Raw genomic sequence first — 144179 nt, 5'->3', positions numbered from 1 at the left:
GATGTGTACTACGCCTCACTTCGGATTTATATAATTTTGAAGATTACGGTAAACCAACTAACATAGCTGCTTTCAATAAACAATGATAAACAAAAGTAGGTACAATTTTTTTAATCAGTGATTTCTTTTGAATTTCATTGATTTCGACTTGCATTTTATTGCATATAATTCAGAGAACTCATATTTAATATAGATTTGAAGAAAGGTATTTGAAAAATCATCAGAAAAACCAAGGTGACACATAACCTAAAATAAAATGAAGGCTGTTCATTTCAAATTGACGCTTAAATCCCCACCCCTTATCGATACCCGCTGCAATCGCACACCTACCCTACGTTTCCCGTTTTCGGGGACACATTTTTAGTACGTCGATCGTTCTCCTTCTCTCTACTCTCCATAGATTCTTCTAATGAACAAAACACTCACAGAAGGTTCCCTAAAACTTTGACTTTCCAAACAACAATTTGACAGTCACCCGATTCCCAAATTGAAATCCATAAAACTTTTGCATTTCTGAATATATTGAAGGCAATTGAGAATCTTTGAAAGGACGTATAAAAGTAATAATTTTCCCTAAATGGGCCCTCCATGCAAGGTATGCTTCCTGCATACAACAATAAACGTGGATGAACAGTTCTCAATCGACTTGCAGTAAAATGTTCATTGCACATGGTGTAGTCAGTAGTCTTTGCAGGCCTTTACGCCCTGAAAATTTTATTCACTTCGTAGCACTGAAAATAAAAATCAATGAATGACCGAGTCACATGTTACCAGTTTTGATACTTACATTCCCATTTTCCTTTGATTCACAGTTCTTCACAATACAATAATTTTGGAACGATATTTTGAAGTTTTCGCCAAGAAGTTAGACAAAATTTCAATAATCAGCAACTGGGAACGAGCTTGATGAACAAAAGGCGATACGAGAATCAAAACATTCAAAACCTCTTTGATCAAAATGGCCATCTGACATCTCACAAAATTTCATATGTCACTCGAATTAATATTTTAACCAGTCTTAGGGCCTTAAAAACACAATTGAAACTCAGATGGCGCTCACATCACTTTAGTCGTACAGTGACTCTATCAAACACAGTGGCGACAATTGTGGTCTCTTTTTTCATCGTTTTAGAAAGAATATGGTGGATTTGGTCACATGACGTGACGTGAGCCAATTCGCATTCCGAATAAGAGATCATAGCATTGAAATATGTGCTTCTAAGCCGCCATATTCTTGCTAAATTTCCAATTGTCGCCACTGTGTTTGATAGAGTCACTGTATTTATAGTCCATTCAAGAATGATTGACATCTTGGGTGGCCAAGGAAAATTGAATTTAATTTAGTAGTAGCTCATTAGTTGAGATTTTGTTTTGTGGAATTCATGTTGGTATTGTGAATGAACAGTGATCTGTAGTCCTATTATCTATGCACTGACCGACGATAATTTGAATTTTGTACTGCTATTTATGTTCTTGATTTAATCGTACAAATTGGAAACATGCATAAGTGTTTCAATTTTGAATGCTGATTAATATGCTCTGAATTCAAATATTTCCCGTTTTCAAATATTTTTCTAGGTTATATTTGCATATTAATGTTCTGTGAGTGAAACTACAGAAATTATTGGAGATATTTTGTGATCAGATAGCTGCGTCTGGATTTTCAAGACCAACTGGGATGTCAATCGTTCTTGAATGGACTATAGTCGCTTCGTTTCCTATCTTTCTACTCTATAATCTTTGGTTGTCATTGTTTTTACTTTTAAGGTTTCGAGGACTAATGATATGTCGGTTTACTTTGATGATGATGCATTTTTGGACGAACGCGTGGCTGGCATGCTATAGTCCCAAATTGTTAATTAACTCGCTCTCTGTTTACTTATTTGAAACATTCTACCGAATGATACTAATAAAATACTTGTAGTTCTAGTTGCTTTTCTCTTATTACTCAAGTACACAGCCAACTTAAAATTCGGAGCAATCGATGCGGATAGTGAAAAAATTATCATAATAATTGCATTTTCGGTACCTACGAAATACCCGAATGAGACCAGAAACATTAATTATATTGTCTCTAATCGTCTAACCTGATTTAAAAAAAAACTGACGCAACATGTTGTTGAATATTTCATGCCTGTAAAAATGAATCAATTGTATGCTTTTGAAATAATTGGTTCACCTAGTTTTTATAGGAGTATGTTTAAGTATGTTTTTCTGGGGATTTTAGTCGGGAGCACCTAAAAATGCTATTATTGATAGTGAAACACGTGTCAAGGTTTAAAAACTCATTTTGTGGAAATCGTATAATATGTTTCAATTATTACGGATTTTCATCAAGTATCGACCATATCAATTCAATCAAAACAGTCTCAATGAGACCAAGGCGCAACAGCTAAAACATCAAAGGGACATTTCTTCGAACCGAAAAATGAGTTAAGCACAAAAAGATGAATTAATTTCCTCTTCAGTTTTCCCCTTCTTCTATCATAAAATAATTTTTTTTCGATCCCACATAATGTACACACACCGGCAAAAAAGGAACGGAGATGAATTGTATTATTTTTCCTCGTAACTTTTTTTTGCGGCATATTTGAAAAGAATCATTCAACAGGGAAATTCAACGAATGGTTTAGTTGATTTCAATTTGTTTTGCAATGCTTCATGTGCTTTTGGAGCCTGTCTAAAAACTTAATACTAAAAATTGAAAATTCAATTGTATACTTATTGTCGTCTTAAACATTTAATGGTAACACAAAATAACAAGGAGCATTTTTTTCAATAACATGTGTTTCCTCCACGAGCCCTTATAAGTGCAACCATTTGTCTTTCCATATTTCTGATTACGTTGTCGATCATTTCTTGAGGCAAATTCTCCCATATTTCCATCAAAGCAGTTCTTGCTTCTTCCAAGTTTCGAACAGCAGGAATTATTGACCTGAGTCATCTGCCTAGCATATACCTGTTGAGCTATTGAAGGTAATGTCTGAATCAATTGCGCAACCACTGGCGAATCTTCTGAACTTGTCCATAACGTCCGGAAAATTTCCATCTCTATTAAAATTAGCCCATATTACTCCTATATTAAAAAAGGATGATCCCTTGAACCTTATAAATTACCGTCCGATTTCTATTTTAAGTGTGTTCTCGAAGATTCTGGAGAAAATTGTTTATTCTCGAATGAACAATTACTTAACAAGGTTTAATATTATTACTCCCTGTCCACATGGATTTCGTCAGGGTAGATCCACCCAGACGGCAACTTGCGACTTTGTTGAATTTGTTCACAATGGTTTGGATGATAATTTGTATGTGGCAGGTCTTTTCTTCGATCTGAGTCGTGCCTTTGATTGCTTGTCGCTTGACTTTTTGCATAGTAAACTCTTCAACATAGGTTTCAGAGTCGTGTTCTTGACCTGGCTTATGAGTTTTTTGTCTGATCGACTCATATGCGTCAGGGTTGGAGATGCTTACTTTAGGAAGCATCTAATTAATATGGGTGTTCCTCAGTGCTCCGTGCTGGGTCCACTTTTATTCCTGCTTTTCATAAATGATCTCCCAAAATATCTGGGATCTTTAATGATTACAATTTTTGCAGATAACACATCAGTTGCTGTCACGGCGCGGAGTGCTGGGGATCTCCGGATAAAGCTGGGTCAGTTGGTGAATGCTTTTGTTGGTTGGTGTCGCTCCAACAATTTGATTGTTAACTTGAATAAAACTGAGCTTTTGTCATTCAGATATCATACTGCAAATGATCTTCACTTGGAACTTGCTCTGGGTGATCAGACTCTGAAATCTTCTCTCTCTGTTATATTTTTGGGGATGCAGCTGGACCAGAACTTGAGGTGGGACCACCATGTTGACGCCTTGTCAAAGAGTCTCAACAAATCTTGCTATGCTATCTCTCGGATCGCTAGATCTCTTCCGAGAGCTGTCCTACTGAGTGTTTACTTCAGTCTAGTACATAGTCGAATGAATTATAATATTGTTCTTTGGGGTAATTCTGTTGAATCCTCTCGTGTTTTCATTCTCCAAAAGAGAATTATTAGAACCATATATCGATTACATTCTCGTGATTCATATAAACCTATCTTCAGGCAGAATAAAATTTTGACCTTGCCCAGTATGTACATCTACAGCTGTTTAGTATATATACACGCAAATCTGATTAAATTACCAAAGAACTCTGATTTTCATGAGCATGAGACGAGACATCATAATGCCTTAGTGTTATCGAGACATAGAACAACAAGGTATGAAAGATCGCCAGCTTACATAGGTGCCAAATTATTAAATCATCTTCCTAGCAGATTTTACTGTACTGATATTTTTAAATTTAAGAGATCTGTTAAGACTTTACTAATCGATAAATGTTACTATAGTGTGAAGGAATTCTTAGTTGTTGATTTATTATTGATTGGTAGATTTATTGTTTAATCTGACATGTCCTATACATTTTATGTCTGAAAGGATGAATAAACATTATTATTATTATTATCCCAGACATGTTCAATTGGATTAATGTCTGAAGAACATACAGGCCAATTCATTGTCGGTATTTGAACCTGATTTAAATATTCACTTACACAACGAGCTGCGTACGGGCGAGCATTGTTTTGCATCAAGGGAAAATCTGCCCTGATAAATGGGGCAAAAGGTATCACATGATCTTGCAGAATATCCCTTATGTACCTATTTGCCTTTAAAGCGCCGCCATCAATAACCACCAACTCTGTGCGTGCCCCTAAACATACGCCACCCTACAACATAATTGAGCCTCCACCGAAAGAGACAGTAGGAGTAAAATTAATTTGTTCATTTTGTTCTCCTGGACGACAATACAATCTTTTCCTCCCATCTATTGAATTAACACAGAAACGGCTCTCATCCGTGAACAAAACATTATCCCAGAGATCATTCCAATTTTGGTGTTCTCGAGCAAAAGTTAGTCGCGCTACTCGATGACGTCTCTGGAATTCTGGTGCCTTTTTTGACCTATATGCCTTTAAACCAACTTCTGTGAATCTTCTCCTCACTGTAGGCTCACTTATAGTGGTTCCACGAACTTCTTCCAATTCGTTTCTTGTTTGAACTGTGGTTCGACGCCTATTGCGGAGTGTTTGCAATATGATAAATCGGTCATCTATGGCTGTGATTGAGCGTTTTCTGCCTTTATCTCGTCTCCCCACATACTCTCCAGTTTGCCTCCCTCGCATAACACTACGATGGATAGTCGATTTTGATTCCCCAAACATGTTGGCAATATAATTGTAAGATCGATCATTGGTATTGCCCTAGCGATTTCAGTGGGTGCTAAATCATTCATTATTTACAGTTTCACAATCAAAGTGATGATAGTAAACAAAAACCAACTAAACTTAAACAATTATTTACGAAAAAACTAGGAAATTGTACTTGGATAAAATATGCGTTTAAAATGTAGGTAATGTATCAATCGACAGATATTTTCCTTTGATTTGGCTTTGACGTTGACTCAATTGATAAAAATGTGCAAAATGAATGACAATTGTGTAAGAATGGCATAGCTTCTAGACCTAGTAAAGCACATTTACGGAAGTATATCTCCGTTCCTTTATTCATTCATTCATTCATTGCTGTATCCCGTTACCGGGAATAAATCTACAATTTTTTTTTTTTTTTTTTTGTAGATTTCAACATTTTTTGTTTGTTTTCTTGTTAATTTTTTGGAATATTGTATATTCTTATTGGAAAATTGGCTTTGCTGTTTGTAATTAATAATAAAAATGATAATAATTCGTAAAATGGCATGTCCGTTAAGATAAATAAATAAATAAATAAATAAAAAGAAGAAGGAACAAAAAAAAAATATCGAACAGACTTGTAACTTCTTAGTGCTAGTTGCGACTGTGTGCCCTCCTGTGACTAAAGAGACCCAACCGTGACCTGCAGATCCTTCCACACTCAGGGCATGGATAGTCTCCAACCAGATCTGGCCGCCGCTGTATCCTTCTCGATTCTCCATTATAACTGTGGACCAAAGACCTCCACTGTGACCTGTCTAACGCTAGTTGTTCCCAGTTATGATTAGCATTAACTGATTTTAGGGATTGATGTAGTGTATCCTTAAACCGCTTATACTGGCCTCCTGGTTTCCGGGCTTCCTCAGTGAGTTCGCCGTATAGAGCTATTTTGGGGAGTCTTGTGTCTTGCATCCTCAGAATGTGGCCGCTCCATCTGAGTCGGGCCCTCGTTACTTGAGTCTCAATTGTTGTACAGCTCGCGCGCTGCAAGACTTCTGTATTCGAAACTTTGTGGAACCATCTGATGTGCATTATCTGTCTTAGATGACGTTGCTGCGTCTGTTCAAGCTGTTTAATATGTCGCCTGTAGGGAGTCCAGCTTTCGCTTCCGTAAAGAAGCGTTGGGAGGACCACTGCTCTGTAAACAGCTGTCTTGGTCTTCAGATTGAGGTCGTGATTTTGGAACACTCTGTCCTTCAGCTTCCAGAATGCCCGTGATGCCGAATTGATACGGTTGTGTATTTCCGTGTCAAGGTTAGCCCTAGTATTTATGAAGCTTCCCAAGTATTTGAACTGCTCGACCTGTTCTAGAGTTTCATTGTCCAGGCTGATATCTGTTTGAAGGCTTTCTGGCGGACTTACCAGGATTTTGGTCTTGTCAATAATGAGTCTTAGGCCTAAAGCTTCGTATATATGTTTATAGGTGTCCATCATTATCTGTAGATCCTCTGAGCTGCTAGCGATGAGTGAACAGTCGTCTGCATATTGAAGTTCCGTGATAAACTTGGTACGGGTTTTTGCTCTGAGGCGCTTCAGGTTAAACAGGCCTCCATCAAATCTGAATCTTATCCCAACACCTCTTACGGGCATGCTCATGTCAGCAATTATCGATACAGCTATGGCGAAAATATTGAACAGTAAAGGCGCTAATACGCAGCCTTGTTTTATTCCAGAGTTGGTTGAGAAATGGTCGGTTGTAGAGCCATTATGCTGTATTCTAGCGGTGTTGTTGGTATGAAGGCTTTTACACACTGCTAGGAATTTTTCGGGTACTCCTAGACGTGCCATGATTTTCCATAGCGCTCTCCGATTCACCGAGTCGAATGCCTTGCTTAAATCGATGAAGGCTGTATAAATCCTTGATTGTTGTTCACGGGCCTTTTCTTGTAGCTGTCGCAGTGTAAAAATTAGGTCCACCGTACCTCGATTTGGTCGAAAGCCGCACTGGGATTCAGGTAAAAGCTTCTCTAAGAGTGGAACCAGACGATTAGCCATAATCTTCGAGAGAACTTTACCGGCCAGATTAAGCAACGATATGCCCCTGTAATTGTTGCAATTCGACGTATCGCCTTTGTTCTTATAGAGGTTGATAACTAAAGCGTCTCTGAAGTCTTGTGGCACATCTCCCTGTTCCCAGATCTTGCGGAATAGTATTAGGAGACTATTGACAATGTCCTCATCCAAGGCTTTGAATATCTCCGCCGGAATGCCGTCTAGACCAGGTGACTTATCATTTTTCATATTTTTAATCGCGCTTATGATTTCCGACATTGAGATTTCATCATCAAGCGATGTCATCGGACTATACGCGGGGAGCAGGTCTAAAATGGATAAATCCGAGTCGTTATTTTGATTCAAGACCTGTGAGTAATGCTCCTTCCATCTTTCGAGAATTTTTCTATCATCAGTTAGAATAGCTCCATGAGCATCTCTTATAGGAAAGCTAGCTTTTCTGCTTGGACCGTAAACAGTTTTAATAGCTTCGAAAAAACGCCTGTAGTCATGGTTATCGGCGTAAGCTTGTATTTCCCTAGCTTTTTCTTTCCACCAGCTGTCCTTGATTTTTTCTTATTTCTTGACGGACCTCGCGTTTTATGTTTATGAAACCTATTTGGGCTGCAACATCGCCAGGCTTGTTAATTGCGGTTTTCATCGCTTTGTGTTTTGCGTCCAAAAGGGGTGCGATATGAGTTTCGCTGTCGGCAAACCAGTCTGGGGATTTTCGGGAGCGTTCTGTGCCCAGTATTTCTTTCGCTGTATTTGTAAGGGATGACTTGAAACGGAGCCAATGAGTCTCAATGTCGTCGTTATAATCCGGTGGTGTTAGGCTATCTTTGACGGCAGCTGTGAATCTGTCCTTTGTAGAAGGGTTTTGTAGTTTGGATATTTGAAGGCGCTCTCTTAGATACTTCGGCTTGCGTTGGTATTTTGGGCGCATTGAGATTTTCATTCTCGAGATTACCAGCCTATGATCAGTCCAGCACTCCAGATCTGCTCTGGGTTTAGTGACCAACACCTCTTTCAGATCTTTCCTTCTCACGATCACATAGTCGAGGGTATGCCAATGCCCTGAGCGGGGGTGGCGCCAGGTACCCCTTGAATTGGGTCTCGTAATAAAATAGGTGTTCGTTATACACAGATTGTGTTCTGCACAAAGAGCCAGCAGACGTTCTCCATTCGAATTAATGCTGTCTGTGCCGTGTTTCCCTATTATTCCCGGCCATAGTTCTGAGTCTTGACCTCTGCCCACTCTAGCGTTGAAGTCTCCAAGGAGAATAATTCGTTCCCGTTTTGGGATTTTACTTAATGTAGCAACGAGTGTTTCGTAAAAAGTGTCCTTCAAGTTGTCAGAGGAGTTCAAAGTGGGTGCGTATACTGCAATGATGTTCACAAACGTGTTATTCGCTGCAGGAAAACGTAGGGTCATTAAACGTTCTGAGATACCAACTGGATTTTCGGTAAGTTTGGCGGCCAGGTCGTTTCTAATGGCAAAGCCTACGCCATGTTGTCTGATTTCGCCTTCCGGCAAGCCTTTCCAGAGCTGCACTGGTAACGCTGTCAGTGCAACTTTGGTTGCGGCTACGACTAGATTACCTAGGTACTCACAGCTATCCTGAGACGACAAGGTCTGAGACGTAACTTGAGCAACGCAGAGAGCCATTTCCTGCTCAAGCCAATGTTTAGGCTACGTAATTGTGGGAAACAGAGTTATACCGCTCATGTTCGGTCGCCGTTCCTTTAAATGTGCTGGTGTGTGTATGTTATTTCATCCAGTTTGATTGACTCCGATGCTCCTTTCTCCACCTTTTCAAGCATTTTTCCATTTTGACGTATAAGAATGGTCTCTTCCTACATATTGAATTAGTCCTATCTGCTTGGGCAATATACTCCGTATTTGATTTCATTATTTCGATATATTCATTATTGGCCAGTCAATATTCACAATTTGAACTATAAAGGGTGATTCTTGAGTATTTATCGTTCTATGCTAGTGAACACTATATGAGAAGACCAAAAGTACTTTAGATATAGTGATGCCCACGAGAGTCTCGTTTTCTAGAGTCCCGTCTCGTCTCGTTTTCGAGACGAGACCTGATATTTCATGTACGAGACGGGACGAGACTTTTCTCGGTCTCGTCTCGTCTCGAGTCTCGTCTCGTCTCGAGTCTCGTACGAGAGTCTCGCAGTGGTCTCGTAGTCTCGTGAAGGATTCGGACGATAGAAGAATCAGAAGAGTATTGCTTTCGAATTTAGAAACTTTGGAATTATTTCGAGTGCAGAAGCTTCATTAAAAGACGATTCGAAATCGGGAAGGATTGATTGAAATTTTAAACCATTAATCGACTGTAGTAGCATTTATTTGAACATTTCACATCTATTATTAGGAATATAATATTATGTTTAAATTGCAAATTATGGAAACATATAATAATAATAATAATAATAATAATAATGACTTTATTCCAAACAAAATAGTAAATTATAATAAACTCAGTATTATCAATAGAAAATCCCAGGGCGGAGTTCAGATGGTCGCAAAGCAAGCTTAGCCACCCCTGCTCTTCCACTCAACAAAAAAAAAGAAAAAAAAAAGTATTTAGAAGCAGATATTCCAACTCTAAAAATATTATATACTTGTAGAAGTGCCATATATGAAGAAATCACTGATTATTCTGACTGCACTGATCTCTATAAACTGTATCTCTGATCTTAGCTCTGAAGGATGACACGGATAAATTAACAAGCGAACTACCTATATATTTGTTAAAATACTTATAAATTGAGAAACTAAAAGATCTCTCAAATAGAGACAACCTATGAGGAGGGGGGATATAAGTCCTCTACTGCGCGTGTTTAGATTATGGACGTCAGACCTGAAGGTTATCTTTCGATACAGATACGATGGCTTACGAGACAATAAAATGCGATGGTAGCAAACTAAAGCTCCCACCAAAAATCTGTTACGCATATTCAACCACCTGACATCCACCAATTTGTGGCTAATGCGCTCAAATTTGCGAATTCCGAAAATGAATCTCAAGCAAGAATTTTGAATCTTTTGTATTGAGTTCAAGGTTGCCTGATCCAAACAGGAGAAAAATACCTGTGAGCAATAATTAAAATTTGATAACACCAGGGAGTCACAAACAGTCTTCTTTACCTCAATAGGCAAGGCACTACGGTGAGGATAGATCAACCTCAAGGCGTAGAGAGAACGCCTAATGCAGCTCGCAATATGCAACCTATAACGGAAAGAATTGTCCATTATCAGACCAAGGTTACGAACGCTCTTCACAATAGGAATCTCATCACCCCCAATGAAAAAATGAACATCCCGACTCAACCTATCACACGCAGACTGATTCCCGAAAAGTATGGCACAAGATTTGCTAGGGTTAACCAAAAGATTGTGTTGCTCTGATATCTCTTGGATGGTCGCAAGATCATGATTTATTCTTCGAACCCCTTCATCAACATCGCCAGCATCAAAACTGAGGTAAAGTTGAGCATCATCAGCATAAAAATGGGCGTTACAGAATTTAAGGAACTTCCAAAACATGAAAGTATAAATGATAAAAAGCAGGGGACCCAGTAAGGACCCCTGAGGTACACCCACAGATATAGGCAAAGGACCAGATAGTGAACCATCGATTTTTACACGCTGGGATCTATTAAAAAGATAGCTTTTAAGAAGTAAAACTGAGCTATCAGAGAATCCCACGAAAGAAATTACAGCAATGAGCAAATCGTGCGAGATCATATCAAATGCTTTAGTGTAATCTAATAAGACCAGCGCTGTAACTAGACCCCTATCCGAATTCAATAAAATATCGTCACTTATCTTGAGAAGAGCAGTGGTACAACTATAACCGCTACGAAAACCCGATTGGAACTCAGGAAGCACTTCAAACTTATTTAGATGTTCAATCATCTGGTGATACAGGACCTTCTCGAATATTTTAGAGACAGCAGGCAATATCCTGATTGGCCGCAAGTCACTGAGCTGCTCCACATTACGTTTCTTTGGAATCGGCAAGACTATAGAATTTTTCCACGCCGAGGGATAATATCCACTTAGGATGCAGCAGTTCATTATATTGACTAGATACTTCAGGATGGCGGGAGCACATAATTTCAGCAGAGAGATGCTCAGGTCATCAGAACCAACAGCATTCGACTTAATTTCGTGCAAATATTTATTGATCAATGCCTCATCAACCAATGAAAACGTTGATTTCTCCTCAAATTCGCAAAAAGTGTTAGAAGAGTAATAACTGAGAAACTCGTCAGATGACCTATGTTGATTTAGAGGAATGGAACGAGCAAAAAAGCTATTGAGCTCATCAGGATCGGCAAAATCGTGAGGAATCGTAGGTCGTTGCTTACTACCTATATTCATATATTTCAGTTGCTTCCACAAGTCTTTCTTACTGTGAGTTCGAAATAACGAAGAAAAATATTCTTTTTTAGAATTACGGATTTTAAGAGTAGTCAAGTTGCGTAGTTCTTTATATCTTACCCAGTCCAATTCATGCTTCGACTTTCTGAACTTTGCCTTAGCCCTATCTCTCAATTTCATGTGCTCCTCGATCTCCACGGATAACCAGGGTGCCGGCGGTTTTGTTATGCGACGTGAAACAAGAGGAGCGTGCCTATCGAACAAACTTGCCAAAACATTATTCAGGACCTCAACCTTAACATCAATATCATTAGTTTTAAATATATCACTCAAGGCAGACAGCTCCAAATCTCTCTGAAAAAGATCCGATGAAAATTTTTTGAAATTCCTACATAGTACAAATTTGGGACCACACTTATGTTCAGCCATCGCAACGGAAAATCTGACCATATCTACTTCCACCATTTGAAAAATTTCAGGTACGTTCGTGACTACATGATCAAGACATGCATTTTTTCGAGTTGGTTCACGTACCAACTGAGTCAAACCAAAGTTGTTCAGAGTGTTCATATAAGAAATACAGTCAGAACTGTCACCCTCCAGGATATTAACATTCATATCACCCACTAGAATAACTTTATCGACGATAGCTACAGACTTCAACATAAAATCCTCAATATCATCCAAGTGAAATTGTAAATTAACCTTATTATCAATTTTCGGTGGCTTATAAATAACACAGTACAAAAATTTTTGATATCGATTGAAATTTATTTTGGGAGGATTTTGCATCTCTTCACAAACCTTTTAGGGCTTTCACTCCCAATCTCTGACAATTAATGTCAGACAAAAAGCGACAATTCCAGAAGATTTTCAAAAGTAGATTTTTTCGTCTGATGAAGGAGTCTGATATAGACTCCGAAACGTTACGAAGAATTATAGTTTCAACGTTATTTATTTTGAGTTCATTGTCAGGCAACAATTTTTTCTAGTTAATTTGCTCCTGACAAATTAGTGCAAGAATTCACGCAGGAGCAAATCGTTGATTTTCATTTTTAATTGATTTTGTTTCAGAGATTGGGAGTGAAAGCCCTAAAAGGTTTGTGAAGAGATACAAAAATTTTTCCTTGTTAACAGTTACCAAAATAGAAGTATTCTCAAGCTTCAAATCCAAATTCACAACCTCATAATTGATTCCATCCTTCACATATATACCCGTACCTCCTCCTCTAGTTAATCTATCGTTTCTCACAAACCGATAGCCATCAATAGAAATAGATTCATCCGAATCATCCTTCAACCAAGTTTCAGTCAGAGCCAACAAGTCAAAGCTATATAACCCAAAGGCATCACGCAATTCAAGAAAATTTGAAACTAATGATCTGACATTCAAATTACCACATATTATATCGATCATCTAACACTAATAATAATAATACATTTAGAAAAAGCACAAAGAAAAAAAAGAGAAAAAAAAATAAATGGAATATTTACTAACAACAGAAGCGAAGCTTAAGCAAGAGTTGAGATCCGCACTGATTCTCCTGTCTGCACCTCCTCATATCCCTGCAAATCACCCCCATTCCGAATTCTATGTATCTTATCATCCCAGCGAGCAAAAATTCTCCCTTCCGATGTCCAGACATTTCTGAACCCAAATTTCGTCTTACATATATTAAGCAGGTTATAATTTTCCCTCGTTAAATCTTCAGTAATAAATACGCCTGTTCCTTTTAGTTTAGATTTATTTCTATAGACAATATCACGACCAGCAGAAGTAGTGAAAGTTACTAAAAGGGGCCACAGCCCAGGCTTACCCTCCGTTGATTTCAGTCTATAACACCGCTCTACTTCAAAAGAAGTTTTTGATAATTTCAACTTCTCAATCAATTTTTTCTGGACTAGTAACTTGGTATTTTCTTCAGTTTCAGGTGGTATTCCAATGATTCTGAGCGACTTTAATTTCTGGTTTTGTTCCAAATTGTTCAAACGATTTTTGAGGTTGAGATTTTCACTCTTGAGTTTAACGACCTCTGTTTCTAGTTCAGTTGATTTTGTATACAAACATTGTATCTTCTTATCTAGTCTTTCAAATACCTTTCCAGCAACACATTCGGCGAATTTTGACAAGAAGTTATCATCCGTTATCAATTCATTGATAATATCACGGACGTCAGATTGTTGTTGGGATGTTAAAACCATTTTGAAATTGAACATATATTGACACATATTGGTCAACATTCTCACACCCTTGATCTTTTCTGTCTCATCATTCCCGATAATTAAAAAGCAAGTTCGATACAAATCATATTTATCCCTAACATTCTTCTACTTGTATAGTTTCTAGAGAGGAAATGAAATAATCCGTATTGTTACGAATCGTTCGGGTTTTAGGCTCGTTCGGGTTCGACACTCGTTCAGGCCGAAAATTTTCCCCTTTCAGTTTTGATTCGAAATCGTGAAATATTTTTCTACATCATTTGTAAAATTTAAAGCGCTTTTATATTTGGCTAATGAGACATCGGATATCCTATTACTTTCAGGTTATACAAAATAGGTCGAAAAAACAACACCGCCCAGCTGTGTATTCATATCATCACATTTCTTATTTTTTTCTTATTTTTTTCTTTTTACAAGACCAAGAAAGCACGAGAAAAAAATTGTTTCCATCGAAAATTTTATCAGAATAATGGAGAGCTGAAAGTCTTTGATATATTCAAGAAATATTCAGTTCATTTGTGCGTTCACTGAAAAACTGAATAGATCGTAAATTGATACAGCTAGGGCATGTTTTGCAGCAGAACCTTCATATGACGAAGAGCTGTCTTTTCTTACACGTTTGGCGGGTGGGGAAATTTTGTTTTGAGGGGTTTTGACCACCCTAATCTTCTGCTCTTGAACCGGTAAGGTCACTTCCCGGACATTTTTGGAAACGTCATGTTTGAGTGCTTTGGAGTAAGGACTTTCCTCATTTCTCTCCTGCAACTCGAGCCTCTCCCTGAGATTTTTAATCTCAGCCACTAAGCTAGATACGCATCTATCTAGCTCATTCACTTTTAAATTTGCTTTCTCCTCTCTCAAAATATCGTGTTGGGACACGACATTAGCGATTTCTAACGCGTCTTCTTCCATTACGGAATGGACAGACATTTTAAAATCTAATCTATGATTACTATACTACTCAAAGCAATTTGAAATAAAATTTTTCAAGACAAAAAAGACAAATATATCTTATGCATAAAAACAAAACGACTCATCAAAAATTTTCTACGCTATGAGAATAATCAGGAAACAGATACAAAAAATAAGCTCACCTGATGCTTTCTGCAGAACCAACGATCTAGACCTGGACTCTGGCAGATAAACACCAACTTTGAAAATTTTAACGAATTAAAATTCCGATAACACATACACGTATAAAACCTTCACAAACTTCACAGACGGAATCAAAAATTCCGTAGCTTTGCTAGTGGGCACTTTCACTTCTACTTTCACTTTTACAGCACTATGAAATACGTCTGCTCTGGTCAAGCTCTCGACAGGAAGCACTTGAAAAAATCGTTCGAGAGGGTTAATGAGGAAACAGAAATTTTGAAGATAATTCCACCCGAACAATTTGGATTTCGACGAGAACATTCGACTGAACTCCAATTGCTACGGCTCATAGAATACGTCACCGAAGGAATGCACATCAAACAGGCCACAGGATTAGTTCTGATGGATATCGAGAGAGCTTTTGAGTATGGCACGAAGGCCTAATCTACAAAATGAAAAAAACAGGATATTCGACCAAGCTGTGCAAGATTATAATTAACTATCTGAGGAATAGAAACTTTTATGTGAAGATAGATGGAGCAACCTCTCAAACCAGACAATTGGAAGTGAGAGTGCCTCAAGGATCGGTATGTGGACCTCTGGTTTACGTAGTATACGTTCATGATATCCCGAAGAATGCTAGAAATATGCTCACCTTGTACGCAGATGACACAGGAATAGCGTTCAGACATCGATGCCCAGAGATCATACACTAGAGACTGCAGAAAGCCATAGATGAATTACTCAAATGGTGCATCAAATGGAAAATCCAAATCAATGGAAGAAAGACTCAAGCAATATTACTGCAAAAGAGAAGATTGAGAATGGAAGAAAACCTTGAAGTTGATGGAGAAGAGGCTGAATGGAAAAATGAAGCAACATACCTAGGAGTGAAGCTTGATAGAGGACTAACATGGAAAAACCACATCAAATGTGCAGAAGATGAAACAAAAGCCGCAATGAGTAGACTTTATCCATTCATAGGTAGAAGAAGTCAGTCATATGAATAAGAACATCAAGTTGACGATGATTAAAACTATCGCGCGACCACAACTCACATATGGATCGGCGGCATGGGGCTTCGCAGCCAAGTCCTACATGAAGAGAATATAGGCCACTGAGAATAAACTTCTTAGAATGGCGATGAATGTACCCTGGTTTGTTAGAAACAAACAAATCTACAAGGACTTGGAATGGGAACCAGTTACAGAATTTATGAAGAGAAAGGCGGAAAGGATATTCGACAACGCCAAACAACATCCAAATGAGGAACTACGAAGATTAGTCGACTACGATCCAACAGAAGAAGCTAGAAGGTCAAGAGCCTACCACCGAAGACCGAGAGATCAGTTGAGGATTTAAATGTAACCAAAGAAGAGCTTATCCTATAAAAGATATAGGCAGCATACAATTATCAACACGACTGTGATCAACTGGTTAATAGGCAAAATGCCTGGAACCTATGAAGAAGCAGTTTAGGGTTTTTAGTGGGTCTCGAGCTCAGGAGAGTGACAATCCCCACACTTGTTCCCCCTCAGGAGAGTGTGTGTTCGTCTGTCTCGCACATTTTCCCCCTGCTACACAAAAAAAATTATTATTTTGGAGAATCGTTTTTAGTTAGCATTCAGCTAATATACAGGGGGATTCTTAACTTTTGAAAATAAAAACTGTTCCTTCCACTCAATGATGTAGGTATTCGAATAGTTTCTTCAAATTTCCCCAATTCATGCAAACAGTTCATAACCTGACCGAATTATGAATTAACTAGATGAAAATATAAGTGATACGGTTTATGTAAATTACAAAAAGTTTCAAACTAGAATCAATCGAATACAACTGAATCCATGAAAATTCAGTGTGTGAAAGATATAAGAGGTACCTACTTCAAATTTCGATTTGAATATTCTGAAATTTTTCTTTGATTTTAGATACAAGATCAACTTCAGAATAAGTCGAATGAAGCCAAAAATCTGGAAATCTTCGCCAGGAAACACTCCTTCACCAAATATTCCGCTTTCAAAAAAAATTTCATCAACGACGAGACCACGAGACTTTTACGAGACTTTCGAACGAGACTCGAGACGAGACGGGACTAGGAGCTTACGAGACGAGACTCGACACGAGACTTCATGTCTTATCGACGAGACGAGTAAAGTCTCGCCTCGTTGGTCTCGGGGGCATCACTATTTAGATATTAGTTGGTGCACTTCAAATTTGATATTTCTGTCCTAATTGTTCTCATGTACTGTACCAAATATTATTGTGATAAATTTGATTCCAGAACTCTGGATGTAGAAATTTCTGATTCATATATTATGTTAAAAATCAATTTTTTGTCTGCGGTTCAAATCATTCTGATCAGAAGAAAACTATACATCTAACTTCCCATTTCGTCTGTTCTCGCCTAAATAGAAACTTCTAATCCTATATTACGCCAATGTGACGTCAGTGGAGGCAAATCCTGCTGCTCGTTGCTCAATCTTTTTGATTAAAACCATATACAGATTACGAAAATTTAACGCCGAACATAAAGAATGCAATAATAAGTTTATTCACCAATATATAACATGTACAATTTTAGTGCCATTTGATATTACACACATATAAAACGAAAAGTATGTTAGCCCTTTTTTCCCCTCAATGAGGCCCTTCGGTTGTGCATGGGTTGGTTGTCTGTTTATTTCCCGAGTTCCCTATAATGCTACACAGTATGTATCATTCTTATGGCTGAGTGAAAAGTGTTAACAATAATAAAATTAACATATCAAACACAAATGAGTGGATTCTCATGTAAAGACACTCTATGGTCAACTCCAAAATCATCCCCTCATACAACTGGGGGGTTTATGATCGCATATACTGTACCTCGGTCCAAAGATCTTATGTATGATTTAATTTTACTTCGCATCAGTCTCACAGAGTTTACTTCAAAGGTATACTTCTTATATACTTCCGGTATCGTATTGAATATTCGTCTGGCCTGATACATCAAGGAACGTTGGCCCAACGCCTTTTTCATTCTATCTACTTGAATAAACAGTTCAGCTTTATTCCTAGTTTCATATTGATGGTCGACCTTCTTCATTAAATATTTATTCTTATACAAATACATTAATGTATTGTACATATAGAGCTGCCGGATGTCCAGTAGGCCCGATTCCTTGAACAGAGCTTTGGATGGATAGGTGTTCTCCTTTTTGAACATTATTTTCAAAATTTTCTTCTGGAGAACTTCAAGCTTCTTCAGATGGATTGGCAGTGCTGCACCCCAGCTGAGTACACCGTATTGTAGACGAGCTTCGACGAAGGCATAATAAAGTACTCTCAAATAATTGATGTCCAGGAATGTTCTCATGTATTTGAACTTATACAAAAGCGGTCTTATCGTTCTTACCATATTATCAACATGAACATTCCATCTCAAAAGGGAATCTAACGTGACTCCCAGATATTTATGTGCTGATTTAGAGCGTATCTCAACCACTTTACCATCAATTGAGAGTGTTAGTTTAATATAACCTGGTAGGCTGTTTCTATAGCATGTAAACGGCAAGAAGAAAGTTTTTTCTATATTCACCGTCAAGCTTTGATGGCTGAACCAGTTAAAAACGTTTATAAGATCACTTTCTGCCCTGTTCTTCAGCTCGTCCCAGCTGTCCGCTGTATATACAATCGCTGTGTCGTCCGCGAAGCTAACTATGCAGCCAGTAGTGTACGAGTTCAGTAAATTATTTACGTATACTAAAAACAGCAATGGGCCTAGTATTGTACCCTGAGGTATGCCAAACTTGATCTTTCTTTCTTCACTGGCCTCACCATCAACCACTACCTCCTGTATCCGATCTTTAAGATAATTTTTAAGTAGTGCCAATTCATTTCCACGTATATCCACCTCCTCCAAACGCTCCAACAACTCCGAGTGGCACACCGTGTCGAAGGCTTTAGCCAGGTCAAGAAAGACACAGAGAGTTGGAGTGGCGTTGTCGACCGATTTGAAAACCACCATGAAAAACACCAGTGTGTAGAAATGTGATCGCCCAGCTCGTGAATGATTTTATATTCAAACGTGTAATAATAATGTCTTTTTTTGATTGAGAGGATCATAGAAAAGTTCTTTTTCTACGCCAAGGAAGAGAAGTGTTACTTAATTGGTTACCATAAGATTTCTAAAACATTGGTGTGTGCACTTGTCACTTTTTGCAAGCATCAACATTTCAGCAAATCGGGGATATGGGATCAGTTTCGTGGCATCACCACCATGTCATCTGCTTCGTTCTATCCTTGTTCTACCAAAAAAAGTCCAATGATACTCTCTCGTTTAATTTTGTTTTGCGTTGATATCAAATATCGATCAACGAGTGCAAAATATGAACATTTTAATTTTCGTTGTAAAAACAAATCTGCCAATATTTCAACACTATCGAATAAGGGTTCGAAGGAGTATTTACTGTTCTTCTTCAAGATAATTTCCGTTTGACAAATTGTATTCATGAGGAGACTAATTCAATATGATTTTAATAAAACGCAGTTATAATGGGTCGAATATCCAATATATTCAGTTACATACAGAAAATATAGAATCATACAGAAAACTGAACTTACTGTACGAAATGTTTAATAAATGAATGTTCTACACCCCTTTCTCGGAACTAATACATTTTCACACACTAATAATCGCTTATAAATACAACATATTCGTAAGTCGTAGGAAAGTATTCAAATTATTTTCAAATATCAATTGACAATGCTCTGTCAAATTCTAAACAGCGCTACCTACAGTGGGAAAAACGAAACTGATCCCATATCCCCACGAAATTAAAAACAAAATCGAATCAGTGAATACACCAGAGTTTTAGACATATTAGTTACCATGGACAAAAACTTCTCTAATTCAAACGTCATTTCTATTCGTTAAAGTTACACTGAATGTACAATTGGTCAATGTTGCATTTTGAAAATTAAAACTATGTAATAATGAACTGGTAGGAGTAATCTGAGTTGCTAATTCCAGGGAATTCGTTGACGCTCAATACCCTACTAGCAATCTCATTCTTATTTAGCAGCGAATCCTGGATGTAGCCTTCTGTTACACTATACTTGACTTCCTACCTCCGTGTCGTTTCAAAGACTCAATGTTGGCTCATCCATCTATGAGTAGCGTAGCAGAAGTTCGCCTCAATAAATAACCTGTGTATCTATTCGTTAGGATGATTCAATTCCAAAAAAGTGGCAACCTTTTTTGGAACACTTCCTTTACTGTCTTTTCCCACCACAGCTCTGTAACATTTTCCAGATTGATATTTCAGGAAAAAGTTATTTAATCAACAAGGTTATTAATAAGAGCGATTAATGATAGAGATATTAATGCAATCATGCATTAATAGGTAATTAACCCATCTAATATATAAAATTCTCGTGTCATAGTTTTCGTTACCATACTCCTCCGAAACGGCTTGACCGATTTTGATGAAATTTTTTGTGATTATCCGGTATCTATGAGAATCGGCCAACATCTATTTTTCATCCCCCTAAATGTTAGGGGTAGTCCACCCCTAAATTTTTTTTCGTATTTTTTGGACAAAATTTTTAATTTCTATTTTTTTATGATACAACATACAAAAATACATACAATCCTCAATTTTCACCCTTCTACGATCAACCCTTATTTTTTAATAGCCATTTTAGTAATTTAATTATTAGGAAATTATTTATATGGCAAAACAACGTTTGCCGGGTCAGCTATCTATGAGAATCGGCCAACATCTATTTTTCATCCCCCTAAATGTTAGGGGTAGTCCACCCCTAAATTTTTTTTTTATTTTTTAGACAAAATTTTTTATTTCTATTTTTTTTATGATACAACATGGAAATTATTTATATGGCAAAACAACGTTTGCCGGGTCAGCTAGTAACCCATAAAAGGGGTTTATTAACAGATAATTTCGTGTACGTTAAACAGTGCTATTATTAAGAGGTCGGCGGAAAAATCTATTTTCAACGGAATCGTTTGGTCTCAACGCAGTGTATCTCCGATTAATATTCAGATTATTCTCCCCAATAATTATCAACTATGAATGTTCGAACTTTCCTGTTTTACTATTATCAGGAATATTGAGTATTATAATATGTACTTCCCTTGTCCTGGATATCTGTAGTTTTCAGATACTCCGAATAATAAAACAATCTGAAACAACCACGTGATCAAAATATGATATTTATTTCTAATCCTAAATATGAATTATCCAGTGCTTCGAAGAGAAAATTGGATTTTTTAAAAATGCGCGCAACAGATATCTGCCAATATGTCATATGTTTGTTCGCTAGTTGCGACTTTATCATTGCATATCGGGGCCACAAATTAGAGGATATCCATTTTTTTTCTCTAGTCTCTAGCCATTAAGTACGTTGAAATATGCTAGAAGCACATTCTCTTGGACTCTTGGTAAACTGTCACATTTTTCGAATTACACCAATTCACGAAGTGATCACAAGCTGCAGAATATTTTTCAAAAGACTTCTATGGTCCAAAGGAAGAGACTAATTCAAGGGCCAAAACCTCAATTTCTGAAGACATTGTCACTTTCAACCACTTCTCAACGATGTTTAGTTCATAGAAATTCTGTTTTTAAACGTGATTTGAAAAATTTAATCATTGATTACTCAAACGGTGCAAACGGCCATAAGGATCGTGAATGGATAGAATTATGTGCGTAAATGAGAATCAATCCAAAAGTGTGTTAGAATGTGGTTTTTATACTCCATTCACTTTTATTTTAGCACTCGGAAATCTGACACATTTCATTCTGTATAGTACGAAAATGTAAGGTTAGGATGCTTGTAAAAACATTTTTGGGTTTTAAATCAGCGCTATGTTGTCCGTTATACATAAAAGATTCAGTGATTACGTGTTTGACAACAATGTCGAATCATTTCGGAAAATATGAAGTCGAAAAATATGTGACGAACATACTTGAAGTTTATACAAACTGAATGAAGGCATACCAAATCCAGTTGTTTGCATGGAAAATATAAGAGATCATAATATGCACTAGCAGCACTAGCTTGAGGAGAGTTAATGTTGGTTATCTTCTTTGGCTAAAGTTTGAATACGTTACATCAGTTGTAGATTTCAAAAATATCAACCCGAAGATGAAATGCATATGATGCAGTGGTTGGGAATGGGTATCTCTCGAAGGAAAAGATAATTACAAGAATGTTAATTTCTTCAACAAAAATTATCTTGCATCAATGGAAGTAAAAGGAATTGAAGGAAGTTTCAAGTCAAGAGGAACTTTACCTTTGAACAAAACTTTCACATTAATTAACAATTAACAGGATAATTGGCTCGTACTTGTGGCTGTTTATCTTAATACTTTGCCTAAGTTCGAAAAATACACTCCGTGCCTCTCTCTGCTACTATTGTTCTTTTTATCGAGTTTAGTGGGAAAGATTCGATTAAAAGAACGATAGGAGTAGAGAGAGGCGATGGAGTGTATTTTTCGAAATTAGGCTTTGATATAATAATAATAATAATGTATTTATTGGTACCTTAAAACATTTACAATGTATAGGACAAGTCAAATGAAAAATAGAAAAATCAATTTTCGGAAACTTATTCTACGATGACATTCATCGAAAACCCTGTAGTAATTTTTCGCATTAATTCACTCAAACATAAAATTCTCAAATGCCACCACTTTTTTGGGTCTCCCAATAGAAGGAAATTTTTAGTCATCCTCATCATTCACAATCTAAAACAAAAAAGTCGTTAAGATTCAGATGTAACATTTTATGAATTCACTTACATTGAATATATTCGCTACCGTCTGACGTATTGTGGATTTTAGAAATTAGGAGTCTTCTCTTTTTTTCAATCACTTTCGGTATTTTCGAAATAAAAATTGATATTAATTGCGGTAACGGCGTTATGACATTAACGACATTTCATGAGTGCCAACCTTACTCCGTTCTAGTTACAAAATCTTGAGAAAATTATTTCATGGCCAACCGAGTGCTAAAATAAAAGTGATTGGAGTATAGATCACTATTATAGTTTGACGTTGAGGTGACGTTGTCAATAAAATTATAACTTGAAAAGACGTGGAAGTTGTTTTATCTGCATTTTCACTACATAACATTTTCTGTACACTGCGAAATCAGTAAGAAAATGACAAAGTGGATATTCAGATTGTTTGAAATTTGAAACGTTCGAAAATAAATATCATATATGGAGCGGTCCAGTTGAATATTGGAGAATTTATTTCCTGTAATAAAATTCTTCTCGCACTAGGAGATTGCATTTCTACAGTCGTCTGCTTTCTCATGGCTTTACCTATGTTCGGCGTTATATTTTCGTAATACAAATAGGTACCGACATAAACCATCTCTTAACGAGTTTGACAGGAATCTTTGCCTTTCGCCATTGACCATCGAGAGCAAGCTCTCGCTTCGATAAGACAAAGTGTTAGGCTGATAATTTTTCACATTCACCTTAGTGATAATAACTGATATGGATTCTGTCTCTTTCAATCAAGGATTAACCATTTTGTTATCTTTTTATTGGTAACTAGAGCACGTGCTTGAAAAATTAATAATTAATAATATTCAGGAAGATTCTCGGTTCACTGTATTCAACAGCATAACGCAGGAAATGTCTTTGATGGCTTTCCTGCACTAAATCAGACTGGAGTCTTGAAAATTTAATTTCACAACCCCATTCGAAAATTCCAATAGTTCTGATATGAAAGTTGTCTATATGTAATGTTTCATTTTGGAAATAATCTAGAGTAGAAAATAAATCGCATTAATCGCGTTGCATCTTTCTTTTGACGAACACGGCGTCGATTTCTTTTATTTTTCTGGATATGTGGCGTCGGGACTTTTGGTACAAAGTCGAGGCTGTTGGCGTCATACCAGTTCTTAGTAGTTCTTGCGTAATGACATGACGCAAAATCTGACCAGAACATTATTTCGTCATCTGTATATGTTTTTGAAAACTGCAGTTTAGAGAGACATCTATGGAGATAAAGCTCAGCATTTAAGGCTTCGCTTCAAATACATAATGCGAACGTTGGGCTGCGTGAAGCCAGCCTCAGAAATTGCACTCCATAACAAAATTTAACTTTTTTATTTTTATTCTCACACCATAAGTGACATTCTCGTAATATTCTTTGTAAAAACCATAATTGTCCATCATCTGAGTTGGACAGAGTGAAATATCTTACATCATCCATCCCAATCATTTTGTTGACGAAATGCTCTCGCCTCAACGCATTTCGTAATTCTCCCTATTTGAGTGTCCACCTGAAATAAAATCTCGAGAGAAAGTTTCGAAATTGATCTCAGGGCGTTGTTCATCTGAGCACTTGATACACGTTCAGCCCGGAGACTAATATTGACTTGTGTCGGAGAGTGCTCGAGACTGTTCTCGAGACTATTTTGTCGCAAATGACTACCCAGTAAAGGGTAGAAAGAGCCACGTGTCGAAAGAGACAAAATTCAGAATGAAAATAGTAAAAGCAGTTCCGAGACTTTTACAGAACTATTGCCTGGGGATAGTAAACAAATCCAAATCGAAAAACACCAGACAACAGCAAACAATTAGCAGAGTATATTTTTCGGACCTGGACCCTGGGATTATTAGTTATTTTGCTTTGGTCTGCTCTTTCTCGGTGATCGTTAAAAAAAAAATTATTCATATCCGCCTTTGGATTTATTGGTACAATACAAATAACAATTATGGTTACATCCTATCAACGTATTCTTACAGGGAACAGTTAATTGAACAAAATTATCTACGTCTTGCAAAATTGCTCTTACTCAAATACGATCCACAAGGACAATTTACTTTTGACATTGTCCATTTGAATGAGTATTCAAATTCACTCTAGCAAAATAAGGTATAAGTAGTTCACTTTTATGTTGTGAGCTTTTCAAGGAACCCTGAAACACGATGATGAGGTAAAACTAAAATCAGATAAAGTAGGTAATTCAAGCGATATCCATAATGGCGTAGATATTAATTTTCATATTGCCTAATTCATTCTATGCCAGTTAATAGTCCTCTCCTAATGGAACGTTACAATATTTTGGATTGATTTAAAAATGTTCAAATTGGTTATAGCGGGTTAACTTCAAACTCCGCCTGTGGTGGCGACGGGTGGATTGAGTTCCTCGTTGTCACTAATGTCACTATTGCCGGTCCCAAGCCCGGATAAAGGAGGAAGGAGGAGGGTTGTAGCGGTAGGCCAGCTGCGTGCCCTACGTAAAAAATCAACTTGCTAAAAAGCCCAGTAAACAGCATCGGAACCAGGATCCAGGATGGATATAACGGAAAACGACCACAGCGCGGAAATACGACATTGTATTTTGCAACACGGAATATACGAGGATTGAGAGGAAAAACAGAGGATATACTGAGAGGACTAGAACAACGGAAAATTCCAATGGCAGTTCGGACAGAAACAAAAAAGAAAGAATCGGGTAGGTATAGAAGATTTAGGAAATTAAGTACGTACATTTTCAGCGGAGTATCGAAATCAGTCAGAGCGGCCAAGGGAGTGTCAATTCTTATAGATGCAAGGTATAAAAAGAGAATAACAGATTGCGAGGCTATAAATGAGAGAATATTAACAACAAACCTGGACAATTTATGGACACAGAACTACCATAGTAGGAGTATACGCCCTATTTAATAATATAACTCATGAAGAGTTCTCGAATTGAGCACCATTTATCTCTAAACAAATTCGACATCTTTTTCTAACAGAATTCACCATATTGAACAGAACAACAAAAGGGAAATGTCTCCAATGGAGTTCCTGACTCTCTGTTCTAAATCAGTCCTATTTACCACTGGAGCCTTGAAAATTTTATTCTCAATATATCCCTATACAAAAAATTCCAAAGGCACATTTTCGAAATCGATGAAATATCAATATTTGGTTATATCTTCAAAACAAATGAAGATATCGTGAAACGGTTTTTACTAATGGACTTCTCACTAAAATCGAGCCCAGGACTCCTTTCAACGTTTTTACCTGTCTAGTCTATAAGTACCAGACACAGTCTGTGTTTGGCTTTCATGCTGAGCACATGTGCTTCTAAATTACGTTCTCATTGATACGAATCGTAACTGATAGTGAATAAATCGACAGCTGTTTGAGATAAGCAAAGAAAATCGACGATAATTCCCCGGTGAAGGCTGCAGACTTTGAGGATTTCTGCCTTTATGAAATGTCTCAGATCGGCGGCTCCACTTCCTACGGGACTTCGGAGGGAGAAGAAGAAGATCTGAAAGAGGTCGCTTCCAAGAGGAAACGAGGGAGAGAAAATGTTAAGACTGCGACTGCGAGGAAGAAAAATGAAAACAAATCTCCAGATATCATTTTCAAACAACCACAATTAATTAAAGGAAAGAAATCAAATGAACCTGAACGCATGGAAATAGATAAGACGAATAATGCACCATCAACATCTGCTACAGGAACAACTCAAAAAACAATAGACACCCAACAACAAATGAATAATAATCCAACAAAAAACATAAACAAATACTTTTCACCAAAAATAAATGTAATTAAATCCACAGAATACACCAATTTATTTTACATCATTCCTGAAAGTAATGAAATAGATAGAATTCAAATGGCGATTATTTGGAACTCCAAATTCCCGAATACAGAAGATATTATTCTGAAAACTAAATTAAGATTTCTTTTGAAGTCAAATATACTGATAAAATACAACTGGAAAAAACCCTAAACGAACTAAAAGCAGAAAAAAGAATGACAAGCTACAAAGAAACTAAAAACCAAAAACAAAGGAGCGAGAGAAAAGAACCTCAACAAACCTATTCAGTAGTTATTGCATCAGTTGAAAAGAATATCAAGGACGACGAAATAAGTCAACGATTAACTTCATTAGGAATAAAACATCGGTACTGTAAAAGAATTGTATCAAGAATACACTCTTGTCCAACAGGTTGTATACGAATAATTACAGGAGAAATAAATGCGTTCGAGACACTACTTAACAATGGTCTATTTTATATGAATCGTCACTACATGGTGTTCCCCAGTCATGCACCAGAACCAACACCGATACCTTGTAACAAATGCTTACTATTTGATCATACAACTAAAAATTGCAAAAGTCCACCAAAATGCTCAAAATGTCAGGGAACTCACAAAATGTCCCATTGTAGGTCAACCAATACACCAAAATGTACTGCTTGCAATGCTGAAGACCATTAAGCATGGTCCATAAAATGTCCCAACCATCCGAAGAAACCAATCGAAGGCATCCCAAACGTCAATGTTAAAACTATAAATAAAAAAACTAGAGAAATAGAGGATCTTACAAAGAAGATGAACAGAATACACTCCCCTATAACAATACACGATGACATAGTACATACATATTGTCGTAAACTCAACAAACCAAAAAACACCAATAGAAATTAACTCTTACTCAAGATCAAGAAGAGGTTCATAAGTCAATATAATGTAGATACAACAGTGGTGTTAACAGGGAATAGATTTTATGTGCTAATGTTTGATATGGATGATCCAGAAGACTGAAGAGCCCTCCCCAACTGAACCTATCAACAGCAAAAATAATAGTCAAGTTCATGTCGACAATTAAATTTTTGTACAACAACATAAACAGTTACATCCCAAAAAAACACTTGATCAATCATTTCATATAACATAACAATATATCATGTACAATGTTTGTTGAGGCGAAAATAAAAAGTTCAGACAACACGCAATACCGAAATTGGACACAACTACAAAAGTTTGGACACCAAATACAGAACACGAGAGGTGGCAGCCTTGTACAGTGTCATCCAGGCATAAAATGTGGAAAAACCAAGCAGTCAACAACCCCTTGAATGAAGTAACCCATTTCTCTGTCCCATTCAAAAATGAAAAATTACATATTTTCCTTGTATACATTCACCCTGCATCAAAGATAGAAGAAAGTATTTTCATAAGAGCGTCTCTCTGCAAATATGCTATCATAATAGGAGACTTCAACGTAAACAAAGCCAAGAACCAACAGATCAACAACTTTTTGAGAAGCAAACAGTTTACCAAAGCGGAAACTCCACCAACATTTTTGAGCAACGAGAACGAAGATAGTACTCCTGATTTAATATTCTATACAAACACTATAAAACAGAATATTAAGCAAATTGAATTAACCCCCGATTTGGGCTCAAATCACCTGGCAATGGTTGTGGAAGTAGACCTGACTGTGAAACCAACTGAAGAACAGAAGAAGATTATACCTAATTACAGCAAATGCAATACAGAAAAAGTAAACAAGGAAATGGAAGCTTTCATCGAAGTGAACAAAAATGATCTTATAAATGAAGAATATATAGAAAAATTCAATAATTCTTTATCTGAAAGTATAAAAAAACACACACCCATGATCTCGAGACATCCATTCATTCACGAACTTCCTCCATATATCATTAGAATGATCAAATATAAAAGAAAAATGTACAGGAAATATCGAAAAAGTGGAGACCCTATTTTCAAGAAAAATCTGAATGAATACAACAGAAGCATTCAAAAAATGATACAACAATATAAGGAACATAACTGTATAACTGTTTGTAATAAGATCAATGATTCCAAAGGTAAAATATTTTTCCAAGAAGTTAACAAACTGTCCAGATACAAACAGTCACGCCAAATTCCTACACTAGAAGATAATGTGAAAGAATATCAGACCGATAAGGAAAAATGTGAATTATTTGCCAATTACCAAAATATTTTCAAACTGAATGAAGATGCCAACTTTGATAAGAATCATTTCGATAGGGTGAATGCATGGTACGATAATCATTTTGACAAGACCGGAAACACAAATAATGAGATAATTGAAATTAATGAGGAAGATTACTATGAAATTCTTCATAAATCTAAAAACACCACACCTGGAGCAGACAACATCCCATGGTCCATTGTCAAAGTCCTGAATGAGAGCATCCACAAGAAACTGATAGAAATATACGAGTATTGTATAAATAACAGCATATTCCCAAAAATTTGGAAAATAGGTACCCTAATAAACATACATAAACCAAATACAGATAGTAGAAGAGTCGAAAATTACCGACCTATCACCCTGCTTCCAGTTCTAGGGAAATTTTATGAAAAATTAATAAAGAAATTGCTTGATCTACATATAAACAAATACATACCAAATTCTCAGTTCGGATTCACGGAAAAAAACTCAACAAACCACCCACTGTCAATTTTTATATCTAATGTTCAGAATGCGACGTTGGGAAAAGATAAGTCTGCTGCGTTATGCTTGAATATCAAAAAAGCTTTTGACAGTATGTGGCACAGAGGACTTTTATATAAGCTGAATGAAACTAATTGCCCATACTACCTAATTAAGCAGCAATTTCTAGAAAACAGAAAACTAACAGTTAAAGTAAATAATGCTGTTTCTAATCACTTCAGTCCAGAGCAGGGCACGGCTCAAGGATCTCCACTATCAACATCAATATATAAATTTTACTATAATAATATAATAATAATAATGTTTATTTAACATAAATAAACATGATGAGTTACAGAGGTTTTCAATTCTAGAATTTACAACCTGTGCGTAACTATAAATTAACATTTTCACTTTCCTTTAACCTGTGGGTGTACACAACTAAACTTATTATGATATGAAACAATACAAGTAAAAAATATTCCGAACAACAAATCAGCTCACAAATCGTGTAGTGGGTGAGATGACAATTTGTAAGTGTATCAACTCGGTAAGTTTATCAACTCAGGTCATTTCATAAATCGGGATAAATTATACCATTCCAGTGCAATTCTTTAAGTTTGATTTATCAGTGTTTCCGCATATTTGCGACCTCTTTCTATAATCCAGAATTTAATTTTCTTTTTAAACTGCTTGTAATTCTTAATTTTTGTCAGATCTTCAGGAATCTTCTTATATATGCGCGGTGCGAGATAATAAAAGTATCTTTGTCCTATTCTTTTCTTTGCTCTTGATGTCTGGTAAGTATTATTTTTAATTTGTTGTATATGGATGGTTCTTTTTTTCCAATATTATTTTCCCTTTGAAAATATTAATTATTATTTTGAGTGTGCAGAGCTGCCTCGTGTCTAAAATTTTGGAAGTCTGATATAGTGGTTCACTCGGATATGTAATTTTTTTGCCATGAATTATTCTCAATATCCACTTTTGCATGGTATTCAGTTTTTTAAGATGAACATCATAAACTCCACCCCATCCCAAGATGCCATAATTAATTTGAGACTGAACCAGGGCATTGAACAATATCATCAAATGTTTAGGGCTTTTCAAATATTTCTTCATAATTCTGACTTTATTCAGGAGACCTCTAAGTTTTTTAACTACATGACTAATGTGATGGTCCCATTTCAAGTTGACATCAATTACTATCCCGAGATATTTAATGAATTTTGTCTCTGGAATCTTCATTTCTGGATTTATTTCAAGATGCCCTATTGGACCCAAGGAATATGACGAAAAGGGCATGTATTTTGTTTTGTCAAGGTTTAAGGTGAGTTTGTTCGCTTGAAACCAGTTCTGTATATGTCTGAAATCCTTCTCTGCTTTATGTTTCAGATCGTCCCATGTATTAGCTCTGTAGTGTATGGCGGTGGACCAATGACCGTGATCTGAGGAACGCCGTAAGTAACTGTCCTTGAAGAACTCCTTTCTCCACCTATATCTACAATCTGTTGGCGATTCGTTAAGTAGCTCTTTACTAGATCAAGGCTTTTGCCGCGGAAACCATAGTTCCACAGTTTATTTAGAAGCCTTTTATGGCAGACAGTGTCAAAAGCTTTGGCAAGATCCACGAATATGCACAAGCTTGGAATTTGTTCATCCAAGCATTCGTATATTTTTCCAGTTAAATCTCCTATAGCATCCTCCGTAGATCTACCTTGTCTAAATCCATATTGGCTCTTCTCTAATATGCCTTTGTGCTCCAGAAATTTTATAATTTTTTTTTTAATTTTTTCTATTATTTTAGACACATTTGGAATCAATGAAATAGGCCTATAGTAAGATATTTCGGTCTTATCTCCACCTTTATAAAGAGGTTTTATTAGGCCTATCTTTAATATGTTCGGAAAAATACCATTTTCGAAACAGCAATTGATAACATTGAAAAGGGGTTCGGAGATTTCCTCCTTTATCTGTTTCAGTGTCTCTGCACGTATGCCGTCTATTCCTGGTGACTTCCCATTTTTTAAACTTTCAATGATATTTTCGATTTCCTTCGGATCTGTAGGAGCCATAAAGAAAGTTTCACTTTGAAACTTATCCGTTTCTTCATAATTTTCAATATTTGGAATTTTCCTGGCATATCGTTCTCCTACAGTGCTATAGTGCTCATTAAATGCTTCAGCAATATCTTTTCGATTTTCCAAAGTACCCTCCGTTGTTTTTATTACATCAATCTTTGTTGCAGGCTTGATATCATTACATACTCTACTTACATAATCCCATAAAACCTTCTGTTCAGATTCATTTCTTGAAATATATTTCTGAAAGTATAATAGTTTTGCTTTGCAGCATCACTCTGCTTATGTATTCGATTCCTTAACTCACAATATTTTTTTTTCAGGTCTAGATTTTCCGGATTTTTTTCAAGTTCCTTGTACATATTATTTTTTCATTTATTGATTTTAATAAGGATGGTGTTATCCAGGACTTACGTTTGATATTTTTGTTTTCGATTTTACATGAATGGTATTTTTTTTATACAGTTTGTGAGAACGTTAATAAATGTTTCAGCAACTGAATCTGCGTTTGTTTCCGTATACATTCCTTGCCAGGTTTCATTCATTAAGTCTTGTTTAAGTTTCCCATAATTTAAATAAATCTTTTCTTTGTTCGTAGTGCCTGATTTTTTGGGTTCCTCAGCTTTGCTGCAAGATAGCATAGTCGAGTTGTGGTCAGTTATTAAATAGTCCAGATTATAGCCATTCATACAGTCTGGAGTGCTCTTCGTATTCCAGCCCTAAGCATAAAAATGATCGAGACAAGAGCCGCTAGCTGGTCTAGTGCATTTGTTTATGAACGATTCAAATCCAAAAGTGTTCATAATATTTTTGTATTCCTCAGCGAAATCTTCATTGGATAGGATGTTAATATTAATATCACCCACTATCACGTGCCTTAGACATGATATTGTTTGCAGATAGTTGTATAAACTTTCATTGAACAGTTTTGTACACTGATGAGGAGATCTATATATGGCTGTTACCTTTATATCTTCATTGCATACTCCTTCTATTAAAATATCTATAGCTTTTGTTTCCCCGATTTCAACAATTTTATAACTGAATTTAAGGTTCTCTTTAACGTAGACGACCACTCCATCGTTCTTATTGTAACTGTCTTCATTATAAATACAATTAAATCCTTTTAACTGAAATAGATTACAATTTTCAATCTGAAACGTTTCAGTGAGTACAAAGATTCCATAATCCAAAGACAAATATTCCAAAAATATGATCAATTCAGGCAAATTTAAATTTATGCTACGTATATTTACATGCAGTATGTTGAGACGTACTTGCTTCACCCAAAGTTTCTGTATCCTCCCAATTCACCTCCTTTGAACTTCATCCCCTTCACTTTCGAATACTGCACTCGCTTGTTCGCTTCTTATTGGTGTTGGTGGTGCACTATCTGCTTTGTTTTCTGGTTGGTTATGCTCTAAGTCTTCCACTGTGTAAGATTTATTTCCGACTATAAGGCGGTTCCCTCGAATGAATGAATTTCGAGAACCGTTTGCCTTAGCTTTCAATAAATTAGTTTTTAAAACTTTGTATTCCTCACGCTGCTTCTCCGTCAAGTCGTGCGATATACTCAAGTATGATCCTTTTAATGTTTTCGCATTCGATAAGATTTCTTTCTTTTTTAAATAAGATATTAATTCTAGTTTAATGGGGGCCTTTTCTTCCTTTCCTAATTTATAGCAGTCGTTGATGTCGTTGGCTTTTATTTCTATCTGCATAAGGCGTTTTATTTCTTCACAGAGGAATTCGGCTGTAATTTGCTCAGCTGTTTTATTTATACCAAATAAAATTAAATTATTCTTCTTATTTATTCGATGTGTATTTTCTATTTCACTTTTCAAAAATTGATTTTCTTTTTCTAGTTCTTCAACTCTTTTTTTTAGGGCCTGCAGTTCCAAGAGTATTCTTGATTCGCTTGCAGCAATCGAATTCTTTATTTCTTTCTTTGAATTAACCACCTCATCGTAAAGTTGTTTTATTGTGACATGAGAATTTTCTTCGGCCATATTCTAGAATTATCCGAGCATGTATGTCCTCCTTTATGGATTGTCTGGATATTTGTATTTGCATGCACTTTTTTTTGTTGGCACCCACCGTATGGTTCATTCAACGAATTGTTGTGAATTAAATTATCTTATGTCCTTTTCTCGTTTGATTTGTGAAAATTTCCACTTTTGGAAACAAATTATAGCATACTCAATGTTTATAAAACCACTATTTTATTCTGAAATTTAACAATTTTATATCCACTGCAGAAACATGAAATATTCGGAGAGCGCAGAGCGTGATGTTAACGTATTGCCACAGCACCAAGTTGAGGAACTGTTATGATATGTCCATCAACCCATCTAGGAAACAATATGTACTACAATTTGCTGACGACACAACACTGATAGTACATGAAAAATCATTGCAAAGTTGCATACAAAGCCTGCAAGAACAAGTAAATACAGTCACACTATGGTTCCACAAATGGAGGTTGAAACCAAATCCAACTAAGTCTCAGTTTATCATCTTTGATCACATAATCAACCCAAATTCACCATCTATTAATATCAAAGGAGTTAACATAAGACCTTCGCCGACTACAAAATATTTGGGTGTTCAAATAGACAATAGATACAATTTTAATGCCCACACAAAGATGATGAAGAAAAAGACTATCTCCAGAGCCACATATTTTGTTAAATTGACATATGTATAAGAAACAAGGAATCAACATCTACAAAGCAGCAAAAATATATAAGACCATTTGTAGGCCATTGATTGAGTATGCACACCCAATATACGCAAACTGCAAATCCAGAGCAATAAAAAATCTGCAAGTAGCAGAGACAACAGCCCTAAGAAAGATAACACGAATGCGACACCCAAACAATGTTCTCCATAATCCACCGAATCAACTCTTATACGAAAAGACAGGAATTGAACCAATAAATGAAAGAATCAAGAGACTCAATATGAAGTTTCATTCTTAACTGATAGAACAGCATGATATAATTATACAATACCACGACGATGGAACGAACAGGACTAAAAGAAAACATCCCACACAGACTCTTCTGAAAATGTTGAATACCAACTAAATAATTATTGTACGATATTGTATTGTATTTTATATAAAAAAAATCATAAATAAAACTGTAAATTTAAAAGGCTAAAGGACCCTAGGTCGATGGCCATTTGTTTAAAGACAATAAAGAACTGTTATATAAGTACCAGAAACAGCCAAAATCAATCAATTTGGGATACCCTGTACATGACCATACCAGATTAGTTGTTTGATCTTTATATCCTCGATTATAGTGGTGTTTGCATTCATTATCTCCCTTCTTGTGATGTTTGGTATATGTTGAAGTCTAGAAATCCGAGCTGCTCGTCGCCAAAAATCCATTTCTAGGGATGATATAGACTTTCCACTTTCCATTGTCTTTGATGTCAGTTGCCATGTCTCACAATCATACAGAACTACACGCTTGAAGATAGTGTTGTATATTTGTCGTTTCTTTTCCTTCGATATTTTATTCCACCATAATATCGAGTTTAAGGTACCAATTATTTGTTTTCCCTTTATTAATCTTTTTCTATCTCTGTATTTAATTTGAAAATTTCAGTGCAAGAAACTGTAGCAATCATCAAAGAAAGTATGGCGTTTTGAAAAATCATTTATTCTATTCAAAAATATTGAATGAACCACTATCTATAAGACTTCTCTTTCGACTTGTTGCTTTTGAACACTTTTCTTCAGTAGTGGCTCCTATTATGGATTCCAATTGAAGAACTAAATAAGAGAACATATTCTGAAAAAACATTCCTTTTTTACATACATGTATAATTATGAATCCAGATTCCTCAATGCCTCTGTCGTTTTCAGAACGATCTCTATTTTCAATGTTTGTGGATAGTTCTCGTTCCTTCCAACCTAAACTAAAAACATTAAACAACCTAAATTTAAAAAAATTTGTAATAGTTCCTGTAATCTGTTTATGTAGATATCGTTATAAGTTTGTTCTAGCCACATAGTCGTCCATGTATTGATGTTTTTTTTATTTCTTTTATAATTGTAGCCTGAGAAAGGCGAAATATAACGCCGAAACGTCGCTCTAAGAGTCCAAAGTGTTTTCATCCAGTTCCTTAAACCGGGAAGTTATCAATTACTGAATTCTGGAAGGAACGAGAACTATCCACAAACATTAAAAACTGAGGTTAGTGCTAACATGGGTTTCTTCAGTACTGTGATGATTTTGTTTGGTGTGAACATAGTCTCACTATTCAAACGGTGGGCCAGAGATGTCAATCGTCTAGCAGGTTTGACCAACCGAAGGATATTCTTATTAAGATGTAGAAGGAGTTCCATTTTTCCCAACCATATTGTCAATCAACTTAGATGTTTGTATTCTGTTTTTAATTGTGATCATCCCTATCAGTACAGAGTTCAGGTTATTGTTAACAAACTGAGAAAGGATATACTTAATTTAGAGATAAAAATAGTTAATTGGCAAATAGATAAAACTAAAAGAGATATTCATTATATTAAGAGCAAGTTATTAGAGAAAGTTCCGGAAAACTATGTATTACAGTTTGAAGGTTTTCAGAGACAGTTCTATGAGCGGAGATTGACTCAGATTAAACACAACAATGGTAATAAATTCAATAGAATGTGTAACACTCAGAGGGGATTCAACATAACAACACAACCATCTTGGTTGGTCAATTGTTCTGATGTAACTATTCCTGATGATATACAGCGGTTCTTATCGCTAGGTCCAAAGTTTTCCCTTCCATATAGTTCAAGAGACCTTCCAGTGGTTGAAATTCTTACCGATACAGAATATATTATAAAGTTTCAATCCCACCTCAACAACGATCAAAAAAACGGCCTAAGAGCAAGAACATGTAACATTATCCACAATTTTCTTAACAAACTCCAACACACAACAAACATAAATTATTTTACCAAATATTTTCTAAAGTTAAGTTCTTACACCAAACATTTCCTTAACACTTATAGAGATAGGATGTTGGTTACTAATTCAGATAAAGGAAACAAGGTGGTAATAATTAATAAAGACGAGTACAATACTAAAATGGAAGAGTTGTTGTCAGATTCATCCACTTACACTAAATTACGACATGATCCTACCAGTTCAATACAGACGAAATGCAATAACATCGTCAAAAAGATGAAATCCAACTCCTTTATCACAGAGGTACAATCTAAAGCCCTTCACACTCACAATTCAGTTGCTCCAAAATTTTATGGTCTCGTCAAGATACATGAAGACTGCAGACCTCTGAGATCCATAGTTTCATGCATTAATTCACCCACACTAAAAATCTCTAGGTTTGTGGCAGATATTTTAGCAAAACTACGACCATCATTTAAGTTCATAATACAAAACTCTTCAGATTTAGTTTCGAAATTGAAAGACGTCACAATACCTAGTGGGTACATACTGGTAAGCTTTGATGTAGTTTCCCTATTCACGAGTATTCCAAGGGAAAAACTCCTTGAGATCATAGAGAACAGTTGGAGTGAATTAAGCACATTTACAGTGTTATCAAGGAATCAGCTAACTGATATTGTTGATTTCATATTCGACAACAGTTATTTCCAATACGGTGGACAATTCTTTGCACAAAATAAAGGATCTGCTATGGGTAACCCTGCCTCGCCGATTCTTGCTGAGATAATCATGAACGCACTTCTTTTGTATGTCTGTTCTCAGGTAGATTTCCTTATCCCGTTTCTATACATTTACGTAGATGACATTATCATGGCCATACCTGGTGATAAGATTCAAGTAATAAGTAATGTTAGAATTGTTCAATTCATTTCATCAAGATTTAAGATTTACATACGAAGTAGAGAACAACGGTACCATACCCTTTTTGGATTTAATACTTATTAAAGAAAACAACAAAGTTATTTTTGACATTTATCAAAAACCAACAGCTTCTGGAAGAATACTTCACTACAAGTCGTTTCATGAATTTAAGCATAAAATATCAATAATAAAAAACATCAGGCAAAAAATCTTGAATCTCAGCCATCCCAGTTTCCACATGAAGAATTTTAATTTTTTCTCAAAAATGTTACGTGAGAACGGTTACCCCAAATCTTTAATCAATAATATTTTTTACGCCTCATCCGTCAATAATCCAGTTAACGCTCCAGAAAACAATGAAGCTACACCATCTAAAAAAACATTTAAACTTATTTTTATCCCGATGTTGACGAAGCAACTTATCCATGCACTGTCTAGCAGCGGTGTCCGTATTGTTTGCTATTACAGGAAAACAATTAAGAACTTTTTTTCTAAGTTAAAAGACCTCACCCCTAAAATGTTACAATCTAATTTAATTTATAAAGTTAACTGCAAAAGTTGTCAGTCTTCATTTGTGGGTCAAACTGAACAATATCTCAAAAATAGAATGAAGCAACATGAAAACGATTGCAAGAGTGGCAATTTTAGTACGGGTTTGTCATTTCATCATAGAGATACAGGTCATATTTTCGATTTTGAGGAACCTGAGATTCTATCTAGAGAAAATAATTTGGACAAGAGAATTTTCAAAGAGATGATCTTCATCAAGAAAACAACAGACAACGTCAATGTTCAATCTGATACTTCCACCCTTAATAATATATATATATATATAAACCTCGTTAGATAGTCGATGAATACCCCTGTGTAGTGTTTCCTATTTGTGTTTTGGTAGTAAGAATTTCATATGTTCAATGTGATAACTCGCCCGCCGGTCTCTCTGTTTAGTTGATTGTTGGATTTACTATGAATAGATTACCAAGAAAATCTCAAGTATTTACCGAGCCCTCTAAGCATTTATTGCTATTATGTTTTATTTTTTATGACTTTTCCATCGACTGGTTCTTCCTTGAAGAATAAAGGATTTCTTAGGTAAGAGATTATGGGCGATGATGTTTTTGATTTCAATACAATCTAGTCAGTCTCCAAACATTGAATTTTTTGTAAAGTTGATTAAACAACCTAAATTTTAAAAAATTTTTAATAGTTCCTGTAATCTGTTTATGTAGATATCGATATAAGTTTGTTCTAGCCACATAGTCGTCCATGTATTGATGTTTTTTTGATTTCTTTTATAATTGTAGCCTGAGGAAGGCGAAATATAACGCCGAAACGTCGCTCTAAGAGTCCAAAGTGTTTTCATCCAGTTCCTTAAACCGAGAAGTTATCAATTACTGATCTCTATTTTCTCACCGCTTGAAGACATATTCGCAACTAACCTAGTCTTCCAGCGATTCCAATAAAATATGAGCGATACCTCGGATAAAAATTCCGACCCTTCCCTCGGTGACGTCTGTCCGATGCCGTTGTATGTGCGCTTACCTTCAACCTGTCTAAATGCTGCTCCATTTCCTTCTCCAGAAAACCCATCTCCCTGCCAACTACATATCGAATATTCAGTGACCCTATTTTCCACGTCAAGTCCGAGAAAGATGCGTATCGATTTCGCCCAATTGCCGCCTGACATGATGTGTGTGTGTTGATATTTTTTGTTTGTTTTTATTGTAGACTGTACTGCCTGAATTTTTGTATTTGTATTTTTTGCTAAAATGGCAAAAGCCTCAGATCTTACTGAATATATAATAATAATAATAATATATTAAATATATCGCTAAGGATACCTCAGTGGAGGACGATAGCTGTCGTTATGGCTATGAGACACATGAAACCATCCAGCACATCACCGGGAGATGCCAGTTCGTAGGTGCGGAGTTCAAGAATCAACATGATGCTGTTGCCAAGGTTTTACACCAAGAATTGGCTATAAAATACCATTTTCTAAGATCACAAAAGGTTCCTTATTACAATTACCATCCAGATTCAGTATTAAGTTTAAGGATATATGTACTGCATCAATCCCTAAAATCAATTAGGTAATGCCAATAATAACTGGGAACAACTAGCGTTAGACAGGTCACAGTGGAGATCTATGGTGCACAGATATAATGGAGACTCGAGAAGAATACAGCGGCGGCCTGATCTGGTTGGTGACTATCCATGCCCGGAGTGTGGAAGCATGGCAGTCTAAAGACAGGGGTTTAGAAGGCCGTGGTGGAAGGATCTGTAGATCGCAGCTGGGTCTGTTCAGTCACAGGAGGTCACACAGTCGCAAGTAGTCCCAGGAAATCAGGGTTCGATAGCACCGATTTTTTTTCAATCTTTTTGTAGGTTTATTCTCGGTAACGGGATACAGCAATGAATGAATAATGACATACAATTTTTTTACTCTAAAATTTTATTTCTGCAAAATCGGAAAGACGCCTGTTATTGAAGTGGAATCGAAAACAAGCCAAGATTCTGGGCGGCCTTATGAGCCTGGTCCACCGATCAATTCATATATGTAGCTACTCGAAGTACGGAATAAGAATCCAAATGAAAACCGATCAAAGACGCCGCCATTCTAATCATAAATAACTATTCCTGTCAGCTAGAGAATTTCGCCACGACAGCCATACTTTTATTATGTTGAAGCTCATCAAGCTGGTCTGTCTCTCTTATAAACGAATTATGTATTATTATACCCTATATCTAGATATCAATATAACATGTTTTCTAGAAAAACCTGCTTAAATTAGGTAACAGAAGTGATGTAGGCTTTTTTGAATCCCAGCTTGGAAGATGTCCCATGTTTTTCAGTTACGGACCTGGAATTTTTTGAAAATTTAAATGTGAATCTATCGACCTGTGTAAGTGAACCATATATTCCAAATATCAACCGACTATACTGGTTGGTTCAAAAGATATGAGAAATTGAAATTTCAGGTGAATACATGAAGCACCCTGTATCTCGGTGATGGAATTGATTAGACCTATCATATATGGGTTTTTTGGACTCGCCTAGGGTAGCTCTAGCTCAGGTTACTGTATGTTCATTCACCAATCAAACACCCTGTATATTCAAACTGAGCCCGATTCTTGAATTCGACACTTATGCCAATGACTCTGGATGTCCATTTTCAGGAAAGAACAGTGATTTTAATGCTTCCAGGCCCACTCACATTTCTGATCGGGAAACTTAGGGGATGTCTCTTTTACTTTTGGACTAATGTACTCCAGCAGTACCAAGTCTTTGGATGGTACTTCCTCCGTTTTCAAATTGTCCCATTGATCAAAGTCATCTGGCTTATCTCAATGTTAAATGAAGTGTTATTCACGACAGCGTTAATGAATTTATGGCGGGGGCTTATATAGATACATTGCTAGGAGTATGTTAATTTTACTATTGAAATATGGTCTTTTGAGTAACTGCACTCAATACAATACTTTTATATATGTATTATCGCAATAAATATTGACCAAAAAATATTATTTATGCATGCAAAGCGGCAAGTTCATCTACCGCAATATAATTGAGGAAATCTGATCTATTGAGTTCTTCAATTTGATGTAACATACCAGGCTTGTAATTCGAATCGAAGTATGAAAATTAAGGGATTGGAAATACCCCACGAATTCTTGAAACAAATACGATAGGAATATTCTCCACAAGAGTTTCTCGTTTTGTCTTAGTATGTTGAGAAATTCAAATAACAAACAATTGAGTTGATTCAACAGAACGTAAACAGAAAATGCAAGGTGTAGTCTCATATTAAACTCAAGTCCGCACGGAATTTTAATAGCCGCTAATCACTATTGTGTTCGGATTAATCGCCGATTTATTGATTTATCGCATCTCGGTCGAATGTCCTTTACTTGTCTTCGATGAAATTTATTTTCTTTGTACCTATTGAAGTAATTTCAACATTGAGATGCTGGAGTTGTGGTTTCCTGATGAATTAATCGTTTTTTCGCCGTGTATTTGTTGAAAGAGCTGAAGAATTATTCGAAATTAGCCATACAGGTGAGTGAAAATCACCAAGGTGGAAAATTCGCTTGCTTACAAATAAATGCCCGTTTCAGATTTTTTTTCGAACAAATTATTACTTGCAAGTACATACTCAAGTGTGTTCATTTCAACTCTACCTAATATATTATTCCGCAAAAATGGAACATAATCATGACTTTTTGAAGAAATATAGGTACAAAAAATCATTTCACGAACGCGTCCTGAGTTGCAATCTTTTGAAACCAACACCGAAGATATGCATGAAATTGAATATTCAGCAGTTTTTCTTGCCACAACTAATATCAATTTTTATTACGAAAATTCGAAAATGTCGAAAGTGATTGAGAAAGAGACAGGGTTTCAGGAAGTGCTATTTAGAATTCAGGTCCGATTGTCGATAAATATCATCGGAGAATGAGTTCCCTAAAATGGATTTTTCTATTTTTCATTTGACTTGTCCTATACAATGTAAATGTCTTAAGGTACTAATAAATACCTAATTATTATTATTACATCAATGTATTAAGATGAATAGCCACAAATACGCGCAAGTTGCCCTGTTAGGTACTTGTTTATTAATGTGAAATTTTTGTTCAACGGTGAAGTTTTGCATCTTAACTTGAAACTGCCTTCCTTTTACTTATATATTGATGCAAGATGATTTTTGTTGAAGAATTTAACGAAGAAAGTGATCACGCCTAAACAGGGAGGCAATGAATGAAATAATGAGGATAAATTCAGATGCATACCACCCGACGATATGAATATCGACAAGTGTTACGATCTGAATTGAGCTAGCCAATTTGTCATCGTCAAGGCCCCCAAATGGAGTACGCTCCACCGAAGAAAAGCAGATGCTGACCATGGTTTCGGCCTCATTTGGCCTCATCAGAGCAACATAGCATTTTTCCACGGTGGAGAACGTTTGGAATTGATGGAACTTTATTCAATGTTGTTATGTTCTAGTGGGTATTATTTATTTACCCACAGCGCCATCCAACATGAAACGGTATCCGATTCAATCCCCCCCAGATAGAAACCAAGACGAAGACAATAGCATATGTCCCATATTTTCCCTAATTCAGTACGCCGGTTCGCCTTGCGAACGTCGGACGTGTGATGGGAAGTCTGAGACGCGCTCGGTTATCGACAGAGTACGATGCCGGCGATACAATAATGAAGAAAGTGATCACGCCTAAACAGGGAGGCAATGAATGAAATAATGAGGATAAATTCAGATGCATACCACCCGACGATATGAATATCGACAAGTGTTACGATCTGAATTGAGAGAGAATTTAACATTTTGTAATTATCTGTTGATTCCTTCGGGAGATACCCATTCCCAACAACTGCATCATATGCATTTCATCTTCGGGTTAATATTTTTGAAATCTATTATACAAATGATGTAAGCCAAAGAAGATAACGAACATTAACTCTCCTCAAGCTAGTGCATATTATGATATTATACTGATCTCTTGTATTTTCCATGCAAATAACTGGATATGGTATGCCTTCAAACATTTTGTATAAACTTCAATTATGTTCGTCACATATTTTCCGAAGAGATTCGGCATTGTGATAAAATACGTAATTACAGAAACTTTTTCGTAGAACGGGCAACATAGCGTTGATTTAAAACCCAAAAATGTTTTGACAAGCGTCATAACCCCACATTTTCGTACTATTCAGAGTGAAATGTGTCAAATTTCCATGGCCAACCGACTGCTAAAATAAAATTGAATGAAGTATAGACATATAGTCTCTATGTCTATGTCTTATAATAATAATAATATAATAAAAATAATAGTTTATTCTGCTAAATTACAGTCATACACAGTGATCACAGAGGCGTTAGCCTGTACGCGATAGATATGTAAATGAACAATCTTAATTAGCCAATAATTAACCTAAATAAAAAACAATTTCCCTTCTTCTCCCTCTCTATACACGAACAAAGAATCCAAAACAGTTCGGTCCCGACCAGGGACATGAAACGGTATGATATCCACCTCATCAACGAAAAACACAGAGCGAGGAACGCACAGTAGAAACACTTCCGCAGACTTTCACTTTTGGTTGATCAAAGAATCAAAGTATGCCTGTCCCTTCTCCAGAATCCAAATCTTTAAATTCATTTTTAATTTTCTTTTATTCCCTATGTTTCTCAGGTGGTGAGGAATCACCGTGTATAGTCGAGGTGCCAGGTATGCAAAGCACCTCTGGCCTATACTTTTTTCTGCTCTAGGTGTGAAAAATCGGTTTAGATTAGTTCTCGTCATATAGGTGCAACTATGTAGATGTCCGGACTTGAATTTTCCCAAATGCTATGGCTAATGAGATCTTGTGTATAAACAATTGTTGAGGGCTCATTATTTTGGATATTGCATACAACTCATTTGATGGAAACAAGATAATCCGAAGCAACCATTTATGTATAATATCAATCCTTCTTATGTGAAGTAATTTCATGCACGATTGAAAATGTCAACTTAGGTTGACATTTCTATTGAGAACTGGTACAAATATTAAGCAAATCTAACAAAACAAACAATTATAAACTTTTCACGAATTGAATATCATATTAAATAGTGAGAAGGTACAGGCCGAAAGGCCAAATGCAATTCATCAGCAATAGTAAGCAAGAAATATTCATCAATAAATCTTTTACAGGAGTCTTGTGAAACAATGTTTTCAAACTGCCCCAAAAAGTAAAATCCAAAGGATGTGATCGGGCAGGCCCCAACTGAAGTCCACCTCACCCTATCCATAGGTTTGAATATTTATGATTGAAATGTTGACGTGATTCAATATTGAAATGTGCGGGGGCCACATTTTGCCGGAACCATATTGTCCAATTTAAAAATTATTTGTTGTAAAATTTAATATTTATTTCCCATACCTAATCAGGTTGAAGTTACAAATGAGTCGTTTAGAGCAAAAGTGGCCCAATCCACAATTTCTCTGAAATTGAGTTTGAATCAAATTTTGATTCAAACAACACTGTCTGACAGTGAGTAGAAAAAACTGTCTCGCACGAGTTCGGAACACTTCATGGTAAAGTTTGAATTGGTGGCCACGAAGGTGATGTTTATTTAGCGTGAAGATGTTGTCTAAATGGCCATCAATAAAACCAGGCAGAATCCGGTAGGTCACTATATGATCCTACGACCACTAAACAAGTCAAGGTCAAAAATTTTAAGTCTATCTTCTTAAGAAGAGCGAATTATCCCGAAAGGAATCCTCGTCTCAGAACGCTGCACACCCTCCAAACGCTGCTGGTCAGAGATCAGATCAGGAAACCAAACCATGCAGGGCCAGCGTTGTAGTATGTATCAGTATGAACAACCTGTATATTTTCATACTTGAGACGGCAAGGCCTGTATAACCTCACATCATATCAAAAACGTGCCTCAGATAGATAGAACTGATTTTGAGACAATACGTAGGTCATCTGTATCTGTATGTTTGTAACCATCGTCATTCATGTTTATCAAATCATGATGTTATTATAATTACAACACGTAAAACATGTATTAATAATATATAGCATTTTGTCTAAGAGAATTCATTCAGAGTATTCAGAGCAGAGTGTTCATTCATTATTGAAGTAAGTATATCATACAATTTTCGATTCGATATGAATCCTCAATCTGAGTTATACTCTGTGATCCTAAGAAATAAACACCCTTTTATGAGTCTGCCGAATATTATTCGTCATCCCTCCACGGCATACAGATTGGCCGAATCTATCCTAGCTGGGTACACGGCCTTCTAAAGGGGTTTAGAAGGCCGTGCTGGGTACATCCCAGCGTGTTTCAGTATTGGTCGAACGTAGGTTATGTAAAGCTGCCTGCATGTACCGACTAAGAGATGAACGGTTTATAGGAAACTGCCCGGAACCAATATTCAAGAAGCAGTTAAGTATTTTTAGTGGGTCTCGAACTCAGGAGAGTGAGAATCCTCATACTTGTTCCCCCTCAGGAGAGGGTGGTTCGTCTGATTTGCAGATTTTCCCCCTGCTACACCAAAAAAAAAAAAACGACTGAGCATCTAGGAAAGAATTTTCTTATTAAACACCTTACTGCACCTAGAGGATATACTGCTTACATGGGCTGACCAGGACAGATCCTCAGTGATCAACAGCCCGAGATCGATATGACATTTGTCATCATTCAGATATCGATTCCGTGGATTGAGTCTCCCAAAGTGAATAACCCTACTCTTGTGCACGTTCAAAGGAGGAAGCCACCTCTGGTACAATTGGCTTACTTGTATCAAGTCATTTTGAAGAACCTGAGGAAAGCGTGCATCACTCAAGGTAAAGTCTTCTTGCGCTCTTTTTGCCGATAACGTGAAAATTTATAGCAATCCTTTATTAGGATCAGTAATGCAGGGTGATCTGGATGCTGTATGGAGGTGGTCCAACACTTGGCAGCTCCCACTCAATTTGGATAAATGCATAGTCCTTTATATGGGAAAACATAATCCGAAACACCCCTACTACTTATCCCACCATGCTATTAAATCAGTTGCATCACAGTCAGATATGGGGGTCATTGTAACTGAGGATCTGTCCTGGTCTGAGCATATAGCTGCTGCCTACAACAAAGCCAAGAGAATGTCGTTCCTCCTACAGAAGACTTTTGGTCGTTGTGATCCTCGCACTTGCAGCGTACTCTACACCACATATATTCGGCCCATCCTCGAATATGCTGGTGATGTGAATCATCTGGAATACATCCAACGAAGATTTACTAGGATTCCCTATGGTAGGAGAAGGCCCACTTACGAGGAAAGACTTTCTTTAATGCACCTCACGCCATTTGCTAACCGTCCTCTGAGGTGTGACCTGATCACAACTTATAGAGCCCTTCACGGCTTGTTCAACGTTGATGTGTCCCATCTCTTTTGCCTTAATGCTGACACTCGTCTGCGTGGCCACAACTTCAAGCTGACGAAGGAGAGGTTCCGGTCCACCAGCAGAGAGTTCTTCCTCCCTAACAGAGTTTCTAATTCCTGGAATCGCCTTCCGACAGCAGCAGTGAACGCCCGCTCTGTGAATGGCTTCAAGAGTGCTATGGACAGATGGTTCGCCAGTGTTCCTTCGTGAGACTACTGTGAAATTGTATGTGTGTGTTGTGAACATTTCATTCATCTCTTGTTTTTTTTTTCACAATGTCAACTCGTATTAATTTTATTTTCTATATGAGTTTATAGATTACGATCTCAACTGTACAATCTTAATAATAATAATAATAATAATCATTAAAGAGCTTGATGTCATCAGCATATTTGGAGCAGAAGGACGAGAAAAACCGGGGCAGGTCTGAAATATATGCCAAAAACAGAATGGGACCCAAAACAGAACCTTTTGGTACGCCACTGACGAGAGGTCTGAAGTTAGATAATGAGTCACCAACCCTAACCGAAAAATTTCTCCCAACAACAAACCAAAGCAGCCAGTCCAGAACGCTACTACTTACACCTAGATGTTCGAGCTTCAAAAGTAAACGCCGGAAAAGAACGCGATCGAAAGCTCGAAAGAGGTCTAGATAGATGACATTCACAGGTATTTCACTGTCGATGGACTTTGTCCAATGCTGGAGACATTCCAGAAGACCTTGAATAACTGATCGTCCCGGAAGAAAACCATGTTGATCGAGAATCATATCATTAGCGATCAAAAACTGTAGCAATGTATCAGACACAACATTCTCAGCAATCTTGCAAATTAAATAAAAGGAAATAGACTAATAAGACGACAATTGTTGTGCCTTTCTTGAAAACTGGTGTAATCCTAGATTTCTTCCAAGCAGATGGTAGATGACATGTATGGAAAGAAACAACTTTCTAGCATCCCTTATTTTCAGACTCAAAGCATTAGAGTAGCGACGATGGATGTTGTTACTCTGTTCTAACGATAACGATAACGGCTCACTCAACTTTTAAGCCTGATTCAGACGAAGCGCACCCACTCGTGAGTTAAACCTCGCTATCGACTTGCGCACCAAAACTCATTCTCGCTCCAGCCTTTACACGATGCGCAGGCCGTGTTCGAGTCCAGTATCTTGGTCAAACGACCGCGTCTTTTTTAAGCTCCAATGAAAGGCGACCAACCTTCCTTATGATGAGGAGCATGTTTACTTACAGCCGTCTATAGAGTGCTTGTGAAGGCTGCGGTTACAGTATGCGAGGAACTGGAAGCGAGGCTGATGCACATCGTCTAAACCCGTCTTCAAACTTTGCCCCGAGTCTCCTAGAGTGTGAGGGGCATCATGTTGTTAGAGAGGAGCATTTGTGAAGCCGGTTTTGGACCACAGATCAGAAATACTTAATAGTTCAGACGAAACAACCCTCGAGAAGACTCAGGGTGAGTCGTCGAGCATCAAAGAAAACGCGGTGTGTCATTTGACCAAGCTACTGAATTCGAGTACGGACTGCGCCCTTTGTAAACACTGGAGCGAGGATCAGTTTTGATGCGTGAGTCGGTGGCGTAGTTTAAGTCGTGAGTGGGCGCGCTTCGTCTGAACCCGGCTCAAGGCGCGTACACACTGGCAAGCGGAACCTGCAACGACTATAAAATGCTACGACGTTCCTCGTTCGTCGCATATTTCGAAGCGATCTGTGGGTTGTAGGTATTTGCCACGCTCTATGGAAAGAACAACCATTCTCCTCAACGAAGAACGGGGGAAGTACTCACTAGTGCAACATGAAACATAATTGCAGCTGTTGCTGCTTGCCAGTGAGTACGAGCATTTAGACTATAAGAGGGGTGGTGTGCGAATAGGTGCGCTCAAAACCAATTCCGAAACATTCACATGGAGATACGCTAAGGGATATAAAGAAACTTATAAAAAAGAACAGAAGACTCAGAAAAATCTACAGAACCACAAAAAGAGAAGAAGACAAGAAGAAACTGAATACGCATAGTCAGATATTGAAAAATGCTTTAACAGAACTGCGTAATAACAGATGGCACCAGAGATTAAGGGAACTGAATACAATAGATCACTCGGCTTGGAAAATGCAAAAACGCTTACGACGAGAACGGACAGTTATTCCTCCACTGCATGGAGCAAACGGAATGGTATATACGAGACTTGAATAAGCCAAAGCACTTGCCGACTCAATTGAGAGAGAAGCCAGAATGAACTACAGAAATGATGATGACAATGAAGATCTAGAAGAAGAAGTGGAGGCAAACGAAGAACTGATGATGGAACCACCGGAAACCGAAATCATTCCAAAACCGGCTTCACCAACAGAGATCAAAGAGATCATAATGAATTTGAAAAACAGGAAAGCGCCTGGCGAAGATAGGATAACGAATTATATGTTGAAGAAATTGCCTAGAAAAGGAATAGCAGCCTTGACGAATATAACAAACGGAGTGATGAGGACCGAATACTACCCAAAGAGATGGAAAACTGCAGAAATGATAGTTTTCAACAAGCCTGGAAAGGAACGGAAATTTCCTCAAAATTATAGACCAATCAGCCTATTATCAGCACTAGGAAAAGTCGTCGAGAGGGTTATCGCCAAAAGGCTGAATGAGGAAACAGAAATGTTGAAGATAATTCCACCCGAACAATTTGGATTTCGACGAGAACACTCGACTGAACTCCAATTACTACGGCTCATAGAATACGTCACCGAAGGAATGCAGACGAAACAGGCCACAGGATTAGTTCTGATGGATATCGAGAGAGCTTTTGATAGAGTATGGCACGAAGGCCTAATCTACAAGATGAAAAAAGCAGGATATTCGACCAAGCTATGCAAGATTATAAGGAACTATCTGAGGAATAGAAACTTTTATGTGAAAATAGATGGAGCAACCTCTCAAATCAGACAATTGGAAGCGGGAGTGCCTCAAGGATCGGTACTTGGACCTCTGCTTTATGTAATATACGTCTATGATATCCCGAAGAATGCTAGAAATATGCTCACATTGTACGCAGATGACACAGGAATAGCGTTCAGACATCGACGCCCAGAAATCATACACCGGAGACTGCAGGAAGCCATAGATGAATTACTCAAATGGTGCATCAAATGGAAAATCCAAATCAATGGAAGAAAGACTCAAGCAATATTACTGCAGAAGAGAAGATTGAGGATGGAAGAAAACCTTGAAGTTGATGGAGAAGAGGTTGAATGGAAAAATGAAGCAACATACCTAGGAGTGACGCTTGACAGAGGACTTACATGGAAAAACCACATCAAATGTGCAGTTGATAAAACAAAAGCCGCAATGAGTAAACTTTATCCACTCATAGGCAGAAGAAGTCATATGAATAAGAACATCAAGTTGACGATGATTAAAACAATTGCGCGACCACAACTCACATATGGATCGGCGGCATGGGGCTTCGCAGCCAAGACCCACATCAAGAAAATACAGGCCACTGAGAATAAACTCCTTAGAATGGCGATGGACGTACCCTGGTTTGTTAGGAACAAACAAATCTACAAGGACTTGGAATGGGAACCAGTTACAGAATTTATGAAGAGAAAGGCGGAAAGGATATTCGACAAAGCCAAACAACATCCAAATGAGGAACTACGAAGATTAGTCGACTACGATCCAACGGAAGAAGCTAGAAGGTCAAGAACCTACTACCGAAGACCCAGAGATCAGGTAAGGATTTAAATGTAACCAAAGAAGAGCTTAACCTATAAAAGCTATAGGCAGCATACAAATATCAACACGACTATGATCGTGTGAGAGTCCAGAAACCATAAGAGTCAACTGGTTAATAGGCAAAATGCCCGGAACCTATGAAGAAGCAGTTAAGGGTTTTTAGTGGGTCTCGAGCTCGGAGAGTGAGAATCCCCACACTGTTCCCCCTCAGGAGAGGGTGTGTTCGTCTGTTTGCAGATTTTCCCCCTGCTACACCAAAAAAAAAAAAAAAAGGCCACTTCACTTACGATTTATTTTCTGTCTGTTCACTTACGTTGTTCCCGTGTTCTCAGCCTGCTGTCAGATACCGCCAACAGTTAGAAGAGTTCTTTTAGTTTCATTTTTTTTTGCCTTACGAATAGAATTTCAGTTTTCTTTTTTTTTCTCTTTCCGGTTCGTTAAAATTGACGAGTGCAAGTGGCCAAGCCAAAGGTAAGACGACACGCCGTTATTTTCTTTTTATATTGGAACTTCAGCCTCCCTTCATCCCTTCCTACCCCGGTTTCAGTTCCACCCCTACTGCTAAAGCACCCCGCTGGCGTGGATACTCAGGGGGTGCGGAGGCACTTTGGAGTGGCAGAAAACCTTCCTTTATCCCTTCCTACCCCGGGTTAAGTTCCACCCCTATTGCTAAAGCACCCCGCTGGCGTGGATACTCAGGGGGTGCGGAGGCACTTTGGAGTGGCTAACCCTCTTTCCTTCCCCGTTGTTTCGACGCTCACTTCAGTTGCTATCGAAGAACCCCGCTGGCGTGGATACTCAGGGGGCGAAGAGCGCAACTAGGGGTGAGCTGTTGTGAATCTGTGCCGTCTTTCATCCCCTAACCTGGCTGAGGTCCGATATCTGTCCGTCAAGTGTACGTCTTAGGTTCTGGCTGGCGAACAAGTCCGTTAACCCCCGTATAACGCTTGAGATCGGATCCCGTGCTATTCCGTCCGTCTTTCGAATCACTGTAAAATTTAGTAGTAGTGCTATTTGTGTTCCCCTTTTCGACGAATAAAAGTTGTATACGTTGATTCTGCCTATCATTGTGCGTCGCTAACACCCTAGACACCAGGGAACCCTGTCTCCGGCTAGTAGCTGCCAGGGTAGGTTTGCTATTCTCCCTTAAAGAATAGTTGGCGCTCGAGTCCGCCGAGGAAAACCCCGCTACAACTGCAGAAATGATAGTTTTCAACAAGCCTAGAAAGGAACGGAAATTTCCTCAAACTTATAGACCAATCAGTCTACTATCAGCACCAGGAAAAATCGTCGAGAGGGTTATCGCTGAAAGGCTGAATGAGGAAACAGAAATGTTGAAGATAATTCCACCCGAACAATTTGGATTTCGATGAGAACATTCGACTGAACTCCAATTGCTACGGCTCATAGAATACGTTACCGAAGGAATGCAGACCAAATAGGCCACAGGATTAGTTCTAATGGATATCGAGAGAGCTTTTGATAGAGTATGGCACGAAGGCCTAATCTACAAGATGAAAAAAGCAGGATATTCGACCAAGTTTTGCAAGATTATAAGGAACTATCTAAGGAATAGAAACTTTTATGTTAGGATAGATGGAGCAACCTCTCAAACCAGACAATTGGAAGCGGAAGTGCCTCAAGGATCGGTACTTAGACCTCTGCTTTACGTAATATACGTTCATGATATCCCGAAGAATGCTAGAAAAATGCTCACCTTGTACGCAGATGACACAGGAATAGCGTTCAGACATCGACGCCCAGAGATCATACACCGGAGACTGCAGGAAGCCATAGATAAATTACTCAAATGGTGCATCAAATGGAAAATCCAAATCAATGGAAGGAAGGCTCAAGCAATATTACTGCAAAAGAGAAGATTGAGAATGGAAGAAAACCTTGAAGTTGATGGAGAAGAGGTTGAATGGGAAAATGAAGCAACATACCTAGGAGTGAAGCTTGACAAAGGACAAACATGGAGTGTGCCGCAATAAGTAGACTTTATCCACTCCACACCAGAGACTGCAGGAAACTATAGATCTCAAATGATGCATCAAATGGAAAATCCAAATCAATGGAAGATAGACTCAAGCAATATTACTGCAAAAGGGAAGATTGAGGATGGAAGAAAACCTTGAAGTTGATGGAGAAGAGGTTGAATGGAAAAATGAAGCAACATACCTAGGAGTGAAGCTTGACAGAGGACTTACATGGAAAAACCACATCAAACGTGCAGTTGATAAAACAAAAGCCGCAATGAGTAGACTTTATCCACTCATAGGCAGAAGAAGTCATATGAATAAGAACATCAAGTTGACGATGATTAAAACTATCGCGCGACCACAACTCACTTATGGATCGGCGGCATGGGGCTTCGCAGCCAAGACCCACATCAAGAGAATACAGGCCACTGAGAATAAACTCCTTCGAATGGCGATGGACATACCCTGGTTTGTTAGGAACAAACAAATCTACAAGGACTTGGAATGGGAACCAGTTACAGAATTTATGAAGAAAAAGGCGGAAAGGATATTCGACAAAGCCAAACAACATCCAAATAAGGAACTATGAAGATTAGTCGACTACGATCCAACAGAAGAAGCTAGAAGGTCAAGAACCTACCACCGAAGACCGAGAGATCAGTTGAGGATTTAAATGTAACCAAAGAAGAGCTTAACCTATAAAAGCTATAGGCAGCATACAACTATCAACACGACTATGATCGTGTGAGAGTCCAGAAACCATAAGAGTCAACTGGTTAATAAGCAAAATGCCCGGAACCTATGAAGAAGCAGTTAAGTGTTTTTAGTGGGTCTCGAGCTCAAGAGAGTGAGAATCCCCACACTGTTCCCCTCAGGAGGGGGTGTCTGTCTAGCAGATTTTCCCCCTGCTACATCAAAAAAAAAAAAAGGTGCGCTCAAGGTGGGTCCGGATTGCTACTTACTGTTTGTGTAGATGGACGTTCTCTATCTCATGCCTTAAGACGAACACTTTTTGTCAGGAAGTATTAAAAAGAAGAACCTGGTCGACGAAAAAAGAGAACCCCAGAGTTAATTAACAATGTTGAAAATGTGATGACGATGTTCCATGAACTTTTGTTCGGGTTTTATCTCAACTCGCTCTAGTATCCGTTAGCACATGTTGGAAAGAAGACATCAACTGTTTCCATGTAGAAACGTGGTATCAGAGAAGAATTTGATTACCTTCGTTGGATGGCCTTCTTCCAGTGGCTTTTCAACCAATTCTTTGATCACCTGAATCATATACAAACCATATACCTACAGTATGTTGTAACGTGGTTACTCGGAGAAGACTTATCTCGAGCGCCAGCTATTCTTTTCACTAGGAAGAATAGCAAACCTACCAGAGTAGCTGCTAGCCGGAGACAGAGTTCGCTGTTATCTAGGGTGGTAGCGATAACGAAGAAGTCAAAATCGAATTATGTAAAAGTTTATTCACACCTTCGGAAACTAATTATATGTACAAGGGAGATATGTGTAGGTATGAAATATGAGTGATTCTATAAGCGAACATACATTCGGGAAATTCTATCCGGTCACGAGCACTTTATGAAATTTATACCGGGTGCAGTGAAAAATTTAAGGTTCAATAAAAATGTGCCAACCAGAACTGACGGAATGAATACTAAGGACTTGCTATACGGTATCGGGATGTAGTTGTATTTCTCCGGAAATGAAACACAACCAGGGCGGATCTGTTCGAGACTTTTATTCGCTACCCCAAGGGCTATAACGCACCATGACTGATAGCGAAGAAAAGGTCTATTTTTAGCGCAACTACGGGATTTCACTGACTACGAGCGGTATCTCTTATTCTCTGCCCCAAGGGCTATAACGCGCCATGACTGACAGAAAAGAAGAGATTTCGGATTCAACACTTATGACGCGGAACGCGGACAGGGGGGTTGACGGGACTTTCCCTTCAGTACCCCAAGGGCTTGCGCACCATGACTGATAGCGAAGGGAAAGATCAGACTCGCGAAACACGGTAAAGAACGATAAAATACAACAGAAAGCGATACAGTACAGCAGTGTCAAAGTTAAAGAAGTAACGGTGTAGGTCTAACACGGGGACCTACCTCCTTTGTTTCAAGCACTCGCGGAAACTCAAAGGAAAAAAAAGAAAACTAAAAAAATTAATTCTAAATAGCACTGATGCAACACAAAAAAAAATACTTCTTAAACGGCGAAACTCAGAAAATACGGAAAACTAGCTGAAGTAAGAGAACTGAATCTAAAGCAGAAGTCACCACGTTAAAACTGAAATCTAAGAGCGAAAAATCGAAAGTCGAAATACTGAAGTAACCGAGCAAAGTTGAAAGGTAAGTGCCCGTCGCGGGGGAAAATTTGCTTTTATAGGCCAATCCCCTCTCACGGTAAAAATCTGAAAATTCCAGAATGCGACAAGAATGAAAAACGTCGTCAGCTCCGGTTTATCGCATATCAACATCAGAAAAACGTCGAAATCTTCAACGGCATGTAAGAAAAACAACGTTTAACACAGATAAACGGTTTTTTACATTTACTTTGCCTATCGGAATGAACGTACGGAATATCCGAGAATTAAAATATTTTCAAAGACGGAAATTTAAAACGAAAGAAATGCACTAAAATGAACTCCAATTTTCTTCAGAAAACTGGGGTTCATTACAATGTCCCGGCACTACGTCACGAAGTTAGGAATGCTTCAAGTTTTTTCCTACGACGCCCACGTTTCCTGTGAAGATATGTACCGCCAAATGGTGATCCCATAATTAAGTTTTTTTATACCTTCCGAACGACTCGACTCAACCGATTTTGTCAATTTTTCGAATTTGAATTAATGCACGACTGTCCGTAGCACTTAATTGTCAGGAGGATCCATCCTAGAAGGATGGATCGAACTCAAAGTCGAGGTGTCCGATGAGGTTGTTTTCTTTAGTGGCTCAATAAAACTTCTCATAAAACAACCCGCACATATTCAGTGAAGGGTGAGGATGATGCCACCACACTTGAACCAGTGACGGCTCGTGCCCATAAGGTGTGGGTTGGCCAGACCCAAAGGATATACAGGGGAATATCCTGGAATAAAATTAATATCTATTTTTTCAACCAATAACAGGAAATGAAAAGGCGGAATCCCACCATAATCTTTGTTTTTCTAAAATAAAATATTGATATATTTTTTGTCAATTAAGTTTGTAAAGATAAGTTGGATGGGGTTGCGGCTAAGGGGTGGAAGAAAAATTTTCAATTTTATTTCCCAAAAATAAGTCCAATCAGAACTCAATTGACATGTTTTTCAGCATCTTGATGTTAAGTTATTGGTTGAGAAACTATGAATTGATAGAAGAAGATGGTAATTGAAAAGCAATTGGTGGGTTTCAGCGTCTTCATTTTGAGTGGTTGATTAATATTGAAGAAACATTAATTTTATTCCAGACTTATGCCCCATCCTATAGATATAGTCTGATTTTCTTTATACAACCGCAATGTATAAAAGTTTCGTTTTCAATGCGATATATAGGCTTGTTTTTGAAGAAAGAATGTACTACACTTCTTTGTTTTTGCCAAGCTTTTGAATAATAGTTTTATTCTTCTCCGGGGTCTTTCTGTAAATACCGATAACAAATTTATTACAACACAAAAAACAACGTCAATACGAATCACAATTTTAAGTTCACTGAAACACATCTACAATTTAGATTTTGAGTGATAATGTACTAATTTTTCCATACTTTATTTGACCATTCTTCCTTCTACTGTCACAAGATCTTGTGACAGGATGCAAAGTTTGTTTCGATTTGCTACTACTCCAATTATTCAACAATCCAAGAAATTTAGAATCCACTCAGATTATCAGAATTTACGAAATGAATCGAAGAAAACTGATAAATACGTGCACCCCTTTCTCTCATTCTACGACACTGACCTAATTCAATTCATAATATGGAAACAGCGATGCGGATGCGATTCTTATATCCCCACTCTGAGGGTCGGCCGGCCGATCTTACGCGTAAGCTTCGAAATCACCACGCCCTTATAAATTCACTAGGAATTACGAACTTTCGAATTTTTATGGTCAAAAAATCACTAAACTAATCTTGTGCAGTACGAATACCCTTTTAAAAAAATTAACTATTCATTTAATAATAAAAAAATCTAACTACAATTAGGGATATATTTTCATTGACTAAACTTGTAACGATACGATCGTTACAATTTTTTCTTTTTGAAATTCAAATTTATTCATTACATATTTGTTGTACCGCCACTGCATTTGTACGTGTATCGAAGAATTCAGATTTGCAGATTGGCGCATGTTTTCAATCTGATTTGATATTAATCGGTTATTCGAAGATTTTATTCTTTCTTTTCTGCTTTGTCTGGTGAATGAGATAAGTCATCAGAGTTGAGTTCTTGATATAGATATTTTTTGGTATTAAATTTTGAGATTTAGTTAGTATTTCATAGTTTCTATTAGTTTAGTGAAACTCAATTAAAAATTGAGGTAAGATGCCTTTATATTTTAAAATATATATATTTTTGTTTTTGTTTTTACAATCTCCTCTGCCCAACAAAGCTTTTTTTTTCAAACGAAATTCGATTCATCCTTGCCGTTCAGGTTCATTTTCATTCGCTTCAAAATTTATTTTTTTATAGATTTCATTATTCAGATCATTTTCATATTCAAAATCTCACGCCATATAAAATAAATCTTCACTAAAGTGTTCCCTTCAATTCAATTCACTCATTAAAAATTTTTCATTCCATATTCATAATTCAATGTAACGGTTAAAATCAGTTCCAATTTTATTTGTTAGATTATTATTATTTTATTTTTTTTCTTTTGAAAAATGGCTGTCGATTCACATATGTAATTTTTTATACTTGAGTACACAACTTTTTATGCGAAACATGGACGGCAAGGACAATAATATGTTCTACTGAACGGTCTCTGAAAGAAATTAATTTTACAGTTTTTGGGTGAAGCCCAGATTTTCGATTTGAATATATATTTCCAAGTTGAACTTCGTTGACCAACATCGAACTTCGAAGAATCAATCACACCTGAAAACTGTGGTGATCAGAACCTGGAAATCCTTATATGGTGCTGTGTACAGTATCGTACCAAATCAGATGGTTCTTCCTGCATAGGAGCACTTCACCTGGATTTTAATTGCTAATGGAAGTATTCTGTTATATATTTTGTTATTTCATTCGATATCCAATTTATATAATTTCGTATGCTCTATTTCATTTTGCATTTGAGACATTGCGCTTCGAAGCTATTCATAATAATTTTCATTGTTGAAATCCAATTGTAAGCAGCTATTTTTCAATATTTCACTCTTAACTTTTTATTCTAATTTGAGCAATTTAGTCGATCTTATTAATAAATCTCTGAAAGTGGATAAATTTGTTTTTGTGTGGGAACCAAGGCCTTCAAAATTGCTTTCTATTTTGAAAATAGGTTCCGGGCTAGCTACAACCTATTAACCGACCACCTCTCCGACTGAAGCTAGTAACTAACAGATCTCTGAAGAGAGGAAAAACACTTAATTGGTTACACACTACTCTTAAACGGTACGAATACGCTCTTTTCTAAGATAGACATAATATTTAATGAGGAAATCTAGAAATATGAAAACTAAACGCCCAAATCATAGCAAGGTAGGCCCAACTCGTGCTGGCCGACCGTATATGTATCTAGCAGCGACGTAATACGATGTATTGTTCAGTTCAACTTGGTGATAACCAAAGATTATAGATATATAATCTTAGATATATAATCTTTGGTGATAACTGTGTGCGACGTAGGTGCTGTATAGTCAAAGAGTATCAACTCTTTGGTATAGTACCATAACTTGAAATGTTTCGCTAGGCTAGTGCGGCTAGCCGACCTAGCGTGTTGAGCGTAAGGAAGGAGAAATTCGAAATAAACTAATTAAGGGGGACTGAGGCGTCATGTTGATCGAAATAATTTGTAGTACGTTATACTAGGGAATTAATTGAGATTTGAATATAGAAATTGATCATTTGGAATGGGTTTTGAAGAATAAAATAATTATAATTATTTTTTATTTCTCGATTATTTTTGCATACCCTGACGAGGCGTCATTGACTTGAACCCACGACGTAATGACTTGAAAATTTTCATCAATAAATGCGTTTAGCAATTGAAATTTACCTGATTCAGAATCTCTCTCGACGTCTCGACATTCATGAGATTTGAATACAGAAAGGGTGATATTGCTATTACGATGTTTGAAAGAGTATCAATGTCGGATCACTGACATTACTTAACAGTTGCAGAAAAAACTATCAATTTTGCATGGTCTAATTTCTGGGATGATTCCTGAACTTTGACAATCTATTTATTATTTCCACAATTAATTCCATTGACTTTAAAATAATTGATAATAGTACTAAGGCTTTGAATGTAATAATGCTCTCTAAAACATCGATGAAAGTAACATTGAGAACTCTAATTGTATCGATAATGATGAAAGTGCAATTTTTCGGTTTATCGGTTCATTCAGTTATAATACCTCGTGAATGGTCATATTTTGATGCTAAACGAATTGCAAATTCATGTTCGTATATCGCAGTTAATTTAAAAGCTACATATAGCATTTTGCTCCAGTAATCTTCCTAATTATGTACCTAAAGAAATAAAATTGGATCATTTACAAGTTACGTTTGACATCTTACAAATAGTTTATGTAGTTCGTCAACAATTAAATCAAAAAACTATGCGAAATTGCGTCAACGATTTTCGAATTATCAAATATAAGTGTTTTCGATTTTTTTTCATATAAGAATAAGGAGAGATAATTTTCATATCGTCCATCGTGTTAACACAGAACAATTACTCCAAATTTCAAAAGATATTAAAAAAAGAACAACACAAAAAAAGTTAAAAATGGCTGTATTTTTATAGATGGTCCTGCATAAATCTGGATTAAAATTAATATTTTTTCGATCAACATCTCGAAATGTAAATGCTGAACTTGTCAATTGATTTTTGATAACCCAATTTTTTGGCAATAAAATTGAGTGTTTTTCTTCAACCCTTTTGCCGAAACCCCATCAAATTTCTGTTTTTCGAATGAAAATATATAACATGTCTGGGCTCGTTGGAGAGCTCCGATAAAACGGAACCTCACCATATTCTTTATTTTCTATTTTCTGGTTATTAGAAGAAATACAACAGTCTGTTGAAAAAATAATTGATTGAAAGAAACAATTATCATGGTGACTGGTGACATTCCATTTTCTGAGAGCTTTCCAATGAGCCCACACATTGCATATGTTCCATTTGGTTGTTGCGTCTGAAGGGTTGAAGGAAAGCACTCAATTCTATTGCCACAAAATTTAGGTCATTAAAAATTAACTGATGGTTTTCTTCGAATGCGAATTTCGAAAAATAAATTTCATGTCGTTTGTCTATTGTGGGTTCATGTTTGTCCATCCTCTTTCTTCCATGTTGTGCATTTTCCAGGAATTTACGTACCGTTTTTGGCGTCCACAGCAGTACCCCTTTCTCTTTTCTGCATGACTCCATAAATAGTTTCGTCCAATTGAAGTTTCTTGAGATACTCTCGTAGTTTTTTCGGTATCAGACCTGTTGTTGAAATGACAATAGGGATGATCTTGAGTTAATATCTCTTGGTTTGTTCCTCAAGGTCTCTGTATTTCGAAATATTAAAATTATATTGATTATATTCAAATAAATAGTGCTCTATTCTTCTCCTTATTTAATAATAATATGTTCGAGTCTATTTTCAATAGAAAATCTGGATGGTAATTGAAATAAGGAACCTTTTTTGACCTTAGTATTTTATAGCCAATTCTTGGTGTGAAAACTTGGCAAGAGCATAATGTTTATTCCTGTACTCCGTGCCTGCGTGTGCTGAGCCAGTGTCGTTGAAAAATTCCGCGTTTTATTGATATAGGTCCAGTTGTAATGGATCTACTGGTGCTTCCATTTCAAGACTGGTGCGCCTAGTTGACATGGCGTTTTCCAGGAACTTAATAGTACTAGGATCTACCTTGCGAATCATCAAGAACCATTCGTGGGGTATAAAACCGAATGTTTTTTCGTAATCTTCATACACAGCGTAAAGATTCTTCCATTTAGAGAATGCTTGATTGCAGACAGCTGAATCTGTAATTAGTTGTTCTTTGCGTCCTTGGCTATCTTTGGCACTTCCTTTCTGTTGTGTGGCAATTATGTTATTCGTTATTGTTGAACCGCAGTTATATAAATGCGGTTCAACAAGCACGATGTAATTAATTTATTCAGCGTTGGAAGGTATATTCTTTATCGATATTCGATTGGATCTTCTGAATTCCTGTTCTATTTAGCTAGCAGGTATATTGTGGTTCTTCTTCTTCATTAAGAAGGCGTATCGCCTGTTCATTTCCGGTTTATGTCGCTGTTTCTGGTGAGGTAGACTTCCGACTGTCTCTCCATCGTTTTGGTGGACGTCCGTCTTCTTTCTTGGGGTTTGTTGTCCCTGTGTCTGGAAATTTCCAGACTTTTCTAGAACGTTTAAAATCTTGATGTGTACTGTCGTGCTTGTCGATAGGTGTGATGCTTTTCGTTGAAATCGAACAAGCTCTGCATTGTTATTCTGACTTCCCACAATTCCCACTCCAGTCCCTGTGAGCATCACAGAGCCATCGGTGAACCAAGTGGTATCTTCAGGCACAAAAAGCCTGTTTGGTGTGGACCATAGGTATTTGTCACAATTACACTGTAGGGTTCGGCGAAGTAGAAGCTGGTACCGCGCGGTCCCCTTTATGGAGAAGGGATGCGTTGGCATCCTTCACCATCTTGAGAGCCCTCGCTTGCCCCCTGAACAGTCCTCTATTGCGCCATTTTCTCTGTTCCCAAACTCTACGACCTGTCTTCATAGCCATCTCTGTAACTACAAGGTGTAAAGGTGGTAAACCCAGTAGACACTCCATGGCTGGATCTCAGAGCGCCTGTGATTGTTAGGCATGCGTTCCTCTGACAAATAGTCATAATGGTGCGGTTGCAGTTCTTCCCCATGGAAGTCCACCACACTGGAGATGCGTAGGTAAGGATAGGCTTCACCACTACAGTGTACAACCAGTGCATAATGTGTGACTATGACTACTTCCTGTCCATATAGCTGCATGTGCAAAGTTATCAGTCATACATGGTGTTTAATGAGTAGTTGGCCATAGCCTTATGGTGAATGCAGGTCATCCAGGCCTTTCAGAAAAGTTGCCTGCTTTATATCCTAAGGCTATTAGTTTCGGGGATACGGGGTGATTCATGAACATTGGCCTATATTTTCGATAACCATAACTCTGGACTGCAAGGTTCGATTTCGATCAAATTAATTTGGGTGTGTTCACTTCAGAATACTCTTTCAAAAGGGTAAAGAAATATAGGTAACTATTTTCAGGACAGTGTTCAGAATATCATGATTTTTCTTTCAAGACACAAAATTTATATTTTTTACATCCCTTACGAAAATTTCGTTATCACCATGAAAAACTACATAATTTATTCTAAGAAATTCAATTTTCGCTCTTCATGGCACACTTGTCACAAGGGAAGAGGAACCGGACGAATTCATATTTTATTATATGTCATTTCTTCAAAATGCGGTCCTGTTTTTATTCTTTCGGTGATAATACACTGCGCAAAAAAAATAACGCACATTATGGAAATCTCAAATTGATTCTACAACTGAAGGTGTTCTCAATGATAATTATTTTTATCAGAATTATGCATGCATATGTTATCCACTTTCAACGGTTTTCTTCAATACAGATGTTTTTTCCCAGCAGGAATAAAGAAAGATGATGTTATCAGATTTTGAATGTATTGGCCCCATTCTAAAATGTTCTCGATCAATTCTAGTGATCAATAGTTTTTCTTTCGTTTGATTTTCTACACTCGATCGCTATGCAACGCGAAACACGCAATTTGACCCAAGAGGAATGTGCCCAAGCGGTAGTTTTGCGAGAGGAAAGGTGGACATACACAAGAATTGCAGAAAAGTTTGGAGTTTCCCATACAAGTGTGTCCAGAATGTTGCAGCGATTCAGGGAGACAGGTATGAATGTCCGAAGACCAGGACAGGGTAGACCACGGGTAACAACTTCCATTCAAGAACGTTACTTGAGAGTTTCTTCGTTGAGACAACGGTTTGCAACCGCCCGCCTCCTTCAAATTCAGCTTGAGCAAACTCATGAGATGCAAATTAGCACTCAGACAATAAGAAATCGGATATCGATTGAAATTTATTCTGGGAGGATTCTGATATAGACTCCGAAACGTTACCACTTAAAATTATAATTTCAACGTTATTTATTTTCAGTTCATTGTGAGGCAACGATTTTTTCTAGTTAATTTGCTCCTGACAAATTAGTGCAAGAATTTGCGCAGGAGCAAATCGTTGATTCAATTTTTAATTGAGTTTGTTTCAGAGATTGGGAGTGAAAACCCTAAAAAGCTTATTAAGAAATAAGAAATCGCCTCAGAGAATATGATTTAAGGCCTCGTGTCGCGGCAAGAGGCCCAGCTCTTACCCCAGCCCATCGAAGGGCGCGTTTGGATTTTGCGAGAGAGCATAACCATTGGGAAGAGGCCGATTGGGAAAGAGTTCTCTTCACAGATGAGTCTAGATTCTGCCTCTACCATTGTGATCGACGTTCCCTTGTATACAGACGTCCACATGAAAGATATGTTCAGTACAATTTCCTGAATACTACTGGTTCCGGGGGAGGATCGATTATGGTATGAGGTGGAATATCTTTGACTGCTCGCACAGACCTAGTGGTCGTTGATAATGGAGCTATGAATGCTAATAAGTATATTAGGAGTATGTAGTATGTAGTATGGAATGGCCAGCAAGAAGTCCAGATCTCAATCCGATTGAACAGGTTTGGGACAACCTCAATAGAAGGCTGAGAAGTTCAGAAAATCATACAGCTACTCTTAATGACTTAGGAATTCAACTCGGAGAAATCTGGGAAGGATTAGATCAGAACATTTTAAGATCACTCATTTTGAGTATGAACCGTCGTTGCCGAGCTGTAATTAATGCAAGGGGTGGAAATACCAAGTATTAAATCACTTATCAGCATTTCAGTATTTTGAAAATTGTTCAATGTAGAGTTAACTTTCATTGAAATTGAGATTTTCAGAATGTGCGTTAATTTTTTGGCGCAGTGTATTTATTGTGCTTTGCGTAGATTCTGAAATATTTTGAATTCTGTTCAATTATTTTTCATTTCAAACCTTCAGCACATACTGGATGTTCGTAAAAAGTGATTTATTAAAGTATGCAAAGACGAGCTGCTGATTCTTTTGAAATTACATATTGAATTTGGATACAAATGATGTTAACCCTCTTGAAAAATGTAATCCGTAAGAATATATTTGCTTTCATTCACAAATAAATATCAACATTTATTCTCCCGAAAAACATTTACCTTTGTATTTCCTTCCATAAAACAACAATGAAAATGTACTATCATAAGAGATGTTCGAAATAGAGTTCTTCCATATGGACACATTTCCTAGCGTTTAAAATAAAATTATTTATTGACCTTCATATCATATCGGGATTTTGTTCAACTTCTGCGCAGGCTTCTTCTGTGAGTTGTCTGCCACTTTTTCTCGCACACTCAGTGGAAACTGAGGGTTTAAAATAAAAAAGAGTTGAACAGAATTGAAAAAAAACATTATCTTGACCGAAGACAATGGATAATATGACCAGAGGGATAAAAACAGGACCGCATTTCAAAAAAATGACATAAAACATGAATTCGTCAGGTTCCCATTCCCTCGTGACAAGTGTAAAAATTGAATTCCTTAGAATGAATTATGTAGTTTTCCATGGCAATAAAGAAAGGGAAAAATAAAGATTTTGCAGCTTGGAAGAAGAAACATGATATTCTGAGTACTGCCCTGAAAATATTGATAGTTCATGAGCCGTTTGGAAGAGTTTTCTGATGTGAACAAACCCATAAAATTTGATCCAAATCGGACCTTGAGTTCAAGAGTTATGGCTATCGCAAATTCGGGCCAATGTTCACGAATCATTCCGTATCTCTGAAACTAATAGCCTTAGGATACAAAACAAGCAACTTTTCTGAAAGCCCTGGATGACTTACTAATACCTACTTACATTTTCCAGATTTTGTGTATCTCGAGTTTTAGGAATATCTCCAATTTTCTTTATTTATTTAATCGATAAGTCAGCCCAATATTGGAAAATGTCTTCTGTCACAAATTAAGGCCCGGTTGTTCAGTTCAGGATTGAAGTTAATCCTAGATTAATATTGACATTTCCGTTCAATTCTGTCACGTTTATCTAGGATCAACTTAAATCTCGGATTAATCCCGAACTGAACAACCGGGCCTTAAGGAAAGCTTTGCATCTTTTAATAGTTTTATTGGATTAGATTTTAAATCCAAGACAAGCATTTCCCTTCCTGACAATTTTTTTTTGCTTTATTTGATAGAAAGTGTTTGATTGGTTATCAAAACTTGGGAGGGTGCTTTAAGGTCTGTTGAATGCATCAGATTTCTCAGGCTGCACGTTGACGAATTTTTGAGATGGAATTTCCATATCGAACAGCTATCCAAAAAATTGAACCGATCTTTCTTTGCCATTCATCGTCTCAAGGGTTCACTACCATGGGGAGCATTGATAAACATCTACTACGGTATGGTAAATTGTCACCTCAGCTATAATCTAGCCTTGTGGGGCGCGTCTTCTGGTACTGATCGAATTTTCATTGCTCAGAAGAAAATCATTCGGTTGATTTTTGGTCTGGGCCCTCAGGAGTCCTGTAGATCAACATTCAAGAGTTTTGGAATTCTCATATTTCCATGTGTTTATATTTTGAATTGTCTCCTAGAAGTAAAATATAACAACCGCAACTTAATGAAGTGTTCTGGCTTTCATCAATACCAGACACGACATGATAGTAAACTGCTCCACATGAGTTAGGGATATTGACTTAAATTGCAAAAAAATATAGTTAAAATAAGATTTTTATGATGAAAATCCATATTAATATGATTTCAAGTTGCAAATTAATTTTAGCCTGTAGTTCTGCAGCGTATACAGGGTGGTTAGGAAAAAACGAGTAAAATAACGAAATTTTATTCCCAGAAAATTCAAGCAATTCAAGACTATCAATACAATGTATAGCCTCCACGGGCATCAATAACAGCTTGACATCTTCTTTGCTTACTACACACGAGTTTGTTGAACATTTCTTGAGTTCCATAAACGGGGCAGAAGCTCTCTCAGATCATTTAAGTATCTTGGGGTAGGTTGATGATTATTTAATTTTCTTTGGAGCATATTCCATGCATGTTCTATGCAATTCAAATCTGGTGAGTGCGGAGGTATTGGTACATGTGGAATACCAAGCTTCTCGCGCGCATTCTCAACTATAGCTGCACGGTGCGGTCTAGCGTTAGCGTCTAGAAATTGAAAAGTTTCACCAATAGCAGCGTGAAAATTTGGTACAACATTGTCAATGACATGCAACCTATAGTGTAAGGCGGTCATATTCCCAGGACAAATGTGTAGATCTGTGCGCCCGTCGAAACATATCCCGGCACATACCATAACACTACCCCCTCGGAATGGATGGACTTCTTGGACATAGCGACGATTACGGGGTATGCTTGGGATTGTCCATACCCTTATTTTTCGAGAATCTAAAGATCGTCCATATCTGGATTCATGAGTGAAAAGGACACTACTCCATTGATCGTTCCAATTGATATGTTACCTTGCCCATTCCAATCTTTGACGCTTGTGGTCACGTGTTAATGGAACTCCTCTTAATGAACGTCTAGAACCAAGATTCACCTCTCTCAAACGTCGTCTGATGGTTTCGATGGTATCTTGGACCCCATCTGCATTTACACGTGGATGTAGGGTTTCTTCTCGCCGAAACGATTATGAAACGATCCTGAGCAGGTGTTGTTTTTCGTCGCCCACCAAGCCTTGGTCTTTCCAACACGGAACCTGTCTCCCTGAACTTATTCCAAAGTTGAGATATCACACTTTGGCTGACTTGGAGCCTTTCCGCTACAACAATCTGAGTTAGGCCATCCTGTATCATTCCGATAGCTCTATTAGCCTCAGCGTTTGTTAATTTAAGTCTTGGCATTTTCAGAAAAGTCGTTTCAAATCGAAGCCGTTGATAAACTGACTTCATTTCAAAATAAGAACATTCATGAAGCATATACAAAGAACCAAACTTCAGAAAAAAGGTAACCAGATTGACGAAATGTCAATCATGATTTTTATTGGATCGATTCAAGTTGTTATTGAGTTTTAAATGATTTTACAGCGATTTTCTCGAAGATTACAGACTTTTAAAACGATTGAATACGATATCCCTAACTCGTGTGGAGCAATTTATTTTATGCATACCACATCATAGCACTAGCAGATATGAATCATCACCTACTTCTACGGGTGTTCAGTTATACAATCATCTTCCGAAATAGCTGAAATCTTTGGATACCAAAAGTTTCAAGAAAAAGATCAGATCTTTATTAATTGATAAATGCTTTTACACTACCCAGCAGTTTCTGTGTGACTTATTAAGTTGATTTATAGATCATCTTTCTTTGTAGTATTGTTGATTGCATTTAATTGTTTATATTCATATTTTTCTTATGTTGACTTGTCCAATACATTATTCTAGGTCCAAAGGATGAATAAAGAATCGAATTGAATTGATATAATCTTGACTTGAATATGATTTGCCATCGCAAAATATACAAAGATATGCATCTTTAACATGTCTTATTGTTTAGACTGACCCATTTCTTGTTTATACTTTTTTTCATAGGTGGCTTAATTCTTGTACAGTTTTTCGTTTCTTTTTCATTCACAAAACTTTTTCTAGCTAGATTTATATATACGTTCCTCGCTTTCCACTTCAGATCGAAGAAAATCTAACAAAATATTCAAATAATTGATGGATTTATCTTTATCAGTTGTTTTGATATTAGTACGATATCTCCCCCAAGCTCCCAAAGTTTCTTCAGGAAGAGCAGATTCTGCTAATAGTATAACATAGCAGCATATTTATCACTCGTTAGACCTAACGATCCCAATTGGGTTTCTCATTTGTCAAATAAAGAAGCTAATGACATAGGTAGCTCTGTTTCATTATTAGATGCCTGTTCTAATACCAGATTCAGTAATTCTCTAACATAGACTTCAATAAGGATTTAAGCTCTAGCGAACCTGGATTTGAGTTGTTCAAGCCTTTTTATAATTCGATACAGACTGTGGCAAAAACTTTCAACTAATGTTTTCGGTACACTACCTGGTTCCATACTCTGCAGAAGATATTGAAATATGTCCTCCATATCGAGTTCATTATATTCGTGAATCTTCGGAAATTGTCCCCAGAATTCAATCCAATTTCGAACACCCTCATCAAAATCCTTCAGTTCGATTTTTGCAATTTAAAATTTCTAAATAGTTGGGGAGCCTACGATGCTATATCGGGATTTACTCGAGCGTCGTGGAGACCTAGTAGATTTTGAAGATTGGATGGTAAAAAGAAAAAAAGGTTCTATGATGTATGCACTTTCAGCGGTGGGGAAAGCGTCTGCAGGGTCTCAAAGATGTGAAATAAAATCGTCAGGTGTACCTACACCATACACGAGCGTGTCAGATTAAGATACTGTATATGCCCTAAGTGTCTCTGATAATGAATTCATGCTTATCTGACAGTTTGCGCGGTGAGACTGACCGTACGGAAGAGTTGAAAATGGTAAAAAAAAATTACAGCGTGTCAGATTTTTGGAGGATATGTTAATTAGACCCAAAGAAAGCTACTTTTCAAGGGACTGACAATTTGGACGTGACGCAAGGTCACAGCAGTCCTTTGAAAATGTAAAAAAAATTGTTACTTGTACATACTCGAGCGTGTCAGATTTTCATGCAGATGGTTAATCTCGGTGTTGTAAACGTGTTGACCCATTAATCTTACACTAATAAGGGGGGTTTTCTTAATCTGACACTTTGAAGATGATAAACATTCTTTTTTTTTCGAATATTTCCCTGCCTGTACCTCTAATCGTTTTTGTATTCATTATGAAAGTTGTAGATAATAAAATTATACACAACTTTGGCTGAAGCAATTTTACATACTCTTAACCGTTCTCGAGTAAGAGAGCGATAAGGTCGAGTAGCTAAGCCACACATGCGAAAGGGCAAGGTCAATGTAGAATCCCAGTCTAACCTACATTCATCCAATTGTCAAAATGACAAGGTATTTCTATGAAGACAATTTCGAAATTAGTCACGAAAATTTTAGTGTTTTCTGTGACTGAACCTTAGAATGTACTATTTTCCAACGAGTGAATTTTCGCCTCCTCATGTATCGCTAAACACCTCGCATTAATCGCCATATATCTTAAAAACGTTTGAACGTGGAAAAAATTGCTTGGGACAAAATTTGTAGGAAATGTTATACTTTACATCTTTTATAATGTATGCGAAAAAGATTTAAATCCCAGGGAAGGAGATAATTCAAAAAAACTGAGTTTTGTGACCTTTATGGCCAATTTTTATTGGCCATTTTTTTCGTTATTCTTAAATCATTAGCTTCAAAATAAGAAAAAACGCCACCACGCTCGAGAATGCACACGTGACGTTTTTTTTTTGCAACTTTTGCGCCCTCCCACACATTTTCGACCCGCTTAAATTGTCAGATTAAGAGAATATATACTTTTCAACATGTAATTAACTACATATATCTTCATCTGACACGCTCGAGAATGTACAATGATCGTTTTTTTTTTACTATTCTGACAGGCTGTCCTAGACAATTCCCCCTATATACAGGTCTAATTTTCGGTAGAGGTACTCTACAGGGTCCAATGTAGGTCTCCTTATATTAATCTGACACGCTCGAGTAAATCCCGAATTTCCCTCTTCGGCTCCCCAACTATAATGCTAGCCGCTCCTGTCTCAGAACTTACTCCGTATTGTTTTCTTTTATTTACTAAGGCAAACTCACATTTCGACCTTAAAATCATTAAACACTTAGGAGATATCTCTACATCTTCATAATCCTTCTCCAATTCTTCATCATTATCAGCATGTTCCAGTATTATCCTACGAATATGTTCATCTTCCTCCCTAATACAGAACTCAAGGTTGTTGAGTTTAGGCGGCTCAACTAAATCTTCAACATTAATTTTTGACGGTAAGTTCAATTATTTCGTGAATAAGGAACCGATTTTGATCATTTTAAGTGGGTTGCGTATTGTGTACAGAACATTAATAACTTTCAAATTCAAATTGACACTCGACACACCTTCCCTATCAAAAAAATTTTGGTGGTTGATGCCACCTACATGAGAGTTTTTTTTCCGGAACAAACTCAGGATGAAAATTCGTCCACTTCAAAACAGAAGTTGAATCTTCGAAAATTCGTCGTTTCTGACTTCTGAGGGGGTCTAATTTTCGTTGGGACACCCTGTATTAGTGAAAATTGAGTTAACATACAATACAGATGAAATTTCCTCAAAATTATGTAGGTATATTATTGTTCAATAAAAAAATAGATCATGTTCTATAACGAAATATTTCTTGTGGTATTAAGAAGAATTTCAATTTTCCGTTCAATGAAAACAATCCTTATTGATTCAATTTTCTCAAGGAAAGTATTAAATATTGAAAAAGTGTTTCGTTTAAATCCTAAATATTTTAAAAATACTTCACTACGACATGGAACCAACTTCTTCCGACAGGTAAAAGATCATTACCACGTGCAAACTATCAATAAATGAAGGGGGGACACCTATATATCCATATGCAATTGCCGTTCGCTCGAGATTTACCATTCCGATTCGATAGGACTAGGTGATACCAAATCCTAAAACCTTATTGCTGTGCGGCATCACCAGTCCAGAAATATCTCGTGTGAGCGGACTATTAGAAGTGCACCAATTTGGTGAAGGTACACTGTGGTTTTCGTTTTGGATAGAGCTTATCTGGGTGATTTTAGTTGGTGTGGTGAATTTGTTGATTAGGTGAGTTTCCGTAACATATTTATTAGCGTTTTTTTTTGTACACGAATATCGGTCAGAACAGGAAGTATTATATTTTAACATATAGATTTCGTTTTTCAAAATTGAAATATAATCTACGTGTATCTGCCAGATCAGGTAATTATTTCTGATATGATCAAATGAACACTTTGAAATTATTGAAGAAACAAATAAATATTATTATTAGACTCATTATCAATTAATGAAAGTTCAGAGGAATGAATGAATGTGTATTCAAAAAATATGAGAATTTTCCCTTGTGAGTACATTTACTAAGATTACAATTCATATTTGGATGAAACTAAAATCTCTTCAGAGAATTTATGTTAATAAGTCCTTCAAGTGGACTAGTTCAGCTAATTTTACATCTGTAACTCAATATCAAGTATATTGTAGAATGAAAATGATGTTACAAAAAGATGCATGAAATTTACGCATCAAGGAAATTCTTGTCTTACATATTTGGATTATAACGAAAGTTGTATTGATCGTCAATCGCCAAATCGATAAAAAATTCTCCTCAGATAGAAATGCGTATCGTAAAAAGAAGCTGAGAGTTTCCGGAATGTTGTATATCGTTCTCCTTGAATTTAATTGTCACAGATGCAATGAGCCAGCGTTGATAATGTATTATTGGAGATTTCTTTTTGTTCCTTGAATAATGGAATTTCTATTTTCACATCTTAAATTCTGGATCAGGAATCGTTAACTTTGACAAATATCAAAGTTCTGAAATTTATGCATATCACCCATCTAAAAAATCTCCCATTACTTCTACAAGCGATAATATTCTAAAAGAGTATTTTCTACAAGCGATAATATTCTGAAAGAGTATGACTTTCTTATTGCACAAAGAGGTTTTCTAGATCTTTTTATAATATATACATATATGTTCAATATTTGGGCTGGTGTTTTCACCTTCACATTATTTTTATTTTTTATTTCTTGGTTCTTATTTCTTCTTTTCAACATAAAAGTGGAAATTTAAATTTTTTTATGAGTGAATTTACGTTTGGCAGTAAGAAGCCGTTCTTGTCCCATACCATTATGTTTCAACACGTAAGATATTCCTACAGTTCAACAAAGTTGCATAAATAGACAATTTACACATAAAACATGAATTAACGTAAAAACGGAATATGATCATAAATCATTCAAAATAACAACACGTTATTTCTATATGGAATTGAAACTTCAAGGGAGATGTCCATCATCTTGTTTACTTGAATAAATGGAGGAATTTTCCTCAGATGTAATTAAAATACGTCAATGGAAAAGGGAATTCTTCAATATTAATTATTGAGTGAAATTATGAGAAATAATGAACTGATTATTCTTTCTTTCAATGTGCATCATTTCAATCGAATTTAAAGTTTTGTTTTGAACCAGCTACATAAGCATATTTCAAATATTGTTTATTTGTCAGTGTGTGAGTTTACCATCAGCATATTTGTAGTTTCGCTATTCATATTGCTAATTGCTCAATTCCATCAAGTGGATATCAGTTTCTATTAGTGATCAATTAGAAACAAAATTATTGCAATAATTTTGGCTTCGATAGTGCATTATGTGCAGCGAAAAAAATGAAAATGAAAATATTGTATTTTCGTGTTGCCAAAATGTAATTTAAAAAAAATGAGAGGTCGATTATTTTATTTTGTTATAAAAAATTAACATCTCATTCCGTGGCACGTCTGGCGTCTAAGAAAAAACCTTTTTCAGCGCTAACCTATCCACATTTTTGACAGATGAAAAAAAAATTCACATCGGTTGATTTTTCTTCTATCCGTCTGAAAATTGAAATCTCCTTGTGGTGTTACCTTCACTTCTAGGTTCTAATTACTCTTTTGCAGAGCAAGCCAATACTCTTAAAAGTTTAAAAAAGATGAAAAAATTTCGTTTTATAGTGTATGGTTGTATGTCAAAAATGATTGAGATCTCGGGTGCCAATGGAAAATCGAATTTAAATTGGTAATAGCCCAGAAGTTAAGATTTTTTGTTGCGGACATTCAGGTTGGTACGGTGAATAAGCAGTGGTCTATAGACCTGTTATATAATTTGAATTTTGTACTGCCACTAATGTTCTTAATTTGATCGAAGAAATTGGGAACATAACTGTATCTATCAATTTTGAATGCTGATTAATATGCTCTGAATTTGAATACTTCTTTTTTGTTCAAATACTTTTCTAGGTTATATTAATATATTCCAGTTCTGTGATTGAAACTACAGAAATTATTGAGGATGCTTTGTGACTATACATATAGTCCATTCAAGAACGATCCCTCTACTACGGTTTTTTAAATGACACCCCGTACTTTTTGTGAAAGAAATTAATGTTGTTTTTGTTGATGTAGGAATGTTTATCATTAATTCAATCATTCAAATTCGAGTTCAGTATGTCTAACCATTTCATCATTAAAATAAAACAAATGTTGGCAAAAAACACTATCAATGACGAAATCATGCTCAACAATAAAAGATTTACCAATTTTTGGTATGATAAAATAGGATTGCCATTTGTAAAACCCAACTTTACTCTCCAATAATTGTTAGCACTGCATGAAAAATTATACAGTGGAAAATTGCATAATTAATAAATAACAAATGTTTCACAAAAAACACTTTCAATGACCAAATCATCCTCAGCAATAAAAGATTTATCAATCTGTGGTATGATCAAATAGTATTGCCTTTTGTGAAACCCAACAACTCTTCAATCCTTGTTAGGACTGCATGAAAAATTATAAAGAGGAAGATTGCATAGTTTGAAATAAAAATTGAACTGTTACTACAAATTTTGCCTACAAAAATCTTTTTTTTTTGCCAGAAATGGATACACTTTTTGAGGATTATTCTGACATGGATGCGGGGTTTATAAATTTTTCTTCAATTAAAGCGAAAAATAGTTGAACTTATCGAACTAGAATATTTTCTTATGTGTCTTTAGGACAATTAAATACGCTTCAGAGAGTTATCAAAAACATTGATAACACTTGAAAACATCAATCACTCCTAGTATACGTCAACAAAAGATCTATAGGTATGTATTTCTGGTACGAAAAGTTAGGATTGTCCTTTGCAATAATTCAACCCTTTTCATCAACTCCTCAATTATACATGAAAAGTGACGTAACCGAAGCGTAACAATTTAAAATGAAAAATTTCCTGGTCGAGAATTTTCTAAAAAAGAGTAAAAATCTCAGATATGAATTTTTTGTGCAATTACTCACTCTGTATATTGACCTCATAAATTCCAAGAATTCGGATTGATGTGGAGAGGCATAAAATGATATGAATGTTGAATGTGGTTTTCATTTCCATTGATTTCACCCTTCTGATCAAGAAATATATCATGTTCTATTCTGTTGAAAAAAATCCTGTTGGGGGAGCTTTGAAATCAGTTGAAATCTAATGGGAAAAATTCTTTTCAGACCTCCCAATTTTTTCCCATATGAAAATTAAAATAATTTCCTATATATTTTTAATGACTTATCTCGAAACCTGAGATAACTAATTCGAGTAGGTTGTTAGAATTCTTTGTTCTCATAGCATAATGATAATGATAGAACAAGCAAAACACCTACGAATATATTGAACGTGTAGTTGCATTGTACGAATATAATTTTTATATTTCACCAATTCACTTTGAGTAACTATTCGGATTAGAAAATATCACAAAAAGTAGAAGATTTCAACATATCAAGCAGTAAACGGTTGGTTGGATGCCCAACTGTGGACACACTTGCGGAAACCTGGAAAACACAATCTCGAGCATGAAATTATTATTATTATTTACATTCGTGAGCCTTACTGATGATCTCCAATTTCTCTTTAAATAAGCTACGGCCATGACAAATGAGAAATAATTCTGTATGGATTTTGTTAGAAATTGACAAGCGAGAATAATTAACTAATGGTAACCATTATTTTCACGGTTCCTAAAATGGCAATTTTATTTAATTGAATTTTTCTGATCGTCATGTTCTGATATAATAATCACTTTTATATGAAATGTATTGCGTTAATTATGCTATCGCACAAGCTGAAAATAAATTTGTATTTTACACGTAGCAATAACCTGTAATATGTCGATAAGTTGTATAATATTCATAGAGAAATTGAAAAGAATTCCACAATCTTTGAGCATATGCTAGAGAAAATGTATGCAGGTTGCAAAATAATGAACCTCGCACCATTTGTATGCGGAAGATTTTCTGAATTTTTGGTGCATAGTAGATTTTGACGTGCCCGACAAATCTGTCAATAGGTACAACAAATTTACGTCTAGTTCTCCAAATATGGAAATATGGGAAAAGAAGCTGTCGTGTCTGAGTGTCACGGTGATATTTCATCCATTAAAATTTTCAATTTTGTTCTCCATAACAGGGATGAACAATGAAAATTTCAATGCGATTAATTTTAATTGAACAACTAAGTGAGTGATTTAATTCAGCCTGAATGATTTTCCCCAATTAATTGATATTATTTTTTATACAGAGGGTTTGAAGATAGTGGTCTTAACACCTTGTTTTCGTGTTCAGATATATAGAGGAGAACATGTTAAACATATTATATCAAAGATACTTGTATGTTCAAGAATGCCATAACGTCAATTCATATATATATACAGGATGGTATTTTGAAAAAATCATTGATTAATTTTCTTGAATTTCTGAGACTTTGAACGATCTGAGGAGTTATCAATATCAGCATAGTTCCCAAGTTTCGCTTACGAACCACATTCTTTTGGAAGATAATGAATATCCATACCCAATCTGAGACAGAAATGGGCTTTTATCTCTCCGTAATAAAAAATGCAGCAAATATAAGGGTGTTTTTCGCCTAATATAAAATCACAAAAACTTGCATAAATTTCACTGATTTCCCATGCGTTAGTTTGAAGCATCGTCTTGAATAGAATTTTTCATTACGAAGAGGAAATTTCCTTTTTCTATCTCTATATATAGGTTGATTTAGCGCGATGACCTATGAGACGTTTATGTTTCCATAAACACTATGAACTAAGCACAATTTTGTGATGAAAATTTCCATGTTGGGGTTTTCGACAATGAGCATTCTCCTTAAAATATTTTCATACCTCTGTCGCTTATACAGGAAACAGCCTACTACTTCCATATTTAAAATGGCACTCCCAATAATGGCAATTTAAAACTGCTTGATTAGTCAGTCACTCCTGTAAACCACTGAAGAAGACATAAACTTCGATGTTTCGATAAATAATTTTGACATTTCAAGAATTGTTTAAGAATTCTCAACAATTACAGCATTAGACACAGTTCATGAAATGTCAAACTTATTTATCGGAACATCGAATTTTAGTTTCCTCCTGTCTAAAATCACATCTAACGATGCAAAGATTTACTGTCAATACTGTCATTTGAAATGAGAAAATAGTAAGCTGTTTCGACTGTTTCTGTTATAACCGCGGAAACTGTTATTATATATTATTATATCTGAGTATATTTAAGGGGAGAACATTCATTATCAATAACCCCACCATGCAAATTTAGCGGACAGACGAGTCTTGCGTCCTATGTTCATATTGATGGCTTCGGACTACTGAACATGTTTTACGAAATACAAGGTATGTATTGAAAAAATATTATTTTTTCAAGAAACTGTATCATTTTACCCAGACTGTATATCAGCGAAATGACTATGTAACGTTCTAGATATCAAAGAATATTAATTTGATATATGTTTAACATGTTCTCTTCTATAACTCAAAAACAAGGGATTAACAAACCTCTTTCTTTGAACTAACCTGTATTAAAAAAGAGAATTTCAATTAATATCCATAAATAATGGGGAAGTTCATTTAGGCTACATTGAATCCTCAATTCTCATCCGATTTAGTTCGTTTAACCCTGTTATAGAGCATAAAATGAAAAATTATAATGGATAAGTAATCACAGTGTCGTCTTACAATCATTATTGAAGAGTCGTATTCCAATAATATGTACATACAAGTTTTGTCAATTTTTGAAGTTGTTGAAAATTCTGAACCTAAACTTCACTCCTCATCTTTGAATTACTTCACAATACAATCTAGTGGTTTTAAGCATTTCCATTTTCTACGATTTTTGAGAAATCTAGTTCAATTATGGATTTACATCTAGTATCGGTCACATCAATTCAATAATGAGATAAGTTGCATTTGAATTCCTATGATTTTGCGAAATCAGTTGGTTCAATAGAGAACAGTGTTAAAAAAAAACTGATTAAAAAATTTACCGACCTAAAAACTGAAGAGGGTTTATTCATAAGATGTTTAAATTATCGTGACCTATTAGCCGTTTAATAAAAATGAAACCAATTAGCATTTATTCCTTCAAATCCTTCCAAGCTTGCGACATTTCCGATAATGAATTTTAAATACACCAGTTCTAGATTTTTCATCTCAAAATATCTTTTCAGTTAACTTTCAAACATCATTTGAATCAGGCATTCCTATATGGTATATACAGTATATTTTCTAATTGAGTGTCAATATTTATGGGGGTGATTTTTGGCTTATTTCAAGAAAAAAACTTTATATGAACATATGTCCTAAACGTCTTACCTTTTGAGATACAGGGTGGTAAAGTTTTCAAAAATAAATCATTTATTATCAATATCTACAATACCACTTCAAAAATTTTGAGGAAATTTGTCATACATGTATACTATGAATCGAGAGGTATTTTTTAATGTACCACTTTTTTTTTAATTTCCACCAGTGGCGTTCGTACGTAATTTGACCTACTTATTTTGGCAGACATCGATGGTACGCCACAGATTTTTCCTGAAATAAAAATTATTTTTGAAATTCCCAATCATTTCTTACCGAAGTTGATCACTTGACTTTTTTCAATCCGATTCACGGTTTCCGCTTAAAAAAATAAAAGCCGTTTTCTGCATGATCATAACAATATTCTTAATACATACATATGACAATATCACCATGCAGAGACATACGTAGATTTTATTTTTAGATGAAACCCGTGCGTCCGACTCAAAAAATTCAAGAGATCAAATTTGCTCATAGTTGAATTCAGTCAGTGGCGTACCACTGACTGTCTAAATAATACCACCCTGTATCTCAAAAGGTAAGAGATTTAGGACATATGTTCATATGAAGTTTTTTACCTAAAATGGGCCCAAAAATCACCCCCATAAATATTGACATTCAATTAGGAAACAGCCTGTATATCCATATTAAAATATGACTACCATCTTCGTTTCTAATTGTATGAAGTGAATATTGTTATTGAAATATTCACGCACAATTATATTGTAACTATCGTTCCGGTATATCATTATCATATTCCTCGGAATTATTGCCATCGTAATACATATTATGACTGAAATATCGATATCCCTACTATAATGAACATTCCACAGAAAAATTAATAAACCATTTCTATTCAATGAGGAAATCTTACAAAGAGCATTTGAAACGAATAGAAAAGACGATTAGGTATTGAATTAGAATAGCACATAATTTATTCAGCGTGTATCGAAAAGAGTATTTGAACTTTTCAACCCAATTTCTCGATAGAGTTCATTATTCGAACACAAAAGCAAATAAACCTTCTACAGGTTTATTCTATGAAAAAATTTCAATATGTAATTGTTAATTTCATTTCACTTAAATCATACCCTTAACCAGTTCGAGAATAGGACATATCTCTAAATAGTAGAATATTATTGTTTTTATGGATTAATTTTATTGAATGCAGTTTTTTTCTTCCTGAAATTTTTTTATTGACTCGCTTGCAATGCATTGATAAAAATCAGTGAATTATAAATTGGTATTCTTCCAAGGCAGATGAGATCAACAAAGCTAGCTGATTTGTGGTCAACATTGTTCTACCACATGCGGCTCAATTCTAATCATTGTACATCTACTAATTAACAAGAGATAACTAATCTAACTAATCTTTAATAGTTTACATTGAATTATCACTTATTTCCTTGCATTATATTCATGTTGATTTCAAGAACTCGCACCCATAGGAGGAGTATGGATAAAGATAATTAAATAAAGTTTATTGCAAGGAAACCGAATTGATCAAAAAACTCTTGAGTAGCATTGAGCATAGGCAATGTCGGGGAATTTCTTCCACCTATGACCAGGGACAGCGGTGTTCGTATATACCCATTACTGAAGACTTGTTTACCAGTTGCTCTGAGTCATCATAAACGTAATATATAATATGAACTGTATATTCTTAATTAAGAATGAAGGTGAATGGTGGGCTGAGAATAGTTTCCTTGTACCTACATATAATATCTAGGAAATTGAAAAATTATTTTTGTTCCGTCTTCATTTATTTCCCTTTGCCAAACGTGTTCGCCACCAATAGTGGTTGTTTCTTGATTGAGAAGGTAAATGTTGAATAATTTAGCATTTCTTCTTAATAGTCGCATGGGAGGATATTTGAAAATCGATCTATTCAGAGGTCGCGATTGGTTTTTTTACTCAAGGTGATTAGGCGAAACGCTTGAAAATTTCCTTCCTTTTATTGAATACCATACATGAGTTGGAATACTGAGGCATTCTTTTTTAGTAATCAACTTCTTCTTTTCAGATGGCATGCTCATTAAATTATCACGTTTAGGAATTCTCCATCGAATATTTATATGATTTTGATCATATGACTTCACTGATAACATTTCGAACCTTTGCAGAATTATTTGAGCTTTTCTTCTATTCCGGACTATTTATCACAAAAAGATGGCCATAGCTTCCCGCTCCTGAACGTTGAACTTTTCTGTTATTGAAGCCATGATATACGTTTTTACTCTGCTTTTGGATTTATAATTTGCACATCAACAACTTCAACTATAGGCTTAAAGTTTACCTTTTTCGAGAAATTTATTTCAGAAATAATACCTACGTTTCTGAGGCACGTAACGCTTCAACGTCTAATTGCTTATCTTAATTAAAATTAGATGCGGAATCTGAAAATGAGTATAATAATTTATCGAGCATGCCGTTTGCAGAAAAAAGCTGATAATCAAGTTTCGTATAACCGGAAGTCTCAAAAACATTTCTAGATTTTCTCGTCATCCCAGATAACACATGATTTAATCGAAATAACTTTTGGTAGAACAGTGGGGGGACAGAATTACCTGGGCCCGGGGCACGAATGTACCCAGCCGCGGGCCTTATTCGTACGTATGGAGGGTAGAGCGTCCATATTTGTACGTTACATGAGAATATAAGGAAGCGAAAAATGTACATCTTTTTAGCTGAGCATTCAGAAACAATAAGGGCCCCACGAAGGTTTTCTTTATATTAGCTCTTTACCTCGGGATGTTGTCGATAATAATAACTCTGTATTTTAAGTTAATTGCTAGAAATTTTGTTTTCCTGTACTTCCTTTTGTCTTGTGTCAAATTTAAACTGATGAATACATTCGTCTCAGTTACAATTGTTGAGACCTTTTGCGTGCTTACCCCTGGAATCAAGAAGGTTTTCATTTAATCCAAATATCTCTAATTTTTGGCAGAATGCACTCTCGAATGATTGGGATTCACTTATCTATGAAGAAGCCGTGGAAAAATCAAATTCTGTCAGTCTGGCCTTTCGTAAACATTCTGAATTTCCGAAAGAAAAGAGCCATAGGATCCTAGATCTTGATATCCGGCCGATGGTTTAAGAGTTATGATCATCTGAAATTTGTTTTGTCTGGTATTTCATTTCCTGAGATCATAATTCTAGATTTTTCACAGGATATAGGAAACGTGGATGGTCCAAAATCTAAACCCAACTAATGCCGACGTTTCGCGGAGTTTTGGCACATTCATTGAAGGTGATGCACTGCATTGATCGACACAATATACAATTTCCTGACGAAGTTTTTCGAGTTTCCATGGGTCTCTATTTTTAAGATCCATCGGGTGGAAAACATAATTTCAGCTTTGCCCTGAAGAAGTGGAAATATATCCGGGAAACGTCGGCATTAGTTGGGTTTAGTTTTTGGACCATCCACGTTTCCTATATCCTGTGAAAAATCTAGAATTTGTTTTCCATATTGAAAAAAAATAACGACTCAAATGAATTTATACTCAGTTTATAATTGTAAGTTGTAATGTATCTACCTATGCATCTCAAAAGCTAGGTCCAGAGTTCGGCAAAGTACATCCTACATACGTTATATTTAAACAAATTTCTTTGATGAAAGTAAAAATGGAAACCTATCATTTTTAAATCGTGATTTTGAAAGATGTATAGTATTTCAACTCTTTTCATTCAAAACACAAAAGGGAGTCGAGTGTTAGATTATGTTCGGAAAAGAAATAATCCAGCCCAGCCTATTAATCAGTCAAAGAAAAATTTCCTTCTTTTGTACTTATCATCAACGCATCATCGCAGATTGAATTTGATCAACCATAGTGATATATGTACATTCTGATGAACGTACAGAATACCTAAATAATATAATTAATACAAGGCAACCTCAATAACAATTGACAAAATGCAATTTGTCCTAGGTACAGAGTCGATTGGCCATGGAAATTTGACACATTTCACTCTGTATAGTACGAAAATGTGGAGTTATGACGCTTGTCTAAACATTTTTGGGTTTTAAATCAACGCTATGTTGCCCGTTATACGTAAAAGTTTCTGTTATTACGTATTTTATCACAATGTCGAATCTCTTCGGAAAATATGTGACGAACATAATTGAAATTTATACTAACTGATTGAAGGCATACCAAATTCAGTTATTTGCATGGAAAAAACAAGAGGTCAGTATAATATCATAATATGCACTAGCTTGAGGAGAGTTAATGCTCGATGCCTTCTTCGGCTAAACTTTGAATACGTTACATCAGTTGTAGATTTCAAAAATATTAACCCGAAGATGAAATTCATACGTTGCAGTGGTTGGGGATGGGTATCTCCCGAAGGAATTCACAGATAATTACAAGAATGTTAAATTCTTCAACAAAAATCATCTAAGTATTTATTGGTACCTGAAGACATTTACAATGTATAGGACAAGTTAAAAGAAAAATAGAAAAATCAATTTTAGAGAACTTATTCTACGATGTCATTCATCGAAAATCCTGTAGTGAACTTTTCGCATTAATTCACTCAAACATAAAATTCTCAAATGCCAACACTTTTTTGGGTCTTCCAATAGAAGGAAATTCTTTGTCATCCTCTTCATTCACAATCTTTCTGATTGTGGAAATATTCAGCTGAAATATAAGTCGTTTAGTTTCAGATGAAACATTACATAAATTCTCTTACATTGAATATGTTCGCTACCGTCTGACGTATTGTGGATTTTAGAATATCAGGGTATAACTATTTGAATGAGCGGACCTAAATTTTAAATAGCACTTCCTGAAACCCTGTTTCTTTTTTCAATCAGTGTCGGCATTTTCGTATTAGAAATTGATATTAGTTGTAGCAACGGCGTTATGACATTAACGACATCATTTCATGGCCAACCGACTGCTAAAATAAATATGGAGTATATTATAATGTAAAGTATTGCTAATCTATTCGCTTCAAAAGTCATCGAACATGTTTTTCTGCAGAACTCACCCACTACGTAGATAGCTTAAGGAAGGTCATAAGTATTCAAAAGAGGTACAAGAATCTAGAGAACACCCCAGCGTTAGATATTTGAAATACCAATTGCAAATTATACTTTTAAGAAGTAATTGAATCACAGATGCCAAATATGTATACATAGTTGTATTTCAATCATTTACATATTTTGATTGAAAATAAACCTTGACCTGTTCACACTCAAACTCAGCAGAAACCTTCAAAAACGTTATTTATACTGATAAGGACTCTATCGAACCTGTATTTTCAAAAATATTGTGAAAACAAATATATATTTCAGCGATGGTCCAGCTGATTACCTGGACGGGTAACTAATGCTGTAGTAATGAATTTTCAAGTGCTTTTTTTCAAATTTAGCACTATAACTATGAATTTTGATGATATTAATATGTTATTTTGTTCATTGTAATTGTACCATCAGTAATCGAACGAATCATTTGATATACTTCGCATTTTGATCTGTACGTTCAATGAATCCACACTATAATTTTAGGCTATTCACAAATCGCATAATCCACTCAGTGGAAAATCCCATCGCCAAATCTGAGTTCCATTTCTCAGGTACCTGAAAGCTCCGCTGATAAATTTGGGAATTAATTGTGTATTTTCCGTTCACATTACTTTGATCACGAAATTAACGATTAGTTGTAACATGATGTCAGAATATTTTGTTCTGGAATTCAAGCGGAAAATTTCAAACTCCTTCGAATTACAAATGAGCCATTGAAAAAGCGGAGGTTAATAAAAATGACCTGGCAGACAGTGCCTAGAGATATATATATGATGATATTGTAATATGTGTATAAACCAGTTCTTGAATAGAGTTATATTTCATATTCTACAATACTACATGGAAAGATTGAAGAGGATGTGCAAAAAATATGGGATTTGCCCAGATTACGGTTAGACTTTGTAATGCATTAATAGTTTGACCTTACCCATACCTCATGAAGAATTGATTTCTTCGCATAACAATTTGGAAAATACCGAAGTGAGTGAGGTGCGCGCTTGTTCAAAGTCCAAATTCATGACGAAATCTGACACCCATCAAGGGACTAAACTCTTTAATGACTGGTTGGTTCAATACACTTCTTTTCCAATATTTTTGATCGAGTTGAGAACGACTACATCCTCCAATATTTGAATGTCATCTGATGAAAAGCATCCGGATAGCAGATATTTTTGATTTTTTTTCTATGTGATACAATTCACACATCCTCATTCTTCAGACATCCTTATACTTCAGACATCCTCATTCTTCAGACATCCTCATTCTTCAGAAGAAGGCAATAAGAACAATATTAGGACTTAAACACACAGATAGCTACAGAAATGCGTTTCGAGAGCTCCATATACTCACCACATCAGCAGTTTATGCCTTGGAATATGCTACGTATACCCACAAAAACTTGGACAGCTTTCCAGCCAATAGAACTTTCCATACATTCAATACTAGGAGCAAAAACTAACTTACAATCCCATACCACGATCGGAAGTATACACAAAAAGGAATAGACTACTGGGGACTCAAAATCTACAATAGGCTACTAGACAACACCAAAAATCTTCCAACCAAGAAATTTAAAAATTGTGTTAAAAAGATACTATAGCACAAAACCCTATAATATTCAAGAATTTTCGTAATATTTTACTGTAACGAAACATATAAATTCTTGATGGCTGAAAATAAATGTTCAATGTTAAAATTTCGCACAAGTCTTGGTATCAACCTTAAGATTCGTTTTCACTAAGTGAGCTGTGATTTTTTTTTGAAATAGGTAAACAGCAGTGGAACGGCGTTGATAGTTCCAGATGCAAATGCTTCTTGAGCATAATAAAATTTCACAATTTGAATTTCGATTGATGCTATACAGGACTCCATCCTAGAACCAATACATTCTTTAATGAATGTAATAATTGATTATACTGTGGTACACATTGGGAATTCACTCTGTTTTCTCTGTAGCGAAATTCCCAAATAAACTTGAAGTTATCAATTTTGGACTTAGGTTGAAGTAGAAGCAGATACAGTGTACTCAATGATGTTAGAGGTATGATTTTTTTCAAACGATAATTCGGGGACAAAATAACTGCATATATCCGAGGCATTCTACTGCAACAGTATTATTTGGAGTTTCGAACTCCATTGTAACTACTGTGTTGATGATTTCGATAAGCTTACGGCCGGTTTCATAATCAAAACTAAAGTCGCTTCAATTTTAAAGCTTTCTTTAACCCTACTAACGTCCAGTTTCATAATCAAATTTGAAGTCACTTGAAGCTTAAAGCTTCCTTTAATGTCATTTTTAGTAGGGTTAAAGGAAGTCCTAAAATTAAAGCGACTTTAGGTTTGATTATGAAACCGGCCGTAAAAATGAAACTAAAGGAAGCTTAAAGTGACGTTAAATTCGATTATGAAACTGGACTTTAGAAATGTTGGCTGGAGGTGAAGGAACACGAAAAAAAACAACTGGTCAGCCCGAACAATTCCAGACAGCTAAGCTATGAGCTATTGAGCCAGCTGCAGTGACAACGCAGTGAGAAATAAATTATAAATCCCTAGATTGGCCCACAAGCCATGTCTGATCAAGGAAAAAGTATTCTTCCTGCGGAGCTATAATACCGATTGGTTTTAAATTTGGGACATAAATAATGTAAAGGACCCTAACAAGTAGGACCTTTAAACAAGACAAATATCAGGAACGGTCGGGACGGAATATACTTTTTTGTTTTTTGTTGTTTTCAACCACAACTCCTTGACATTTATTGTTGTAAGAATAATTCACTCTGTATAATAATTATCAAAAATTTTAGCTCAGATTCAAAATCTACAGGAAAAATCCTACAGGAACCAGGAACTTGTTGAAAATGTTTCTGTATGAAAAACCTCTTTCACTCAAGAGATTCAGTACAGAATAAAGAAAGAACCACTAAAAATGGTAATATTATACAAATAAAAACTAACCCCCGACAAAGTTCCTACCGGGTGTCTCAGGTTGCCTTATTACTTGGTTATCTCAAATAATTTGCTCCATGAAGTGCCTTTCTATTTTCATGAATCGCAAATCGACCATCATTGTGCTGCTCTCCATCTGTTGTATAGAAATCACATCAGTCAGAATAAGGTCACCTTTTTATTTTTGATTAATTTTATGTAACAAGTTTTCTGACTACGTTTATGCACAAATATTGGGCTTTTTCCATCAAGTTGTTTTTTATAAATAAATATGTTGTGGCTTGTGAAAATGAATAATGTGGGAAATTAATAAATAAAAGTACTTTTTTCATTATATAAAAAATATCGGAATGGGGTATCAAAACTTAAACAAAAAGTGTTTATTTTGTGATTTGTGGAATTCAGAACAGGAAATACATAAACTACGTATTTTCATCACAAGGGATGGTACCCTTAACGTAACCTTTTTCATATTATAAGAAATGCATACATTTATTTATTAATTTCCCATATTATTCATTTTGACAGGTCAGGGCATTTTTTTAGGTATCTGAAAGAACACTTGTTGAAGAAATCGAATATGTATTTGTACCTACTCGTATTCAGGAAAGCATGTTCCATCAAAATATGAAACCAAAACCATTCTGTCTTATTCGAAAAAATAGTTGACACTAATAAGTATACTTATTTTATAAGATCCAGACAGATCAGAATCAAATTAAAATAGTATACGACATTCAAGCATTTTTATTATGCAATTGTTCCTGAAAAATATATGAAACATAGAACTGTCAGAGTATTCGTATCAAAGATATAGGTTACTCTAACGATTCATCAAAATCAGCTCACCGTTCGTTGCCACAAAGCATTGTATTGAACCGGTGCGACCGGTGTGTGTAAAACCCGGAATATTAAGAAAAAAACTCTATTGAACGAATTGTCCATGATAAGGAAATCTAATGTCAAGAACAAAGTTTTTCCCATAACCACAAAACACAATAAAACACCACTAAAACTCGGCCGAGAAGAAAGGAAATCAATGGTGGGAAAAGCCTGTATGTCCCACGGGAGATCAGCTTATTTTGACAAATCGTTAGAGTACCCCATAGACATAGAGACATGGACTGAGCAAAGTCAGTATGAAATTGGCTTTTTTATAGAAACAGAGAAATGATAGTCAGGCATTTATCTGTCTCTTTTTTGTTCACATAAAGGTGAGTGTGGACCAATCAAAATTCTAGAAAAAGACAACTGCATGCCCAACGTGCGTTTCTCTCTGTCACTTTTTTTGACCGTATTTTATGCATAGATAGAATAGAAAGGGAAGGCACAGTCCATGTCTATATGTCTATGGAGTACCCCATATCTACAATAAGATGTCTAAAACTCTGGTATATTCACTGATTCGATTTTGTTTTTAATTTCGTGGGGATATATATATCAGTTTCGTTTTTTCTATTGTAGGTAGCGCTGTTTAGAATTTGACAGAGGATTGGCAATTGATGTTTGAAAATAATTTGAATACTTTCCTACGACTTACGAATATGTTGTATTTATAAGCGATTATTGGTGTGTGAAAATGTATTAGTTTCGAGAAACGGTGTAGAACATTCATTTATTCAACATGTCGTTCAGTTTTCTGTATGCACAATCAAAAACTACAGCTAAGAAAATTCGGTGTTATTGGAATTTGAGGTAGAACCAAATCAGATGAACGAACATTCAGGACTGATATAGCTAAGTTTTATGGCAACTTCAGCAATATTTCAAAGAAACTGTATTGGAAATACCTTATGTGAATTGTGAGCATGTATTGAGAATCAGAAATACATAAATCTATTCGAGTCTGTTACTTCAAATATTCTTCCTGAGTAGATACAGCGAAAATTTCCATTCCGTCAACTGAATGTATTGGATCGCTGGTTGTCAGTTAGGGTAGATAAATGTTGGTCAGAGAAATGCAGTACTGATTTGGGAGTGCCTCAGGGCTCGGTTCTTGGTCCGTTGCTGTTTCTGCTGTTCATAAATGATTTACCGGAACGCATACATTCTGAATTAATGATAATATTCGCCGATGATAAATCAGTAGCGGTCTCGGCTCGGAGCCTTGAGGAGCTGTCAAAACATTGTGATGCATTGCTTCTGAGTTTCGAGAATTGGTGTCGGTCGAATGCACTCATACTCAACGCAAACAAAACTGAGTGCATCTATTTCAGTGTTAAAAATATAAATAATAATCGACTAGTTATTCGATGCCTCGAACACAATATTGTCTCCAAAGACACTATAAAGTTTCTAGGCATTCATCTTGATAGTTCTTTGAGGTGGAATTACCATGTGGATGCAGTTTGTAAAAACTTGTGTAGTTCTTTCTACGCAATTAATAGAATAAAGCATTCAATGCCATTGCAGTCGGTTATAGCTGTTTACTATAGCTTGGTTTTCAGTCATATAAATTATAATGTTCTGTTGTGGGGTAACTCTATTGAATCCAATAGGGTATTTGTCATCCAAAAGAGAATTATACGTTTAATTTTTCACCTACATCCGCGTGATTCTTGTAGGCCCTTTTTTGTCAATATGAGATTTTGACGCTTCCTTCTTTATACAGGGTCTTTCACGAGGAACCTCACCCATATTTATACGGGAAACTACTGAACGTATTTTCATGAAATTCAGCACTTATAAGAATTTCACGATGCTGATGAAATCTAAAATATTTTCAAGGCATGAGCACCTCCGGTTTTTCCGTAAATGACGTCAACTTCCGTTTGTCAAATTAGAACACCATTTTTTTATTGCAGAAATAGATTCCTTAGAAAATTTCAAGTTATTTTGATGTAACATTTTTCAGTTTTGGTTGGAAAATTCTCTCTGAGCGGGAAAATTCGAAAAAAAATCGAAAATAGAGCTCCGCTGAAACAAGAATAACTTCGAGGTTTTTGGATGGAAAATTTTCATTTTTGGGATTTTTCAAGATGTAAGTTGATATATCCACTTTAAAAATCGAAATCGCGATTCATGATACAGGGGGTGAAAAAATCGCTTTCAAAGTTAGGGATGACAAAATCGTGAAAAATCAATTTTGGTGTTTTAGACATCTTAATCTACAACTATCATTATTTTGTCCTTGGAACATAGATACAAGTAATGGAAAATAAACATTTGTTGTTGTCCAAAGACTGAAGTGAGATAGTTGCTTAGTGTAGCCAATCACAATTGAGATAGTTGAATCTGACATCATCGTCACGCCGTACATATAGGTAGGAGCTATATTAATTTCTTTATTTTACGCCGCTGCCTTAGTGTCGCGCTAGACAGAGAGGCATCGAATGATTGTACCACAACAAATACATTCATAGCACGTCAATGTCCATTCCATGTATTTATGTTCCAAGATTTTGCCAGACCATAGAACATAGATATTCATATCTTTGGAATGGACATTCAGTGCTACAAATGAATATTTTGCAGTATAGTCCATTCAAGAATGATTGACATCCCAGTAGGACTTGAAAGTCCAGACGCAGCTTAAATCTGGTCATAAAAGATCTTCAATAATTTCTGTCGTTTCAATCACAGAGTGGAATATTCAAATATAACCTAGAAGAGTATTTGAAAAGAAGAAATATTCAAATTCAGAGCATATTAATCAGCAATCAAAATTGATATACTTATCTTTCCAATTTGCTGGATTGAATTAAGAATGTAAACAGCTCTACAAAACACAAATTACCTTCGGTCAGTGCATAGATTTACAATAATTGGTCTGTGGATCGCTGTTCATTCACAATACCAACCAGAATTTCGCAACACAAAATCTGAACTTATGAGCTTTTACCAACTTAAATTCGATTTTCCGTAGCCACCCAAGATGTCAATCATTCTTGAATGGATTATACATACATTCGATGTTTCTCTGCCTAGCGCAACACTAAAGCAGTGGCGTTACATGGAAAAATTTAGATACGTCGTATCTATTCGTACTAAAAATTGATGTGACAATAATGATGTTCGAGTCAACTATCTCAGTTGTGATTGGCGACACTAAGCAACTATCTCACTCCAGTCTTTGGAATGTTTACTCAGTATTGCATGTATAATCGTAATGCACCCTTTAAGAATGAGGGGTGTAGTTAAATTTTTTGGACCACAAATTTTTTGAAGCCGAGGTTCATTATTTGGTCATTTGTCGGATTTTTGCATGAACCCTTTATTAATTATAGCGATGAAATGATTAATGAGCTTGAATTTGGACTTTTTTGTGTGTTTTTGAGATTAACGACATATTTCAGGAAGATTGATGTTTTTCAAATACCTATTTAAAACATTCCCTTTTCGTTGGTAGTTATTGATGAATTATCTGACCCAAAATCACAATTACAGAAATCAATGAACATCTAATGGATACGATGTCTCATCATTAAGTATTCTACGAATAAGTCACATTTCCGATAGCACTTTGAAAACTTCATATATGTACGATCTTCAGGCGTTTATATCATTAATCTCAAAATATATGAGAAATAAAACTTCGAATTCAATAATATCAACTAAAAAGTTCATAAAATAAACATCAATGGCCAAATCATCACTGCCGTCCACCCCTCAGAGAGGTGTGTATTATACAAGAAAAGTTGCGTAGTTCAAATCAAAATTGGCCACACAAAATAGTGAATACTCCTATCACACTGTACCTAATATACAGCCCATATTTAGCTCAATCAGCTATAAGTAATTAATCATCAGACATGATGCCGATTGTCTGACTCACTTAAATCTGATATCAACATAGAGAAGGTATTTACCGCGCCAGATGAAACTCAGAAATTGAGGACAAATTCAAATTAATGTAAGTACCTATATATATCGCAGAAAACGCAGACTCTGGCTCAAGTGTGTCAGCTGTTCCAATTCACTCGTTCAATATGCATTGAATATGAAATAATAATTCAATAATTCAAAATAAACACGGACCGCGAATGAAATCGAAAGTGCATTCTCGGTTATCAAATTGATTCTAGTATTGCAAGTTAGAATGTCGGATGTGTAGTAATCGCCGCCGTTGGCTTCTAATCAACTCATTCATCTCCTTACCTTTGTTCTCTTTTCTCTTTCGACCATGATATTTCTTGAAGTTTCCATAATGATTACAGAAATTGTGATTTAATGGTACGCAACAACCTAGACCATCGTTAATTTGTATAAGAAGATGAATAAACGACGATGATAAATCAATCATCATTGGTACAAAATCTTCCAGCGCTAATATAATTACCCATGACAATAGCAATATTTTCGGAGTTGTGAAACATGAGATTGGACAAGTTAGATTCACAGCAGCGGCCTTCTGAGGTCGCTTCTATTATTCAAATACAGAAGGTCCATCTTAGAAGTCAGAATAACAATGCAAAGTTTGTTCGATTTCAACGAAAAGCATCAACCACATCGACAAGCACGACAATACACATCAAGATTTTAAACGTTCTAGAAAAGTCTGGAAATTGTCATTTTACTTTTTCTTTTCTCCTTCTTCAAACGGAAATAACTGTAGGTTAACCACAGAATTCAAACATAGAATTTTATCAACACTTGGACGATTTCGTTGAAATCGAACAAACTTTGCATTGTTATTCTGACTTCTAAGATGTAAGAGAATGAATACAATTGTGGTAACAACTTTATATATGATTGATAATAATATTCTTGTAGTGATCAAGTTTGCAATCTGAGGATGGCATAAGCCGAAACATGTAATTGCGTTGACAATCAGTAGATGAAGTAAAATACAGTGAGGAATAAGACTTTTCTTGAACATTTATTCGTTGTTTCTATTCACCTGGCTCAACCTGGGAGGCGTTAACCATTTCATGATTTCGATGTCCGAGGCAACGGTTACTGCTATCATTGAACTCTATGGGAACTGGAATGGCTTCGTAGGTAGCAAAATTCGTCGAAAATTGTGACCGAGAGAGAGGGAAGAAGTAGAGCAACCTTTCTCTCTCTAGCGTGTTTTTGTTTACACTATTATAACCTAAATTTAAATGTCATTTTCGTAGATAAATTTTAAATTACATTGTTTAATGTCTTTTTGTCAGTATTTTAGTAAAAATCATGGTGATAAATTGTTTAGAAGCCATATACTTCCGATTTACATTCCTAAGAAACTCGAAAAATGTCTATATATCAAGTCAAGTTAGCTGTTGAACAGAATTTCTTGTGCTTTTTCAAAGCTTAAATATAGTTTTTTGGTGAGTGTTTTTTAAGTCTATGTGTTTCCCAGAGTTACAAAAGTGGTTTTTGCAGTAACAAAAAACATTTCGAATAAGAAGAATTTCATAACAACAATGGTCCAGTATTGTGTTGGAAACGGATGCCATAATGCAGGGGACATAAATATAATATAATATTTTTTATGTGAAGTGTTGGTATCACATAAACCAATCCATCCTGAACAGTTTTACAGAAGTGAGAATCCACAAAAGCAGTAAATAATTAGGAATTATGCCTTATGTTTTTCATTTTTTTAGGTTCCCTCTCTGAAAACCTTTTACTTTATACCTTTGGACCAAAGCTACAGGAAGGAAAAACTGGTATCCGTAGAAATACATTTGCAAAAAAAAAATTTGCAGTCCCCCACAAGAAACATTTCTTGGCAGTTTGTCAAGGAATTAGAAAAAGTTCAAATGGAGGAAGGTCTAAGGTTGGCTAATTCCCTTTCATCTCAGCATATCAATTGTAGAAATAGAATTATGAATGTCCGATTAGCTACTCAAACAATGAGTAATGGGGTAGCAGATGCTATGGAATTTCTTGATAACAAATGTAAGAACTTACAATTTGAAGATAGTGCCACTACCGTTGAATTCATTAGAAAAATTGATAGAGTGTTTGACATTCTTAATTCTAGAAATCTGTTCGGAGAGGGTTTAAAGCTCCAATTAGATCTTTTTCCCTGAGGTATGTTGAGGAAATTTTCAGTGAAACTATAGAATATTTAGAATCATTGGAAATTGATGATACCAACATTCTTTTTCACTATCGAAAGACATTCTTCTTTAGGATTTATTTCGACCATGAAGAGTGCACTAGGGCTAGTGTAGAATGTTCCATCAATCAAAATTAATGAATGATGAACTTCATGGGGATCCTCTACTATTCGTCAGAAAATGACTAAATTAATTTTATTTAATAATTGCTAAGCAAATGTAACATTTTTGTCCCAATTATGTTGAATAAAAATATTTCAGCAATTTTGTTCTTTACTTTTTGATATGATTCCTTTTATATATTGAACTATTTGGAATATTTAAAATCTCTCGCACTGACAGCAGAGACGACTGTCTCTGCTCCAGAGACAACTCTGTCTTCGCTGACACCGCTTTTCATATGATTCCAAAGCTTTATCCGAGGCTTTTCAGAAGATCATTTCCTCATATTCTTGCCTCTAGATTATAATTAATATTTATATTCAAATTACTCTAAAGCTTCTATTTTATTAATTCATCAAGGCTGCAAGGTTGATTATTAAAAATTTCGTTCCCGAAATTCAGGAAATTATGATTAACATCATAAATCACTAAAAAAAGTGCAAAATTTTTAGAAATTTCGATTAGAATGACAAACTAATGATTAAATATTTTTAGCACGAACCGACTCGTTGAAAGATTTGAACAATTTGGGAAATAGAGAAAGAAGTGAATTTTTCCAATCAGTATCAAACCTTTAAATATTTTCAGTTCGAATAGTTCATTCTTTCATTCCCGCACATTGAAATGTTTACGTTGCTAATAGCAACGGCGTGCGAGAGAGAAAGGTTGCTCTACTTCTTCCCTTTCGCTCTTCCTCATTTTGCCTGTATCGCGATGCCATTCCAGTTCCCATAGAGTTCAATGACTGCTATGAATTCCCTCACTCCCCCATTCTGCTTGATTACCGAAAAATAGGATTCCTGCAATCTGAAAACTTGAGCGAAGGGAGTGAAGATGGCAGCATATATTATGAGAGTTGAGAATGTCAATTGAGATGAATCCGAACCCTGTTTCCTGTCAGATAAATATCTGTTCATGAACTATACTCCATTCACATTTATTTTAGCAGTCGGTTGGCCATGAAATAATTTTCTCAAGTTTTTGTAACTAGAACGAAGTTAGGTTGGCACTCATGAAATGTCGTTAGTCTCATAACGCCGTTGCCACAACTAATATTAATTTTTAATACGAAAATGCCGAAAGTGATTAAAGAAAGAGACAGGGTGCTATTTATAATTCAGGTCCGCTCATTCAAATAGTTATACCCTGATATTCTGAAATCCACAATACGTCAGATGGTAGCGAACATATTCAATGTAAGAGAATTTATATAAAGTTTCATTTGAATCTAAACGACTTATATTTCAGCTGAATATTTCCACAATCAGAAAGATTGTGAAGGAAGAGGATGACAAAGAATTTCCTTCTATTGGGAGACTCAAAAAAGTGGTGGCATTTGAGAATTTCATGTTTGAGTGAATTAATGCGAAAAGTTTACTACAGGATTTTCTATGAATGTCATGAGTTCCCGAAAATTGATTTGTCTATTTTTCATTTGACTTGTCCTATAGGTACATTGCAAATGTCTTAAGGTACCAATAAATATCTAATTATTATTATTATATCAATGTATTAAGATGAACAGCACAAATACGCGCCAGTGTCCTATTAATTGTTTATTTATGTGAAATTTTTGTTCAAAGGTGAAGTTCATCTTTACTTGAAACTTCCTTTAATTCCTTTCACTTATATTGGTCCAAGATGATTTTTGTTGAAGAATTTAGCATTCTTGTAATTATCTGTTAATTCCTTCGGGAGATACCCATTCCCAACCACTGCATCATATGCATTTCATCTTCGGGTTAATATTTTTGAAATCTACAACTGATGTAACGTATTCAAACTTTATCCAAAGAAGATAACGAACATTAACTTTCCTCAAGCTAGTGCATATTATGATATTATACTGATCTCTTGTATTTTCCATGCAAATAACTGGATTTGGTATGCTTTAAATCAGTTTGTATAAACTTCAATTATGTTCGTCACATATTTTCCAAAGAGATTCGACTTTGTGATAAAATACGTAATAACAAAAACTTTTACGTAGAACGGGCAACATAGCGTTGATTTAAAACCCAAAAATGTTTTGACATGTTACATAACCCCACATTTTCCTACTATACAGAATGAAATGTGTGAAATTTCCATGGCCAACCGACTGCTTAAATAAAAGTGAATGGAGTATAGTTACTTATTTTCAATTCAATTTTATCGGAGTTTTTGAAACATGAAAAATAATGGAGATTCCCTAACTCCGAAAAAATTGGCCGGATTTTTCCATTGACTAGCTCTTTTCGAAAATAATAACCAAATTGTATATAACCACATGGTTCGAAGCTTCTTGTAAATGTGCCAATTGTTTTGAGAATACAGTTTAGAATACGTACGTAGGTACCTATTTAAGTATTTGAAAATGAACTTTATTTTATTCTGAAATGTGGTAGTAATTTTCCGTTAAGTCGAGAATCGAGCAACTATATTGAATGTGCAGTTTAAATCTGCAATCCACTATTCTACTTTCAATGAAATCCAACTGTTAGTTTTGAAGATTTTTGCCTATGCCAATACCGCCCAACCGAAATGAATATTGGTCATCCGATAATTTATTTGGTGGTATCAGAGCGAATGAAAAAAATTTTGGGAAATGTTTCAATGTTTGGAAAAAAGAATTCCCATAACACTTTGCAACGGTTAATATTTAACAGAGGGTTATGTCCGTTAAATTTCTTCTATTTAATTACATTAGTATAATAAGATTTTGAAAAAAAAGATTCACCGGATTTCTCAACATTTGAAAAGGGATCTCTATTGATTCATTTCTGAACGATAATTCAGTTTTAGCTAAAATTTCATTGTTGCATCAAATTATGACCAATAAACGTTTCTTTATTACATTTTAATTGCTATACTCTAAATTGTTTCTTTCTGAAAATTGAGCATTAATTTGATGTGGCCGATATTTCATGAAAACTCTCAATAACCTTAAGTAAGTGAATTACCTACATTATTTTCGGTAGGATGAGGTTTTTACCAGTAGTGGTCAACATGTTATCTATACAGATAATTCTTCGTATAGTACCAAGTACGAGTATTTGAACTGCTCGACCTGTTCTAGAGGTTCATTATCCAGGCTGATATCTGTTTGAAAGCTTTCTGGCGGACTAACCAGGATTTTGGTTTGAGGCCTAAAGCTTCGTATATATGTTTATAGGAGTCCAACATTATCTGTAGATCCTCTGAGCTGCTAGCGATAAGAGTGCAGTCGTCTGCATATTGAAGTTCCGTGATAAACTTGTACGGGTTTTTGCTCGGAGGCGCTTCAGGACAGGCCTCCATCAAATCTGAATCTTATTCCAACACATCTTACAGGCATACTCATGTCAGCAATTATCGACAGCCTTGTTTTATTCCAGAGTTGGTTGAGAAATGGTCGGTTGTAGAACCATTATGCTGTATTCTAGCAGTGTTGTTGGTATGAAGCCATTTACACGCTGCTAAGAATTTTTCGTGTACTCCAAGGCGTCCCATGATTTTCCATAGCGCTCTCCGATTCACCGAGTCGAATGCCTTACGATCGATGTAGGCTGTATAGATCCTTGATTGTTGTTCACGGGACTTTTCTTGCAGCTGTCGCAGTGTAAAAGTTTGGTCCACTTTACCTCGATTTGGTCGAAAGCTGCACTGGGATTCAGGTGTGGGTATAAGTGCAAACACATGACCATCAATCGCGGTAGCCAATATTTAGTTCCCATGAAATTGATTGAATAAAGACCTTTATTATTATTATTTTATACAAAATAGTTTTATTTCGGTGATGATTATGTTGTCTTCAGATAACAAATATGAAACTTTAGTTATTGGAAAAGGTTGAGATTCAAATACGTCAATATACATCCCTTTTTCGAAATAAGAATTCATTGATTTATGAAAAAAAAAGGAAGCTTTGTGCAACTGGATTCTGAAAGCATCACTGATCATTAATATTTAGCAACAAAGTATTTGAGTTGATCTTCATTTCTGAACATATAGTATACAAAAATCTGAGAGATTTTCTAGAAAGTCAAAAATTACCTATCCTTACGTGGTCTAGGTAGCTCAGATCGCAGAGCGCTCTGACAGTAACTTCTAAAATAATTGTGCATTATTTTCTAAATTAATATTTTTGACCTTTGACCTTGCGTGACCGGTAATCATGAGGTTGTGAGTTCATGTCCTACTTGCGAAGAATTTTTTTCTGGAATTGAATTGTCACTAGTATTCCTTCACGCGATTAAAAAAATTCAGAAACTTGGCCATACAGAGTGATCATTCTTAACATTATTATGTAAAATGCATTTATCTGATTACGGCCCCGGAAATGTGCGTTTAAGTAGGTAAAAAGTATATGACTGCTTTAACGATGCATAACAAATTACCTACTGAAAAAATAGACGCCTTCTGAACTACTAGAAATGTGAATGGGAAAAACTTCATAATTCATGAATTCTCTTTGTATCTATATTCTATATGTATAGATTATATTGGAAAATCTGAAAATGAAATTTCTTCAAGTGACCATTTGGTGATTTTGATGATAGATGCTATATATTGGAACTAAACCTATCCTATAGAATTGGTAATTCCATAATGACTTTTCTATTATTTCGACACCAACTCGAATGAGCATTTGAATGTTCCAAGCAACCATTGCAAAACTATTAAGATGATTTGTCGAAATCTTCATCGAGTATTTAACGAACGTTGTAGGTTAAAAGGTTTTTGATGGTATTCTTGGGAGTGATATTTGCTAATTCAGAAGTGCCTTGCCTTAACTCTTCATCTTTAGTAAATAAGTAAATAAATAAATAAATAGTTGAACAAAATGAAATGAATTCTTTGAATTAGAGATAAGTCTCTTCTATAAAACTTACTTACACGATCAATGAATGAGATGGAAAGAACTTCCTTTCTTGTCAGTTATACGGAATGTTTTCAATTCCGAATTCTCATTTCTCGATTTTTTATGTGAAGCTTAATTTCGATTCAATATACCCACACCTTGACATATTTCGGGAACCAGAGTTGAGGGAACTGAAAATGAGTCGATGTAGGTAATACATCATTTGAAAACTCAAGGCCAATCTTCCCTATTGAAAATTCGAGAGGCGTTGCTACCCCGCTTAGGGTGTGGCTATTTAACTTCTAGAAGTCAATTTCTAAGAACTTATACGTATAGTTTTAAAATACAACAATAATCACAACTTTGAGAGAATATTCATCATCACGATTTTCGCACAATGCACAAAAATAGAAAGATGTCACACAATCTATCTTCCCTTATCAAAATTCGAGGATGGAAGCCACCCTGTTCAGGGGGTGGCTATTTCACTAATGAATTGTCCTTCAAAAAGCGCCCCCCTCCAAACAAAATGGACCTACCTCGGCGTAAATTACTCTGTTTCGTTTTCGAATGGCCACCCTGTATATATTACCTGATGGTAATGAAGTTGCCAACATGATAATATCAATCGATAAGAGCGGACGAAACCGTGTTAAAATTACTTTTAGAACAAATAGGAGTTTCTAACGAAAAACAAACTGGGAAGCGTATTATACCTGTGTTTTTTTGCAGATAAAAGGTATCGATACGTATATCATTTATGAGGAATTGAAATCAAGCATAACACCTGTTTTTTAGCGATTGCTTCAAAATTTTACAAATCGAACGATTGAATTCAAAAGTCACGAAAGAAGACGGTGCCTCTGGATATTTTTGTCTTCTAGCGTGTTGATAACATTCAAAGGTCAACAACTCCCAGAAAAAGTGGTAATATAGTTGTATAGTTGTATACGACAGGTTTTTCCATCTATTCAGAGAGTCGTGCAGTGCAATAAATGCCTTCGCTACGGACACACAGACACCGTGCATGTGTAAGGTAAAGCTCAGGGCCGGATTTAGAGACGTGGAGGCCCCAGGGCAACAAAGAAGTGGAGGCCCCCTAGCATCAAATTATTTTCGAAACAAAATGGATAATTTTTTATAGTCGAGTTTCCCAGTACATAATTTATTGTGAAACAAAGTAGAGATTCTTTTTTTATTTAACAAACATATATCATGAAAAACATAATTGAAAACAATAATTATCCGGAATTCACTTTTATAATTTACTCGAATTTACTGATCAGCTGATTGGAGTGAACAAATATAGAACGATGATTTCTTCAATATTATTTTTTATTTATTTATTCCTTAATTTACAATACAAATTCACACAGACCAGTTATTAGGTATACTCAGAATTAACTTTATTATTTTTTACTCGAGCCCCAGCAACTCGTCACCTGAGCTCGCGCTCGTGTGTGACCGAATTACGAGAGCCCAAGGTAATCTGTGCAAATTAACGCATTTCATGCAAAACAAATTTACTTTTTCTGCAACATAAGAAAACCAAATATCTGAGAGACCGAGATCAAATATAGTATCAATAACAATTTTGTTCATTAATCCCGTGAAATTATCAATGATGATTCTATAGTTGATTAACCAAAGATTAATAATTCAATGAAATCAGACTGATAAGTTATTATCTACAACTACAAATACACACACGTACTCCATTTTCCTAAAGCGTCCGCAATTTCCCCATCGTCCCCTACCTTGGCGTATTGTTGTACCCCAAGTCCGCTCTGTTATGTCGAGTGATTTCAGGACTCTCAGCTTCATTATTTGAAGAATTTAAAGTGTTTTCAAAATATTAATACGCTTTTCCTACTATCTCTTGTGAGATCGCGGTTTTCATATGGATATGTGATTTGGAGCCCGGGATATTCATTTATTTATTAATTTCCCAACATGGAACACAAACAGGTGATTTAACACCGAAATCAGTGTTCACAAATCAGTTACAAAAATTTATAACAAAAGTGCCTTATTCTAAATATAAAAAAAAACAATGACAATGATGAAGAAACCAGAAAAGAAAAAAGAACATAAATGAGATAAACGAGGCTCTCAAACATAAAAGGACATGAACATATTTCTCAGTAACATTCTCATTTTGGAAAAATATATCAATATGGGTTTTTAAGAAATTATTGCAGTGATGCTGCGTTCTGAGATGGTGTGCATATCAATAATTTAGAAAGAATATAGAGTCAATTTCTGAAATACGGAATCTATCTAAGCCGAGGAGTTTTATTTCTCCGGAACATTTTGTGTTCACTTATAGGCGACTGTCCGTTTTTGCTTGAGTTGATTGATAAATGCCCCAGGCTTCCAGTCGGAAATGTTACTACCTTTTATCTTTCGTTTTCACGATCTAATACTCTCCTTTTTTCGCCATTATATAGATTATGTCATGACTACATGCAGTATTGTTCGCTCTCCGATATAATAAGGGAGAGTTGTTTTGGGTTAGCTGTAGAAGCTTGACAGGAGCTTTTTATTCGGGAATTTTTGTTTTTGTTTTTTTTTGCGGCCCATGTTCTGCTTCAATTAATTCTTTTTCCTAAATTGAGTTTTTCTTTTCATACCACTGTGATTTTGGTTTAAATTACTCGTTAATGTTCCTATTCTTTAATTGGCTTCAGCAAACGAATGGTTAAGATAAATAATAAAGAAATGATAAATAAATAAATGTAAAGGGTGGGCAAAATTCGTTGTCCACGGGAAGGATCTCGAGAACTATAGCAGTTAGAAGAAAACGAATGATACATTCTCTAGCTCTCTTTTCCTGAGTTATCCAAATCTGAAAACATAACCGGCCTATCACTTCTAGATTTTGCAGCAAGTTGAAAAAACTTGCAATTACAGTTTACATTTGAAAAATCAGAATCTTGAAAATGGCTGAATGGATCTCATATTGAATATTACTGATACTTTCTCAATTTCCCCTGATATTCGATACCAAATAATTGTATAGAATTTCATATGACAACAATGACCAATAACTAATAAAAATTCCTTTTTTCCAGCAAAATGGGATCTTTAGCTAGAATAATAGTGGACGGCTACACAGATCTAATGGAGAACAAGAGTGGTATGTATATTTATGGAAACTTGCACCTCAGAATGGACGTAAGATTTCCTTTTTTCCGCAGATCCGAGAGTCAAAGATTGGTTCCTGATGAGTTCTCCGTTTCCTACTATCCTTATTTGTATCACATACGTTTATTCAATGAAGGTCTTAGGCCCTAGAATAATGGAGAACAGAAAACCTTTTCAGCTCAACAAAGTTCTTATTGTTTACAACTTATTGCAAGTTTGCATTAGTACGTGGTTGTTTTATGAGGTGAGTAAGGACCCACCCATTTAAAATTGTTTTTCCTTTAGAAATATATCAATCTTTTCAAAAATATACAGGTATCACTATAGTATTAGAATTGACAGAAGAACTTAGCAAGAGAGCATTTTAGAGAAAAGTTCCACATACAACAGTTTCAAGATTTTTTCTCTGGTTATTTGAAAGTGACCTTGACATTCAGGTCAATTCAAGGTCAAATTCGTTTTTTCGTGGACAACTCTAAACGTTGGATGCCCCAAAATGAAAATAGCCATAAATTTCACGTCCAAATCTGGCCTTGAGGCCTCCATAAGTTGAAACGAGCAAAAGTAGAACGGCAGTGTATATATACAGGGTTACAGGGAAAGTCGTACTGAAAATTAAAGGACCTTATTATTCAGGTCATTTCTTATAGATTTGGTTATATAATATGGTGTCCTAAACTCAACCGTTATAGAGATATTCAGTTTTGAAGTTTTTTTTGAAAAATCGTTTATTTTTGGCTTTTTTATCGATTTTTTCCAAATTGGAGCTCCTAAGGGCAATTTTTTTATGTTTGCAGTCAGAGGATATGTCAATTAATAAAAATGATCTGCAGAAATTGAACCTACCACTAACAGCTCAATACGATTGTTCGACAACGGTTAGAATTTAACAAAGTGTTTTTAACTTTGAAGCTCTTGTTTTGAGAAAAACTTCATGGAACTTATTCGGCATATAATTTTAAAAACTTCTACGTCCCTTTAGCTATTCAAAAAGGTATAACACATGCTATTAAATAAGCGAAATATTGACCAAATTGCAGTACACGTAGTGAAGGGTACATTTACAGTTTGAGATAAAAGTAGCTAAAATAGGTAAATGAAACAAAAAAAAGGGCAATACATATTTTTATAATATAGTTTCGACATGGCTATTTCTCACACAAATTTTCATTGTTTTTATTAAATTAGTTTTCACGACAGAAGATCGCAGGTCCGCCTTCTTCTTTAGTCGCATCAATAGTCTTTTGTCTGAAAATATCGACATTTGCGATCGGCGTCATTTGGCCGTATACTAGGGTTTTCACATGATTCCACACATAAAAATCCATCGGCGTTAAATCGGGGCTCCTCGCCGGCCCTAGTATGGGTCCACCTCTTCCAATCTATTGGTATTGGCATTCCTCGTCCAACCATGCTCGAATACTTCTACTGTATTGAAGGAACATGTCTCGTCTCAATTCAATCAGCAAGTCTTCCATCAAAGAGGGTAACTCTTGGGCAGGAAGTATGGCCCTATCAAGTAATTTGATATTAGGGCCATCCACACATTTAAACTGAATCTCCTTTGTCCAGTCGACTCAATAGATCCCCTTCTTCATTTATTTGCACTGGCTTGTAATGGTAAGGGACGTAAGGGTATTGAACAGAAGTGTGCATTACGAACCACACTTTACACTGGGAAATACCAAGCCGTCGAACGACAACATTTGTTGACGTGTTTGGGTCTTCAAAGAGTCGTTGTGTTTCATTTTCTTCCTCGTCGTCGTCATCCAAAACACGAGGTCTTCCCAGGTCAGTTCGAAGTTCTAAAACAGACCCAGTTTCTCGTAATCTTTGATAAGCTCTGTCAAATACGCCAATATCAGGTACTCGACGAGTAACAAGTATTCATTATTCGATATGTTCGACATTGCCACCGCTACTACCTGAACTGCCATCTGGTCAATGTTTCGCTTATCTAATAGCAAGTGTTATACCTTTTTGTATAGCTGAAGAGACGAAGAAGTTTTTAAAATTATATGCCGAATAAGTTCCATGAAGTGTTTCTCAAAACAAGAGCTCAAAACAACACTTAGTGAAAGTTCTTTGATTCTAACCATTGTCGAGCAGTCGTATTGAGCTCGTTAGTGGTAGGTTCATTTTCTGTTGATCGTTTTTATTACTTGACGTGCCCTCCAACTGGATACATAAAAAAACGGCCCCTAGGAGCTCCACTCCGAAAAAAATCGATAAAAAAGATAAATTTCAAAACTCAATATCTCCGAAACGGTTGAGTTTCGGACACCATATTATGGAACCAAATCGTGTAGCAGGTTTAGTTTGCAAAGGGGTTTAATCTCGAGCGCCAGCTATTCTTTCAATAGGGAGAAATAGCAAACCCACCCAGGTACCTACTAGTCGGAGACAGAGTTCGGGGTTATCTAAGGTGGTAGCGATAACAAGTACGTTAAAACCGAATTTATTACAACAATCTAAATTACAGTGAATCATACAATGATTTCCAAGTCAAGAAATATATACAGCTGATGACCCAGTTCAAAATGGGGAAAACAGAAATGCAATAATTAATCTGTCACGGTGATCAGAAATTCAAACTCAACACAGTGAAATTAATGAATTAAACAATATTCAAATTAATTATATTCAGTCATAATATCAGGTATTAAAGAAAGAAAGAAATCAATAGCGGTCACTTTGATTCCTTCTGAGACAATTATGGATGTACGCGGTTTATACAAAATTTACAGTAACCGGTTGTCTCAGAAAGATCCAAGTCCCTGTAATCGGTTAATTTAGCGATGGATTTGATCCCGAGCACTTTGAGTGATTTTCAATGGACAGGCCAATCAGAATTGAAACTATTCAATAAACAGGACGGGGTTGATTCAGGTGAAACACAATGCAACAATTTACAGGATAACGGGGTAGTTTATCGTGGTCTCTCCGTGGCAACCTTGGGTGTACACGCCAAGCATTACCAGCAGAAAGACTTCGAGACCTCTGCCGATTGGTTTCCGTCACCAGATAGCCAGGCGACAGAAGTCTGCGGAAAACGGGAAAACTAAACAGAACACAACAGGGGCAGGACGGGATAGACTACTGTGGTCTTTCCGTGGCAAACTTGGGTGTATACGCCAAGCATTACCAGCGGAACGACTTCGAGACTTCTGTCGATTGGTTTTGGTTCACCAGGCGACAGAAGTCTGCGTTAAACAGGGGAATTAACAATAAGGATTAACACAATCAAACAAATCAAAGAATGTAACGAAGTATGCGGTATCAAAAAAAAAACTTACAGTTTGTTCCGGTACGGTCACACCACCACTTAGAGAAGAGAAAAGAAAACAGATCGTAGGATCTTCGAATTTAGGAAAATTAAAAGTGAAATCAAGTGCCGAATAAAGGATGAATGAATTGCCGAATCATGAATAACTGTCGCACAATCAATCATGAATCAAGAATAATGAATCAGGAATCGCCGAATCAAGAATAAAGAATAAAGAATTGACGAATAAAGAGTCAAGAATGCCCGAATACAGCATGACGTTCGTATGGTGGTGCGGCCCTATTTATCAACTGTCCAACATGTCGAAGGTCATGTGACCAAAATTGCATGCAAAAATTCGGTATTCTCGAATATTCTCCCCAGCAGAAATACTTTCGGTGGCGGTTATCTCCTTATCGGTAAAAGAAACTGTCGTTATCTGGAATCCACGTTTTTTTATGTTGAATTCGGTGTGCGAAACGACTTCTGAAACATGTATACCATACGGTTTGCCTTGAGCGTGGTTTCAACAATATGGTCCGACCAGGAAAGCTCCAGGTTTACAGTAACACCCAAGTCAACGTGATTTCTAACGGAAGAAATAGGTAGGTTATCTAGGCAGTAGTCGCAACGTGGGTTGCTTTTGCCGATGTGGAGAACTACACACTTCTCGAAATTGAGGGGTGAAAGCCACTTATGTCACCAGCGAACCACGGTGTCCAGATCATCCTGAAAAACTTGCCCGTAGTCCAGGGCGTTATTGAAAATTTTTCGGCATCGGCAAACATGCAGATCCACAAACTCATATTATTAGGGAGGTCAGATGTGTTACCCTTCGTGAATAAATAAATGCCCCTATCTAAAGCAACAAACTCCCTCGCAGCCCGAGATTTACCAACTTCCGTAGAAGACGTCTGTGAGGGACCCTCTTTCCTCAACTGAAAAAAAGTTTGAAAGGTCGTAAATTTTCTTCCAACGAGTAGGTAATAAAAGCTGTGGAGGTCTGGTTTGCAGAGTAAAGAGAAACAGTAAAGGCCTAGAGACGTTGCAGGTTCGCTGTAATAAATGTATCCAACTAAGAGGAGAATATATTGAGTAATAAAATATTTCGACATTGAAATTTTGTTTGGTTCTATAGTAGGCTAAGAATTTTTCAATATATCCTCGTAACGTCGATAATACCAATGAGAGAGGAACAAAAGGGATTCCGGAAAAACCGGTCCACTACGGACGCGTTGTTCATACTCAAACAACTAGTAGAGAAATCCAAAGAATACTACACGCCTGCGTACCCCTGCTTTGTGGACCTAACCAAGTCCTTCGACACTGAGAGGTGTAGTTACGATCTTGCGGAACCAAAATATACCTGAGAGGTACATAGAACTCATCAAAGACTTATTCATTCATTCATTCATTGCTGTATCCCGTTACCGGGAATAAATCTACAAAAAGAAGAAGGAAAAAAAAAAAAAAAAATCGAACAGACTTGTAACTTCTTAGTGCTAGTTGCGACTGTGTGCCCTCCTGTGACTAAAGAGACCCAACCGTGACCTGCAGATCCTTCCACACTCAGGGCATGGATAGTCTCCAACCAGATCTGGCCGCCGCTGTATCCTTCTCGATTCTCCATTATAACTGTGGACCAAAGACCTCCACTGTGACCTGTCTAACGCTAGTTGTTCCCAGTTATGATTAGCATTAACTGATTTTAGGGATTGATGTAGTGTATCCTTAAACCGCTTATACTGGCCTCCTGGTTTCCGGGCTCCCTCAGTGAGTTCGCCGTATAGAGCTATTTTGGGGAGTCTTGTGTCTTGCATCCTCAGAATGTGGCCGCTCCATCTGAGTCGGGCCCTCGTTACTTGAGTCTCAATTGTTGTACAGCTCGCGCGCTGCAAAACTTCTGCATTCGAAACTTTGTGGAACCATCTGATGTGCATTATCTGTCTTAGATGACGTTGCTGCGTCTGTTCAAGCTGTTTAATATGTCGCCTGTAGGGAGTCCAGCTTTCGCTTCCGTAAAGAAGCGTTGGGAGGACCACTGCTCTGTAAACAGCTGTCTTGGTCTTCAGATTGAGATCGTGATTTTGGAACACTCTGTCCTTCAGCTTCCAGAATGCCCGTGATGCCGAATTGATACGGTTGTGTATTTCCGTGTCAAGGTTAGCCCTAGTATTTATGAAGCTTCCCAAGTATTTGAACTGCTCGACCTGTTCTAGAGTTTCATTGTCCAGGCTGATATCTGTTTGAAGGCTTTCTGGCGGACTTACCAGGATTTTGGTCTTGTCAATATTGAGTCTAAGGCCTAAAGCTTCGTATATATGTTTATAGGTGTCCATCATTATCTGTAGATCCTCTGAGCTGCTAGCGATGAGTGAACAGTCGTCTGCATATTGAAGTTCCGTGATAAACTTGGTACGGGTTTTTGCTCTGAGGCGCTTCAGGTTAAACAGGCCTCCATCAAATCTGAATCTTATTCCAACACCTCTTACGGGCATGCTCATGTCAGCAATTATCGATACAGCTATGGCGAAAATATTGAACAGTAAAGGCGCTAATACGCAGCCTTGTTTTATTCCAGAGTTGGTTGAGAAATGGTCGGTTGTAGAGCCATTATGCTGTATTCTAGCGGTGTTGTTGGTATGAAGGCTTTTACACACTGCTAGGAATTTTTCGGGTACTCCTAGACGTGCCATGATTTTCCATAGCGCTCTCCGATTCACCGAGTCGAATGCCTTTCTTAAATCGATGAAGGCTGTATAAATCCTTGATTGTTGTTCACGGGCCTTTTCTTGTAGCTGTCGCAGTGTAAAAATTAGGTCCACCGTACCTCGATTTGGTCGAAAGCCGCACTGGGATTCAGGTAAAAGCTTCTCTAAGAGTGGAACCAGACGATTAGCCATAATCTTCGAGAGAACTTTACCGGCCAGATTAAGCAACGATATGCCCCTGTAATTGTTGCAATTCGACGTATCGCCTTTGTTCTTATAGAGGTTGATAACTAAAGCGTCTCTGAAGTCTTGTGGCACATCCCCCTGTTCCCAGATCTTGCGGAATAGTATTAGGAGACTATTGACAATGTCCTCATCCAAGGCTTTGAATATCTCCGCCGGAATGCTGTCTAGACCAGGTGACTTATCATTTTTCATATTTTTAATCGCGCTTATGATTTCCGACATTGAGATTTCATCATCGAGCGATGTCATCGGACTATACGCGGGGAGCAGGTCTAAAATGGATAAATCCGAGTCGTTATTTTGATTCAAGACCTGTGAGTAATGCTCCTTCCATCTTTCGAGAATTTTTCTATCATCAGTTAGAATAGCTCCATGAGCATCTCTTATAGGAAAGCTAGCTTTTCTGCTTGGACCGTAAACAGTTTTAATAGCTTCGAAAAAACGCCTGTAGTCATGGTTATCGGCGTAAGCTTGTATTTCCCTAGCTTTTTCTTTCCACCAGCTGTCCTTGATTTTTCTTATTTCTTGACGGACCTCGCGTTTTATGTTTATGAAACCTATTTGGGCTGCAACATCGCCAGGCTTGTTAATTGCGGTTTTCATCGCTTTGTGTTTTGCGTCCAAAAGGGGTGCGATATGAGTTTCGCTGTCGGCAGACCAGTCTGGGGATTTTCGGGAGCGTTCTGTGCCCAGTATTTCTTTCGCTGTATTTGTAAGGGATGACTTGAAACGGAGCCAATGAGTCTCAATGTCGTCGTTATAATCCGGTGGTGTTAGGCTATTTTTGACGGCAGCTGTGAATCTGTCCTTTGTAGAAGGGTTTTGTAGTTTGGATATTTGAAGGCGCTCTCTTAGATACTTCGGCTTGCGTTGGTATTTTGGGCGCATTGAGATTTTCATTCTCGAGATTACCAGCCTATGATCAGTCCAGCACTCCAGATCTGCTCTGGGTTTAGTGACCAACACCTCTTTCAGATATTTCCTTCTCACGATCACATAGTCGAGGGTATGCCAATGCCCTGAGCGCGGGTGGCGCCAGGTCCCCCTTGAATTGGGTCTCGTAATAAAATAGGTGTTCGTTATACACAGATTGTGTTCTGCACAAAGAGCCAGCAGACGTTCTCCATTCGAATTAATGCTGTCTGTGCCGTGTTTCCCTATTATTCCCGGCCATAGTTCTGAGTCTTGACCTCTGCCCACTCTAGCGTTGAAGTCTCCAAGGAGAATAATTCGTTCCCGTTTTGGGATTTTACTTAATGTAGCAACGAGTGTTTCGTAAAAAGTGTCCTTTAAGTTGTCAGAGGAGTTCAAAGTGGGTGCGTATACTGCAATGATGTTCACAAACGTGTTATTCGCTGCAGGAAAACGTAGGGTCATTAAACGTTCTGAGATACCAACTGGATTTTCGGTAAGTTTGGCGGCCAGGTCGTTTCTAATGGCAAAGCCTACGCCATGTTGTCTGATTTCGCCTTCCGGCAAGCCTTTCCAGAAAAAAGTATACGCTTGTTCTACCAAGCTACCTTCGTCCGAAAAGCGTGTTTCGCTTAAAGCAACTATTGCAATGGATGTTCGTTGCAGTTCCTTATCGATTAGGGCAGTACGCCTCTCTGGTCGGTCGGCCTTGGGGTTGTCTAGCAAGGTTCTGACGTTCCATGCTGCAAAAGCTATGTGCTTTTCATTGGTGTTTGTTCGATGATTCACTCGCTCAGGCACCCTCCAACGGAGATCCGAATGGGAGGGTATTTTACCTCCGGATACGAATTTTGTCCTGTTCGACTGATCCATCTTTTTGTAGGAGCTGCGTTAGAAGGTGTTCAAAAGCTGCACTGGTAACGCTGTCAGTGCAACTTTGGTTGCGGCTACGACTAGATTATCTTGTGGCACAGGTATCCTGAGACGACAAGGTCTGAGACGTAACTTGAGCAACGCAGAGAGCCATTTCCTGCTCAAGCCAATGTTTAGGCTACGTAATTGTGGGAAACAGAGTTATACCGCTCATGTTCGGTCGCCAGAGCCTCGTTCGTAAGAACAGGGTGCACCGCGAGTAGGTGAGGTTGGCATTTGAGAGGAGAGGCTATAAAACGCATCCTTCCCCCTTACACCCCTTACTTATACACAGACACAGCCTCTGTGTTCAATTTAGTTATGGACGAAATAATAAAGGTAGTGAAAAACACTGATTTGAGATATCGAATGGGAGAACACGAAGTAAGTATATTATGTTTTGCCGACGACGCAGTACTTATTGCAGAATCAGAAGAAACCTCCAAAGAATACTCCAAGCCTTCAACAGACAGGCATCAGAACTGAACATGCTCATTTCTACCAAAAATGCCAAACACATGACAATAACAAAGGAGCCCCGGCTATGCAAACTAGCCATAGGGAACAACATCATCGACCAGGTCATGTCATTCGAATATCTCGGGTGCAAAGTCACAAGCGCATTGTTCCTGGAAGATGAAGTGAGGAAACAGACCAAAAAAGCTGCTGTAATATCAGGACATCTTAAATACCCTATATGGAAGAACAAACACCTAAGTAGGGGAGACCGGGGATGGTTGACTATAAGGGTAGGTTGACTAACTCTCAAAAACTCGTCCGACGCAATAGACTTGAGCCAACCAGTGAGGCACAAAAGTGCGACACCTCCTCCTGCTTAGTCACCGGAACTCGGCATCGCGCATGCAAAAAGTTTTAGAGAAAGAACCCAATATTGAAAAAGCACGCAAGTAGGTAATTATTGTGGTCCTATTTCAGTGGTATTTGTAATAATTCCTATTTATTCGTGGTTATTGATTGTCAAAGCACTTAAAACGAATGTTTGATTCATGTTCTTTCTTTTATGTATAATTCTATTTGATTTCCTCACAGTTTTGAGGTTTAAAGGTGGTCCGGGGCTGGTAGACGTATGTATGACATAATACATAATCGTTACATTTTATACAAATTTCTTTCGTTTTGTTCTACTTCTACTTCGTTTACCTTGTTTGTTCTTCAGGTTTTCAAATCGTCGGTTTGTTCATTTTCATTTGAAGTTCATTATGTTCAATGAAAGTGGCAGACAAATGCCTATTGATTTCAATAAAGAAATTAGCAATGCACCGGTCTTTTTGTGTCTTTCATCTTATTTCGTCATAGATTTGGCCCTTATAACTTCATAGGTCAACTTACACCAGGTGAATAGTCAACATATCCCAGGCCTTGGAACATAGATACAAGGAATGGAAAATAAACATTAGTTGGTTTTCAAAGACTGGAGTGAGATAGTGGCTTAGTGTCGCCAATCACAATTGAGATAGTTGAATCTGACATCATTGTCACGTCAATTTTCCGCAAGAAGGGAGGAGCTATATAAATTTATTTATTTTACGCCACTGCCTTATGGTTTATTCTGCTTTTCATCTGTAAGTTACAAATCTGTAGCGTACGATCGATCTGTAAGTGTCCGATTGACAGATTCGTAAATAATGCAATTTTGGAAATGTTCTTGTTACTATCTTCTTTAAAGTGTTAGGTTTGAACTACTTATCGTGAATAGTTACGGATTCCTGTAAGCTATAAAAATCACTAAAAATGGCCAGAATTGCAATTTTCCTACAAGCTTATGACAAGTTACAGATTGGCTTACAGATGAAAGCAGAATACCACCATTAGTGTCGCGCTAGACAGAGAAGCATCGAATATTTGTACCACAACAAATACATTCATAGCATGCCAATGTCCATTCCATGTATTTATGTTCCCAGTCCCAGGCATGAGGTATGTTGACTAGTTTTTCCAATTATTCAAGAACTGGCCTGCAATCTATACCATAATGAATACCGTGTTTTCTGTCGCTTTTTTCCAAAGCTTAATAGTCAATCTATTAACTGAACCCGTTTTTAAATTAATATACTCTAAAAAAATTGAAATAGAAGCCTTTTAGCTGAAAGTTGGTCAACTAACCCCGGTCTCCCCTACTGAAGTCGAGAATATATTTACAAAACATGTGTAAGACCAGTGATGACATACGGCGCGGAGGCAAGAGCCGAAACGTCTATAACAAAGAGGATACTACAAGAAACAGAAATGAAGACCCTGAGAACAATAAAGGGATACACACTGGTTGACAGGAGAGGAATTCGGTAATTAGGGAGAAGTGTCAGGTAGACGATGTGGACTGAATAAGCCGAGCACAGAATAGCGAAAATCACCAGTGGCAACAAAGAAGACCCATCAGATGTCCACCAAAACGATGGAGAGACAGTTGGCAATCTACAATCTACGTCACAAGAAACAGCGACATAGACCGGAAATGAACAGGCGATACGCCTTCTTAAAGAACAAGAAGAATAATTATTTAATAAGAATTAATTCAGATGCATACCACCCGCAGATATGAATTCGACAGGAGTTACGATCTGAATGAGCTAGCCAATATGCCATCATGGCTAGCTCATTCAGATCGTAACTCCTCTCGAATAGGGAATACTCTTTCTGGCGAAAATGATATATTTTTTATGAAATATCTTTGAACCGTCACATTTTGAAATAACCATTTCAACCGTTTCCCAAAAAAAAAATTATTTTAAGCACTTCAAAATGAAAAATAAAAATGGGTATTTAAAGTTTAAAGCGTTTTGTGAGAATTGCACAAGCTGGCAACATCGACTGAAATATGCCTTGATAATAAAGGACAACAAATGCATTATCTTGATGAGATAGACAAAGATGGCTGTCTATGAAGTTTGCGACGAACGAGGAAGGTCATAAAATTTTATGGGATTTTTATGGCCGGTTGCAGTTGAAGCTCGCCAGTAAGTCGGCGCCTGTAGATCAACAGCTGTTATTTTATAAATAAGCTGATCGGACATTGTTCTTTTCATTGTCTTGTATGCGCTGTTGCCAAATCGTAAACTCCGCACAAAGCGATTTAAATTTTAAAACCCCATATTTGAAGGATGATTTTGAATAGTTTCCGCGGTGAAGAAATCATGAATGAAACTCATAATTATTCAGTTTAAACTTGCATATGCAGTGATAACCCAAATTGAGGAGAATTCCCCATTCATATCGGCGGGTGGTATGCATCTGAATTAATTCATATTATTATTCTTTGCGTTCCTCTTAAGGCGTTATCCTTTTAATCAATAATTATTTACTTGTATATCGAGAATAGAGAATGGAGAATATAACGTATAATCTCTTTCGAAAATATCAACTTACCTTCTAGTTGTGTGTACCTCACAGCACGGGTTGTATAATTATATTCGCAGAAACTCTGCAGTTCAGGAAAGAAATCGTTAATCTACACTATACAGAACGATTGATCATAAATGTCAACCTCCATTTTTTTTTTTGTGCCAGTGTGTGCAAGAACGTTTTCTACTGAACAAATTTTCAAAAATTCCCCTTTAGTTTATAAAGGATGTTTCATGAAGCTAGGGAGTGATCCTTCTTCGTTTTTTGAAGGGAGTTCTTTATTTATATATTCGATTCTTTTCATACTACTGAAAATTCAGTGGCGGATTTACCATAGAGGCTGAGTAGGCTGCAGCCTAGGGCGGCAGATTTCAGGGGGCGGCAAATTTGGGGACAATTTTGTTTGCACTAATTATAGAAACTAAAATAATTGTATTTCATGGATATTTTAATATCTATCTACATCTGATTTTCCCTAATTATAAAAAGAAACTGACCATAAGTAGTGCATCATTACTATTTTCCTGTTCCACTCTTATTTCGGTCACTTCGTGAGGGTGAAAAATTTTGGTGAAACCAGATTCTGAATTGTTGGGATGTGTTTTTTCGGTTCCTACGAAAACACAATTCAAGAAATGTTTGTCCAGAAGTTCGTATCTATGGCTCTATTTACAAGGTGAGCAAAATTCGTTGTCTACTGAGGGGATCCCTAAACTTATCGCAGCTAGAAGAAAACGGATGGCACATTCTCGAGCTCTTTTTTCATGACTAATCCAAATCTGAAAACAGAACCGGCCTATCATTTCTAGATTTTGAGTAATAATCGAAAATTTGGAATTTTGACGAATTCGAAAAGTTCTCATAGCTTTTTTTGAAGTTACATATCTGAATCTTACCTTCTTAGTCACTTTTATACGTAGATTCTACTGACAGAATCTTTTTTTCCAATTCAAAAATTACAAATTCAATTTAAAAAAACGAAAGTTCGCCTAATGTTTCGAAATGAAAGAATATTTGGTGCTCGTCAGTGGATTCTACGTAAAAAAGGGTTCAAGTTTCAGATCTGTAACTTCAAAGACAAAAAAGTTATGAGAACTTTTCGAAATCGTCAAAATTTCATTATTTGCTAATAACTCAAAAACGGTTTTCACCATTCTTTGTTCTTCTTAGCTCGAGAATGTGTCATCTGTTTTCTTCCAGCTGCCATTGTTCTCGAGTTTTCCTCAGTAGATAAAGAATTTTGCCCACCCTGTATACACCATCAACTAATTGTTCGGGTGAGAGAAGCTTTTTTTGCTTGAAAAAGGTGAAAAGTTAGGTACCTAAGAACCACATTGAGCCAAGAAAAGCTGAAAGCTTTGGCTCTTTCGTATATAAAGTCATAACTAAACAAAATTTCGTATGACGATATCGCAAAAAGATATTTTAACAGCGGGTTTCATAAATCTTTGATTGTGCGATCAACGCTTGATTTCTAAAACGAAATCACTGAAACCTTTTCATTGCTGAATATATTAAACAAGTAGCAATTGAGAATAATTTAAAGGACGTATGAACATAATTTGATACGAGAATGATATTTGAATGATCATGACTGAATTATCGATTGAAAACAAATTGACGTCTTCTGTTGGTCAATCAAGCGTTGATTCCCTGATCAAGCTTTATGAAACCCGAGGTGAGACTTTTATGACTTACGTTCCTATTACATCGTCATCGTCAGTTAGATTGTGTCGATATAATACATATAATAATATGAATACTAGGGAAGGTCATTTCTTTTTTGTGCCCCTGCTTAGTTACAGCTCCCTGAAGATGGCGCCCGAAAAGCAGTTTTTGTTTTTTTTATTGAAAATCAATAAACTTTGACGTATTAAATCAAGCAGATATTTTATACGTACGGGAAGGCATCAAAAAAATTTTGGTTCTGTTCGTCTATGAAAGAAAGGGGTAGAAAAATCCATCCCTGATCCCTGCTCCTTGCTTCGCGAGAAACTTTTTCGATATTCATATCTTAACATAAAAAATTAACTTTGGATCCCTTGATCCATTCTCAAAAAATCATCTTGAGATTTTTGTCACATATACTCATCAAGATGATTGTGTGCACAAACGCAGAAATATTCGATATGGACTTTGTTTACGGTCTTTTTTTCCGTGAATTTTCCCAAGAAACTACAGGAGACCTTATTTATCAAGAATGGATCAAGCTATCCAAAATCAATCTTTTATTTTGAAATATGGATTTGGAAAAAAGTTTCTTGCGGAACAATGTTTAGGGGTGGCTTTTTCTAGCACTTTCAATCATAGAGGAACAGCACCGAGATTTTCTACCCCGCATAAAATATCTGCTTGATTCCATTCTTGTCAGTTTTTCGATACTCAAGAAAAAAATTGAAAACTGCTTTTCGGGCTGTAACTAAGCAGGAGGACTCAGAAAAGAAAATTGCACATTAAAGGTCCACCCTATTTTCTGACGAAGAATCACCCCCTTAATTTTTTGCAACTATTTCCATGGACCATGTTACCATGTATATATGCTGTGCCATACTTAATAATAATAAATTTCTTCTTTTCGTTAGGAAATTCTCAATCTGACATACTCTATCGTCAATAATTTTCTCGTCCTTCCATCTAATTGAATTTATATCAAATATTGTATTCATTCATCGTTTAAAAACTCGATATTGGATTAGGGGGCAAAGGTGTAAAAAAAAGTTCGTTCTTATTACACTTTTTAATTAAAAACAGCATCAACATAAATGGGTCTTAAGTACTTTTTTTGTTTCATTTTAATATTTATATCGAAATCTCGAAAATTCTGCGGTTTTTTATCTGAGGTCTTTTATGAATATGAGTAGGTATCATACTTATTAGTGTTATTCCAGAATATATGGAAATTCAATGGAATATCTGTATGTACATATTTTCATTTCTAATTAGTCAGATAAATTATGGTCAATTAAATATCATTAAATCGAAAATTAATGGAGGATTCTCATAAGGACGCGATAATATTTATTTATCATGAAAAAATTTGTCTTGATTGGAATTGTCTTGATTGGAATATATTATGTATTTCGATTTCCAGAAATACTTCCCTACCAAAAGTAGAATTTATTTCAAATACTGCAAAGCTTTAATTTTTTTTTATATTTTCAGAGTTGTGTGACAGGCTGGTTGACTCATTATAGTTTCAGATGTCAAACTGTCGACTATTCCAATGATCCCATGGCTTTAAGGGTAAGTTCTTTTTTTCGAAAGCATTATTCAATCACATAATAATTGAATGGTTTTTTCAGATGGCCAGAGGCTGTTGGTGGTATTATATGTCGAAATTCTCAGAATTTTTCGATACGGTGAGTTAATACTCCATAAGGTAACATTTTCAAAAATAAGATAATTATTCAAGCAAACGAATTTTAGTAGATTTTGAGTCGAAATCAAAAAACAAGGAGAATTTTTTTATTTGTGTGTCAAAATGTATACCTACACTTAACCGATTCTATTCATCTTTCAAGTTTCCTTATACTTCGTGGAATGTTCTTACTCCAAGAAATTTCGAGGAAATCACGAAATTTTTTTAAATAGACAAGGACGATATGGATGAAATTTTGTGAGTGGAATTGAATGAATGGAACCTTTTTTGAACGACTGGAACGATCTTTGGCATAAACTTATGCCATAGAATATATAATAAAAATTAAAAAGTACGTGAAAATTGAATGATTTAAACAATGTTGGAAAGGACAATAAATAGGTAATTAATGCGTTTGAAGAAAAGACTTCTGAGTGGTGTAATGAAATTTTCAATAATGATGAAATCTTGAATGCTGATGATTAGAATGTTAGAATTTCTTCAGTTCAATTACTCTTTAAGGTTATATTTATAACACAGAACGCGAATATAGACACGGAAACGATCTATATATTTGATTTTTATGGTAAAACTATATTTTGAAACTAGACAGGTATTAAAATTTTATATGGCTCGATTCGATGTCAATAATTTTTAATGATCGTATATGTATTCATCATTAGGCAAAGTAAAACTGAAAAAATCTTCATGTAAGAGCATCGTCATTATTTGTCGCATATGAAAACACTAAAATCTATATTTCTACGAAATTTTAGGTTGCGTTTTTATAATTTTGTGTTTCATAACAAGATAACATGTATGGGATCGGCTAGTTTGATCATAGAGTCATTTGGTTCATTCAAAAATACTCCTCGTCTAGAAGGCTATGTAACTTTATATTCTGACCGAACGAAGTTCTTTCCTTAAATCACTTCATATTCCCAAAATGAAAATATATGAGTTAACATTGACGACATTATCCTGTCTATTGTAATTTTTTGTGAGGCTCTTTTAGAAAAAGTTACTAGCTTGTAGTAGATTTAGTTGGATCCAAACAATCTCAGGTGATTGGAAAAATTCTTAGTCAGAATTTTAGCCGACGTTCATAATTTTCATACTGCAAAGACTGGAATCTTGAATGAATCGAGTTATTATGTTTTTTGTATTTCCAATTACGTAAAACGATTGGATTTCAAATCCAATGAGAGCCTATCGATTCTGGAGATCTATAAGAATTAGAAAAAAAAATCGTCGACGATCCCCGATTTCTTTTTTCTAAATAGTCAGATGTCAGATCGTGAATATCTTACTTCTTTCTCGATTTACAGGGCGTTTCCGCAAAATGAGTGTTTCTTATATCCCTATATCTTGGTTTCTGTTCGAGTTATTTTGACTTTAGTGCTCTTTCGTGTTCGTCCTACGTTGCATTTCTATCGACGTTTAGGTTCAATTTATATATGTATTCTTCACGAAATTAAAAATTTCAGTTGCATTTTTTTCTCCTGCTTATACGATATTATTTTTATTGAAGAAGTTGATTAAAATTATACCATAGATACTGTAACCAGTCCGGCTCTGTGCGGCCGCTTTTTTTCTGGAGAGTATACAAGAAACCGCAAGAAAGTTTCCAGCGGCTAGATAGGCGATACACAACGATTTGCGTTTTGAAGTATGACAGAACCTGCTTTCAATATTCACGAAATATTTTTGTATGTGGCGTCATCGTTGCAACGCCAAAATGCGTATTTTCCAAATCTGAAATACAGCTTAAAACTTTTGAAACCGACGACATTTTCGAAAAACCGGTGATGCTTTTTTACAAAACTGCGACTGAAAAACTGCATTGAAAAATGTAGGAACACTTTTAGAAAAAATTAAGTCTCCTTTATATATATGAAATGGTAATTAATTTCTTTTTTGCATTATGAGTATCACCTAAAACATAAAAATCACTGAAAACAATTTTTCGAATATTTCAAACATAAATCAAGATATCGCGAAATATTTCAAACAGTCATTTTTCAGAAACGTTCTTCGACCAATTTTCGAATCTCGAGGTTTAAAAGGAGACTTAATTATATCTTATAGGACTCTACATCATCTGTTTGATGTGGATTTGCCAGTTCACTCTCTTGCTTCACTCTCAATCCTATCACCCATTTGAGAGGGCATAATTTGAAATTGGCTAAAGAAAAGTTCAAGTCTACCTGTAGCATCGTATCTACCAAATATCAAATGCAACTGATGCTGAAAAAAGTGGAAGGATTCTCGAAAGACATCAAAATGAAGTTTGGACTAGAAGAATGTCGACTGCTGAACATAACGAGAGGGAAAATAGAAGATGGTACGTTCAACCTCAAGGAAGGTGCAGAAATTGGAGCATTAAAGAAAGAAGACACACACAAAAATCTGGGCATAAAACAGGCAAGAAAAGTCAATCAGAGCCAGATGAAGAAAGAACTAACGGAGGAGTTCACCCGAAGATTGAGAAGGATAATGAGAACTGGCCTTAACAGCAAGAATCTGATAAAAGCTATTAATACCTAAGCTTGCTCAGCGCTGAGCTACTCATTCGGTATCATCTCTTGGACCACCACCGATTTAGCAGCCTTACAGAGAAAAATAAGGACGATGCTGACAAAACATAATAAACATCACCCCAAAAGCTCCATAGAACGGACCGAGCTGCCACGACATCTTGGGGATAGAGGAATTGTTGATTTGTCCAATCCTATGTCCCAGGAAATTGAAGGACTTCGAAAATATTTCCTGAGCAAGGCTGCTTCATCAGAACTCCATCGAGTAGTTTGTGTTGCTGATAGTTCTACACCGTTAAAGCTACAACAGGATCACTTGGAAACCGTCGAATACTCTGCAGAAAGTAAAATGCAGAAACTGATTGGCAAACCTTTGCATGGAAGGCACCAGAACGAGGTCAACCATGATTACGTCGACATATCTGCGTCGAACTACTGGTTGACTTCCGGAAGGTTGTTTCCTGAGACAGAGGGCTTCATGCTCGCCATCCAGGATCAGGTGATTCCAACAAGGAACTACTTGAAATATATCGCCAAGGATGCCGCAGTTGCTGATGATAGCTGTCGTTATGGCTGTGCGACACATGAAACTATCCAGCACATCACCGGGGGATGTCAGAAGTTCGCGGGCACGAAGTACAAAAATAGACATGATGCCATTGCCAAGATTCTTCACCACGAAATGGCACTAAAACAACAACTTCTAAGTTCGAAAAAGGTTTCTTATTACAATTACCATCCGGATGCTGTGCTGGAAAATGATCATCACAAGCTCTACTGGGATCGCACTATTCTCACAGACCGGAAAATAACCCACAATAGACCAGACCAGACCAGACCTCATATTGCTCAATAAGGATGAGGACTATTCATCGATGTGGCGATTCCAAATAATAACAATCTTCTAGATAGGCATACTGAAAAAATTTCAAAATACAGAGATCTCGAGAAGCAAACCAGGAGACAGTGGAAGCTGAAAGATATCAAGACCATCCCTATTGTCATATCATCTACATGCCTGATACCGAAGAAACAATTAGAGAACTTGAGGAAACTTCAGGTGGACGAAAATATTATAGAGTCATGCAGAAGCCGGTACGCAAGTACATGGGAAATTCATAGGAGCGCCGTCTGCTCCGACAGGAAGTGCGGGTGGAGCAGGAATCCAACCTACAGCAGGGAGCCGAGGAGCGACCCGGACCCGACCACCACCACGAGCCCGAAAACCTGGAAAGGGCTCCAACACAGCTTAATCCTTTTGATAGCTGAGATATCTGGGATAAGTGAATTTTCCTCTGGAGAGGAGTGTGAAAGCCGCAAGGCTAAAGTCATAACTCGTGAATGAATCGAAATTATCTATGATCTGCTTTCTTACCGGTAAACGATAAATAATTTCTAGAGGTACTGGAGGTGCTGGACATACGTCAATGAATTTTTTAATCCAAAACAGGCCACCTTGGAGAAAGTGAACAAAAAGGCGGTGTTATTCCAAATAAAAATCACCTACCTTCTGCATACGAGCTTGATGTGGAGGAATTCCTGGATCTTCTTGGTTGGTAACCAACCGAACAGGTTATAAACTTGTTTCTCCACATGGAGATGAGGTGTTGATTGGTCGCGCGTACTGAACGTGTAGTAAATACTAGGGAAACTTGAGACCGTAATGACTCATCGAGGTTTGAGCCAGATGTGAAGTCAGAGATTACTGCCAACTGACTATGTACTCAAAAAGCAGTTGTTGATGATGTCAACACCACAATGGTATGCCATGTGTCAATGTAGGCTCCCAAGGGCGGATTTAGGGGGCAGACGGACCGATCTTTCTATACATACTTGAACTCTTAAAATAAAAGTGAAGTTCATTTCTCACAGTTACTGTTGATTTTTTTGCTCGTCTGCCCGTTGTGCCCCCCCCCCCCAAACAAACTTCCTGGATCTGCCCTTGGAGGCTCCAGTCAGTTGCGATGAAACCCAAACAGAGGCTTGTAGAGCTTCTTCCATCACATTTTGAACATAACTATGGAGTTCTCTTCTCTGGTCTACTATTTCTTTTTTTTCTGCGAATCACATAAACAGGAGGCACTTTGGAAATATTGATAATCTATAGCCTAAAGCAACATTGGCATAATGATAACTGATCAAGAAGTCGCTGAATGTTTTATCAATAGAATACTTATTTCCCTCACCCCCCATTTCTGAAGAAGGATTCAATAATAAAGGTCTTTACGAACCATCTTCGAAATTCGCTGATAATTTTGACACAAAAACAATACCGAACGCTAACTTAACACTCGACTTGAAAATGGCGGAGCAGGAACTAGAATTATGTATAGACCCAAAATATCGACCTTCCATAGCCCACTTGACGATAAGGAAATACGTTATGTATTTCTATTCAATTCCATGAGAGTTTGCGGTAGTTTTGTTTTTAATTTCCATATCATCAAAATTGCGAGTAATACAAACAAACGATATACAGGGAGTTCTACAAGCTCTATGACAAACTTTGACAGAAGGTAGATGTGCTTCTTTTGACCATTTTTTTTCTATGAACATAGGTCCGATTCATAATGAACATGTATGGGCACTGCAGAATCCATATGTCATTAGACAAAAACGATGTCAGCAAAGTTTCAGTGTTTCCATGTTATAAGTGATCTTTAGTTCGTTGATGTGAAGCTTGAATTCGAGCCGAAGCTGAACACTTTGAACAATTTTTATAGTCCCAACATTTCCATTGGTTATTATGATTTGAACATGAAAATATGATTTTTCAAACGCCTTTATCTCCTAAACAAAAACTAATCTGAAATATGTTCATAAGAAAAAAAATTCTCAGAATAAGCACAGCTACCATCTGTCAAAGTTAGTCATAGAGCTTGTAGCTTATAGAACACCCTGTATAGGTAATGTGCATAATGATAATGCGTTTTTGAGCGATATTATGAATTCTGTTCGTTTCTTTGAAGTAATTCCGATACATTTGCTCTATTGCTCTGCCTGAGTTTGTTGGGGACCTCTCCTTTCAATTTCCATACCTTTTCATACTATGTGAGTCGACGAAAGATAGTTGTGTGTCCACATCGAAGTTATTGGCCAGTATTCGAGTTAACAAGCTTTAATCCTTTCAAACGGCTGCCAAATAACATGATAATCGATGGAATTCAATAGTCGATCTTTTCCTGGCTTCTCTCCTATCCTGGCTGTGACCAGCTTTGGAACAGACTAACCATCCTCTGCATTGATGGTGCCCTCACTGAGAAGATCGTTGAGTTCGCGAAATGACGCTCCCTTCTATCATTCCTAAAAACATCCCAGATAGCACAGAATTTTCATATCCATAATGAGCAATAATAAGGCTCAATGGTCTGGAAGTCTTAAGCCTAAAAAAAAAGCTCACTATAAGACTTATGTTATTGGCTTGGACGTCTTCAAGACGTCGTTCTACTAAATCACAAAATGCAATGTTCTGCTTACCTGGAACACATGGTACCATTTATTTCATTCTTCTGTAACTCTTATGCTTAATGGTTAATATGTAGTGCCTTGTAATATATTAATTATATTTGATGGTAACGTTTGTGGTGAAAGGACAGGAAGAAAAGACAATTCTTAATAATTCGCCAACGTTTCGATCATTTTAATTTTTGATCTTCCTCAGGGCTACAAGGAAGGAGACTGACATCGAAGGAGACTGACATAAAACGGTCGAAGACAGTTAAAATCACATTTATAAAATTGATGTAACTACGCTCTGAGAATTATTTGTATGTAGTGCTATTACCTTATTACTTGAATTTACATTCCTATTCTATGAATACTTCGATTTAATAAGTCGGTTAGAAAATGGCTTTGTCTTAAAGCCGGCATTCGTCAACTGAATCAAGTTAATTTCATTCACAGCAACCTCTCATGTAAAACCAAAATATGAAATAGGTTATGCTTACTTATGCTCACTAATGCTAACTCATGCTCAGTTACAGGAACGTCAATTATAATTTAATGATGTATTAAAATTGTTTTTCACTAACCAGTGTATATAATTCGGTTAATGGATGATTAAAATTTTATTGACGTGTGGTAGGATTGAAAAACTTTTAGTTCAGGTATCACCAATTTTGCTACACCGTATACATAGATAAGTTCTTCCTACCTTATGATGCATACTTAAATTTCATGGAAAGTTGAAGGTCCCTTTTTAAATTTCAGCTCTTCTTTGTTCTTCGTAAGAAAAATCGTCAAATTTCAACTCTGCACATTCTTCATCATGGAATCATGCCACTGTCAGTGTGGTTCGGAGTCAAATTCACTCCTGGTGGACATTCTTCATTTTTCGGTTTTCTCAATACCTTCGTCCATATCATCATGTACACTTACTACCTGCTGGCTGCTTTGGGACCTCAATATCAAAAGTATCTCTGGTGGAAGAAGTATCTCACGACAATCCAAATGGTAAGCTGCACGGAAAAATTATCTATATTTTCAAATGATTTTGAAGAGAAATCCTGATAGTTATTAAGATAACATTAATGCGAATTCTTTATTCTTCAGATTCAATTTGTTCTCGTCGTTATCCACGCCTTCCAGTTGGTCTTCATAGAATGTGATTATCCTAAAGCATTTGTATGGTGGATCGGAGGACATGGCTTGATGTTTTACATCCTCTTCTCCAAATTCTACAAAGAAACCTACAAGGATGACAATAAAAAAGAGAAAGTAAAGGTTGAGGTATGTTAACTAATATTTCGGATTGTTGTACTGTCTCAAATTTAACTGAAAAGGTCAAGGAAAAGGGAGATACTTCGATTCCAAATAACGCGGTTTTTAAAAAAAAGAAATAAAACACATAATTTGCAATCGTTTTCAAAAACTTTTTATTGGTAATTGAAGTATCAGTTATGAGATTTATGTACGAAAAATAACATCTGCCAAATGGCCTCCTCTTGCAGCTCTACAGACGTCTACTCTTTTGTTTAAATTTTCAATGAAATTTTGACATAATTAAGGCTCTAACTCACTGATGACACGAATAATTTCATTCTTCAGTTCAGGAATCGATTGTGGATTATCCTTATACATCTGGCTTCTCACATAACCCCCAAAAAAAATAGTCCAACGGTGTCAAATCACATGTTCTTGGTGGCCAATTGACCTCAGCGTTTCTGGAGATTATTCGTCCAGGAAATTATTGTTTCAGTAAGTCGATTGTGTCATTTGCAAAGTGAGGTGTAGCGCCATCCTGTTGAAACCAATGGTCCTCTTTATCAATATCTATTAATTCAGGTCACAAAAATTCGATTATTACCGACCCGGTCAATTGAAATTTGTTAATAATTCGACCAACAGTGCTTTCAGATGGACGATTATGTAAACCATAAAATTCACGAAATTTTCTAAAAACACTTTTCACAGAACGCTGTTTTTCATGAAATAATTTAACAATTTGAACGCGTTGTTGTATCGTGTAGAAAGCCATTTTAATAAATGTCGTACCAAAGACTATAGAATTAGGTTAGGTTAGTCTTTGTGTCGTACATCATACTTTTTAAATGTCAAAATACCCAAATCTGTTATCCATCCTGTTCATTGGAGTTTGATAGATAATGAAAAAGACGAAATTTTCGTGTCTGCTCCAAATTCTTTATTAAAAATTGCTACATATGTTTCGGCCCTTACAAAATTAGGGCCATCTTCAGGCATCTGCAGACAAATACAAAGATGTATGAAAACAGTAATAAAATAAAAAACAGCAACAGAAAAGTACATGGAAAGAGAAAACAACAGTACAAAGACAAAACAGTAAATCAACAAATATTGAGAGTCGAATTGTAAACTTAAGGAAAATGACTTACATGTTCAAAATTATAACCGAAATTATTCGTCAAGAAAAGATGAAAGTAAATATGTCAAATTATCAGGGATCAACAAAGGCGAACAGAAATAGCAGAAAGAAGCGCAGAAACCACAGAAAACCACAGAAATGACTGAGTTTCTGTTGAGTGGCGAATATCGGGTTGTGTGAAGTATCAAAATTGGGAGAAAAGGGGGAAGAACGGAATCGGAGTCATCGCGATGGAAGAAAGCCGAGCAAATGCGGACAAATAAGCAGTTCAGGGAACTCTTGCTGGGTGTTCAGAAGTTTAGTTGGGGTGTTGTGTTTTGCCTTGGTGATATGTATCTTCTCCAATGAGTCACATAAACTTCTGTTTTGAGGTAGAGACAGGATGCAGGGCTCCAACGAAGGAACGTGGCCGGAGTTCGAGAGGATGTGCTCCGCGAAAGTGGACTTGTTGGGGTTGTTGGTCCTAATGGCTCTGAAGTGTTCATCGATCCATGTTTTGATGCTTCTAAAGAATCGGCCTATGTGGAAACTACCACAAGAACATTCCAGCCGATAGACTCCCATTCTCTCGACCGGGTCGACCTTATCCTTACCTCTGGAGAGGATTGCTCTAAGGGAGTTTTCAACTTTGAAAGATATCTTAATGTTGAACTGTTTTAGGTATTTTTGGATCCTCTCAGAAACCCCAGGAACATAAGGGATGCTCTTGAAAATAATGTTTTCATCTGATATAGGGGTTAAATGGGTGTTATGTCTAATCATGATCTTATGGGAAATCCTGCGAAAAGTGTTCTGGACCAAGTTCATAGGGAAGCCATTGTTGTGTGCTATTTGTAGTATAATGTTGTATTCTGTTTCGTAATCTTCAGCGGACAATGGAGTTGTCAACAGTCTATAGAAGAAGGAACGGAAGGCGGCAAGCTTGTACTGGAGTGGATGATTTGATGAGAAAGGGATCACATGATCAGTTTTTGTGGGCTTCCTGTAGATAGAGAATTCGATCTTATCATCTCTCGAGCGCAAAAGCAAGTCTAGAAACGGAAGGGTTCCATTTGTCTGTGCTTCAACGGTGAAGGTGATCCTAGGATGCAGTGTGTTAATGAAATCTAGGAACATATCGAGGTCAGATTGATCTCCCAGAAAGATGCAAAAAATGTCGTCCACATAGCGTCTCCAAAATAGAATGTGTTTTTTGAACAAGTTAGTGTCCTTGAGTTTATTTTCAAGATATTTAAGAAAACACTCTGCAAGCAATGGCGCCAGGGGAGATCCCATACTTAGGCCGTTTTTTTGGATGTAAAATCGGTTGTTGAATTTGAAAAAGTTCTGCTCCAGGCAAACTTTTAGTAAAGCTGAGAGAGAAGACACAACATCGTCGATAAGATCGGAAAAGGCCAAAAGTTGGTTGATTAATTCAGCGGCTTCAACCGGTGGAGTAGATGGGTATAAGTTGACTATATCGAAGGAGACCATGGTTGCTCCCTCGGGAAATTTGAGGTCTTTGATCTGATGTACCAGTTCTGAAGACTATATCAGATGAAAGCATTATTTTCAAGAGCATCCCTTATGTTCCTGGGGTTTCTGAGAGAATCCAAAAATACCTAAAACAGTTCAACATTCAGATATCTTTCAAAGTTGAAAACTCCCTTAGAGCAATCCTCTCCAGAGGTAAGGATAAGGTCGACCCGGTCGAGAGAATGGGAGTCTATCGGCTGGAATGTTCTTGTGGTAGTTTCCACATAGGCCGATCCTTTAGAAGCATCAAAACAAGGATCGATGAACACTTCAGAGCCATTAGGACCAACAACCCCAACAAGTCCACTTTCGCGGAGCACATCCTCTCGAACTCCGGCCACGTTCCTTCGTTGGAGCCCTGCATCCTGTCTCTACCTCAAAACAGAAGTTTATGTGACTCATTGGAGAAGATACATATCACCAAGGCAAAACACAACACCCCAACTAAACTTCTGAACACCCAGCAAGAGTTCCCTGAACTGCTTATTTGTCCGCATTTGCTCGGCTTTCTTCCATCGCGATGACTCCGATTCCGTTCTTCCCCCTTTTCTCCCAATTTTGATACTTCACACAACCCGATAATAATAATAATAATAACGTTTATTGATCCTTTGAGACATTTATAATGTATAGGACAAGTCATAAGGTGGGAAATAGAAATTACATTAGCAATTACAATACATTACAATATAACATCATTAAGGTATTCATTTACTGTATAATAACATTTGTTCAGCATTAAGTTCTTAACAGTTTTTCTAAAATTTCTGGAATCGAGAGATCGAACACTATGAGGCAAGTGATTATAAAGTCTAATACATTGATAGGAAGGAGACATCTCAAACTTAGTTGTTTTATGCTTAGGGACAAATAGAGTTCTTTCACTTCTGGTACCATAGTTATGAAAACTAGACAACCGAACAATATTTTCCTCATTTTCTTTCACGTGCAGAAGACATTTGAAAATAAAAATGGAAGGTAAGGTTAGTATTCTATGCTCTGTAAATATGGGTCTACAGGATGAACGTGAAGGTATACTGAATATCAATCGCAAGATACGCTTTTGTAATATAAAAGCTCTTCCAACGTCCGAACAGTTTCCCCACAGCAGAATATTGTACGATAAGTGGCTATAAGCCAAACTGTAGTAGATGTTTATGAGTGACTCTAGCGGAAGTAAGTTTTTAACCCTATTTATGGCATAGTACGAACTGTTCAACTTTTTGCATACGGACTCTACGTGCAAGCCCCATTTCAAGTGGTTGTCAAGGTGAATGCCAAGAAATTTAGTATCATTCTTAGACAAAATAACATTATTTAATTTGTCAAGCACCAGAATACGATCACTTTGCCCGATTGTAAAGTAAATACATTCGGTTTTATTTATGTTTATCATTAAGTTATTTTTATGACACCAGGTTACGAAACTTTCTATTAATAGCTGACATAGAGCCTGAAGCTCGTCGAATGTTAGGGCTGAAACCACTACCGAAACATCATCAGCAAACAGACTCATCATAAAGTTCCTTATTAGCGACGAAAAGCCTCTACACGTGAGCACATTCAGGAACATTGCTCTTAAATTAACGGGGAGATCATTGATGAAGAGCAGAAAAATAAGAGGCCCAAGGACCGATCCTTGTGGTACTCCAAGACTCAGATAATTTTCGTCAGATACGCAGCTACCAACTCTAACAAAAATTGATCTACCCTCAAGATAGCTCCGTAGCCAATCCGAAAAAACACCTCGAAAACCCAAGTTGTAGCATTTGTCGAGTATGAACTTAAGTGATAAACTATCGAATGCCCGCGACAGGTCAAAAAATAAACCTGCTACATGTAGGCCATTGTCGAGGCATTCATAAACATAATCAACAAAGGAAACTGCAGCTGTCTCTGTTGAGCGACCCGATCTAAAACCGTGTTGAGCATCATCAAGTATATTGAACCTATCAAGATACCCAACCATTCGGTTGAACACGACTCTCTCAAATACTTTAGAAAATATGCTCAAGATAGATATCGGTCTATAATTAGTGATGTTATGAGGATCGTTTTTCTTGAATATTGGAACAACTAGAGCTTTTTTCAAAATAGTGGGAAAGATTCCAGCACTTACAGAAACATTAATACAATGAGCAAAATGTTTACAAATCTCAGAGCTTATCAGCTTCAGAATCCTAGCAGATATACAATCAGCTCCTGCGCACTTATTACTCTTCAACAACTTAATTACATCAGCCACCTCGCACTCAATTACAGGATGAAAAAAAAAAGTTGGGTTCAACATTGGTGACAAAGTGCAAAAGGGAGATAAAGAATTCTCATAGTAGGTATGTAAGGTTTTCTCTGTTACCGTTGAAAAGAAGTTGGCAAAAATTTTTGTTAATTCCACAGTATCACTGTGCAGGATACCATCAACAAGAAGCTCAATACATTTATTATTTCTGTCCTTTCGGCCAGTCAAATTATTTACTATGGACCATACCGTTTTGTTCTTATTATCCGATCTATTAATAAGCTCATTATGAAATTTTAATTTGGTATTTTTGATTAACGAATTATATTCGCATTTGGCCTTCTTGTATAAAAAATATGTGTTCTGGCACTTTACATTTGAGTGAAACCAATGCAAATCCATTAGTTGACGTTTCGCTAGAACCACTTCCGTAGTGATCCAACTATTTAATTTGTGAGCGTTAATGGGCAATTTTACCATCGGACAACATGACACAAAAGTACTATGAATGGCATCAACGAATGCTTGAAAACATTCATCAACATCAATGATGTTATAAATGGCATGAAAATCATAAATTGAGATATGATATACAAAATTGTTGAGATTTTGTTGACTCAAGTTTCTGATCATCTTCGAACCACCCTGTGTATTGACTTGAAGTATGCAATTAAATTCCACCAAGATAGCACGGTGGTCACTCAAAAGAGGCTCAAAAACTTTAACATTGGAGCCAGATATGTCTGCACTTGTTAAAACATAGTCTACTTTTGAAATAGATGTATGACCAGTGTTGTCAGTGAATACTCGCGTAGGATCTTGCGACGAAATCTTTAAATCAAAACAATCCATCAAATCAACAAATTGCTTACGGCTAGTACTCTGAATATCCAGGAAATCAACGTTCAGATCACCACAAACAAAGATAACTTCAACAAGACTTGAACAGTAGCTGAGGGCATCTGATAGTCTGTCCAGAAAAACTTTGAAATTACCGGAGCACGGCCGATAAACACCTATAATGCCTATTCGGAGCACGCTGGTCACCACAATAATTCCGCACATTTCACAATGCATCTCCTCGGAAAATTGAGACACGCACAAACTTTTCGATTTCATGCCAGCTTTAAGATATATCATCGAGCCCCCATGTGCACGAATAGGGCGGCAATAATAGTCAGCTAACATATAACCAGGTAGAGTCATTGATTTCACGCTCTCGGCACTGCACCAATGTTCAACAACACTCAATACATCGGGATCATTCTCATCCAGAAGTAATTCCATATTATCTAATTTATTTGATATACATTGGGCGTTTAGCTGTAGAAGTCGCAATTTATCAACTTTACTAGGATTTAGTCCGTTGGACGGTTCTTCATTCTGCGGTGAAAAAAACGGTGTATATTAGCGTTATTTGGCCAATTTGATCCATCCAATGCTTTTTCATATTCGGTACTTGGAATAATAACCTTAAAAGATGAATAACTCTCAGGATATCTAGAGATAATTTTTTCACACTGCACGGAAGAGAACTTCTTAATTAGAAATTCTTTTAGATCTTTATCCGTTGTTTCAGGTTTTAAATTCGAAACGTGGAATATGCTGAGCTTCCCTATGCCCTCAACGGCCACATTTTCTGTACAACTTCCAACAGCTAACGTTTTATTACGTTTTCTAACCGATCTCTTATGAGAAACGACATTCCACTCATCATTATGTTTTGTTTTCTGAGTATCAAAATTTTGCTTGCTTCGATGATCCTCTATCTGATTGTCCACCGCCACAACCGATTTATTCGAAACATTCTGTTTTGATTTCGGATCTTTAATGATTGGTATCATATTTATATTTGTTGATGTTTTCGCATCCGCAACATATAAATGGGGGGTAGCATTCGAACAGCCAGGACGATCGGTTATCATATTATTATCGGAACCTGACTCACCACACCTCGCCTGAGATGGCTTGTTTATGTTTTTATTCGCCGTTTTTCCCACAAATTTATCAATTTCGGCATTTTTCTTCAGAATTTCACTTTCAAGTGTTGAAATTTTGAATCTCAGAAGTGAATTATTCTCCATCAGCAATGCGTTTTTTGCTTCTAACTCGTAGATAATCTTCATTAGGAGGTCCTGTTGGGTAGACTCACTAGATATTATGTTGTTTTTATCCACAATGTCAGCCATCGGTGAAATATTACCGGCATTATAATCAGCGGCAGATGGTAAATCGCAATAACAGCACTTTTTAATTTTATTAGCACATCCAGGATGGTAGAATTTGTTACAATTTTTACATTTTATAGAACTTTTGACAATTGTTCTCTTGCAAGTAGGACATTCGGGAATTAACAAATGAAGAGACTCGCTCGACACAACCTTCTTATTCGACGACATCTTGTCGAATGTACGCCACTCAACAGAAACTCAGTCATTTCTGTGTTTTTATGTGGTTTCTGCGCTTCTTTCTGCTATTTCTGTTCGCCTTTGTTGATCCCTGATAATTTGACATATTTACTTTCATCTTTTCTTGACGAATAATTTCGGTTATAATTTTGCACATGTAAGTCATTTTCCTCAAGTTTACAATTCGACTCTCAATATTTGTTGATTTACTGTTTTCTCTTTCCATGTACTTTTCTGTTGCTGTCTTTTATTTTATTACTGTTTTCATACATCTTTGTATTTGTCTGCAGATGCCTGAAGATGGCCCAAATTTTGTAATGGCCGAAACATATGTAGCAATTTTTAATAAAGAATTTGGAGCAGACACGAAAATTTCGTCTTTTTCATCAAAATACCCAGACGCATTCGGTGCGCCCTCTATATTTTATCTATTCTTGAAAAAACTGCACAATTGGAAACACCCTAAATTTCATAACTAATGATAAAGGGTTGATAAAATAATTTCATCAATGACAAAATCATCCTCAGCAACAAAAAAGGTCAATCCATTCCTGACACAAAAAGTTAGGGTGGCCATTAAGGAATGTTGGAATGTTTCCATAACGCAAACCAAATATGGATAAAAGTATGAAAAAGTGACCCACAGCTCTTGAAATTTGTTCTTAATTGAGCGAGGATTAGTATAGAGTAGCGACCATTGTTTGAAATTTCGAGTTAGTTTTTTTAGATCTAAAAGGTCGACTATCAACCACAGTTGGCAATCCCTTCGAATACTTCATGGTCAGATTTGGTTCACCACGAGTTTGTCTCTTACGATAGTCCGGACTGTCGTAGGATACGAAAAACTTGCATCAATTTTTCTATTGCATTTGAGTCAATCATAAAATAGGTACCTAGATTACGGAATGGGAGGGATAAACGGAATTAATTCACTATGAAAGTTAGGGAAGTGAATTGAGTTGGAACTTCCTTCCAGTCAGATGGCGCTAGGGTGTATTCCTTCGCCACAGCTTTTAGTATTCAAGATTCAATGGTTAACACTCAATGGCAATAGAGACTACTAGCATTGAAAGAAGGGGTGCGAGTTGTATTGCCTTGAAATGACGAGACCATGGTTAGCATCTACTTTTTCTAGACGGAATTCTATTTCTGTTAATAATTCGACTGATAATGATGGTTGGCTAGTTCGATCATGATCGTAACATTTGTTGATATTAGGCTTGTTCGTAGAGTGGTTCACAACGGTTGTGAACTGTACAGAGCAAGCGCAAATGGATTTTCGTCACCCTAAAATGGAATTGCGCTTGCTCTGTACAGTTCAGAACCGTTGTGAACCACACCACGAAAAAACCTATTATATCAGCCGATTTTATATATCTAACTTATTCAATTCCGTTTATTCCAGTTAACGTTCGGATTGTAAATTTTGTTTTTAATGATTTGTATCTTTGGATTCAGTTCATTTTAGTAGCACCAAATGAAATTGCTTCATTCATTTTTGGTTATTGTTTTTAACCTGAGGCAGCTCGAAAATATTTTGCCGAAACAATCCCTAACGATGGATGGGTATCATAAGTTCCTTCGAATGAAATTCCCACTCCTCTACTCTATATATAACTTCGGTCAATTGCAAATATTATTTTTGCAGGATAAACCCACGGAGGAATCAATGGATGATGAATTTGAAGGGCTTAGTGAAGATGATGAAAGAAGATTCAATATAGGAATATGTTTTGCCACCCAAACATCACTATACGACGATGATGACAGCCTGAAAAAAATCAAGAAAGGTTACAAGACCGATGATAATACTCTCAGAAACAGAGCATTCATAAATACCATTACCACTGCAGATTCATAGTATTAGTGACGATTATTCATTGCTCAATTCCCATGTGTTTCCTATTTGCTTTTATCATTTCAACGACGTAAAAAATCCTTCATTTCATATCATTACACTTGACCTAAAGTTATGCAGTGAAATGCGTGAACGAAAACCAAAGAGTTATTTTATAGATGCCTGAATGATGATGCTTTCACTGGAGTTTCATTTTATACTATAGGTACTGGTAAATAAACTCTCCAACCAACGACGTAGGAATGGTTGTCATTATTATACCAGCAATAATATACAACAACCTTTCTCACTGGGAATTTTTGTTATTTTATTTTACATTGATTGTTTAGGAGTTTGTTCAGCTCTCTTTGTGAAAGTAAACACAATAAAAACCATTTTAAATTTGGGTCCTTAATAAACTCATTCAGTTCAATCAAATGAACATCACAAGTAGTTTATGTGTATTCAGGAGGTTCGATAAAAATCTAGCGGAGGTGATAATGTGTATTAGACTTATGTATATATAAATTTTATATTTAAATAGGCATAGTTAGACTAAGTAGGTTTGATTAAATAATTCTTGATACTTCATGAAACTATCATTTACAGAACCTTCTATGCAGGGCCGGTTCCATTTGAGGAGCCATGCCCCCCCCCCCTTTTTGGAACTTGAGAGAAATATTTTTTATTCGAAAATTAAACAATGATTTTAAGTTCCTCTTTAAATAAAAATAAGTTTCAAAGTAGTTTTTTTTCGAGCATACAGCTTATATTACAATTATAAAAATATACCTATTTATTTCATATCAACAAACAACTTGAAGAATTTCAGTTATAAAATCATGGCACCCGCTCTCAAAATCACTCTTGTCACCACAACTGCACTGAGCTCGATGAAATTCAGATATTTATTATATTACTAGAAAAGTCAATTTTTTAGAATATGTATCACATTAAGATCTTCTATCTTTCTGAGAGATACGCGTGTCAAAAGTTGACCTTCGAAAAATTCTGAAAATTATTGGTGTCACTAAAAAATCCGTCGAGACCAAACGGTTGCACCGAGCTCGATGGAATTTCCAGATTTATTGCTATAGTCTACGAGCTAGCAACATTAACGAGCAAGAATTTAAGGAAGGGTGATTCTTCAATATATAATTCTTTGGAGACTGCCGAATAGAAAAGGAGACCTCTGCCAGCCGGGAGATGTAGCGTTCTCCAGTGCGCAGCGCTCCTTTAAAAGTAAAAAAGATAAAAAGCACTGCTTTCAGGCAGATTTATTTTTATTGCATTCATTTCGGAATACAATTGGGAATACGAATATTTTTGAGCAGATGTTTTGGACGTTGGTAGAAGCCTGGCAGACGCCAATTTTTATGGAGAAAATTGTGAAATTTCCATTTTCCATTTCAGGAAGGCTGAAATTGTTATATAATATTATTCAAATAATGAAAATGGACTAGTAGGAAATTTGAATCGAGAAGTGAACTGCATGGAACGTTTCGCCATCAATCGAAAGAGTAGTAGGTATACCGGTTTCTGGCTTATTTGCCGTCATCAGTACCCCATAACTCAATTCGAGGATGACGATCAGAATGAAATGCAGAACTTATATTTAATGCCAGAAATAACATCTGAGATATAACAAACGGATGTGACATCTAGAATTATTCATTTTTGAGTTATTAGCAAAAATTGATTTTGACGATTTCGAAAAGTTCTCATAACTTTTTTGTGTTTGAAGTTACATATCTAAAACTTGAAAAGCATAGAATATGATACATAGAAAGGTGAGTATATAAATCAATTTTTCACATTTTTAGCGACATTCAGAAGAAAACAGTAGACACATCTATATGTTTCAAAAAGAGGTGACCCTGTCTCTACAGTAGGATGAGTAGAAAACTAAAAAATAATTGGTGTTTGCTAGGTAAAAAAAATTTCGTAACGCCATCCGCACTCAAGAAAGGGCGTTGAAGAAAAAAAAATATACACATTTTTACGATTTTGCCGAAACCACTGGCAACATTGTAATGCAATTTTAAATGAATACGTTTGGGAAGCTGATACATCCAATAAATTTGCTTGTATGTCTCACTATTTTGACTCGCATAGTTACACGGTTCGTATCAAGTAGTACTCAACATAACTTTTTTAGGGTAAGATTTATTAATCAAAATTTCAAGTAAACTCAAACATCATTAATTTCACACCAAAAAGGTAGGTAGGTACTCATCCCAGTTAAACTCGATACTGTGTACCGTATTGAATTGAACATCTCGTTGTTTACTGGCCAAATTTCATTAATACATCTCTGTATAGGTCCGATTTCCATTCAGTATTTATTTCTGACTTTTTAGTATGTACCTTCCAAATTTTTTTCCAATTTATTTTAAGGTATTTTTGTTCGATTGTGTTCTAGAATTTAGTGTGTTATGTTGCAATCAGGTAAAAAAGTGGCATAGAAGAGCCAAAGAAAGGATTGATCACGAGAAGGAAAAATTAATTTTTAGGATTACTTTTGATAACAAAGAATGTGATATTTCAGTTTTCGAACTTATATAATTGGTTTGCATTATATTAAATTTTTTCGATTTTGATTCCATGAATGAGTTCATACAATGTGTCAATATTGGAATGGGACATTTTGATAAGACCTCGACAAACATTGGATATTTGTTGCTCTTGATGTTGCTCTGATGAGGTCAAATGAGACCTAAACCATGGTCAGCATCTGCTTTTCTTCGGTGGAGCGTACTCCATTTGGGGCCTTGACGATGGCAAATTGGCTAGTTCAATTCAGATCGTAACACTTGTTGATATTCATATCAGCGGGTGTTATGCATCTGAATTTTTCCTCATTATTGTATTCATTGCCTCCCCGTTTAGGCGTGATCATTCCTTATTATGATATAACAAACATTCTGCAAAATATTTGAGCTCTCTTTGATTCTCGTATCAAAAGTTATATCAGTGAACAGGGTTATTGGGGTATCAGCAGTTTTTTAAGAAAACTCCTTTTCCTTTAGCTCGAGCTTTCGAGATTTATTGTTTATCTCTTCATCAGGAGCAATACGAAACTTCCATTGTCAACTACCAGAACTACCCTGTGTATCTATGAACGTTAGGCTGGATTTGTTTTCAGATTTGGAATAGTCAGGAAAAAAGAGCTGGAGAATGTGCCGTCCATTTTCTTCTAGCTGCTATAGTTTTCGAGATCCCTTCAGTAGACAACGAATTTTGCCCACCCTGTAGGTTTAACGTCGATATGAGATTCATAACTTTTAGCCTAGTTTATATGCACTAAAAGGTCCGGTTAATATCCATCAGGGGCCCAGGCAACGTCCACCAAATGTCCATTGTTTGACCATTTTGGTACAATTCCTGTCTAAAATGAGTTCTTATTGGACCAAATATGGAGATCCATTGGACGTCCAAACTGGTGTCCATGTGTTTATTGGGAAACGAACATTATTTCATTTTATTAGATGGATATTGCGATAGAATTTGCATTCGAAATACAGTTCTTAAATTCTTCACTGAAAAGTGGCTCTCTTCTAGAGAAAAAAACGCAAAAACTTTTTTTATCTAAATTGAATAATCGTGAGGGAATGAAATTTATTTTGCAAAAAGTCACTGCCGAACTATTTTTTCCTCAAATATATTGAAGTTAATGCCAAAACGCACGCCATTGTAGTAGTTGATAAGAGGCATTTAACAAAAAATAATTTAAATTTTTTTTAAATTTAATTAAAAAGTGTCTCGACGGCTATGGTCAATGACTCAAAATATTTAAATATTTACAGTTCTTTAAGTGTACAATTAAGTAAATTAGATGCGATGAGGTGCACTAGAGTCCGGCTTGGAGAGGTCTGCTCGCATATTTCCCTGAAGACCATGTAATTCTCGTTTCGTATTGAGGAAGGGGTAGTTCATTAGGATGTGTTTGACAGTGAGCGGCGTCTTGCAGTGTTGGACGAAGTCATGAGGTAACTGTGGGTGTATTTGGTGTGTCCAATTCTAAGTCTTCTCATTATGACTGTGGTATGTCATGTCTGTCTGATATGGTGAGCTTGAGGGTATTAACACTTGGATGGATTTCGTGTAGCTTGGAGGAATTGCGGTCCCATTCCTGCTGCCATTTCTCTTCAATTTGGGACTTTAGAAGTACTTGAAGGTCTTTTTGTGTGGACATGTTGAATGTTACGGTGAGGATGCATCTTTTGCGGCTTCGTCAGCAAGATCATTTTCTGGTATTCCTACATGTGAGGCTATCAATATTATTGTCAGACGGTGATGAGTGCGAATCAGTTGTTAATATCGGTCGTGGATAATTTGTACTATAGGGATGCTGAGTATATCCGTCTTTGATGAGTTTTACAGATGAGGCTGAGTCGGTGCATATGGCAACATCAAGTTGATCTAAATTTATGTTTTCTGTAGCTTTAAGAATGGCATATAATTCCCCCGAAAGTACGTTTGCATAATTTGGTAGTTTGAATTGTTGAAGGATGCTATTCGAAGTTGTTAGAGAGCAGGACATTCCTTTTCACTTTTAACGTCGGCGTCGGTGAAAGTAAACTTTCATTGATCTTTTGAAGGAATTTTTGTTGAATTAGGAGACTTGCAGTGGCTTGCTTAGGAAATTTAGAAAGATATATGTCAATAGTTGGTAGCGTTTTGTTCCATGGTGGTATGAGAGAGGTTTGGTTTGGCAGGGTTTTGAATAATTAATTTAAGGTATTTTTGACTTTTGACAATATATGACAGTGGACGATTGTGTTTAAGTGTTTGGACCAGTGGCGTCTGGTCTGTGAGGGCTATAGGGCTACAGCCCCCCATACAAGAAATCACAAGAAATCAATCCCTTTATGCTATTTACCTTTCCATACGATTTGTAATGAAAATATTACATTCCACGGTTATTTATATAATTTATTAATGTAAAACTTTCATGCGACTCATGCAGTTTTGTTTATTTCAATCATAATCTAGCAGTTCGTCCCTGCATGGGCGATGAATCGTATAGCCCCGAATTCTTGCATTCGGACAGTCATTCGGCTCCAGCCGCAACTCTTGTCGGTCGTTTCAAAAAGTAAAAGGGCTACGATAAAAGTCACCCCTATCCGCTGCCCGCTAGCGTATAGACAACCTAGCGTGTGTTCGTATTTGTTTACGTTTTGAAATCATGGCGGACAATAGTGTTCAAAATATTTTAAAAACTTATTTCGCTGGCGGAAAAAAGCCGTATTAAACTGCTGGATAGCCGACTCCCGATTTAAATTTAACCCAGGCAGATAAAACTTCAAAAACTTCTTACGCAAGACGATTCTCAAGACAAGTGTATAACAAGTGATAACGTATGGGCAAGGGCAGGATTTAGAGATTTGAAGCACCTTAATGAAAAAATTAAGAAGCATGAGCTATCTGCCAAGCATGTAAATTGTTCGACAGAATTAGCTTTTCTGGTTACGACTAATATCGCTGCTCAATTAGATTCAGCTTACCGGAATAATATTATTAAGCACAACGGGCAAGTAGATAAGAACAGGTACCTATGTTTTAAGAAAAATTATAAATTGCATCAAATTTTGCGGAAAACTGGTTTTAAAGTTTCATATTTTTATTATTATTCTAAAAGTAGCCCCCTAGTGAACTAGATCACGAGCAGCCACTGGTTTGGACCGTTGGTGTGTGAGAAAGTAATTGGGGGTAAAAAGGATTATGAGCTTCAGCTGATACTCGTGCTGCATATGTGAAGAGTAGTTGTTGTCTTCTCAGTTGGAGGGGCAGTTCATTTGCTCCGATATAAAGGCGTTCAGCTGGACTTGATCTGAAAGCTCCTAAACAAAGTCGGAGGTATTATGGATAACGTCGAATGTTTTCAGATTGGTGTTGGAAGATGAAAGGTAGACTATGCTGCCGTAGTCGAGTTTTGACCTGATGAGGGTTCTGTACAGTCTTAGTAGAACTTCTTCTTCTGAACCCCATTGTGTGTGAGAGAGCGTTTTTATGATGTTGAGTTTTTTCATGCAACTATTCTTGAGATTCACAACATGTTCCTTCCAAGTTAGTTTGTTGTCGAATATCACTCCAAGTATTTTGTGGGTTTGAGTAACTGGAAGTGGAATTCCGTTGAGAAGTATGTGCGGGTTCAGTGTGCTAGTAGTCCTTCTGCTGAATTTGATAATTTTTATTTTGTTGTGGAGAAAATCAGTCCTATTTTACTTGACCATTGTTTGTCTACAGTGATTTGGATTTGTGATGATGTAGTCTTTATTATTATTATTATAACCAGATTAAGAGTTTAGGCAGGGCCTATAAACTTAAATATAAAAAAAAATACAAAAAAAAAGTGAACAATATATGCATAAGGTAGTCAAAAGTTCACAAGAGAGATATAGAAAGAAAAAATAAACAAAAAAAAATGAATACAGTCACGAGTTTCACTACTGAACGCGACGGCGCCAGCTATCGAAGCTGCTCTTGAAAGTGTTCACCGACAGGTAGTCCACCACACATGAAGACAAGCCATTCCAAACACCAAAAAACGCGATTTGTTAGGAAGTTCTGTCTCTGCGCAGTTTTCGACAGTCGGAATTCATCCTGAAGAGATGACCAAGATCGACCCCAAACGGATTGTGGAGCGCACGATAGGCGATGATGAGATCACCTCGAATCCTCCGATCAGCAAATGAGGGCAAGCACATAAGAGAAAGCCTCTCCTCGTAAGTAGGTCGTCCATATGGTAGTCGTGTTGCCTGACGCTGAACCCTCGAGCATTGCAAAATCTTTGTTCAGTACGGGAAACCACACAGGGCAAGCAAATTTCAAAATGGGGCGGATATAAAGCTGGTACAGGGCTGAGCATGTAGGTGGATCACATCTTCCGAAAGCTTTCCGAATAAGAAAAAGAGAACACTTAGCTTTGTTGACTGCAGTGAGAATATGATCGGACCAGCTCAAATTCTCAGTTACAACCACGCCGAGGTCACAGTGGCTACTGCAGGTAGCGATCGGAATATTATTTAAAGTGTACGGACGACGGGGGTTGTGGGTGCCTAGGTGTAACACAACACATTTCTCCAGATTAACGGCCGGTTTCATAATCAAACCTAAAGTAGCTTCAATTTTAAAGCTTCCTTTAACCCTACTAAAAATGACACTAAAGGAAGCTTTAAGCATAAAGTGACTTTAAATTTGATTATGAAACTGGACGTAAGTGGCAATTGCCAGTCTCGACACCAGAGGCTCAATTTTTCTAGGTCCTGCTGAAGTTCGTGAGCTGCGTCGTTAGGATTTCCGAACAATTTGGTGTCGTCGGCAAATTGAGAACAGTTGGACATGAGGATTTTCGGCAAATCGGAGATGTAGAAGATGAAGAGAAGAGGTCCCAATACGGAACCCTGAGGAACTCCACTTAAAACAGGTCTTGACGATGAGAAGGCCCCTCCAACACGAACCCGAAATGATCTATCGGTTAGAAATGCCTCAATCCAACAGAGAAGACGGCTACGAATTCCAAAATGTCTAAGCTTGCGAAGGAGAAGTCTATGGGGCACATGGTCGAATGCGCGTGAAAAGTCTAGATAGACCACGTCAACTGGATGGAACCTGTCCAGTGACTTAGACCAGGAATTGAGGGCTTCAGGAAGGTTGGTGATCACACTTAGCAAAGATATGCGAAAGATTATTCTCGACAAAGTTCTCCATTTTGCCCTTGCTAACTCTCTTATACCTACCTGACAGCCAGCATGGTTTCCTGCCAGGGCGTTCGCGGAGAACTTTGTCGAGAATAATCTTTCGCATATCTTTGCTAAGTCTTGATGCTTTTACCTCGGCAGTATATTATTAGGTCGTCAGCATATACACCAAACTTCACAGGACAGAGAATTGATTTTGAAATGTCGTTTATGGCCAGGATGAACAGAATTGGGCTTGAGACGGATCCTTCTGGTAATCCATTTGCTTGCGGCATCTCAAACGGAATTTTTTCCATTCACGTTTACCACAAATTTACGGTTTGATAGGAAGTTGTTCACGAACCTGTACATAGACATTCCCACTAAAATGGTATTGCGATACGCTATTTAAGATTACATGTTTGAATGGCGGTAGAAGGCACTTTCAATATCAAAAATTGCGGCTATCACGTTTTGTCTTATGCTGAAGGCCTCGGAGATGTATTCTTGGAGTGCTGCCAGGTGTCAAGTGTACAGCGATGAGGGCGAAAACCTGATTGATAAGGGGAGATTATATTGCGCTTTTGTAGGTACCACTGTATCCTGAGAAATATGATTTTTTTTAGATGTTTGCACATGGTGCATGTTAAGGCAATGGGTCTGTGTGGTTGGTCTGGCTTGCGAATGGGGAGAATAATCGATTTTTGCCATAGTTTAGGAAATTTTTGATTAGCCCATAAATTGTTGGGGAGTTCAAGCAATTTCTCGAGACTTTTCTGAGATGAATTCTTCAGAAAAATGAAAGGATTATTATCAGGACCGGCTGCAGAATTTTTGCACTTTTTTAGGGCGTCTGACTATTCACGAAAGGTTAGAGGAGGTTCAGAAAAGTTTGATCATCAATTTGGCTCTGGTTGATTGTTGATGGATCTAAATCATTATAATCGTGTTCAGTGGTGTTGGTGTTCTTGAACTTTTCGTGAAAATGTTGAGCGACTGTGTTGGCGATTTCTTGGTCGTCATTCAGGACCGTGCTATGATAGCTGGTATCGTATTATTTATTTCGGTGCCATTGATTCGTTTTATTTTCTTCCAAACCTCGGTGGCAGGAGTGTCACTGGTTATTGAAGATACATAGTGACGCCATGAGATTTTTTTGCTAGGTATGCTTGAGGGTGCGCCTGGCCACAGCTTTCAGTTTTTTTAAATTTATAAGGTCTTCTGTGCTTCTAGTTCTGCGGTATTTGTTGAGAGCTGTTTTGCTATCGCGAACTGTTTTTTACAGTTATCATTCCACCAGGGCACATTTATTAGGACTGTGGCTTTTACCTACGTATATTTTGGCCGCAGAGATAATGCTATTAACCAGGTGATGAGCCTCATCAATGTCTACCGGAAGTTGTAGTTCTGCAAGATGTGAGTCAGTGTGTGCCCTGTAGTTGTTCCAGTCTGCTCTTGTTACGTTCCATCTGATTATATCCCTTGGTTGTGAGTCTGCATTATCAGATATCAGAATGAGGTAGTGGTCACTTCAGAATAGGTTGTCCAAAGGGCTCCAAGTCCAGGGGCGGATGGGCTACCTCGAACCGGCCCGGGAATTTTCTTCCAGACCGGCCCACTTCAAGAACGAAAAAAGTATACTTTTGAGGTGGGGGTTCAGTGGAGTAGCATCAGTTGCCATGAAAAAAAAATTTGATGAGCAGCCCCTAAAGATGGCACCTTAAAAGCAATTTTCAAATGTTTTTTTTACAATTCAAGAAACTGTCAAAAAATTGAGCAGACATTTTGTGGGAGCGAGAAAGCGATGAAAAAATTGGGCCATGTTTCCATATAATTGCGAGGAATATTAAAAAACACCTCTAAAATCGTTTCGCCAGAATTTTATTTTCTTATTCATATAATACTTCCGAGAAATTAATTTTTGATTTCCTGCTTTAAGTGATAGTTTTCACCTAGTTGGCGGATAGCATGCAGAGATTATAGGGAAACACCAAAAATTTTTTTTTGCCTATATAGAACAACTACTCAATTTGATTTTTGTCCATTAGTCCGCTTTATGGTTTCTAAGAAAAAAATTAAACATTTCTTTTCATATGCTTTCTTCAGGAAGCTGTACATAAACATGGGCTGCTCAAAAAAAATAAATATATTATATTTATATATAATATATGAAACACCCACTGTTTTCCGACTATAAATCGACCCTTAAATTAACTACTCCTTTACAATCTGCATTATGTTAGTTTTATATTTATTTCAATCCATTTTATTCAAAACAACTCTGAGTAAATAGAATCAACGGAAAATGTATCTATGTTGTCTATAGGTATGGTTGAAAAAATGAAAATTTTCAAATTTTCTCACATTTGACATCAAGTATTTTTTGAACCATACACAACATGAATGCATAGTTTCCAAATTTCGATTTCAAATTTCCTTAGGGTAATTTTGAATGAAATTGGTGGAATCTTAAATGAAAAAAAAAGGTTAGAAATAGTCTCTATGTACCATTAATTTCTAAACCATATTTTTACCATAATACCTTTCCATGATTATGTTAGATAGTTTTTTCGATATCATATTTTTATATACCTTGAAATATCATCATATTAATTATTCACTTCAAGATTTTGCTAAACAAATAAGGTGCAATCCAGTGACCCACTAACGTAAGACACCCACGGTACCTACATAAATTTTGAAGAAACACTCATACATATTATTCAAAACTTAAATAAAATCTATAAACTATTGATACTGCAACTAATTAAATGGCCATTAAGCTAAACACGCCTAATGTTGCTAGTTTTGAGATGTGGAAAAAACAAAAATTTATGATTATGATAATTTTGACTGTATAAACTAGAAAATTGAGTTGTAGGAGTTTTTTGTTGAGAAATAAGAATACTTATATATCTATAACTTATATAAGGAGCTAGATCTCAAAGAAGAGACCTATCCTATCAGAAAATATATATTTCCTCAATAACCTTAACCTTTTTTAGGAGATTTTCGTTTCACATAATTGAATTGCAATCTATGCATCTTCAAATAATAAGTTGGCCGACATAGATTTTGTATTTCCTATAGCGAGCAAGCTTCTTTCAAATAATATTAAATAAAGTAATAAAGTAAAGTTTGGTAGTGTGATATTAAAAACAGAGGTTTAATATCACATAACTAAACTTTACTTTCACACCCCGTGTCCCATGGACTGGCAACTTAAAACATTCGTATAAGGCAAGTTCAGCATAATAATCATACAATCACGTGTAGAGTTTTTTGCAGCTTCTGTATTTCATTACGTTTCAAGCCACCCTGTTTATGGCAGTTGTTCAGAATAATTTATTTTTATCAATTTCATTTTCAAAACTTATTGAAACATATATTTATTGGTAGTTTTCCCAACATTCATTTTGAATTGGTTTTCAATATTTGTAAAAATAAAAATATCGACGACAAAAAAATGGTACAATGTTTCATTGGTAAATGAACATACGGAAACCTGAGCTAGAGCTACCCTAGGCGAGTCCAAAAAACCCATATTAGTTAGATCTAATCAATTCCATAACCGAGATACAGGGTGCTTCATATATTCACCTAAAATTTGAATTTCTCTTAACTTTTGAACCAACCAGTATAGTCGGTTGATATTTGGAATATATGATTGACTTGCACAGGTGTGTACGGTGTGAACGGTTTGTAACCAAAATAAGCAAGGAAAACATTTCTCACTTCGCTTTCCTTTGAGCAACAGGACGTGCGGGACAATGAAATTTACTGAATTTCATTAAAAATGTTCCGCTCTTTTCAAATATCTCCGTCAAATCCAAAAATTTTGATATACAGGGTGTTGAATCTCAGCTTGGAAGATGTCCCATATTTTTCATTTACGGACCTGGAATTTTGTGGAAATTTAAATGTGAATATATCGACCTGTGCAAGTGAATAATATATTCCAATTATCAAGCGACTCTACTGGTTGGTTCAAAAGTTATGGGAAATTCAAATTTTAGGTGAATACATGAAGCACCCTGTATCTCGGTTATGGAATTGATTAGACCTATCGTAATTGGGATTTTTGGACACGCCTAGGGTAGCTCTAGCTCAGGGTACTGTCTGTTCAATTACCAATTAAACACCCTGTATACATGTATATATGTACATATGAGTAAGCATATAGTGGAATTAGTGAGAAGGCTCTCAACAATCTTGCCTTTGCCAAACGTTTTTTCAGATCCCCACATTTTGTTGTGTGCATTAAAGTCCCCTACGATGATAAATGGGGAAGCAAGTTGCTCAATCAGTTCTGTTAGCTCTCTTGAAGTTAGGTTGTAGACCGGAGGTATGTATAGGGAGCATATTGTAATTTTTTGGGGCTCCAAACGGAGACAGCTACTGTTTCCAAGTTTGTGTTAAGTTGCACATTGCTAGAGTAGATGCTGCTGAAAACGAAGATGGGTTTACCTCCGCTAGCTCTATTACAAGCAGTTCTTAAATGGTGGTATCCTTCAAATGCTCTAAGTTTGGGGTTATGATTATTATTAAAGTTCGTTTCTTGTAGACACAAGATGTCAGGAGAAATCTCGGATACTAGGTGTTGAATGCGTACGAGGCGAGAGTAGAACCCATCGCAGTTCTACTGAAAGAGATTGAAGACAGTGGAATTTAAAGTTTAGATTTTTCTTGGGAGTCGTCGGAGAAGTACCTAATCATCTTCTTGGTTCTTGTGAGGACCCTGAATAATTGTTTTCGAGCTCAGGAATGTCCAGTTCCAGTTCTGACTTGATTTTCTTTGCCATTCTTGTAATCCTATTTTTAAGTGATCGCTCAGGTTAAGATGGATAAATGTTGTGGAGACCAATTAGAAAAAGTTTGAGGTCTTGGGTTATTTCGTGTGCCTCTTTCAAAGGATTGCTGCTACCGTGCGTGTTTTCAAAAAAAGCTAGTAGGTTTTGTAGAGGTATATTGAAAGAGCTATTGAGAGATCATTGTTGTAGAGTTGTTCGTTTGTTTCCCTTGATTTGTCAGACATTTTGGCTTTCTTTTTTGTGTATTTTGCTGAGGGTTTTTAACAGGGGTGTCCGGAGGAGGCATCTGAGAACTTTCTGAAGGGGATCGTCTTTTTCTGTAGAACTAGACAAGGCTCTTTTTAGGCTGAGTACGGTCGTCGATTCTTCTAGTGTGGTAGACTCGTTTGCTTCTAGTGGTTCTGGCAGATTGACTTCTTGAGAAGTAGGGAATGGTGTGGAGGTTAACATTTCAGTACTTGAAGTTGATGCTGGTGTAATAGACATTGCAGTGTTACTAGTTAAGTTAATATTAGGGCAGTTGGCGGCTATATGTCTTGTTTGCTTGAATATGTAGCATTCCATTTTATCTGTGGATAGAAAGATTTTATGTTCGTTGTCCTCGAAGTTAATAAATATTGAAGTCTGTAAGGTGAAATATTCTGATGGTGGAACGATATAAACTTGCCGCCTAAAGGAGAGGATATGGTTATATTCATCATCAAGAATTCCAGCTCTCAAGAATATTATGGGTGAGACCATCTAAAGTTTATCATACTTTTAATGGCATCTTTTATGAGATTATGGGGGATAGACGAACATACGTTGGATATTATTACTCTTTTGGCTGGTGTTATCAGTCGTCTGATAGAAAGGTCATATTCCCCTACTTTGATTATTCGATTTTTTTCCATTAATTGGTCGATATACTCGAGTTTACTG

General features: G+C 36.4%; 1 protein-coding gene and 1 long non-coding RNA gene across 2 annotated transcripts; both read left to right on the top strand.

Annotated features, from left to right (window-relative positions):
- Positions 1 to 29736: 29736 nt before the first annotated feature.
- LOC123313672 lies at positions 29737 to 30665 on the top strand. The gene is made up of 3 exons (XR_006537762.1): positions 29737 to 30041; positions 30382 to 30571; positions 30637 to 30665. It is a non-coding gene; the product is annotated as an uncharacterized LOC123313672 (long non-coding RNA).
- A 39056-nt stretch (positions 30666 to 69721) lies between these two features.
- LOC123313368 (elongation of very long chain fatty acids protein AAEL008004-like) lies at positions 69722 to 131354 on the top strand. The gene is made up of 8 exons (XM_044898227.1): positions 69722 to 69930; positions 99551 to 99615; positions 99677 to 99867; positions 114192 to 114272; positions 114332 to 114388; positions 121134 to 121376; positions 121476 to 121652; positions 130577 to 131354. The coding sequence occupies exons 2-8, from the start codon at positions 99555 to 99557 to the stop codon at positions 130787 to 130789; spliced, it is 1023 nt and encodes a 340-aa protein (XP_044754162.1). The 5' UTR covers positions 69722 to 69930; positions 99551 to 99554; the 3' UTR covers positions 130790 to 131354.
- The last annotated feature ends 12825 nt before the right edge of the window (positions 131355 to 144179 follow it).

This window comes from Coccinella septempunctata, chromosome 5 (assembly GCF_907165205.1).
Source record: "Coccinella septempunctata chromosome 5, icCocSept1.1, whole genome shotgun sequence".
NCBI lineage: Eukaryota > Metazoa > Arthropoda > Insecta > Coleoptera > Coccinellidae > Coccinella > Coccinella septempunctata.
Note: the sequence above shows the minus strand (reverse complement) of the source record. Positions and strands in the feature narration are given on the sequence as shown.

What these genes read in the sequence shown, in the direction of transcription:
- LOC123313368 (XM_044898227.1), top strand. Translation starts at nt 99,555, where the DNA reads ATGGGATCTTTAGCTAGAATAATAGTGGACGGCTACACAGATCTAATG. An exon ending in TCTAATGGAGAACAAGAGTG is followed by an intron (nt 99,616 to 99,676) that starts GTATGTATATTT and finishes TTTTTTCCGCAG; the next exon opens with ATCCGAGAGTCAAAGATTGG. An exon ending in TCTCAGAATTTTTCGATACG is followed by an intron (nt 114,389 to 121,133) that starts GTGAGTTAATAC and finishes TTTAAATTTCAG; the next exon opens with CTCTTCTTTGTTCTTCGTAA.